The sequence below is a fragment of the Gracilinanus agilis genome, chromosome 2, assembly GCF_016433145.1.
Source record: "Gracilinanus agilis isolate LMUSP501 chromosome 2, AgileGrace, whole genome shotgun sequence".
Taxonomy (NCBI): Eukaryota; Metazoa; Chordata; class Mammalia; order Didelphimorphia; family Didelphidae; genus Gracilinanus; species Gracilinanus agilis.
This window is the reverse complement of record NC_058131.1, coordinates 237,288,594-237,421,822: the sequence shown is the minus strand read 5'-3', so window position 1 is coordinate 237,421,822 and position 133,229 is coordinate 237,288,594. Positions and strand designations below refer to the sequence as shown.

Sequence of the window (133,229 nt, the reverse complement as noted above, 5' to 3'; positions counted from 1 at the left end):
CTACCTCCCCTCCCCCCGCTGGGCAGCCCGCGCCCGCTGGAGCGAAGGCCACCCAGGGCCACGAGCGGTTGGCGAAGCCAGAGCCGAAGAGCCGCAAGCGGAAGGCGGCTCCGGGCGCGGCCCGGACCACCCGGCCCCGCGCCCACACTGGACCCTCAGCACCGTCACCGTCCTCTTCCAAGCAGAAGCCCAGTACCCGCGGGCCTGATGCGTCCCCCCCAGCGGCGCAGCCCAAGCAGAGCGCGGCAAGCACCCAGCGTAGGCCGCCCGCTGCCGCTGCTGCCGCCGCCGCCGCCATAGCCAGCCACCCCCCTCTAGGTCGCCTGCGCAACCTACTCCGGGGTCCCCGCCTTCCTCTAGCCAATCGATGCGCCCGTCCAATTCTCACTACCCAATAAGAAACGGAGACGGGCAGGGCGTCAGTAGTAGTACTAGGCTGCGCCGGGTTGTAAACAAGATGGGGGCGGGGGTCACGGAGGGAGGCGGGGCACGTTGTGGAGTTTGGTTTTAAAGAGGTGACAGGCTCTGTCAATGACCTCCGGAGAACTGCGTTGAGTAATGGGGGGAGGGGGTAGAGAAGAAGAAGGGGGGGAGTGTCAGTTTATTCTTAATATATTAGGAATTGTTTTTATCTTAAGCTCATTTTAGTTTTTTAATATAGAAATTGATGTATGACACTGTGGCACAATCAAAATGTAATGGACTTCTCTACTAGCAGCAACGCAATGATCCAGGACAATTCTGAGGGACTTATGAGAAAGAACAATATTCACATCCAGAGAAAAAACCGTGGAAGTAGAAATACAGAAGGAAACCTGATTAATCACATGGTTTGATGGTGATGATTGAGGATGATGACTTTAAATGACCACTCTACTGCAAATAGTAATAATATAGAAATAGGTTTTGAACAATGATACCTGTAAAACCCTGTGGAACTGTTCGTTGGCTCCAGGAGGGTGGAGAGAGGAGGGAAGGGAAAGCACATGAATCATGTAACCATGGAAAAATATTCCAAATTAAATAAATTTTTAACAATTGATGTATGAGATCTCTTCTCTGGGCATAGCATTACACCTCCTATTTCCATGCCTATGCACAGGTTGTCCATCACTTATGCTGGAAATGGCCTCTCAGCTCCGCTTAAGGTCCTTTCAAGGCATAATTTAAGGGTTTCTTCCTATTAGAAACCTTTTCTGATTCCCCCAGTTATTAGTGCTCCCCCCCCAAATACTCTTCCTTATATTTGACATATATTTGATATTTATGTGTTTGCGTTTCTGTCCAATAGAAAGTACACTCCTTGAGGGCAGAGACTGGGTTGGATTTTTTTGGGGGGGGACGTTGTGGCTACTATCCATAAGGATACTTAATAAAGGCTCGTGGAATTGAACTTTTAATGAGAATAGTCTTTTTTGAAAAATCTAATGACTCACAAAAAGTCAAGCCATTAGTGGTCTTAGAACTGAAAAGGCCCTGTAGAATAGATTTTTGTTCTGTGGAGTATGATGGAATAAGTTGATCAATTGTTGGGTACCAGAAGCCCCAAAACTCCATTGGTCCTTACTTCAGAGAACTTTTAACAATCTTTAAAGACTTGCAGTGTAAAATGTTAAACATACTGAGAAGAAAAACACTACTGGGTTCCATTCAGTTCTACCACTGATGAGCCTTTTGATCATAGATTTAGGACTGAAAAGGATCTTAGGGGTCATTGAGTCCAATCTAATCATTTTACAGATGAAGAAACTGTCACTGGTTATATGTCCAGTGTCCTACAGTTAATAAGAATCCAAGCCAGAACTCAACCTCTTCTGATTCCCAATTAAATTCCAAATCAATAAATCTGTATTAGCTGTCTCCTCCTATGGAGGCAAAGATTTTTTTTTTTTAATGACACAGTGCTTTGTTCTTATTGTCCTTATAGCAGTGATGGGCAAACTTTTGAGCTTGATGTGTCAAAATTTGCCAAAAAAAAAGCATAACTGAGTAGTGTGTCACTTGAGAAAAACCCCATAATTTTGTAATATAGTTTAAATAACAAAAATGTATAATTGTAATCTATAACTGTATTTGATAAACCAAAAACTAATTTTTTAACTTACCTGCTTAGTGACTTCTTTGTTCATCTGTCAGTCTGTTTCTTTTGTTGGTCTTGATATTATTTAACTTGTATGGGGTGCTGTGAACTAAGATAACTGAGGGGGAGGGATAATTCTTTAATTAGCCTGCCTACTAGTGACTTTTTTGTTGCTGAATTTCATTGGCTAATAAAAATTCATTTAGTCACTAAATCTTCAACTGAAGGTTGGTATTTTGCATACTTCAAGCCCAAGCAAACACTACTAACTTCATCTCTCAATCTGTTTCTTTTGTAGGTTTTGATACTATTTAACACTGAGAATAAGGTCTCACAAAAGTACATAGAGGGAAAATGCTGGGATCTTTAGAAACTTGCATTAACTCACTAACTGCTGGTTTTCTACTGGACTGATTCTAGGGGAAATTCTATACTCTAGGGGATTGTACAGGGGTTTATTTTGGTATATTATTTAGTCTGTGAGTGTGATAGTTCTTGCCTTGAACCTATACTGTTTTTCTGTGTCTTTTTGGAGCCGGATAAGGATATTGATTGCAATAATTTCAATGCAAGTGAATGTCACTGTAAAAAAAATCACATGGGGTAAACTGAGTGTGGAATTTCCATCCTCCTGACAACCTGCCGTGCTGGATTGTCAGAGCTTGTGAGTAGCCATGCTAACCTCACAGCCTTGATGGCTTCCAGCAGGAAAACTTAAAGTGATTGCTAAATTTTTCAGGGTACTAAAAGTGTCTGGTAATCAGTTCCAGGCACTCCAAATTTCCTGTTTGTAGTGGCACTCCTCTTGATTCTCCAAGCCGTACCTTTCCAGATTAACACTTGAGCCCAGATGCTGTCTTGAAATTCTGCAAGTTGCATCTCCAAATCATCAATTTGCATCCATTGGAAAGCATTTAATTCCAAATTACTGTAGACTACTATATCAGGATATTTCATGGTCTGTTTTAGGCTTCTAAATTGATTAAATCTATCACTGAACTGGTCAAGTAATGAGTATAAAACATGCTGATACTTTATATGCAAGGGTTCCATTTCATTTTGTACAGCTATACTGGTCTTCTCAAAATACTTTGATATTCAAGGAAAATATTTATATAAGTTTTAGTTTCTACATCTCATTTGAAAATTTCAAGTTTACTTTCAAAAGCTTTTATGTATTCAAACGTAACATCAATACTTTTGCCAAAACCTTGTAACTTTAAATTCAGTTCATTAATATAGATCTGTAAAAAAACATCAGCTTGTTGACCCACTTATCTTCATTGAGCTGAGGAAAGTTTCCCAGATTCTTATCCTCAAGAAATACCTTAATTTCTTCAAAGCACTCCATAAAGCGCTCAAGAACTTTGCCTCGGCTAAAATGACAGCAAGGGAGAGTAATGAATGTTGAAGGGGATGTGGCAAAATTGGGACATTAATGCATTGCTGGTAGAATTGTGAACTGATCCAACCATTCTGGATAGCAAATATGAAACTATGCCCAAAGAGTGCTAAAAGATTGCCTGCCCTTTGATCTAGCCATACCATTGCTGGGTTTGTACCCAAAGAGATCATAGGGGAAAAGACTTGTTCAAAAATATTTATAGCTGCACTCTTTGTGATGGCAAAAAACTGGAAAACGAGGGTGTGCCCTTCAATTGGGAAATGGCTGAACAAACTGTGGTATCTGTTGGTGATGGAATGCTATTGTACTCAAAGGAATAATGAACTGGAAGAATTCCATGTGAACTGGAATGACCTCCAGGAATTGATGCAGAGTGAAAGGAGCAGAACCGGGAGAATATTACACACAGAGACTGATATACTGTGGTAAAATTAAATGTAATGGACTCTTATACTAGCAGCATTGCAATGATCCTGGACAATTCTGAGGGATTTGTGGAAAAAAACACTACCCACATTCAAAGGAAGAACTACTGGAGTGGAAGCACAGAAGAAAAACAACTGCTTGAACACATGACTTGATGTGGACATGATTTGGGATGTAGACTCTAAACGACCACCCTAATGCAATTATCAATAATATGGAAATGGGTCTTGATTTGAAGAATGAAGAATTTTTTGAAGTGAAGATGAAGAAACCAGTGGAAATGCTCATCAGCTATGGAGGGTGGTATGGGGGTGGGTGGAAGGGATAATAAGAACATGAATCATGTAACCATGGAAAAATTTTTTCTAAAAAATAAAAATGAAAAATGAAAAGAAAAAAAAGAGCTTTGCCTTAGCTCAGACATCTTACATTATTGTATATATCAGCAGTCCACTGTAGGTGGAATCAACCTCCAATAAAAGTACAGAAAATTCTCACTTGTGAAGGGGGCGAGCTGCTATTAAATGAACTATTTTTGTAACAACTGACATTAAGTCATTTAAGTTGGTGAATCCTGCCTTGGCACAGAAAGCCTCCTGATGGATAATACAATGAAAAGACACAATCGGATGTCCAATAGCTTCCATAAACAATTTGACAAATCCAACTTTTTTTCCCTACCATGTTTGGTGCCCCCATCTGTCGTCACTGACACAACTTTAGATATCAATGCTTAGGTTATGGAATGTTTGTATAACAACCTTACATATTTCACTTCCTGGATGTACTTGTCGGCACTGATACTAACTTTATCAACTCTTCTCTTGTTTTGAGACCATCAGAATATCGACCAATAATGGCCAGCTAAGCATGTGATGTAACATCAGTAGTTTCATCAAGAAAGATGGAAAAATATTTACAGTTACATATGTCTCACTTTAATTGATGTTGCATGTTTATGTTCAGTCTCATTATTTGGTCTTTTATGATATTTCTACTGAGTGGTAACGCAGATATTCTCTTAATAAATGCATCTTTATTCGGCATATCATGAAATAGAACTGGTACACATCTTAGGAGAGTTTCTTTAATAAATTCTCCCTCCCTGAGTGCTTTTCCATGCTGAGCTATGGAGTGAGCAATGCTCAAACTTGCAGATGTTAAATTTATAGTCTTTTACAAATTTAAGGATGGAATTAGATTGGCTCTTATAATGGTGTAGCTGCCTGGAAATGTATTCCTTATTTTCATCCTCACTTTTTTTCAAGAGCTGGGAATGATTAGTTTCAAAATGTCTATTTATATTCCACATTCTGCTGACTACTATTCCAGTTCATAGAACACAAAATGATCTGCCATTTTTTTCTATGATGCCATATATCTTGGTCCATGTCTCTTGAAAAGGTCGGCTACTGCTACTACCACTTCCTTTACTTAACCTTTGTTTTTTATTTTTTTGGGTTCTCCATCAGGGAGGCAGTGACAGAAGACAGAATTATAGCCTGTTAGCCCTGCGGGCAATTAGGGGTTAACTAATCTGACCACAAGATGGCACATGTAACTGTCTTTTAGGAAAGGGCAGAGTTAAAACAAATAGGGGTTAATAAGGATGCACAATATAGTGGTGAAATGGAGTCTGTACTATGCTGCAAGATGGCGTTCCTTATGTAAATTAAGACAACTGCCGCCATTTCTAATGGTGGGAAACGGCACCCATGGCACAGGCCCTCACCTCTCCCAGCCTTCCCCTCACTTATCTCAGTAATGATGGTTAATTAGAAATCCACAACACACCAGAACTGTAGATTGGATGATGGTTGCTGTGGTTATGTGGTTGCTGGCAATGGCAATCACAGGGCCCTCAGAGATTTGTCCTCTGTGGCTTTCTACTGCTCCCTGCTGCGGCAGCTAGAAGTGAGGTCAAAGGTCCCCTAACGGCTGGGAAGTCCTAGAACTAGATGCTCTGTGCTGGAGTTCTGTTGTTTTGGCCTACAGACCTCCGGTACAGTGTCTACACTACACTACAGCAAATGTTTCATCTTTGGCATGCAGACCTATACTTCTCTGTATGCGACATGAGGCTGTGTGTCATCAAAAATGGCTACACGTGTCAGTGCTGACACACGTCATAGGTTTGCCATCAGGCCCTTATAGTCTACCTTTTGAAGTGCCTTGCCACCTTTGGTCTTTGCTTTCCTTATATGTGGAAAGAGATTAGCCCAAATGGGGTCTACATTCTCTTCCCTTTGTAACACCATAGAGTTCCTGTGTTTTAACTTTAATCTCGGGGAGAAGTCATCCAGGAAGAGATCCTGAAAAAAATGAACAGATTTGAATCAAGGCTAGGTTCACTAGGTCCAGAGATCATTTGGGTTTCAGGGTCTTTGATTATCATAGCCATCTGCACTGCACTGCAGTCCCAGATGCAAATTCTTCCTGAGTGTTTTTATATTTTCACCAACTTGAATACAGCTGCTGACTTATTTTTTTCCATGTTGCTTGGCAATTATTAGTTAGAAAGCATGGGATAAAAGGCAGCTAAGAATCCTGGATTTTGAGCCAGGAAACCTGGGTTGGAATCTCCTGTTCTGCTACTTAATAGTTGTATGACTTGGGGCAAGTCACTTAGCCTCTCTGAAATTCATTTGTAAAACAAGTCTAATAACTCCACTATCTACCACCCAGGATTGCCATGACAAATGGATTTTCTAAGCAGTAAAACTCCATGTAAATGTGAATGATGGGACTGAACTGGCAATGCTGCTGAAATGCTCACTAGGTTTTAGGGGCCCTTAGCTAATGTTGTGTTCTGGACAGGACAACCATTAGATTGGAAATACAAGTTGGATAATTTTTATAGAAATGTACTTTGGGAAGAGATTTGTTTTGTTGGATAATGTTAAGTCAAAACAAAGTATGTAAATTTTTTTTTAACACAACCAAGCTGGAGATAGCAAAATTCTGTAGGCCAAAAAGAACACAACTACTACTGTGACTGGACACAGACTCTTGGTTTTTACTCACTGCTATGTATATATTGGGATGTATACCACAGGCCATGCTCAGAGTTGCCCTTCCTGATCCTGGTTAACCAAATAAGATCTCTGGGGCAAGTTTCTGGCTATTTTGGTGGCCCAGTTCTGAAGGGACTCCTAGAAAATCCTGAATGGACCTTTAGTTCTCCTTCTTGTCCCATGACTGCAAGGAGGCAGTATAATGAATCAGTTCAAAGAAGAAATTGCTTCTTGTTAACTCTCCGAACTATTTCTTAATTTCCGGAGATGTGTGGAGATGTGCTCTTTTACCCTACTCCCACATGGAATATGGACTCAATTAGGAGAGTTTGCATCTGGACTCCTGCATTTCTTTCCCCTAATAGGTGGATTATTGACCTCAAGATAGAGGTGTCAAGGCCTGGGGTTACTCTTGAGTCCAAGAAATACAAAGGCTCTGGCTTCACTGAAACTGTCTGAGTGTAAGGAGAGTTTCTTCATCAGAAAGGATAACAAGAAGGACTGAACAACAAAAACAACAACAAAAGTTCATTGATATTGTAGAGATACCAACTGGCTCAATGGCATTAGAGAGAATACCATGTAAGACTAGAAGGAAGAGAGGTATAGTAAAAAAAAAACAACATTGAATGGAAGAGTGTATCCCATGTTTATGCATAAAATATTTTGCTACTTTTCTTTATTCTAGTTTATCAAATATTTTCATTCTGAACTTACTCTCTGGTTGATGAAGTAAGCCAAACACATTGGTGGGGGCTTGTGAACTATACTATTGAGGATACTGATGCAGAAGATAACCTGAACCTTGGTGTTTGAGGGACCCATTGTGAACTGGGGGCTATCACAGGCAGTACAGATATATCATTTTAGCCTCACCAAAAAAAAAAAAAAAAAGACAAGAAAGGACTGGCTCTATTTTTATTAAGACTTACATTGGGAGTTGTTTGAACAGTGGAGAGACCAGGTGAAATGTAAAATGTCTAATAAACAGCCAGACTGGCAAATTATTTTATGCTGTGATAAGGTTTAAGCCTCAGCCTCCCAAAAGATTAAAAGTAGTTATAACAAAATACTATTCTAAGTTATTCTGTCAAATGTACACTATCTTTTGTGTTTCATTTGTTTTGTGTATAGACATAACTACATCTCTGATTCATAATGCACACAACTGAATACTTCAGAAAAAAATCAGCCAAAAGCCAAAACCTGAGCCAAAATGCCCTGGAATACTGAGTTAGGATTTGAGCTGAAGACTGTTTGAAGAGGGAGGCTAGCCCCACTCTCGTTAGAGTCTGGGCTCTCCCAGACCTGAACTTAGTCTACGTACATAGGTCCATAGTATAGGGACCTCCTCTTGAAGAAGAGAGTGGGCCAAGGACACCAGCCCTGTGGGCCCAGGGACAGTTCCCTATGGTTAAAGAAGTAATTTTCATCTTAAGTCTAATTCCCCCAAGAGAGGAGCTATAAAAGAATATAAGGTGCTGTAAAAAATACTTTCTGGTGAGTTGTTAAGATTAGCAAGTATTACTAGGAATAAACAAAATTTGCAAAACATTTAAAATGTATCATTGCCCCAAAGACTCTAAAGAATCCAGCAGCTATTTGACCAAGAGGCCTTCAGATGGTTGATGGCCCAACTGATAAATCACTAAATTCTTCCACTTACAATAGCACTCAGACCTGCTTCTCCATCCTCTTTCTACGACCTCGATGGTAGGCAAGATAGTAACCATTTATACTTGGACCACTGCTCATTGTTTCCTATGTGATTTCCTTTAACTATAGTCTCCACCCCTTCCTAGATGCATCTTAAATAATAGTGGACATTTATAGGCTTAATACTTATATAATTTATATACTTAATAACAGCAGACATTTCAATATGTGCTCTAAGGTCTCAAAGTGCTTTTATATAGATTCTGTAACTACAATGAATCATATTTAGAGTTGGATGGTCAAGCCTCCACAACTTAGGGGTGAGGAAACTGAGAACCAAAGGCAGTAAATGACTTAGCCAAAGCCAAATAAGAGTAAGTGAGAACCAGGGTTAAACCCAGGTCTTTTAACTCTTAAATCCAGAACCATGCTGCCTTAAGCTTAGTTTCATGGGTTAGCATTTACTGTTTCTTAAACTCCTATGTTTAAAAGGCCTTAGCAGAATGTTAGAACTGCAAAGGATCTTGGAGATGTCTAGTACAATCCTATCATCCAGGCCCAGAGAGGGGAGATGACTTGTTTGAGGTCACAAAGCTAGTATGTGTCAGAGTGGGGATTTAAAGCCAGATCTTCTGACTCCAAACCCATGTTAGTTAGACTACATCATCTGTCTCCTCTCCATCTTGGGTCGTCTTGTTTCCAAACTTTGTGTTAATACTTAATTACCTAACAGATTCAGAATACCTGTCCTATCACTAGGAAAAGAATTACTAAAAGAATTTGTCTGCTTTTTGGAGATTGTCCCCTGAACTTTAAAGCAGTTCAGAAGAATTTCAAACTCACTGAGAGTTATAGAGACATTTCATTTTTATTACCAATCAAAAATAAATTCCATATCTTGTTTAGCAAATATTATCAGATTTGTGACAAAAGACAGACTCAAAAATAAAACAGCAAAACTCCCCAAGAGTCAAACTTATAACAATGGCGCAAAAAAAAAAAAATCACAAAAATATACAAATTAAAATCTTGCACAAAATAAATAGTTATTTGCAATGTTGGATATGACCTGTCTAGTGCATCTGAATGCTGTCTACAAAGGTTGCTTTTGGTTTGTGGGAAGAAGCAGAGATAGGACAATTTCAATATGTAATTCAGGCCCAGAAATAAAACACATAAGAGGAAAAGTGAGGCCAGGTCTTGGGAAGTTGTAAAGTTCCTTCTCCTTCGCTGAAAGGAGGAAGTCTTTGGACCAGAAACATTTGGGAATGCTGCCTGACCCTCAGCAGGAATATATAATATATATTATCCAGAAATTGGGAGAAAAGAACATCTGTTGGCAGTAACCATAAGTTTAAAAAGAGGTAGGTATGGAAGTGTGTGTGACCTGCCTCATTTTATGGAACACACATCCATTTGGTTCAGACCAATGAACTTTGTTACCCTGACTATACCAAAGGATTCCTTTTTACTCTAACAGGTCTTGCAAGAATTCAAACCTTGTCACCTCCAGGCAGAGGATAGTCACAGTTGCTCCTGGAGAATTAAAGTAGAATGTCCCAAAGATGGCCCTTGTGACTGACAATCCATGAAGATCGTTTATTCTAGCAGGAGAGAAGTGACTAATACAAACTGGGGAAAACCAAACCATCCTTGTTTTGTTTTGAGATAATCAAAAAGACAGGCATCTTTGACACAAGATGTTACAAAAGACCAGGATTCTTTAGGCATCTGGAGAACAGATCACCTGAAGGTAGGACTCTGTGGTATGCATGTTGTTTGGGAAAAAGAATAAATAACACCTCAAAAAAAGTTTCTGCTCTCTAAATGACTCGAGCACCAGCTCTTCTTTTTGTCTGCACAACGGAGCAATGCACAAGTTGGTCCCAAATGCATCCCTAATAAGGAGATCTAAAGTTCTAGCATAGGGCCAAAAAGAGACCTGCAGAGAGCTTCTGGGAAAGATTTGAGCTTCCAGGGCTACAGTACCATTAAAGACATCCAGAGAATCCAGGATGGCTGTTTTGAGAATAAGACTACCAAGACAGGACAGGGATCTGTGCACTTTGTAGATGGATCAGTTCCCTACCCCCATGAAAATGAAGAAGCTGGCAAGCATGGAAGAACATCCTGCCTTGTGCTAAGGAATAAGAGGACCTCATCTACCTCACAGTTCTCATCTCCAAAACTGGGGGGGGGGGGGGACATTTGTCTTGGCAGAAAGTGAAACCTGGACTGAAACTAAGGAATAATGAAAGAATAATGAAATCTGGGATGACTCCTCCCAGGTCAAAAGTCTGTCTTTGACTTGGCTTCAGAAGAACTCATTGTCAGCAACACAAATGCTCCTGAACAATCTCACTCCTAAAGGGATTATTCCCAGACAGGCATCCTTCAGTTCAGATGTTCTTTCCATTTGGGCCAGGTCTTTGGTTCAAGTCGGGGCAGAGTCTGATGTTAATGACTCTGGACCCTAACACTTTCAGTTCTCCTCTTCACTAAGAGGGTCCAGCGCAAGGGGAAAGTGTGAGGGAGATGCCATGTTATCGAAAGGAAGGAAAGAATTCTAGCCCAGCCCACCAAATACAACAGAAAAGTTTTCCACAGCTCAAGGAGTTCTGGATTCTGGAGGATTCGAGCCCCTAACTTTATACAAGCTCCCCTCCCTGGTTCCATTTATTTCATCCTTGATCAAAGGCTTTCCGACGCTGAATCTTGGCCAGTCAGAAGCACTAATCTTCCCCAGTTCTCAGGAATAATCCATTAGGCACATGCCTAGGTAATTCTGTCTAAACATCTTAGGTTCCTTTCTTGATGAACAGGGTATGACCCCATCCTCTAGCAGGCCCTTAAGGATGTGATCTGTGGAGGAAGGCCTGGAGAGGAGGCAGCTGGGGTCTGGAGATCCCGGAGTCAGGGAAAAGAAGCTAGAAGAGCTCAAGGCTAGAGGGCAGAGGATTATGGCTATTGCTTCCTGGGGAAGAAACCTCAGATGAGGTAGGACCCCCAACTTTTTCTTTAAAAAAATTAATAAAAGCCCCTAACCCCAACCCCAACCAACCCTCTCTCCCCAATGTGAAGTTTACAGCAGTGTGCTTCCTTTAGAAATCTCAGTTTTAAAAAAAAAAATCCCCACCCCTTCCTAACTGCTCCCTGGATCTGCCCCTGGGCAGTACTACCCAGGCAACCCCTGGAAGCTCTGGTAGGGCTTCCCCTGTAGTGGGGGGAAGGTCTCCTCCCTGCCTAGACAGGCTAGGGAATATCTGCTTAGAGAGCTAGACAGGTTACCAAGGGGGTGGCCAGGGCCAAGCTCCCCTGTCTGCTCTGCTCCCTCTGTGGATGTGGGCCCACTAGGAAGGCCCCCAAGGGATTGGCAGGGGGCCCCGGGCCCCCCTGTCACATGGGTTTGTTCTGGGTGAACTTATTCGGGGAAGATTTCTGATCATTGAGGAGATTTGTGTTCTCATTGGTCATACGCTGATCTTGAGTGGAATCAGGATTCAGGTTGTCTGTGGAAGTATGGAGATGGGAGGTATCCATTTTTGAGGCCATCAACCCATTCTGGTACTGCTGCCGGGTGATCTGTAAAGGGAAGGTGCCATATTTAAAGAGAGCAGAGAATCGGCAGATGTCACTGATGAGTGGATTTCAAGAGGTAAAGAGGGATAAAAAGGCTAGTCAAGAATTAAGTATAGTCATCTGGAGCCAAATAGAGAAGAGAGTAGATATGAGAAAGAAGGTTATAATAGCCCAAGACTAGAACCAGGCAAGACACTGATTTCAAAAAAAAGATAAAGAAACCCCCGTAGCCAGATCTAGTTGAGCAGGGGAAAGAGGAAGGGAGATGCAAGGGGTGCTGGGCTGGGCATGCTTCTCACCTTGATGTACTGCAGATCCGTGAGAGCGCGGACACTGAAGTCCGACACATACTGGTTGATCAAGGTGGTGGCAGTGGGTTGTAGAAAAGAGAAGCCATCTGTGCGATCTGGGTAGCTGAGGGAAGTTGTACGGCTGAGGCTAGTCGAGTAGGATGCTATGGCACGATCTGTGAGCAGAATTAGAAGCATCAAGACAAAGATCTTCGGTAACCCTTAGTTAGGTAAGAGAGTGAAGCGATGCCAATTTTGCCTACCTCAAGGAACTTAACTCTTCATGGTCTGTGGGCCTCATTAACAAAGATCTCTGATAATTAACACACATTCACTGGCCCAAAATGCATAGCACAGAGTTCTCCAAACCAGACAGAAAGCACCTGGAAGGTCTGCCTCTGCACAACGACATCCCCAAGGGTGGGGACTCGGGCCTCCGGTGGTCTCAGGGCAAATCCCCAGCCCCTCCAGAGTCCCATTAAAAGAATTCAGAGGAGCAGCTAGGTGACTCGGTAGATAGAGCACCTGGCCTGGAGATGGGAGTTAAAAAGAAGAAGAAGAAGAATCCAGAGGAATGAACAAATCACACTATCAACATGGTTTAGCTATGTGTCCTTCTAACCGTCAGTCCATAGTGGTACTGTATGATCTAGGATCACATTTGTGGGATCTCAGCTGATAGTTGGGGGAGATCACTGCCTCACCAGATCAAAATACAATGGTATGGACAAAACAAGAGATTTTGGAGATCATCTAGTCTAATCCCCTCTCTCATTTTACATATGGGAAAAATGAGAACCATAATGGTGGAATGGCTTAACCCAACTCACACAACTAATGAGTGGCAGCAACAAGGTCAAAATCTATCTGGATATTTAGTAATGAGAACTTTAGATAAAGAAATTATGTTACAGGCTATATAGACATGATTTATTTATTTCCCTCAAATGCTCCTAAAAGGGCCGGCCTTTGTTTTGTATGCATTATTCACAGTGTTTAGGACATAATGGGAGATAAATGGCATTAATCTGAACTGGTTAAATTAATCTGCTTCTCTGCAGAGATCAGAGTACAGTAATTACTGATATTTGCACGATGCATTACATTTATCATTTCATTTGAGTGTCACAACAAGCCTGCAAGGGAGGTAGTATTATTCCCATTTTACAAACCAGGAAACTGAGGCTCAGGGACTAACTGCCTGGCCTAAATTAGTTAAGTGATAGAAATGGAATGTAAACCCAGGTCTTCCTGTTGCTTCTAGAATCAAATATAAATTCCTGTTTGAGTATTAAAACCCTTCATACCTTGGCTCCCAACTAGTCTCTTCTTGCACCCCTATCCAAAGTGGCTTTCTGTTCTTCACCCATAACACTTATCCATATCTGTGAATTTCCATGAGCTCTCCCCCATGCCTAGAATGTATACTTTTTTCATTTGTTTCACAGACTTCTTTTCTTTCAAGATTGCAGCTCATGCCCCAGTTTCTATATGAAGCCTTTTCTTATCCCCCAACTGCTAATATTCTTCCTCTCTATTATGAGGCCATTTTGTATTTCTTCTCTTTATATTCATTCTACATATATTCATGTATTTGTTTTCTCCCTTGTTAAAATTTAAGCTCCTTTTCAGTAATACCATTATGAAGATTGTATGCCAGAGATTTTAAAAAAAGGGAGGGGTGGGGAAGGACCTAATTGTAAATAAGTTGGGGAATAGTTGAACAAAGTGTGGTATATTATAGTGATGGAATACTCTTATGCTTTAAGAAATAATGAGTAGGATGATTTCAGAAGAAGCTAAAAAGACATACATGAACCGATGCAGAGTAAAATAAGCAGAACCAGGAGAACATTATATATAGTAACAGCAATACTGTATGATGATCAGCTGTGAAAGACTTAGCTACTCTCAGCAATATAATGATCTGGGACACCAATGATCAATATGGAAGTATGTTTTTTGCATGACAATATATATATAACCCAGATCAAATTACTTACCATCTCCAGGAAGGGAGAGAGAAGGGAGCTGGGCGAGGAGAGAGAAGGGAGCTAGGCGAGGGGAGAGATGGAGACAATTTGGATCTTATAACTTGAGAAAAAAACATGTAGAAAATTATTGCATGTAATTGGGAAAATATAAGTCTTTTTAAAAAATTTAAGCTCATATTCAAAGGGCTTTAAAAGACTATCTACCTTCTGATCCAGCCATTGCACTGCTTCGATTATACCCCAAAGAGATAATAAGGAAACAGATTTGTATAAAAATATTTATAGCCGTGCTCTTTGTGGTGGCAAAAAAATTGGAAAAAGAGAGAATGTCCTTTGATTGGGGAATGGCTGAACAAACTGTGGTATCTGTTGGTGATGGAATACTATTGTGCCCAAAGGACTAAAGAACTGGAGGAATTCCATGTGGACTGGAGCGACCTCCAGGAATTAATGTAGAGTGAAAGGAGCAGATCCAAGAGAACATTGTACACCTCAGAGACTGATACACTGTGGTACAATCGAACTTTACGAACTTCTCTGCTAGCAGCAATGTAAGGATCCAGAGCAAGGCTGAGGGACTTATGAGAAAGAAAACTAGCCACATTCAGAGGAAGAACTGTGGGAGGAGAAACACAGAAGAAAAACAACTGCTTGAACACATGGGCTGTTGGGGATATTATTGGAAATGTAAACACTAAACGATAACTCTCGTCCAACCACCAATATGGAATTAGGTCTTGATCAATGATACATGTAAAACCCAGTGGAATTGTGCGTCAGCTAAGGGGGGTTGGGGGCTTTAGGGGAGAGAGGAAGAATATGAAATACGTAACTAGGGGAAAATATTCAAAATAAAAATTAAAAAAAAATTTAAAAAAAATTAAGCTCTTTGGGGGCAGATATTAACTCCAATGCCTAAAATAGTGCTTGGCCCATAGTAATCAATTAATCAATGCTTGTTGATTGATTGATCCAGTTTGATGTAGGTCTGGAACTTGGGAGAGAGCCTTGGGTAAATCTGGAAATCATCTGTGTAGAGATAGATGATTATACAACTCATGGGATCTGATGAAGTCACCAAGAGTTATTATTATTAGCACAATGTAAATGATTCAGCAAAGGAGACTAAGAAGGAGGGGCCAAATAGGAGATAGGAGATAGATATCAAAGTATAGATAATTGGGAGAGCAATAACACAAAAGAGAAGAGAATATCTAGAAAAGGGTGGTAAGTAGTGTCAAATTCTACAGAAGAAAAAATGAGTAGTTATGGTCATTGACTGATCAAATGAGAACTCATTGGCAATTTTGGAAAGAATAATTTTAGCTGACTGACTAGGTAAAACGGATTGGGTAAGAAGGCAGACTGAAAAGGACTGAGAATTGAGAGAAGACCTTGAGATGAGTAGAGACAGGTTTTTCTAGAAAATTAGTTATGAAAGGGAAAAAAGGTAAAGGAAAAGAAAAGACAGTATGGTCAAGTAAGGTGTGGTTATTTTTGATTGTTTTGTTTTGAAGAAGAGGATAGACTAAATCCTGTTAGGAAGTGGGCATCAGAGAAAGTGAGAAATAGAATATTAGACAGTGGATAATTCTGGGACCAACCTAGCAGAGGGGACGACAACCTTGGTGAAAAGCATCAGTAAAGGAGCAGGGGGGATAATAGCCTGGAAGCACACAGACTCTCTAACACCCTTTCCACCTTTAGGCTCCATATTAGTCCAAAATTGTGGCAATCCCTAGATGTCAGTTTTTCCTTAACTCTCAATTCTGACATAGAACCCTATACTAAGTCCTTTTACCAACCCCAGCCTTCATACTAAGGAATAAACCACTTTCTTTGAGGAAAATGGGTTCAAATTCAGGGAAGACTAATCTCCCAGAGAAGAGGCAAAAGGCCCTTGACTGAACCACTTCAAAGTAGTACTCTCTTTACCACAAAACTTGTTAGGAATTGGGTAACAAGCAGACTAAAGGAAGGCAGAGTCTTTGATTACTTCAGTTAATGGGAAGTATCTCTAGTTATCTATAGGTCACCCAAGACCAACAAAAAAAGAGAGGGGCAGGGAATTGATTTTTAGGAAAATTATTCTCTAGGCCAAAAGTTAAGTGACCACTGTCTGTTTGATGAGGAAGACTGTTAACTAAACTGCTAAGATTCTGAACCCTAGGACTGTGGAATTCTCTTATTTGAGACTATTAAAAGTCAATTCAATAACAACTTTTGTTAGGGAGTTTCAAAGTCAGAGGAAAACTGTCCAATTTTTGGAACCTCCTCTTTAAGCAGAAGATACTTAGATTAAGGTATAATAAACTATTTATGGCAGGCTTGTGTACCAAATGAAGAAAACAGAATTTTCTTCGACAATGTCAAATGGCTTTGACAATGGAGAATAGGAAGCTCATAGCAATAGCCCCTTAAGTGTGAGACAGAGTCAAATATTGAGTATGAGAAATTGAAACAACTGAAAAACAACAACAGATATTGGGAGGATGTCAGGGGAGAGGGAACCATGGAAGGCTGGATAAGACAGTAGGTTTGGAACAATAACTGTGGAGAATTTGATTCAATAAAGGTTTGCAGAAAGCTATGTTGTTATCCACTCAGAAGATAGACTGCGTCTCTCATCCTTTTGTGTTTGCCAAATGACAAGGCATGTCTCAAGCATAATCCTACCACCCCTTTCACTCATTCTTGCCCAATCAACTTTATTTCTGTCCCTTCACGGTACTGTTCTGAACCAACCACTTCCCTTCTTCTATAAACCCTCAAACTCCCCTCTTCTCAAATCTCAATGCACTAAGCATTGGCTGATCAGGACAGTTATGACCAAGGTCCAGGGCATGCACCCACAGCAACTTGCAACCCTTTGGGGAAATCCCCCCTTCCAAATTCCCAGCATACACTGCTTAGCAGCAGTCACTCTCTCAATTGGCTGTACAAATCAGGACAGCAGCCAGTGAGTCTGTTGGCCAAGAAGAGCTTTAGCTAATCAGGTTTCCTTCACCGTGGGAAGAAATGATTTTTCAGTACTGAAATTCACCTTCTTGATTTAGCTATATTGATCTAATTAACTGTTGAATTAGTTGGTAACTAATAATTATTACAATCTCCAAGTTCGTCTTGTCCCCCAGAACATATGCAGATTTTTCAAACATAATGATGCATAGTTAATCACATTGCTCTCACTATTAACAAAATGTTCTTTAAAATATACAATTTTTTTCTTTAAAATTTTCCATTTTACATGTCTTATAATAACATATACAATCTATTAGTACCAATTCTTGTTGTTGTTTAATTATGTCTAATTCTTTGTTTACTTCATTTGAGGTTTTCTTGGCAAAGATCCTGGAGTGGCTTGCCATTTCCCTTTCCAGGACATTTTACAGATGAGGAAACAGAGGCAAACAAGATTAAATGATTTGCCCAGAGTCACACCACTAGTTAGTGATCTGAGGTCTTAAGGAGAAATCGGGGGGATTTATTTATTATTATATATTTTATTATATATTATATATATTATATATTATTTATCTGGGTTCAGAAGGGTGAGTAGGTGACAGGAATGGACAAAATGGACAACAGGTGGGGATTTGAACTCAGGAAAATGAGTCTTTGAAGTTGATTTTTGGGCCCAATGCATTTGCCAGATGGCAGGACCTATCCATGATAAAGGAACTGACAGGCCAACTTAATGATTACATAGCCAACTATATGTCATTAGCTAAGCAGTTTGGGTTCTTTATTCACCTGGTCTTTCCTGTATAGATGACTAGGTTAATTTCTTCAAAGGCCATGAATCTCACAGAAGAGATCCAAAAGTATTTCTGTGGATTGATGTAATCAATCTGTTATCACTGGCAAATAGGAGTATATGGAATACCTGACCATGTCTCAGATCTCTTCTATTCAGAGTCTGCACAGGATATCCTCCATCCTAACACTGGTGAACACTTTTTATCAGGCACGCTTCTCTGTTCTACACCTTACATAATATTTATTTGTAATCAAAGGACCACTAAATAAAATTCATTCAATGGTTGCCTCTTATCATGGAATCTTGTATGATTTAATACATACCTTTGTAAAGGTACCCTGATGGAGGGCATTTATTTATATTTGTGTCTTCTACTTTTCTATAATCAACAAATGATAACTATACGTTCAAAGTGACTTATCTTACCAAAAAGGAAATGATTGTTTACAGATATGAGAGTCATTTCCCAATTGGTGATCCAGTAGTCAGACCAGAGGTCAAAATCAATACCAAATTAGAATGGTAAAAATGAAAAATATGGTGTGCAAACTGATCTATTAAATAAGGTGAGTATAGACAATAGGAAATGGAAAAAAGTAAAAACATTTACTCTAATTATTGTCATTTCTTGCAGAAGCTTAAATGATAGAAACAATTTCCACACTAAGGCCAAAACAGCTCTGAAAATGGTTCAGTGGGCAAACACACAATCTCTTCGTCAAGTAGAGAGATACAACAGCCAAGGGTAACAGTTTAGAGTACAAACACGGTTTAGAATGCAAATTTATTTATGAAACATTATAGAGGAGATTATAAACTAAATCATATTACAAAACATGAAAAAGGAAAAGCTTGGCAGGATACAACTAATTTAGCCATCTTCAAGAGCATTTACAGATGAAAATGGAATAAAGACAACAAACAGAAACAATAGAAGAGACTTATAAGCATTTCTGTTACAACTTATTCTTAACAAAAACAGTGGAATTACCACATCTGAACCTCAGTATTTGTTGTAGTATATAAGGAAATAGAAATGGCTCTTAAGAAATTAAATTGAGATGAATGGCTAGACCTAACCAATTCTATACCAAATAAATCTATATTCAAAATTCTGAAAGCCCTCAAGGATTAATCAGTTTTCAAAGATTAACAAAAGAATAATGTTTGGTATCAACAAATAATAACTCATGACTACTTCCTTATCTCTTTGGTCTAGACCAGTGATGGGCAAACTTTTTAAAGAGGGGGCCAAAGGAAAGGAAATGCTCATCTGTCAGTCTGTTTCTAAGTCAACTCTTTCTAAGTTTCATTGTATTGTATCCTACTCATTGTATTCGTCAGATTAGGAATAATGTTGTGGGGCCGGATAAAACATTTCAAGGGGCCACATCTGGCCCATCACTGGTCTAGACATATATTGAAGGTATCCTTAATGAAAATGTGAAAAGGGAACATTATGGGGAACTTATTTGCAGATCATTTTCTAAGATAGACTGTCTTCAACAGAAGCATTCTTTGCATAATCATTTTAAACTCTGCTAACAGTTTTCAATTTAAACCAAACTTCATATCTGAAATAATCAAATTTTCTAAGTCAGCTCAAAAAGGAAGCTCTAAGTGCCTGAAAGTCTTAGGAGATGGTAAGTCAGGCTAGTGGGTGTTTGAGATTACTTTTGAAAGCTTTGGAAAGCCTTTCAAGAGCTGATGCAGAGTGAAGCAGAACCAGGAAAACATAGTAAACAGTAACAGCTATATTGTGGGACAATTAAATGTGATAGATATTATTGGCAATACAATGATCCAGGGCAATTCTGAGGGACAAAGAATACTATCTATCTATCTCCAGAGAAAAAGAATTATTTTACTCAGAATGCAGATGAAAGCATACTACCTTGCATTTATTTTATATAGGAACTGTACTTATGATTTTACTGGTATAGAGAACTCTTGGGTAAGAAACTCCCTCTGTGATGAATGTAAGCAACACTAAGAGGTTTGATGACTAGCTCAGAATCAAAGACAGGATTTGAAGTCAGGTCATCCTGAGTCCAGGGATACTCTCTCTCTAGCTGCTATACCATAATGCATCTCATTTTACATGCTTATAGACGTGCTTATACATTTTGTCTCTCTCTAAATAATATAAACTCCTTTGTGTCTTGTATCACCAGTGTCTAGAACAATGAACGAGCACCTATGAAGTGCTTACTGATCAGATAAGTGACCTGAAAATTGGATAAATGTATTCCTTAAATGTGCTTTCAGACAGTCACTAAAAAAAGGTGTTAAATAGGAAGGACCCTATGATACCATCACTATATGTGTACCTCTCTCCAAGTTGAAATCCAAGCATTGATGACTACTTTTTGGATAAGACCATTCAAGCCAATTTTGAATCCACTAAATTATACTATTTCCTAGCCTGCATCACTTCTTTTGTTCACAGAATTCCACAAATGACTTTGTCAAAAGTTTTGCTGAAATCTAAGCAAGCTAGATCTATAGCAATATAATAAGCCTATTCCCCCAAAACCCCTCAAAAAGAAAATGAAGTTAGTCTGCCATGATAGTTCTAAATTTTCATAGATCATTGCTCTTGGTGGGCTCTGAAAATATCACAGGCAATGGCTCAATGCATATTCCAGTTCTTTCAAGACCCAAGAATATACTTTCAGAAATGGACCAGATGACTTGAATTCACTAATAAGAGAGCAGCTGTGTCCTCTATTATTATTTTCTTAGTTCTCATAGCTATCAATTCCCTGTGAGCCATTTTACTTTTATCTCCTTCTATCTCAGGATCTTTCTTCTTATCAGAAAATATCAAGAAAATAATATCTGCATGGCACTGACTTCAATCAGGCATCTACTCTATAAGGCTGAATTAGTTCTAGCTTTGATCCACCACATTTCTTCAATATTCTTTAACTTTAAAAAATTCTAATTTTCTGTTAATGTCAAATTTCCTTTCCAATCTCAGTTCATTTTGTATTTAGGCACTCCTGATATTTTAATGGGACCCTGTGTAGGTTTTTGTATTCATTTCCAAAGACTTATCCTTGGTTTCATCTTTTGTGTATGTCTTTTATACATCTAAGTTGGTTAATGAGTTTCTTGGCATCTGTATCAGTCTCTTTAAATCAAAAGCTCCTTTTCTTCCATATCAAAATTATTTCTTTTTGTGTCTTCTTTTTTAAAGAATTTCATTCTAGAAACCTTTCCATCCTTCCTGAACTAACTTTCCCTGTAGAATTTTAAGTTGAGGGAATTAAGGTACCTTAGAATCCTTTGTAATCCACTCTTCTAAAATCTAATGTTCATCTCAGATAGTTCAACTTTCCTCTTCTTCTGTGTCATAAACTATTAAGATAGAGTAGTCACTTACCCACAAGGTTCCCATCATTTCCACCCAAGAAAGCAGTTCTTTCTTGTTCGTCTGAATCAGATCCAGAATAGAAGATTCCCTTGATGGTTTCTCCACCTTTTGAAGGATGAAAGTATCATTAAGGCAAGTCAAGAAATTATTAGTGGATCAACTTTTGGCAGAAGAAGAAAGTTCCAACAAATGTCCAAATAATTGAAGTCTCCCATTACTACCACGTTGTGCCACCACGACAAGCTTGTGATCTATATCATGGATTTCTTAATAGTTTTCCTTTTTTTTTTTTCTCTAGATAGACTGCAGAATAAATACTTCAATGATAATATCACTTCTGGTCTGTTTTCTTGAACTTCATCCATATGTTCTCTACCATACTTTCCCCTTTGGTTCTTGGATTTCCTTATGTAAGTTTATCTTCTTAATATAACACCACCATCTTGAGGATCCTGAACATAAGAGCTTTGGAACTAGTGGAGTTTCCCAAACCATCAGAGCTGTTCCTATTCTAGACCCCACAGGCACTGTTGAGGATAGAGAGGGGGCCTGTCTTTCTCATCATCACCAGCCACAATTTCTGACCAACTGCCACAAATAGTCAAACAGACACAACAGCCCTGGGAGTTGCCACCACCTCCCAGAGACCACCTGCTTCCATCTAAGTCCCCCATAGGCATCATCTATAAACATAAAACAATTCTAGTCAGAGTCCCTATCCTACCAAATCTAAATAACATCCATGATGTCAAATGTTTTCTTATATTAGGAGCTCTAGTTCATCTTCTTGTATTCCATCCTTTGTTCATGTGTGTATAAATTTCTCATTTGATATCAATGGTTCTTTGGCAATAAAATTGTTCTTACAAAGAAAAATTGGTTTTTAATATATTTTTAAAAGGAGGCTATTGGTTTTATGATGGACTCTTTTCTTCTATTTTGTTTCCTGAGAATGTATCTCGGAGGCTATAAGAATATTTGATTCTTCCTGGTAACCTAGATAACCCAGAGAAGAAAAAAACATTCCCTGAGCCATTGGCCTACTTTTCTAGGAATCTCTAATATAAGACACTTTATAACTGGTCATCCAGGCTCTATTATCATCCCCCCACCCCATGAGGTCCACTATCTTCTAAGACAACTCATTTCCCTTTTAGACAACTCTAATTGTTGGCGAGCCCATTCTTCTTTTGGACAACTGTTATATCAATTGAAGTCAATTTTCCTCATTGCCCTGAGCTGCCCCACTCTTGAGCATTAGATGGCAGCAGTGTGGCTATAATATCTAGTTTGATAATAGTCGTGTGTGATTTTCTCCCTCTCATTTACTTTTTTGGTTTATAAACTCCTCTGATTATATCTTTAAGAATCCAAGCAAACAAGGGCATCAGGGTGCTCAATGGATGGAACACCAGACCTAGAGTCAGTCAGGCAGTCTTGGGTTTGAATCTGGCCTCAGATACTTCCTAGCTGTGTGACCCTGGAGAAGTCACTTAACCCCAGTTGTCTAGCCATTACCACTCTTCTGTCTTGGAGCCAAATCTTGTATCAATTCTAAGACAAAAAGTAAGGTCTTATTTAAAAAAAAGATTCCAGGTAAATAGCTTTATTAGCCCTTGTGAAGTACATTCCATCTCTCCAAGAGCCTAACATCCCTATATTTTAAATTGTGGTCCACAAATTCACATCTTCTCAGAGACTACCTACTTAAAAACCTGCTCACATCCCAAATCCACCTTTATCTTCTGAAATCCTTGCCTTCAATGGCCAGAAGGATGCAAACAGCATCTGTACTCCTAAGGTCTTCAATTTCTTGCCCAACATCTTCCACTCCGGCAATGTTTACTTGATTCTTTCTCATAATCTTGTTGGTGCCCCCAGAAATCCCTAGAAGTAGTATAATGAATCTTGGACAAGTTCTCCATCAAATCCTAGAGAAATGCCAATAGACCTCTCTGTAGCTATTATTAGTTCAACAAATACTGCCTGAGCAGTCCTTCAGGTAGGAATTAGCAACCAGCACTCCTGGCCTCCCCTAGATAATCTCTTACCTGGTAGCCCTTGTGTATCTACTGCATCATTCACTGGAGGACAAGGAAGGAGCTTCTTTCCTGCTTTTCAGGAAGAAGATCAGAGCTGTTTCTTAGCTCTCACTGCAGATGGGACTCCATGACCTCTATGGTCCCTTTCAGTTCCAAGCCTGACATCTTACAAAATACTTTGTGTTACAATCTTACATCTTTTGATCTCCTGACGTAAGCTACGATTCCCTCTCTGACCCTTCAGATAGTTTTTCTTCTTTTGTTTCATTCCTCCTGAGAACCTAGACAGCGATGAGCCTTCTTTGAGCTCTTGGCCTTCTTTTTTAGGAGGAAGAAAAACCTACACTTTGGTCACAGAAAAAGAAGAACATTAGGCATTCTACATAGTTTACTACAAGTTTATCTCTGCTCATTTATTCTTAGAAACAAGATCCCTAGTCATTATTGCTAGGTCAGAGCCTGAAACATAGGATGACTTGGGCTATCTTCTCCTTACTAATTTCCATATCTAAAAATTGAGCAAAATGATGTAGTGAACAGAGAACTGGCCTGAGTTAAGAGAACTAAATTCTTGTTTGTGCCAGCTCTTCCAGTAGTTAGCTATATGATTTGGAGTCATTTCATCATTCTAAAGCTCATTTTTTCATCTACAAAAAACAGATTGGATGAGGTAATCTCTAAGGTACTGTTCTAAGACTGTAATTTGGTAGGTTGAATAATAAGCAGAAAGGCAGGGAGCTAAAAATATTAATGAGAGTATTTCTGAGATGGAAGTATCTTCAGGGTTCCTTTATTCTGACTGATTCTGGAAATGGAATTCCTAATATTCCTGATCATTGGTCATCCAACTTTTATCCCTAAACCTCCAATCTTCAAAAGAGGTAATCTACAGTGTCCTAAGGCAACTCATTCCCCTTTCTGGACAATTCTAATTATTAGCAAACCTATTCCCTTTTTGGACAGCTATAAACAAGTTTTTTTCTCACATCAAATCTAAATCAGTTTCTCTCTCTGCCCCAAGTTGCCCCACTCTTAAGCATTAGCAGGCAGCAAAGACCCTTTTTATACTGGTTCCTTGGCTTTAAATATCCAACCTGTGAACAGTAGTTAATATGTGTTCATATTGATATAGGGCTTTGTGATTACAAATCCATTTTCCTCCCCAAATCTCATTAGAGTCATAGAATACCAATATTCTAATCTGCCTCTATAGGTGAGTCAACTAAGCCTAGGGATAAGAAGCTGGCAATGAAAAGAACTTAAGTCTTATCTCTGACTCTGCAGAGCATGGCCTTGAGCCAATTATTCTATCTTCCTGGGTTTCCATTTCCTTGTCTGAAAAATGAGAGGGCTGGACTTGATGATCTCTAAAATCCCTTCTAGCCTTATATGCAGACTAATAACTTGCTCAAGACAAAAATCTAGATAAGTCATGTATCAATGAGTAAGGAGCTCCCCTCCATTATTTTGAAATGACAGGTATTCATGGCTACTGAATTGGGGAAAGTTGCTGGCAAAACATTGGCTATGAATTTTGAAAGTTATTAATAAATAGATTAACATGAATTAAATCAAGAAAATTCCAGACACAGTGACATACTTTTAAAGGTGTGAGAGTTAAAAGGGAGATGGTTCTGCCCCATTTCTATAAAGAAATTAGAGCAAATCACCTAGGAAATATTTAGACAAACACAAGTTACTGTGTAAAAACAACATGGTTGTAAGCAAATGAGAGACTTTATAAATGAGAGGAAAATAGCCCATCTTAATGCTAGATATCTAGGCTACAGTAAAGCATCTGATTCTCATTCCAAAATTAGGCTAACTAAGTTTGGAGAACAATCTTATTCTGTTTACAAAAGATGGGCCCTACTCAAAAACAGTGTTCACTTTAAAACACATTTATTCCAGTAGAATTGCTCTCAGATCCAGGATGGGGGAAGGCAGAGGGGAAGGAAAGAACATGAATTGTGTAACCATGGAAAAACATTTTTAAAATAAATTAACTAATTTAATTGAATTTTTTTAAAAAAAATTTAAGTGTTCCCTTAACAGCTTGTTAAAAATTATCCCAGAAGAATCTTGAATACCAAAAACATTACTCATTTTTGATGGATTTGCTTAGCAAATTCTTATTAACAGTTCAAATGACAGCAACTGAAATAAAAATGATAAATGAGTAGAAATAGTTAAAAATAAGAGGAAGTTCAATAGGATCAAATATGAATAGTAGCATATATAGTAAAGGAAAAGGCATTAATAGTATATGCACAGATCACATGGGATAAAGATGTAAGTTGGTACAAATGTAGCTGAAAAAGATCTGGAAATAATGCTTAATGTCAACTCTTGTACCAAGATTTAAAAAAAAAATCAACTTCACACAATCAAGACAGGAAAGCAAGGTTACATGGAATTTTCCCAGAAAAATTTTTAAAATTTAAAATAAAAAGATTTTTTTAAAAAGACTGAGCTCTAATAATGTAATATGGTCACAGATTAAAAACAAAACAAAAAATAAATCTGATATGATCTTTAGGTTCCACTAAATGAAAAGGAAATGGGGAAACGGGGGTTAGGAAAGGAACAAGCATTTATTAAGTACCTACTTTGTGTCATCAATTTGACAAATGGATATCTCATTTGACCCTTGCAACACTTCTACACTATTATTATTCTCATTTTACAGCTTATGAAACACAGGCAGCCAGAGGTTAGAGCTAAAGTCCTAAACAGTATAAGTAGTATCTGGGGCTGGAATTGAACCATTTCTTCTTGACTCAAAGCCCAGTCCTCTTTTTCTTGTATCTGCAAGAGTTTCCAGGAATAAAGAGGTGGCATTGTAAAAATAAAATTAATATATAATGATAACTTTAAAATATTATGGTAAGATTTATAGGTAATCCCTAGAAAATGAAACCACATGCCATGCTAGCTTAGGCTGTTCAAACAGCCCGTTGTTCCCTTCGGCCACCATGCTGTCACAGGAAGGAAAGAACTGGGAATGCCAGCCCCTCAATTTTATCCTTTTGTCTACGTCAGTTCGTAAGGACAGGAAGCCAGTGGGCTCATGGGAAATGTAGTTCAAGACCCCAAAATTTCCCATAACACAGCAATCTACCCATGTCAGACAAAATCTGGGATGCTACATTCAATTATGGGTGTCATGTTTTAGGAAAGAAAAGGACACGCCAGAGACTGTCTAGAAAAGGGAAGACAGTTTGGGAAAGAAAGGCTTTGAGTGTATGCCCCCATGAGGTCAGCTGAACGATCCAGGGCCCCTGAGGCTGGAGGGTAACAGGATAGACATCTTCAAGAATTTCCAGATACTCAGCTTATTCTGTTCAGCTCCAGGGCAGAATCAAGACCAACAACAAGTGGATCTGCCAATAGGTAGACCTAGGACCAATGTCAGGAAGTTCTTAACAATTAGAACTTATCTAAAAGCAGAATAGGTTGCTTGGAAAGAGAATAAGTGTCCCCATCACAGGAGGTCTTCCAGCAGAGGTGACATGGGGCCTATTGGGTTTCTTTTTCAGTTTCAATTGGGCTAGAAAGCCTGAGGTACCTGCCATTCTATCGTGTTTATAATACTGTGATCCTCAAGGAGACTATAATTTTTTAAAGAAGATGAAGTGGGGACAGAGCCAAGATGGCGGCTTAGTAACAGCATAACCTTAAAACAGCACCTCAAAATTATTAAAGTCCCAGAACGAACAAGGAGAAAGAGTGAGGGGTGGGGTTTCCCTGCAGAAAACAACTCGAAATGTCAATTTCATGGGATAAGGGGGAGCCAGCGGAATGCTGGCTGACCACCCCCCACCTAATGCATGAGCCTGGGATCCAACTTTGGGATTCCAGGACTCAGAATAAGCCAACAGCAGAGCACCTACACTCACCCCTTGAAATCTCAAACCCTGGTACCAGTCCACAGTGAGGCCCCAAAGTTGGAAGAATAACCCTTCTTCATAAGGTCCCTCGGCAAAAACTAGAAACTAGAATCTAGAAACTAGATTCCAAGTTTTAAGAATGATGTGGATAGTGGGAAGCCAGGTGACTCAGGTGAGAGCCAGGCCTAGAGAACGGAGATCCTGGGCTCAAATCTGACTTCTGGCACTTCCTAGCTGTATGACTCTGGACAAATAACTTAACACCAATTGCCTAGTCTTTACCATTTTTCTGCCTTGAAATCCATACCAATATCAATTCTAAGAAAGGATTTAAAAAAACACCACTACAGAAATGCTATTTATTATGATGTTATTATAAGAAGCATATTGTAGATAAATTGGAAGAGATCCTGGGAAGACCAACCAAATAGGATTAACAGAACAGAAAAGCAGGCCTATGACAAAACTGGTATTAATTTTAGAAAAAGTCAATGACAAGAGCAGCTAGGAAGCACACACAGAAGATAGAGTACAAGGCCTGGAATGCAGAGGTCATAGGTTCAAATCTGGCCTCTGACACTTCTTAGCTGTATGATCCTGGGCAAATCACTTAACCCCTTATTGTCTAGCCCTTACTGCTCTTCTGCCTTGGAACCCATTCTAACACAAAAGGTAAAAGTAACCACTCTAAGACAGGGTATCCCACAAAGTTGGGAGAATAACCCTTCCTCATAAGGTCCCTAGGCAAAATATTTTATTCATAGATCACAGACTTGGAAACAGAAGGTAAGAGTTAAAAAAAAAAAAAGTTAAGTGATTAAAGAACTATAGAAAGGGTTATCTTATCCCAAAGAAAATGTCAACCAGGTGTTTTCCATTGCCATTAGAAACAGACAAAAGCAAGACTACCATACTGAGCTAGACATGAGGACAGTGATGAGAGGTTATGGCCTCTTCTTTCCCTAGAAAGGGTGAAGCCACAGAGCAAAACCAGTGAGGGGAGGGAAGGCACAATTGCCAAGCCTGCCTGGATTTGCCTTGGCAGAGAATATAGGATGGCCTGAGCAGGATAGGGCCAACAGAAAGAGAGCAACACCACAAATCATCAGTAGAAATAACTGAGCAATAATGATGAAGACAATAAGTAACAAAGCTCACATCCTCTCTTATGGCAGAGATAGAGAAATAAGATTACATACAATGTCAGCCAAAATCTCTGTACAAGATTATTTTGGTTCTCTTTGTATGAGAGCTCAGTGATAGGAAATGATACTGACAAAAGGCATCAACACAGTTTATTTTTAAAAACTAATGATGCTAACCAGATTAGTTACCATGGATATGGCTAGGAGAGAATTCTTTTCAAAACAAGGTATAGAGGTAATCACAAAAGATAAACCAGATAATTCTGATTACATGAAAGCTTTGCCAAAATCAAAGATAGGAAAGAAAAGGTATGAACTGAGAAAAATATTTGCATCAAAACTGATAAAGGTCTGCCAGGAAAGATATATAAAGAACCAATGCAAATATATAACCATGAGCCATTGCCCAATTTGGACAAATAATCAAAGAATATAAACACAAAATTAAAATAATTATAAACTATTAAAAAATATATGAACTGGGGGCAGCTGGGTAGCTCAGTGGATTGAGAGTCAGGCCTAGAGACGGGAGATCCTAGGTTCAAATCCGGCCTCAGACATTTCCCAGCTGTTGTGTAAATAGAATTAGCTCTAGTCCATTCTATAGTCAAAAGTCTACCTACCTGAGATGAGGTCATTCCCACCTCCCTTAGTGGGGAGGGGAGGGGAGTTACCCACACGTGACAATAAGTAACAAATCAAGAACAAGGGACGGCCCTTGTAGAGACTGCCATTTGTCCGCTTGAATTAGTGGTGGACCCACAGGAAGTGACGAAAGACTTCAAGTATGTTGGTTACTTCCTATGGAGGCAGTTCCCGCTCTGAACTTGGTGCTGAAGGATCTCCTGAGACCATAGACTGCTTACACTCTGTATTGTCATGTGGGTAAGTTAGGCTGACTTCCTTGGCCTAGCTGGGCCGCTTCCAAACTCTGCCTTAAGTAGGCACTAGCCTATCTGGTTGCTGGGCCTTGTGGCTTGCAGCCTTATTTAGCCTTTTAACCTTCTCTCTCGTCCAGGCCTCTGCAGGCCTGGACTAGCCTCTCCCTTTCTCTTTATTCCCATACCTTTACCTTCCTAATTGTAAATAAAGTGCCTTAACCCAATGCTGACCTGGGTCTGATTTAATTACAGAATCAATCTGAACTGTTGATTCCTGGCGGCCACATTTTAAATTCATATCTATAAATTACCTAAAATCTCCCTCTTACATTGTGTGACCCTGGGCAAGTCACTTGACCCCCCATTGTCCACCCTTACCACTCTTCCACCTAGGAGCCAATACACAGAAGTTAAGGGTTAAAAAATAAATAAATAAAATGGAAAATATATATATATATATATATGAACTGCTTCTCCAAATACTAATAAAATGAGAAATTTAAGTTAAATCAACTCCAATGTTTTATCTCACATCTAGCAAACTGACAAAGATAACAAAATATTGAAATAATCAAGGTTGGAGGGGTTGTAGAAAGATATTCATACTAAGAAAGTACTAGTAAAGCTATAAATTAGTCCATCCATTTGTAAAGTCATTTTTAAAGCTATATGGAATTATGCTAAAATAGTAAATCAAAGACCAAATCTCCAAGGATTTCAAAGGTCTAAAGAAAGACCTTAGATACACCAAAACATTTGTAGTAACTTTTTTTTTATAGTAACATTTTTTTGTCATAGCAAACAACTAGTAATAACATTGATGCCCAATGGGGAGAGGCTAAAGACACACGGACCCTCCGGCAGGCTACTGCAGTCATCCAGGCATGAGGCGAGCACTAAAATGGAGGCACTGTCACAGAAGAGATGTTATAAAGGTGAAATCAACAGACCTTAGCAGCAGACCAGATATAAGAGGGGAAACGCAGAGATCTGCAAATCCTCAGCACAGGGAAGATAATTAGGTCAATGGGAGCTGATGAAAGGAAGAGGTATAGAGGGAGAAGAAGAGGGCCACCTACAGTTAGAGGGCATGATCTAGAAGAGGATGCTACAAAGAGGAGAAGAAACAGTCAGGCAGGTGAGAGGAGAACCAGGACAGAGAGCATCCTGACAAAGAGAAAAGAGAGTGCCAAGAAGAGGGTGATAAATAGCGTCAAGGAGAATGAGGACTGGGAAAAGGCCGTCGGATGAGACAGCTAAGAGATCACTGGTAACTCTGGAGAGAGAGAGCAGTTTGGGTGGAATGAGGAGGTCAGAATCTCCATTGTAAGGAGAGAAGATGGAGGCACCTATTGGAGAAAGGCCTTTTCAAGGCCTTTAGCTACAAAAGGCAGAAACAACAGGATGGATGGAGAGATTGAGTGAATGTTTTTAAAGGGAGACATGGACCTGTAAGGAAAGGAACCAGCAGACAGAGATTAGAAATAAATGATAACGTGGGGATGATAGAGGGGCAATCTGTTGGCAAAGATGAAAAGGAATCAAATCACCTGATCTAGTGAGATAGGGGTGAAGGAGGAGAGAATAGCAGAAGGGATCTGAGTGATATAAGATAAGGAAGAGGGGAAAAAAGGGAGCTTTCTATGAATTTTTTTCCTGTAAAATTATGAGGCAAGATGCTTGGCTGAGAGGGAGGGCCATGAGAAGTTTGAGGAGGAAATGAAAAGGTCTGAAAGAGCTGCTGTGGAAAGTGGGATAGTGAATTGATAAGGGAAGTATGGCAGGATGGTCCAGCAATAGCAGTGAGGGTCCAGATGAGATTCTGAACATAAATGGTTGTGTGATTTTCTCCACCTCCAATCAGCAGTGTACGTATGGAAAACATTCATTTAACAGTTATGGGCAGGATCAAAGGTATAACCATTTTTGTGTGTGACTGAAGTGAAATAGAGAAGGCAGTCACAGGAAGTTAATTAATTCTGTGGAACCGAATGGTTAGGATGTTTGAGGGAGAGTCAAATATGTATGCTGAAGTCTCCTAGAGGAGGAGGAAAAATTCTGACTCAGGTATCAAACTCAGTTGAGGAAGAAGGAGGAATGACTAGAGGACAACACCACCTGGGATTTTGACTGGGTGGTTAAATAGTGAGTGACCCAAGGAAGGAAAGAGAATCTGGAGAGACAACGGAAAGCAAAGACTCATACGACTCTCCACCTCATCCAGCAAATTGAGGGGAAGGAGTGGTCAGGCCTGGAAAGGGTGATCAAGGCAGCCTGTGTCATCAGGAAGGAGCCACGTGTCAGCAGCAGCTTGAAGATGAAGGAAGTGGGAGATGAAAAGATTTGGGATGAAGGGAAATTTGTTGCCTATGGATAGGCATGAGAAAAGGCACAGTTGGGAGGGTTGAGGGAAAGAGAATAAGGAAGTGGATGATGGAGTTTAGATGATGATCAACAAGGGTTCTAGGTAACTGAAATTAGTAGAGTATAACTATATGTGAGAATGTTCATCTGTGAGTGGAAAGTTGTGCTCCTCTTTTCAGGAAGTTGGAAATGGGGCTGGACACAAGTGGAGCACATGATGGAAGGCAGATGGTCAGAGGGAAGGCCCTCTTGCTGCTCTTCCTCCTGAAGGCTGGAGATTCGCAGGAAATTGCTCAGCAGTAGATGGAAGTTCCAGTCCCCATTGAAGGGACAGGTGTAGGAGGAAATGGAAGGTCTGTGAGCCTTTTTGCACCAGGGGTTCCCTCCACATCAGGCCAGCAGAGGGAGATAAAGGTTTTCTTGTGCTGGTACAGATGGAAGTCCCTCTGATGGCCCCCAGCAGCAGGAGATGAATTGTGTGTGGTCAAAGGGAAGTCTCCATAAGTTCATGGCCAAAGAAGGGAGCACACAAATTACCTGACGCAAGGATAGCTTAATTCCTGCCTTTGTCTCTGTCCCTTCACCAGCTCCAACCTCCCTCAGCCCAGTGACTGTCATATACCCAGGCATAAACACCTCTTGATTGACTGACAAAGAATATTCCTGGAAAAAAAATTGCAATGTGCTGTTCCCCTCAGCAGAGGGTGCTTCTGTGCATCGAATCTTAGAAATGAGTTCAACTCGCTATTTGACAAAAACTGTTCAGAAAATTAGAAATGGTATAGAAGAAACCAACACCAAATACCAAGATAAGGTCAATGTGGGTACATGATCTAAACATACATAAAGGGTGATAGTGTAAATCAGAAGTGCATGGAATAGTTTACCTGTCAGATCTATGAAAAAGGGAAGAATTTAGGACCAAACAAGAGATAGAGAGCATTACAAAATGTAAAATGGATAATTCTGATTGCATTAAAAAGATTTTGTACAAACAAAACAAAGGCAACCAAAATTAGAAGGAAAGCAAAAAGCTAGGGGAAAATTTTTTTAAGTATCTCTGATAAAGGTCTAATCTCTCAAATGTCTAGAGAAAAAATCAAATTTATAAAAATAAAATCATTCTCCAACTGATACTTGGTCAAAGGATATGAACAAGCACTTTTCAGGTGAAGAAATCAAAACCACCTATAGTCATGTGAAAAAATGTTCGAAATCCCTCGTTTAGAGAAATGTAAACTAAAACTGAAGTACTACTTCACAACTGTTAGATTGGCCAATATATATGACAGAAAAGGAAAATATTGGAGGGGATGTGAGAAAATTGGGGCACAAAAATACTGTTGGTAAAGTGATCTGATCTGGCGTGCAATTTGGAACTATCCTCAAAGAACTTTAAAACTGGGCAAACCCTTTGATCCATCAATATCATTACTAGATCTATAGCCCAAAGAGAGTAAAGGGGGGGGGGGGGACAACAACTATTTGTATAAAAATATTTATTGCAGCTTTTTGTGGTGACAAAGAATTAGAAATTGAGAGGTTGTCCATTAATTGGGGAATGGCTAAACCCAGTTATGTCAAATGATTATGATAGAACACTATTGTGTTATAAGAAATAAGCAGGATGATTTCAGAAAAATCTGAACTTATATGAACTGATGCAAAGTGAAGGAGCAGAACCAGAAAAAACATTGTACACGGCGACAGCAATGTTTTTTGATAAACAACTGTGAATGGCCTAGTTGTTCTCAGTAATGAAGTGATCAAAGATCAGAGACTCATGATGAAAAATGCCATCCATTCTCTGAGTAGGAACTGATGGAGTCTGAATGCAGACTGAAACATAATACTTTTCACTTTCTTTCAACTTCCTTTTTCTTCTTCCCTTGCGATCTCTTCCACAAAATGACTAATGTGGAAAAGTGTTTTACATGATTGCATATGTAAAATCTATCAGATTGCTTACCATTTCAGGTAGAAGGGAGACATGGGGGGGGGGAGGAAGAAGGAGGATAGAAAGGAGGGAGAGAATTTGGAACTTAAAAAAAAGATGTTAAAAAATGTATTTTTAAATGGTTTCAATTATCACCCTCTACCTCCTAAAAAGGGTTCTCAAAGGAATCCATATAGTGAGGCTTCTTGTTAACCTTGGAGATAATCTAGTTCAACATGTTTCAGACCCAAAAGAGTTAAGAGTCCAAAGTTGTATGAGTTGACCCCAAATCCAGCTCCTTCCATAGGCTGTCCTTAAACTAGTAGTACAGATCAGACAACATTAAGCATGGCACCAAGGAGTGTTAAGGGAGACAGAAAGGAGGCCGGATGACTTATTCATGCTTCCAAGTTTTTAACCCACCACAACCTAGACCAGTGTTGCAGAAGGTTTTTAAGTTATCATATCCAAATTGAAACTTCAAGCTGCCTGTGAGCTCATGGAATTATCCCAGAGAACGGAGAGAGGAAGTGCTTGCTTTGGGTGGCTGGACAGAGGGGGTGGGGCCTGCAAAAAATGTCCTAGGACATTGGGAAGAGGGGGAACAGAGCAGCTCCCCAGAGTGCCAATACTTTGCCAACCCTGACCTAGACATTCAACTCCTTTTCTCAAATGTTTAGTTCCTTCTTTATTCATTAACCTTTGATCTTCCACATCTATGCTCTTTCACTGAGCCTTTCTAAATCCTTAGTTTTGTTTTAAATTATAAGTCTGCCTGTTTTCTTTCCCTAAGTTTTTTTTTTTTACCCCACTAGAATAAAATTTTAGCCAAAGAAATACCCAAGCCAACTAGAAACTTGAACTTTTCTTATCTGAATCCACTTAACAAGCCCTGCTCCCGATCCCCTTGTCTCTGTCAACCATTTTCCCAGACACTCAGGCTTGAAAACAAGGAGTCATCTTTGCCTTCTTTCTCAATCAATCTATCAACACATATTAAGTCCTCCTCATTCACTTAGATTTGTGTTGTTTCAAAAGATCATCTTCCCAAGTTGTTGAGCCCCTTCTACCCTTCTCATTCATCTTGCATACAGATAAGTCACTCTTCCTTAAACACTGCCTTTCTTATGTTACTTTTTCAGTTCAAAAAACCATCAGTGGCTCCCTAATTCCTTTCAGCACAATTTTAATCTAAACCCCATTTCCTGACAGATAGGCAGAGAGACCCCTTGTTTCCCACTCCTACATTGCCCTTTCTGTTTCAAATGATCACCTCTCCTATCTGAGGACTACTGCTTTCCAAACCACTGCTCATACTATACTTCTGACCTTTCATTTTTCTTCTATCTAGCCAAACCTTTCCCAGTTGTAGATCATGCCCATTTTATCTAGTCCCACCTACTTGTTTCCTTTGACTACTCTGGACTTTAACTTTTCCTCTAAATTCCTGTTATACTAATATTTTATACCATCCAACCTATTGTTTAATTACCTGTCACCATATGCTGTTGTTTCATATGTTATTTTGTCTCTATCAAAACTCTTATTTCTTCTACATACACATAAAAACTTATGGTTGCTTAGCTTTGACATTCCCTGTTTAAGCCTGAGTTGGATGCCAACTACAATATGCCAACTCACCCATGAGATGAGGAGAAGAAAGTGCCATGGTCCCATAGTAGGAGAATGGACCTGTCTCAAACTTCATGTTCTCCTTCCCAGCTTCCACTTCTACCTTTCCCTGAAAGGACATGGGTATGAGGGCTACAATAAAAGAAAAGAGTAAAACAAGACCAGAAAAAAGAGGAAAGGCAAAAAGAAGGGGAATAAATTTGATTCCATCTAGCTAAAATGAAGACTACTTTTAGAACCTAAAAGGGTCAAGGGTTGGAAGTACATAGGATAAGACTAAGGATAAGACAGTGGGGCAACAAGAAACCCAGATAGGGGACAGGAGGGAGTGAGATCAAGCATCACAAAGCTGCCTGTGAGATGAAAAGGGAAGCTTACCTGTAATATGAGGACAAAGTAGTCAGTAACTTTGTTTCGCATATAGAGGTAATTCCGGGCAGAATATCTACGTTTTTCATCAAGCTTCAGGTTTTGAATGACACCAGGATACTTTAGCATGCGAAGGAGGATTTTCTCAGATATTATTGAGGAAGAGAATTGGGGCAACTCTATGGAAGACATGAGAGAAAGCTATTTCATAACAGTGTGAATCCCCTTCTCTTGGCAGTTCTTTATAGAAACCTCCAGAATGAGGCATCCTGTTTAACACAGTCTACATCTGAAAGTACTGGAACTGGCCTCACCCTCCCTTTAGACCCTTATCAGAGATGGCTCAAGATCCCAAGAACCTGCCTCCCATTACTGATAAGGGGAAAGGCTATTTAATCCTGAACTCTCAAAGGATTCTGACAGGGAAACTACAGTAGAAGGAAGGATGAGGGAATTAATTTGGAGGTATGGAGAACAGAATTGGGGAAGGGAGAGGGTGGAACAGGAGCATAAGGGAACAAAGGACTCCCTGAGGTAAGGGTAAGAAGCCAACAATGTCTCATTATTTTGTCAGCAATTTTCTAGGGAAGCGATAAGAGAGTACATAGTAAGGGAAGCAAAACAAAGAGGACACCTTATAAATTCAAGGGAGGAATATAGGCCTGGTCATGGGAGGCTAAAATATTACATGAGTGTGAGAACATGTATCTTATATGCACAGGCACTAATAGGATGGTAAATACTCTTTCCTTTTACATGGCTTTGTATGGGGCTACCCAAAGCCATTTGTCACCAAGGGACATTCATACCATTTCCTGACTGAAGCCAACTTTATCTCCTCCCCAGTAAATCTTGCACTGGGTACCATTCTCATTATGGTTCCTCATGATCTTTACCATCTAACTAAAGATTCTTGCAGTGAATGTAGAAGAGAGATATTTCCCTAAATTGCAAACAACCTACAATCCTAGGGAGAAATCAAATTTTATCCTTTCCAGAGGCAAATATACTGTCCTTAACCCTTCACATATTTTTTACCCCATTATGTACTTACTCCAAGATCACGGAGGTGGCTAAAGGCTAAATTTTTGTTGTTATTTTATCGCCATCTGTTTTCCTTGGAAATTCTACCTTATATTTCAGAAATTAATACCCTCCCCTCTGTATCCCACCGCTCCTTCCTTCCTCATGGGCTCACCAGTCAATAGGAATCGGTGAGCAGCCAGAAGCAGCTGAGGTGAGATTTTCACCATCAGCTCATTGTCAGCATCCTTGAAAGCTGAGAAATCTCGCTTGTTCCTGGCATGGCTTACACGTTTCCTGCTCCGGTTGTCAGCTGCAAGAGAAGAGGTTTGGGTTCAGGTTATCCTGATAGTCTTTTTACCATGAATTGTCCCGAATAGAAAGGAATTTGTTCTTCTCATGTTCTGACCCACTCTCAATTGAGGCCCAATGAGCTCTATGCCAATTCATTGTCCCAAGGCTATGGCTACTTTATGAAAATAGGAGGAAATGTGTAATAATGCCCTCGGCCAGTTGAACTTGCAATTCACTGAACCCTAAAGGGCTGGCCCTTATCAGTCTTCTGATACTGAGTATTGATTCTAAGACAGAAGGCAAAAGTTAAAAAATAAATTTTAAAAGGCTAGGGTGTGGGGGGTGGTGAGAACTTTTAGAGATCTGTTTTGAGGGTGGAAAAAAGGGAAATGGTGAGCCTTACTGTACATGTCCGACTCGTCCAGAATCTCCGATTTGATGATCTCCTCAATGACATCCTCCAGAGTCACCAATCCTACGACTTCATAAAAAGGGTCACCCTCCCCCTCGCTGTTCACCTTCTGCACAATGGCCAGATGTGACTTCCCTAGGGAACAAGACAGTGAATCAGAGGAGAAAGAAATAACCAGGACCAAAGGCTAAGCCTACCTGCCAGGCCACAGATTTCCCTCCAAAAGAAATCTCTCCTTTGAGGGAGCATTTATTTGTAGAGAAGAACATGTAGGCTTAACTAGAACAGACAGAGTCACCTAGAAGAAAAGTTTCTGTCCCAATGAGTGACTCAATTAAATAATCAACAAGCATTTATTTGGCGCCTATTAAGATACTATGCTGGGCATTAGCAATACAAATACAAAAGTAAGATAGTTTGTACCCTTCAAGGAGCTGACATTCTACCAGGAAGATACATTTTGGGGGGGCGGGGTTGGGGTGTGAGTGAAATTCAGCCATTTTCATGTTTTGTTCTCCTAAGCACACATAGCACACTGAGAACTAGTGATGAAAGGCAGGCACTATGCTGAAGACCTTATTTGTGCTTAGACCTGCCCTGTGTACACAATGTGCAGACATTCATTCATTTAATAGGAACTTATTAAGCACCAACTATGAGCCAGGTACTAGTCTGGGGGCAGGGATACAAGAGTCACCTCTAGATTCTCTTGGACTAGATGCCCATGAGCAAGGTAAAAAGGAGACACAGTTCCAAATATCCCTGTCTTCACTTTCCACACATCATTTTCCCACGGCACATACACAGTTGCATACTGATGCCCATTAGATAGCCCAAGACACATTTTCTTAGTTCCCAAAACAACTAAGAAATTAGCCCAGGCTGTAATTAGACCACTGAGGGGTTGCTATTAGGGAGGGGGCTGTCCACTTCACATAACCAGAGCAGGCTATGAACCAGAGGAGCCCGCAAATGACCAGGGCTGTGGAAGGCTGCTTAGCTCCCCAGCTCAGGCTTCTGAGAGCAGGCAGAGGCTTGTCTCTGAAACATTTCTCACTCTTTAGCCCTTCGTCCGTTTGTAGGGCAGAGAAAGTTCATTTTTCTAGTTGACCCAGAACACTGGGGAGGGAAAACAGATAAGGACTGGCCTAATCCCCAAATGAGACTGTGTAAACTGCACCCATACAAGAAGAGGACTTGTCCCAGCATTCCAACCTATCCAGTGAGAATCATCTGTGCTTTTCTCATAAGTTTGCCACAGAGGTCCAGCCAGAAAGCTATAGGCCTTCCTTAATTTGTCACAGCACCAAGAGAATACCAGTGTCAAGTCTGTGGTGAAGACAATTTGATGACAACAATCTAATCATGTTCATTATGGATTTTTCTAAATTTCCCAAGTCAACAAAGCCCAGCCAGCCCCTAGATACTAGAACTAACTTGCCAACTGCACCCTCTGAGCTCCCTACCAAGACTTAGTATATATGTGCTGGCAGCAACTTACACAAATATCTAGCCATATTCTTGATAGTTTAGCTCTAATGTATCCAACCCATTTCATTATGCTATTATTCTCCTCACTCTCTCAGGTCCAAGAAGACTGATACATGGCAGTCTGATGACTCAACTAAACCTTTGCTTTAGTCATTCCCCAAACCCACTAACTCCTTACCTCTGCCTCAATGAATCCCTCCAAAATATAATTCAAACACCCCCTCCTTCTACAAGGTGCCCAATTGCTCTTCTCCCTCAATAACTGCCTTGTAATTAACTTCCTTACATTTCTTCCTTATTTGTTCTGAATATACTTACTCATACTCAATTGATTGATACGTGTCTTCCACAACAGAATATAAGTTCCTTGAGAACAGAGATTGTTATATTTGTTTTGTCTTGTCATCCCAATGCCTTGCACATAGTAAGTGCTTAATAAATGCTCACTGATGAATTGGGAGAAATTTTCTAACTCATTTTTTATGGCATACAAAGTCACACAGCAAGGTAGCAACAAATGAGGGGCTGTAAAGAACTGGAAATCAAGAAGGTGGGGTGAGAGAGCTAAACAATTTATAGTATTTGAATGTAACAATACTATTGTGCCATTAGGTATAATGATGAGGGTGGTTTCAGAGAAACCTGGGAAAGCTTGCTGAACTAATGCACAGCGAAATGAACAGAACCAATAGATCAACTATATAATAACAACCAAGTCATAAGAATTCTGATCAAATAAATAACCAATCATGATTCCATACTGGTGAAGTAGTCCCCTGACAAAAAGGGGATAGACTTAGGGTACAGAAGTGAAACATAGGTGATTTTTTTAATTAATTTTTTTGAGCCATAGTTTTCGGACACATGCCATGTGGAATTTTGCTTTGTTTCCCTATGCATATTTGTTCCACAGATTTTTTGATGGTGAGGGTAGGATGCAGAAAGAAAATAGATAATAAATGAAAGCTCTAAAATTTAATTTTTAAAAAAGAGGGTGTTGTCTCTCTCAATCTGCCATCATCACTACCTCCTGCTAATAAGGGAGGGGTCCCCAAAAAGAAAAAGAAACTCAGGGCCTGAGAAGCTAGGTAGGATAAGAGAACTGAGAAAAGCAGGTAATTTCTCTCATAGTCTGCTAAACTGAGCCAATCCGCTAAAAAGTAAAAGTCTGGGAAAGTGGGGGAGGGGCAGGTGGGGAGTCCCTCATCAGTGGCTCCAGAGACAGCTTAGTTTTCTTGTTTTGTTTTGTTTTTCATATATATTTTACATCTGGGTGGGACCTCAGAGGCTATCTAGACATTCTATGTAAGAAGAAACTAGGTGGGGGTGGAGGGAATGAGATGACTTGCCCAAGGCCCCACAAGGTTGTTAAATGGCAGATCTGTGTGGTTCTGTAATTAAAGCCCAGGTTTCTGTTCTTTTCTTCTATACCATACTAAAATCTTTTCTTCTGTTTATGGTTTTGACTTTGTTGACAGTTTCTCCCTTTCCCAAACTAAAGCTTGTTTGTCCCATTTCCAGCCCCAGGAAATCTTTGGGTCTGGTGACCTTGGTGGGCCCTTTTCCCTCAGGAAGGGGGTTTTCCTACTTAGTGGCATGTCCTTTAGGGAGGGAATGATCTTTCTTATCCTAGGACCTAGAGCTAGACTTGATCCCTGAGCCTCAATAATCTTCGATACTTCATCCCCCACCCCAGCCACACAGACTCTTGGGGAGACATACACCAGGACAAACAAACAATTTTAAAATTGAGTTGGGTCTCTGGCTAAAGCGCTGATTTCAGCTTTAATGACAATAATTATACCCTATGAAGTTGAAATGAGCTAATTCTTTTTGTGGGATCATTTTGTTGTCCTCAGCCATTCTGCTTTCTCTTTGGTCCATGTGGTATGCTGCATGGAAAGTCAGATTGGAGTCAGGAAGACTTGGGTTCAAATTCTCCCTGGACAGTTAGTTATTGGCTGTGGGATCTTCTGAGTCCCTTCATCTCTCCAAATTTCCCCAACTGTTAAACAAGGAGGTTGGCCTAGAAGGACTAGGAGGTACATTCCAGCTCTAAACCCAAGTCCCTGAGTATCCTCTGGAAAGGCCTCCTCTCCAATGGGGATTCACTCCAGAACACTGCCCCCCTCACACACCTCCCCGTGGCACAGATACTGCATCAATGGACAATGGCTAAAGTGGGGAGTGCACTTTAGGCACCCCCGTGCTGCACATCCAAGCCTGCTTTTCACAATCAGATTTCATTACACTCAGTAAGGGAGAACATTAGAGCTGAAGGGAAACAAGCCATGTCATTCAACCTTCTCAGGGGTAATCCCGGACATCCGGTGCACTTTATCTACATTATCTTATGTAAGCCCATAGCTATGACATGGACATTACAAGGATTATTAGCCCCATTTTGCAGGTAAGGAAACTGAAGCTCACAGAGGTAAGGTTATTTCCCTGGAGTTAGACAGCAGATAAGTGTGAGAGGTGTGATTTGAATACAAGTTTTGCCAACCTCCAAGGCAGTACTCTTATCTACCATACTACCTTGTCCCCAAAGCCCAGAGCCATAAGCAGACAGAGCCTAGTTGTCCCAGACCTGTCTAGTCAGTCCTCTTTCTGTTATACCACAATTACCTCCTCTAAGTTTCATCACAAACATCTGGTCAAATAACATCCTCGTGAAGGAGAGGAATGATGAACAAAATATAAGTGTGGTAAGACTAGAAGTAGAATTTGTACAAATCCTGGCACTGACATCCATTACTCAGCAAAAGTATGAAATATGTGGTATTATTCAAGTCTTTAATGAATATAATTGTAAAACTATAATAAGAATGGTAATTTTAGTGAGTTTATTAGCCCATTTTAATTACGTAGTCTTTTGTGTCTTAGTTTTCCACTTAATATATGAAGTGGAAAATAATCCTAGGAGCAGCTAGGTAACACAGTGGTTAGAAGCCCAGGCCTGGCCTCAATAGGGTCTAAATTCAAAAATGGCCTCAAGACACTTCCTAGATGTGTGCCCGTAGGCAAGTCACTTAATCCCAATTGCCTAGCAACAAAGGCTCTTTTGCCTAGGAATCAACCCACAGGTAAGGGTTAAAAAGAGTAAGGGTTAAAAAAAAAAAAAAAAAAAAAAAAAGAAGAAGAAGAAGAAGAATTACTACAATCCCACAGCCAATTCCACAGAGCTAGGAAAATACTCCCTTCCTCATTAGGCCCCTAGCCAAAGTATTTTATTCATAGGATCACAGACTTAAGAGTAGGAAACTAGAAGTCATTTATCCAACTGTAAGGGGATTTGCCCCAAGTCACAGAGATAAGATTTAAAACCCAGCCTTTGGACTCCAAATCCTACCCTCTCCACTGTATCACAGAGGCAGTTAGCCCACCCAATTTAAAAGCTCCAGAAGAAAGGGAAAGAAGAAAAGGAGGAAATCAGATCAAAGGATGAAATTCCCAGCTTTCTGACCAGACAGCATTAGAGCTGGAAAGGAGCTCAGAAGCCAAGTAGTGATCAAAGGATGAAATTCCCAGCTTTCTGACCAGACTTAGCATTAGAGCTGGAAAGGAGCTCAGAAGCCATGTTCAACCCCTTCATTTTGCAGATGAGGAAACAGAGACCCAGGGAGGTAAAATCACCTTTCCAAGGCCACTCAAGGGTAGAAAGCATCAGAGGTGGGAACCTGAACTCTGACAGGTCCTGCTCTCCAGCCCTCTCCCCCAACCCCAGTGTCCAATATCTCATAATGACTCAGTCTGCTAGTCTTCCTTTTCTTGCCAGAATTGAGGGACTGTAAAGGGTAAGAAACAGAAACAAAAGAGGTTAACCAGAACTGGCTTGATCAGTTTGAAATATCCCAGGCTTTCTCATCCCATAAAATAAAACTCTGCAACCTCTACCCCAGATACTTTGGGAGAAGGTGTGGTGAACCATTCCTGATGGTCCCTGTTTCCTGCCTAGTTATTGTCCCAGCCCCTTTCCCCATAAAATCTTTTATAAATAGTCAATGGATGGAAAGGAAATTATCAGATACTGGGTTCAAAGTCCACAATATCTCTGGGAGGGCCCTACCCACTTCCCTCCATCTCTCCTGGGTATGAAAGGAATAGGTATATCTCAACCCTTACCATGTTCTTGATTCCCTGGCACATCCCTGCCTGGCCCTGGAGACCATTATGGCATCTCAGATCCCTTTGTTCAATTTCTGACTTTGCCCTTGCCTGGCTAGGACATCAAAGTAAGTCCTATTTGGGTTACCCCAGTGAGGGGGGTAAGAAGAAGGGTAAAGGTTTCCAACCTCTGGCATATTTCTTTCGAGCGTGCACTAGAGATTTTTATTGAATTTTCATTAATTAAATAAAGCAATAAATAAATAATTGTGAAAATAAATTGTGAAAATTAAATAATAAAAAGTATTTTTGTTAAACTAAAGAAACTTTAAAATTAGTTTTAAAAATTAATTAAACTTTGAAATGGAGCACAAAATACCTGAATACACTCAGCATACCCTGTACTCTCACCAATGATTGCAAACCAGCCCCTAGAGGGACTGGACCAGATCTGTGCTTTAACTAACTCCCCTAAGAAATGATGAACCTGAAGAGGTTATCAGTCCCTGTGGAAGGAAGACATGGCAACAACCAGAGTATAAAAGCTCAAACATATGAAGTAGGAAGGCTCATTCTACTTTCTGAGGACTTTTCCCTCCTTTTCCTTACCACCTTCTTCTCTCTAGCTCATGGAGAGGATTAAACTGGCTAACTCCAAGGCTATTAATAGGCACTGACCTCAACCCGCAGGAGGACAGGCAGGCAAGAGAGGGCAAGGCTGGGAGGTCCATCTCAGAGAGAAACAGGCTCCCCACAAGGAGGCAGAAGCAGCCTAGAGGGTGGAGGGGGCCCAAAGAAAGGAGAACTTGGGCTCTTCCTCTTTTTATTGCTCCTTTTCTCAACTTTCTGGCCTCTCTCTGGATCTCTTAGGCTATTCCTCAGGTTGGTTTCGATGTGAGTCTGCAAACAAAGCCCAATCCATATTCTCCTGGGCTTTCCGGAGAGAAAGCATTTCGGTTGCTAAGGAAAAGAATCAACTAGCAAGAACCTAGAGCAGCAGCTGGACAAGTGTTTAGAGAGTGCTTAGTAAAGGTCTGGACTGAAACATAAATCCATAGTCACTCCTCTTCCCCAGGTTCCCCTCCCAGCCAAAGCTCGGGAAAACCCCTTTGGGGCTGGCCTTGACCCCTTGACCTGACATCACCAGGAAATGCAGGAATCCCAACACAAGAAAAATTCAAAGACAATCCCAGAGAGTGCCTACAGCAGGCAATCATGACTCCAAAGGCAGCCCAAAGCTCTGATCCTCCAAGTTGGCCAATTATGTCTGTCTATTGGTGGCCTTGTGAGCTGTAATCAAAGACCTTAGAATCACTAGTTCCGAGAGAAGTGTGCCTGGCACTACAGAAGCCTGGAGGCAGGTCTCTCCCACCCCCAAGCCCCACCAGGGATCTGGAGGAAAAATCCAAAGGAGGCAGGTTATTTCTGGACAAAAAAAGTCTTTTAACAGAAGATTGTCCCTTTTAGCTCCACAAGAGTCAAGGAGGGTTTAAGAACAAAATCCTTACAACTGAGATGGGGGAAGAGAAATAGGGGCATCTTTTTCATTTTTATTTATATACTAAGGACCTAGGCAAGTCCACAGGAAAAGAAAAGCAGTGGAGAAGTTACCTTTCCCCTATTATTCACTTTAAATCATTTTTTGATTTTCCCGAGCTTTGGGGGGGGGGGGGGGTGGAAGGGAACCTGGGGAAGAGGAGTGACTATGGATTTATGTTTCAGTCCAAACCTTTACTAAGCACTCTCTAAACACTTGTCCAGCTGCTGCTCTAGGTTCTTGCTAGTTGATTCTTTTCCTTAGCAACAGAAATGCTTTCTTTCCAGAAAGCCTAGGAGAATCTTAAAATCATTTTCATAAATACCACACACCTGTATTATATCAGTTCTATGTTAAAGCTAATTAAGGGAAAGAGAAAAAGGCAAGAATTTAAAAGGAAGGAAACACCAAGAGAAGAAAAAGGGAAGGACAAAAGCACTCAGATGCAGATTCATCAATATAAAAAGAGAATAGCATCTAAGAAAATACACTAGGACAACACAGAAATAGAAATATATACGCACATAGACAGATAGATAGATATAGAAAAACTGATAAGAATCAAAGTCAAATGGCTGAATTGGATTCCTAGCCTCCAGTCTCCCCTCTTGATCAATCAATAAATCAGTGAAACATTTAATTAAGCACCTATTATGTGTCAGGCACAGGACTAGGCCCTGTTTGACTCATCCAAAATCATCTTCCTCACTTTCACTCACTGCTGGGCTCACAAATCTTTGTGGCTCTCTCATGGCCTCCAGGACTCCAAACTCCTCAGCTGGACACTTAGCTAAGGCCACCATGATCTGGCTATAACCTACTTCACACAACCTGCAGTCCAGTGAAGCCTGGACTACAGTCATCTGTACTCTAACTTGTATGCTTCATTTATCATCACTGGGCATTTGGCAAAAATTGTCACTTCCTTCCTTGGAATGCTCCTCTAGCTCCAACTTTGGGAATTTTTTTCTTTCTTCAAGGCTCAGATCAAGCTGCCTCCTTTGGGAAAACTTTCCTGATCTTTCTAATTGTTGATTCTCTCTCCCTCCTCACATTTCCCACCCCCACCCTCCCCTAGAATACTTGGAGGGGTAGTTAGGTGGCTCAGTGCTTAGAGAGCCAGGCCTGGAAACACGGGAGATCTTTGGTTCAAATTTAGCCTCAGACACTTCCTAACTAACTATGATACCCTGGGCAAGTCACTTAACCATTATTGCTTAGTTCTTTCCACTCTTCTTCGTGGAATGATATTAATCCTAAAAAAGAAGGTAAGGGTTTAAAAAATGTCTTTAATTTTTTTAATATATGGATTTCTTCCTTACTACACTCTGTCCCAAACTGGTAGGTATTTATCTTGTGTATTTGCGATCTCCCTCCAGAAATCTTTCTGAGGGTAGATACTATTTCATTTTTGTTTTTGTATCTCCAGCACAGTGCTAGCACACTGTCTGTGTTTAGAAAATGTTTGTTAACTTGAACTGAGTTTCACATGGTCTGCATTTTTGTGGCCTTTTAGCCAGTATGTATAATGGATAGAACACTGGACTTAGTGGTCTAACTTCCAAAGCCACTGGGGACATTTACTGTCTATGTAACCCTAAGCAAGTCACTTGAACTCTCAGATTTCCTGGATTCTTCATTGGTTAAAGGAGAATAATACCATTTGCACTGAACAGTGGCCAGGAAAAGCTTGACAAAGGTTTCAATCCAACACAACTGTAAATTACTATCATTATTACCACCTCCAAAAGCTTTTAAAGCTCTGCAACATTTTAGTAACTACAGGCACAAAGGGAGGTGCCACAAATGGTAATTAATACCAAAGGAAATCAAGCCAAAGGCAAAATCTAGACAGGGTCAGGTCCACATGCTGAGGCTATCAATATGGGGGGATGAAGAGGGGCGTTCCTTTTTTCCCAACCAGAATCCTGGATAAGGAATCTGAAGAACAAAATGGACCACATTTCCTAACCCAACAATTAGCTGCAGGGTCAGACAATGGATACTCCTCCTATAGAATAAATTTTCTTTTTCTGAAGGGCTGCATAGTGACTATACGTATGAAAGACTTTAGGGGAAAAAATTGCTTTAGACAGCAAAGCTCAAGCCCTGAATAAGGAAGAGATTTGGGTACACCATAAACATTTTCCATTAATGTAAATCTTAAGAAATACAAGACCACTCCAAAGAGATAATAAGGAAAAATACTTGTACAAAAATATTTATAGCCGCGCTCTTTGTAGTGGCAAAAAATTGGAAAATGAGCTGATGCCTTTCAATTGGGGAATGGCTGAACAAATTGTGGTATCTGTTGGTTATGGAATACTATTGTGCTCAAAGGAATAATGAACTGGAGGAATTCCATGTGACCTCCAAGAATTGATGCAGAGTGAAAGGAGCAGAACCAGAACATTGTACACAGAGACCGATACACTATGGTACAATCAAATGTAATGGACTTCTGTACTAACAGCAATGCAATGATCCAGGACAATTCTGAGGGACCTATGAGAAAGTCAGCAATCCACACCCAGAGTAAGAACTGTGGGAGTAGAAACACCGAAGAAAAACATTCTAAGCAATCACCTCAATGCAAATATTTATAATATGGAAATAGGTTTTGATCATGACATATGTAAAACCCAGTGGAATTACTCTTTGGCTGCTGGGCGGGGGGAGGGAAGGGGAGAGGAGGAGGAGAGGGAAAGAACATGAATCATGTAACCATGGAAAAATATTCTAAATCAATTAATTAAATAAAATTTTTCAAGTTCCGAGGAAAACAAAATAAAAATAAAAATAAAATAAAATGCATAGCACAGTTAAAAAAAGGAAAAAAAATACAAGGTCATAAAGCTCTGGTCTATTTGGGGATAATAACACAGATATGGGAGCATGGCCTGATTTTAAAGCTTAGTCTCTCAAAGGAAACTTAGACTGATGCTGGGGCTTGGGGAGTTCCTCTCAAAAAGATCTTTAACCTAAAAGGCAATCCCTCAGAGAGGCAGTCCGATTATAAGGGAAAGTGGTTTGATGAAGGGCAAGGATTATACTATGTACAATGGGAAAATATTTTAATTGAAATCTAGCCAGTTGCCTGGGGCTCTCCAGAAGCCAGTCTGACCTTCTTTCATTTTTTCTTGTAACCAGTAAATAAACCCTTAGGGGACAGGAAAACCAGACTAACTCCTCTGGAGGAAACCCTTAGGATCCAGAGTTTGTTTACACCAAGCTTCAAACCATTCCCAGGACTGATGCAAGACAGAGTCACACCCCTTTCCCTCTAGCTCTTTTCCCTCTCCCTGTCCCTACCCTCCCAAGGAAACAAGAAACCAGTCATTCTGAAATCAAGAGTGAGAAAACTAAAGTGTGTTCAAATGGTTGGGCCTACCCATTGCTCAGCTATTATGGCCCAGGCCTCTGAGGCCTCTGCCTGTCTTCTGTCCACATGTGGTTCAACTCCCAGCTATCTGCTAGGAAAACAGGAAAGGAAAATTCAGTGGAGTGCTCCAAAGAAGCAATGCCTGTAGAATTCCCAACTACAGCCCTAAACCTCCACTGGTTTCTAACAAGAATGGGGCCTCCTAAAGCACATATACTAAACATGAGAAGAGTAGACACTCAACTATTTTGTTGGTGATGGATAAAGCCACCTCCCTGCTAATTTATAATAGTTTGAAGTTTGCAATTTCTAACACTTGAATTAAATTTAATTCTGGTTAGCTTCCTCAACTGTAAAATGGATATTGCTACAAGCAGTCTCTTTTTGGTTCCCTTTGCAATTTGGGATAGGAACAAAATCAGAAAGTAGGAGTTAGCTGGTAAAGTGGCTGCCAGTCTGACAGGAGTAAAAAGGTACTATTTATGTCCCAAATAAAAAGAACTTTTGTTATTTTATGCAAGAGAAACTGAATGAAGAGTCATGTAGAGAGAGGGAGGGAAAATCTGTGGATTGCCAGTATAACCACAGGTACCAAATACTGTCAAAACTTCTCCAGAAAGATCCCCAGCAGTAGGATGGACTCCTGGTGGTGAATTTACAAGGAAATATTTTACAAGGAGATAGAATAATAAATAGCACAAACCCCAACAGACCTGAAGAACGGCAAGCTGTATCACTGGAGAGAGTACCCATAGAGGGAAGATCAAAATATAATCAATTTAAATCTGGAAGAGACTTTAAAGCCCATTTAGTACAACCCCTCTATTTTTTTTACTGATGAGGAAACCAAAGACCAGAAAAATGGGTTAGCTTTCATGAAGTTCACACAAAGGCTAGGATTCCAATCTAGATTCTCTCATTCAAAATCCAGCACTCTTTCTCCTCTGTCAAAGAAAATGTTCAATGAGATCCATCAAATATCAAAATATACAGTTTGGAGAAAGTGAACAAGATGCTATTGTCTTGCTATGTTCTTTCTACTGCCTTAAAACATTTCCCTCAAAAGGAGAAAGGGGACTGTCACCTCCAAAGCAAGGCAAACAGGTCTCTAGAGAACATAGCCACAGGCTTAGATATCACTTATTGATCAGATCACAAACTCGTCACAAACTGAGTTTGTAATATTACACTTAATAGTCAATATAGCCAGTACTACTATTAGCTTTTTGTGGCTACCCCAATAAAGTTCAGTCCCCATTTTTCACTTGGGTTTGGGCTCTTCTTTCTATTTTAATCTTTTGACATCTTTAGTCTTTTCTCACAATCTAAGAGTTGGAAACATCCCTGGAGGTCATCAATCCAATCTCACAATACTTAAGAACATTAGAGGCCTTTCCTTTTAATGAGATAAAGTTGGCCTCAATGAAACATCTAGTTTTGCAGGCTAAAGCTATATAGAACAATTGTACTTCAATATAGGGTTGGGCTCCACACTTCCATGTCTGAGTTTTCTTATGTTGGGAAGATGAACTCTAGGTTCCTTCCTCTAGCATTCTTCCTTGGTATGAAATATTTCAGGGTTGCTATCATTCATTCTTCATGACACAAATATGTATATTAAGTGGATTCCATTTAATAAAGATATTGTGCCTACTATATATGCAAGGGACTGGGCTCGGGCACTGGGGATACAAATACAAAAGTGAGACAATCCCTGACTTTAAAAAACTTTCTTCTGGGGAATTAAGACATGTATATGAATAAACTTGATAGAGAATAGAATGTAATAGAATAAAAGGACAAGGATGGATAAACTATCTAGATGGGGGCAGCTGGGTTGTTCAGTGGATTGAGAGCCAGGCCCAAAGATGGGAGGGTCCTGGGTTCAAATCTGACCTCAGACACTTCCTAGCTGTGTAACCCTGGGCAAGTCACTTAACCTCCCTTGCTTAGCCCTTACCTCTCTTCTGCCTTGGAACCAATACACAGTATTGATTCTAAGATGGAAGGGAAAGTTTAAAAAAAAAAACTATCTAGATATATTGATCTACAAAAACTTAAGGTAAATTTCCCCAACACTGAGTTGGGAGCTATCTGGAAAGGCTCAATTGGAAATTCTTAGGATTTCAGCATAGGCTGTACTATTTACAACTTGAATGGCCTTTGGAAAAATCATTTAACTTTTTATAGAATGGGAAGGGGAAAGGTTGGACCACATGAACTCTAAAGGCCCTTTTAAAACTTACTAAGCATATATATATGCTTAGTAAGTTAGTAAGGAAGCCATGTATATATATATATATATATATATATACATACATGATTTCCTGTCCCTCACCATTCCTAGCTGCCTTACTCTGAACACACTTTAACCAGATCTCTAGGGTGGTGCCCAGAACTGAACACAGTATTCTAATACAATATAATGTAACCTAGCCCAGCATTCGCCCTTTTTATGACTGTATTGCCTCTTACCCCATCTTTATTGTTGTTATACAACATTGTTCCTCCACTGACATTCTTCAATGAGGCCTGACTCATCATGCAAGGAAGGTGTCACTGGGTTCCTGACAGCTAGGTCAGCAGCCAAGCCCTAGGCCCTGGCAGAGCCTCATGATAACTGACCATCTGCTGGCCCAAGGACTAGCCTGGCTAACTTTGCAATTTACCAACCTGGCAGCAAAAGCAACTTTTTTTTTAAAAGCCTGGGTCTCCTTATTGTGCCCATGCAAGAAGTGAAGGGACTATTTACTGGGCCAATCTGACTTTGTCGTTGATTTGTAGGGTGATATAGAAGGCAAAGTTAAATTTTCAGAGGTAGCTAAGATAATGAATGACAGAAGCAAGACTCATGGTAATAGATTGGACTGTGATCAATGAATCCATGATTGTTTATGATCCTAGTGCGATGAAATTTCGTAGGCATAAATGTCCTTGGCGTTTAATTTCAAATATCAATTGAACAAGGACTGGAAGAGACTGGTGTCTATAAAAAAGATCTGGAGTTATTAGGTGCTATAAGCGTACTGACAGAAAATTGACAGCTGCAGAAAGAAAAAAAATTATACTTTAAGGAATTATGATTTCATTAGTGAGGATTTTTTTTCTACTAGTGAAGATTGTGATTGCTTTATAATTTAATAGATTAAAAATAATAGATCGCTTTCCAAATCTGGGCTTAAAAGGACCTTCAAATTTGACCTCAGACACTAGCTATGTGACCCTGCAGAAGTCACTTAACCCCAGCTGCCTAGCCCTTATCACTCTTCTGCCTTAGGTTACTTAGTATCTACTCTAAGACAAAAAAGAATTGCCTTTGATGCCTGGCCTGTAATCTCTGCTGCCCTGGTGGGAGGCTGGTTTGGAGACTGATTGGGTACCTGCACCAAGTCTAGCATTAATATAGGGACCCCCGCCCTTCAGAAGCCTGCTACCACATTGTGCAGGGGAAACCAGTTCATATCATAAATGTAGCAGATCAGTGACCTATGGAACTTGACTACATATTTTCCAAGCTGTCGTTTGTGGCTATTAGGCAACAAGTAGTTACAAGGCAAAATTGTACAACCAGCAGAAAAGCCTGCCAATGATACCAGAAAGCAAACCAGACTTTCCCATCCTGTGCTTTGCTGACTTCCAGATGTCAAGTCCATAGCGCTCCCCTGATCAAGTAACTAAGGGTATGAAAGAGCTCCCACTTGCATTTTCTAAAATGCTTTCCTCGGCACTACTCTTTTATCAGTTCAATACTGATCCTTCCTCTGTATCCCAGAGAAGAGCCTCCCTAAGACTTAGCAGATGGTCTTCAGGTGCCACTGTGGCCAAACACCATAATCACCTTGCATCCATTCTAGGGGGTCTCACTAAATTCTGCAAACTCAGAGTCAACCCCTAGACCTACAGAGGTCATATTCCACTGGCATGGCTGGAGGTGAGATAGCTGGTAAAAGTAGCAGTCCTGTTTTAAAGATGGGGAAACTGAGGCTCAGAGATTTGCAAAGTCACACAGGTCTCAGGTATCTGAGGCTTTATTCAAACACTGGTACCTTCCTAATTCTAAGTCTCAATTTAACTTCACTCAGAATACCAGGGAGAAACTGGTCACCACTAAAATAAAAGAAAGATGGTATTACCATCCCACCCTTCTTAATGGCAAGGAAATTCAGTCTAGGTCTTTCCTTGTTCTAGTGGAGGTTACAAACAACAAGCCATCGGGCATTTCAGGACAAAATCAGCTAATTACTGCTTTAAACAATCTTCTGGTGAAAGGTTTTGAGATCAAGTTGGACACATCTTTTTTTTTTTTTTTTTGTCCAGAGCCAACAGGTTGTTCTGTTGTCAATACAGAGTTGCTCATTTGTAACAAAAGCCTGATGAGAGGGATGGATTTAAAGAGAGAGAGAGGGGGGAAAAAAAAAAAGGTAAGGAAGAAGGCTACCAAGAAAAAGGAAGTACTAACATTAATTACCAGTCTTGCCTTATATGGTACAAAATTCATCTAATCTCTCAGTATTTCATGATTTTGTATCTTAACAAAATACAAGGGGCAGAATAGATAAATGGATCAACAGTCAGTCCTAAAGCCAGCGGGACTTGGGTTCAAGTTCTGCCTGACATATTATACTGAATGACTCAGGTAAAATCACATTGCCTTTCAGTGGCAATTTTTGGATATTACAAATTCTACCAGTTGTGAATCTACACTGGTAGGGCGAATTTTCTCACTGAGAGTCCCCTATGCTAATGAAATAACAAGTCTGATCTGTAAAGAAATCTCAATCCCAGTCTCAAATATTCTTTTAGAATTTTCCTCAAGGTTCTGCAGAAGAGTCAAGGATGGATTGGGATGAATGGATTGAGATGGCTATCTGTGTTAGTCTGCCATTAAACAAAAGAAGTAAAAGGCTCTTAGAACTTTCTATTCCACTCACCATCTTCTTTCTTGGACTATGCTTAAGGCCCTAGCAGTCTCCAAAACCCTGGACAATGTCTTCAGCAGGCTCAAAACTGGCCAAAGACTGGCCAAAGACTTTTCCAGATTGTGAAACCAGTTTGACAAGTAACCTGCCTGCCTCCGTCATGGTCTAATTGTAAACAGAAAGACTCCTGAACCTACGAGACCCCTCATAAGACTGAATGAATCTCTAGCAAAATAGTATATCTGGCTGTAAACTTTTTAGTCTCATTTTTTAGTTACAATAGGCTAGAGCTCTTAGTGATAAAGCACAAAAGTTATAGAACACCTATCTGAGGGACAGGTGAACAGAATTCTACAGCCACCTATACTCCCTACAACTGGGAAAAAGTATATTTTTCAGCAAAGGAATCTGAAGAACCAATGTAAAATTAATCTACCAGGATCAGAGTATCCATGATGTATTTAAATGTGACTGGCCCAATGCTCTACCAATTAGGTCATGCTGATTACTAAAGCAGAGTCTCTTTAAAATTGGGAGTGCTCTAACCACAAAATATTTTGCAAATAGGATGTTATGGCACATTTGGGTCTTGAAGAAAGGAAAAACTTAGGCACCTATCAAGTTTTATGAGACCAACTTGAAGAATTTTACAAATATAAGTATAGGCTAAAAATAATGATGAGTAAAGATTCCCTCTCTCCTTAAAAAAAAATAATAGTGAGGGGGGCAGCTGGGTAGCTCAGTGGAGTGAGAGTCAGACCTAGAGACAGGAGGTCCTACGTTCAAACCTAGCCTCAGCCACTTCCCAGCTGTGTGACCCTGGGCAAGTCACTTGACCCCCATTGCCCACCCTTACCACTCTTCCACCTATGAGACAATACACTGAAGTACAAGGGCTAAAAATAAATAAATAAATAAATAAATAAAATAATAATAATAGTGAGAGGGAAAAAACAGTTTGTAGCTCTAGCTATTCATTTCTTCCCCACCTGAATTTTGCCAACCAAGTTATATATGATGAAAACATTGGCCTTCCTGGTAAGCAAATAATGTCACAAACCTCAGATCCTGAGAGATAGTGTAGTGTAATGGAAAGTGTGCTGGACCTGAAATCAGGAGGGGCCTGGCTTAAATCCTGCATCCAACACCTGCTGGCTGACTCAGGTGCCTCATTCTTAAAATGAGGATCATAATACTACTTGAAGTCCTCACCTCACATAGCTGTGATGACGTGTAAATGAAATAAATGGATATAAAGAACAACATAAACCTTAAGATGCTCCATAAAGTTGAGTTATTATTATTATTATTATTGTTATAATCATCTTTGCAAGGTATCTGATGCTTCCTAGTTCTGCTAAGGAAAAGTCTAGAAAGCCCCCAAAAGAAATGAGAAGACTAGATTTCAAAAGCTCCTGAAGGAGAATCAGCAAAGTGATGGCAAACATTTTAGGGACCAAAATTGCACCTTTCCACCCATGTGAGTCCCATGTCTTGCCCTAGACAGGGGAGGAAGTGCTCCCATTGGGCTGCTAGGCAGAGGGGTGGGTCATGTGAGAAATGTTCTCAGGCACCCATGGAGGGAGAGGAGAACAGTCCCCTCCAGCACCAGTGCCATAGGTTCTCCAACACAGGCCTCGGCTCATGGGTAGGGGGGATCTGAGAGGAAGCCAAGTAGATATCTGCCAGCTAGCACTACTGCTCCTCAAAGGCCAGCACCTTCCCCCTAAAGCAAACAAATCATGAGGTTCAACTGGTCTTTCCACAGGCCCTTTCCTCTCTCCTATCTCCCTGCCAAGTCCTGTTCATTTAGCTCCATACCATAGTATGTCATAGGGCTTCCTTCCTTATTCCTATATATTCCTATATAAAGCCACTCTTTATCACCTTTGGCTGGAAGCCTCTTCCAAAAGCCTCCTAATGAGGTTTCCCCTCTCATTCATCTTCCAGGTGCCCAATGAACATGGCTAAAACACTCCTCTCCTCAAAAAGAATCTTCAGTAGCATCCCATTGCCCTCAGTCTGGCTTTGAAGGCCATTCAAAAATGTTCTAATGCTGTATTCTTCTTAGTCTACATTATTCATTCCAGTTTAGCTGAATGACCAGATGAACCCCAGAATTTGAGATTCTACTTCTTGTCTCTGACTATTTACATAACCATTTCTCCCATACTTGGGATGTACTCTTCCTCTTCAACTGGAATCCTAAGTCTTTATCTCCCTTTAAGGTTCAGTTCAAAAGAGATCACCTTGAAACATTCGGTGATTTTTCTGATGGTTGTAAGTATTCTCTCCCTTCTCAAAATATCTTGTGTTTACTTCTATACATGTCATATCAGCAGAATCTAATGTGCTTGGTACAGGGCCTTACACATAAGTATAGCCACTAGACCTGGGATTTCGCTGGGAGCCTCTGAGCAGAGATTCCCTTTACCCATAAAGAGCATCTTCTGTTTCCTAGTTTTAGAAGAGTTCCATAGAGCCTTGGAAGGCTATGGAACTAGATCAAAGTCTGTATTAAGAGGAAGGATGTGAGCCTAGGTCTTCCTGGCTGTGAATTCTCCTGTCAACTATGCCATGTAAGCACTTAATAAGTATTGTTATTGAAATTTCCTATTTTCTAATTTGTTGGTACTCTCCTTTTTCAGCTCCATATTCTCCCTCTTGATGTTCATATAATCTGGCTTAGCCAGGAGAAAACATCCAATGTGTGTTATGTTGGAGGCGCTACCCCTAACAACGAAAGTTCCTGAAGAAGCCATAACCCTAGTATGAATTGAAGGTTTGATCTGCCATTCAGCCATCAAAGTGACTTTCTCTTTTTTTTTTTTTTTAACCCTTGTACTTCGGTGTATTGTCTCATAGGTGGAAGAGTGGTAAGAGTGGGCAATGGGGGTCAAGTGACTTGCCCAGGGTCACACAGCTGGGAAGTGGCTGAGGCCGGGTTTGAAACTAGGACCTCCTGTCTCTAGACCTGACTCTCACTCCACTGAGCTACCCAGCTGCCCCGAAAGTGACTTTCTTAAAGCACAGATCTAACCTTGTCATTCCAACTCAATAAACTTCAGTGGCCCTCCATCACTCCCAGGATCAAATACAAAATGCTTCATTTGCCATTCAAAGCCTTCCATAACCTAGTCTCTTCCCACCCTTCTAGGTTTCTTATACTTTACTCCCCAACACATCCCCTTTAATCCAGTGATACTGGTCTTCTGGCTGCTTTCACAAAAAAAGCCAAAGACATCTCTTAGCTCCAGGGATTTTTTCTAGTCCGTCCCCTGGTACCTGGAATGTTCTACCTCAAATCCACCTGCTGACTGTAGATTTTAAAATTAATATTCAATGCCTCCAAAGTATGATATTTATAAGGATTTATTAATATAAAATTAGAAAGCTAGAGAAACGTGGGGAAACAGTCCCTACTCACCCCATGTGGCCACAAGCTGCTGTCCTCCCCAGCACAACTCACCACACCATTCCCATGCCAAGAAGAAGCACATGACCACGCAAACCCAAATTAAATACAGACCCCGAAAATTCACGCACACATAAGCAAGGTGAAACGGAATTATGGGTAATGTAGTTTCAGGGTACAAGATCTTCCAACTTTACATTTCCCTGGATTCCTTTAAAGTCCCAACTAAAATCCAACCTTCTACAGGAAGCCTTTCCCAACTCCCCTTAATTCTAGTAGCTTCCTTCTGTCATTTATTTCCTACTTAACTTGTATGGATATGCATGTTGTCTCTCATTAGATAATAAGCTCCTTGGGGACAGACATTATCATTATTATTGTCTCTCTATTTCCAGCACTTAGCACAGTGCCTAGCAGAGAGGAAATTATAAGAAATTAAAATAGCTTGATTTTATTATGAAAATAGTTTCAATCTGGTAGATCCTCTAAATCTGGGACCACCATCATTCTTCTGAAGGCACTTTGAGAACCACTGCTTTATAGCATGTGAAGGGAAGAAAGCATTAGCCCTTAAACAGCACCTTACTCTGGGCAGCTAGGCGGTACAGTGGCTAGAGTTGCCAAGCATCAAGTCCAAAGGGGTTCTGGGTTCAAACGCGGCCTCAGACATTTCCTACTCTGTGACTGTGGGCAAATCACTTAAACCCAGCTGCCTAGCCCTTACCTCTCTTATGCCTTAGAACTGAAATTTTGTATCTGTTCTAAAACAGAAGGTAAGGGTTTAAAAAAAAAAAAAAAAGGACCTTACTCTTTCCAGTGACTCAAGAAGTAGGTACAAGGCAGCCTGGGTCTGTATTCCTCCTGTTATATACAAGCAAGCTGCTATAGTAAAAAGGATGGAAAAGGAGTATTTTGATTTTGTTAAAAAGCCAGATGTATTAAATATCATAATGGAAAATTTGAATTTTCATGGTTACTGGGTCATAGTTAAAAGATACACTGTTGGGGGTCATCTGGTATGACCCTTTCATTTTACAAATGAAGAAACTGAGACCCAAGGAAGTTAAAGTAACTTGTCTAATGTCCAAATGGTAAATTAAGAATCAGAGGCAGAATTTAAACTAGGACACTGACTCCAGAGCACCAAGAAGATTTTCTGGGTGAGCCTCTAAGTGTGGTGCTTCAGATAAAAGTGTCCAATCTTAAACCCGGCAGAGTACTAGTATAGGGCATACAAAAAATTTTTCTACAGCTTCTATCCTTAGGAGTACCAAAGCAACTTCATATGATAATTAATAATAGTGAGTATTTCTATATTTACTACAGCTAAGCTAAGCACTACATAGATAAGATCTCACTTGACTTTCAAAAACTACCCAGTGAAGTAGGTGCTATTATTGTTCCCATTTTATACTTGAGGAAATTGAAGTAGAGGTGAAGTGACTTGCCCAGGTCCTACTGCTAGTAAATGTCTGAGGCTGGATTTGAACTCGGGTCTTTCTGACTCCAGAATCCATGCTGTCCACTGCACTCACCTAGCTGTCTCTCTCAGCAACAGTGCCACAGAAAGAAACGCCACTTGATGAAATTATTCCTCCTCCTCGTTTCTAGTATATATATCTCCATGTAGAAACTCCTTCCACCAAATACAGTTCAGCTACCCTAGCTCAAAACGTGTTGTAGGGTTGCCAGGGAGCAGGAAGATCTCCATAGCTAGGATAGAGCCTGAACTTGGTCAGGTCTTACTGACTCCTCAGCTGCCTTCTGCAGCTTCACATCCTGATGTCAGCTACAGGATCATCTTCGAATGTGAGAGGCACTACAGTACTGCAGGAAGTGTTAGACCAGCAGTCAGACAAGCTGAATTGAAGTCTCTCTTCTGGTACTACTTGTGAGAAATATAACACACACAGAACTAATGTTCCTAGAAAAGGATTAGAAAAATTGTTTCCTAGAACCAAGCTGGAAAGAACCTGAAGAACCTCCAAATCCAACTTCTTCCTTGAGGAAACTGAGGCAAAGATCCCACAGGTAATAATAAGTGGCAAAGCTGAGATTTCATTCCAGATTCTCTGACTTCAAATTCAGCATTGTTTCCAATGTATAATGCCTGAGAGCACACTTTTCTTTTTCTTTTTAAACCATTACCTTCTGTCTTAGAATCAATACTGCATGTTGGTTCCAAGGCAGAAGAGGGGTAAGGGCTAGGCAACTGGGGTTATGGAATTTGCCCTGGGTCTCACAGCTAGAAAGTGTTTGAGATCACAGATTTGAATCCAGGACTTTCTTTCTCCAGGCCTGGCTCTCAATCTCCTGAGCCACCAGCTGGCCCTTTATACTTTCTAATTTTTAAGTAATTATATAAAGTCTTTTGCCTTGATCAGAAATATTATTACCTGAAAAAAATTTAAGCTTAGCTTCTTGATGTAAAAGCACAACTCGCGAAATTGAAATAGCCTTGCAAATATATATTTTAAAATTCAGTGGCTAAAGGTCTATAACCTAGGACAAAAATCTTTTACTTAAATAATAGCTTGGGACAGAAATGTAAATGAAAGATTCACAGATCTACTCACTGTTCTTCCTTGCCCTGGACAAGCTGATAAACTCTGCCCCTGATTCCCAGTGATCAAGGGAGGCTGCAGTCAGCTTCTATATATCACCACTTGCCTGTCTGCCCCCTAACCTCCTCTCCCTCCCCCCCAAGGGTACTTCTGTCCCACAGGCATGAAGCTAAAAAAGGGGACACTTGCTGAATACATGTTGGCTGCCCAGAGCTATAGCCTCTGCCCTGTGATCCAGGAGAATTACCCAGGAGAGGGTAGGTCTTATCACCTTCTCAGATAAATCTGCATCAAAGAAACTTCTCCTGGAGGTCAAATCAAATCACAGACCACTGAAGAATGTTAAGGGATTGTATGACAGTTCTGGTATAGGTCTGGCTAAAATATCTCTATAGAAAAAGTTAGCCAGTAGAAAGAAGAAGTCAGGAGACAAGATCCAAAGCAATTGGGAAAGTGAAGTGAAACTCCCCAATGAAGAGATAAGAGTATGTAATTATAATACTCATAAGTGGTTTCTTTCCATTTGACTTACTCTGACTTTTTATAGAAAGGGAGGCTGAGAAGCAGACAAGTCCAAGGTCACATTGTGAGTCAATGGCACAGCTGGGCAGAGGACACTAAGTTTCTACCCAGCACTGGACTAGATGGGTGGGTGGAGACAGATAAGATGATCAAAGATGGGCTTAGTGTCAGGGAAGAGAGGGACAGCAGACTTGTGATAAAAGCTGAAATGTGGACTCTAGAGCCTCAGACTTCAATTTTTGCAGGGTGGAGAGGTTCATACCACTGAAGTGCCCTCAGGGCCTGAGACCAGACAGGGCATTGTCTGAGGCAGAACCCCACCCCATCCCTCAACAATTTGGGCAGTAGCAGTTAAGTCTTCCTAATCTTAGTTCTGAAATGTGATACTTCAGGCAAATCTTCCAATCCCAGAAAGTGGTGACTGCAGTACTCAGCCAGGCTCCAGAAAGACTGACTAGCTCAGTCCTCTTTCCCCCAATTATTTTAAGCTCCTAAGAGGCAGCACCTTGCCCTGTTAGTAATGTGTCAGTCAATCAATATTTATTAAGCACCTACTATGTTTGAGGCACTCTAAATGCTGAAGATTACAGAGAGGCAAAAGATACCTCTGCCCTCATGGAGCTCATGATCTAATGGGGAGGGACAACAAGTAAACAAATACAAACCAACAAGCTATATTCAGGATAAATGGGAAAAAGAAGGCACTAGAATTAAAAATGGAATTTTAGTTGGGATTGAAAGGAAAGCAGTAGGTGGAGGTGAGGAGGAAGAGCCAGGACAGTGTCACAGGAAAGAAGACTACATGGCAGGGAGTAAGGTGTAAGAAAACTGTAGACTCCACAGCGTAGAGGGCTTTGTACATGATGAGTTTGAATGGCAGGGAGAGCATTGTATTCCATGCTGAAATCACTAGGGAAGCAATGGATTTGGGGGTGGGGTGGGGATTACAGCTGAATTGGGGGGGGGGGTTAGGATGGGCAGCTGGGTAGCTCAGGAGATTGAGAGCCAGGCCTAGAGATGGAAGGTCCTAGGTTCAAATCTTACCTCAGACACCTCCCAGCTGTGTGACCCTGGGCAAGTCACTTAACCCCCATAGCCTAGCCCTTATCACTCTTCTTCCTTGGAGCCAATACACAGTATTGACTCCAAGATGGAAGGTAAGGATTTTTATTTAAAAAAAAAAAAAATTCAAGTCTAAGTGCCAACTCCTACTCAAGGGCTCTTCTTATTCCTCCCAGCTTCTAGGGCCTCCCCCATGAATATGCATTTATTTCATATATTTATGTGTACCTACTGTTTCCCACAATAGATCATAAGAGAAGGGAATGCTTCATTTTTGTCTTTGTATTCCTAGCATCTAGTACAGTGCCAGGCACATAAATATTTGTTGAATGACTGAAGAATAAAAATGGAGGCTCTTCTAGCCTGTTCAAAACAGTTTCTAGGACGTTAAAAATTCACACTGCATTCTCCAAAGCCACACTTTGTCCCCTTAATTACTAATTGGTAAAGCCTTTTAAAATTTCTGTTTGTTGAGGCTTCTTTGAACCCAGCTAAGAGAAACAAAGACATAAAGAGGGCAAATCCAAGGAGCAAAGAAAGAAGTCTCTAAATCCTACTGTTCAATCCCTAGCCCTAAATGTATATTTAATTTTAAATGTTTATTTTCCTAAATATTACTACATATTTCTTCCAAATAATACCTCTTCTTGTCTCACAGCCTGGCTAGGTATTTTTAACCCCTGGCAATTACATGAAAAATCTTCTATAATCTTCAGCTCATTAAATTTCTAGAATACCTGGAGAGGTTTCCAAACTGATGTTACAGCCTTTCCCTGTGGCCACATCCTCTCCTCTTCTCTATTCCCCAATACTGTCCCTTGTATCTTTCCTTCTTAGGGCCATTATGCTCTACATAGTTCCTATCCCTTATTTTGGATGCCAATGAAAAACATGGATGTTTTACCTCCCTGAACATCCTCCCTGGATTGAAAGACTTCTAGAGGGCTAGAAAAGTTCCTAAAGTGATGGTGCAGATTGTCTCCCCTATGTACATGACAGCATCATGTTTTCCTGGGGATGGAGTTGGCTTTTCTACTGCAGAGTACAGTGGAAAGGAGGCTGGAGCTGAAGTAAGAGAACTTGGGTTTAAATCAGGATTCACTTACTACCAGTAAGTATCACTCACTATATATGTGACCTTAGGTAAGCCACTTCACCAGTTTGGACCTCCAGTTTCTTCATTTGTAAGACCAGGGGGTTACACTAGATAACCTCTAAGATCTCTTTTCTAGTTCTGCTCTAGCTCTGTGACTGTGATTCTAGGTACTATGATATGATGCTACTATCTCCCTTCAAAGCTGTGCCTAGAACTACTATAGATCCTAGGGAAAGAGGGGGTAAGAATCCAGGATAGGGAAAAGACAGCACTATAGAAAGCCTGAATTTGGCTCATTTTTGTCTTTTTAGCTATTGAGGTTATTTTACTTCGGGGGTGGGGGGGTGGGAAGGAGGGAGGGAGACCATGGCAGGAAACTTTACTGGATTTTCCTTCAGCTTTTTGATATTTTTCTCACTAATCAAACTGGGCTTGAGTTAAGTGTCCATATTCAGCTCCTCTAAATCTAGGGGCATAGAATCTAGAATGTAAGGAGGAGAACAGGGTGTTTTGTCAATTAACTCTAGTTGGACCCAGGAGGTTCTAAAGGTAATTAGGGATAGGCATGGGAGAAGGAAACATTCTAGATCCTTTCTGGGAAATATTTTCAACAAAGTCAAATCCTGAGAGGCTGTAGGACATAGTGGATTAGAGCACTGGCATCAGTGTAAAGGAAACTTGGGCTTAAACTTTTACTCCTCTGAAACAAACAGGCAATTATTTTAAGATTATATGGTCCAGAGGAAGACCTGATCTGCCTCTATAGAAGGATTTCCTTTACTAAGAGTTCCCTATATCAATAAAATAAAAAAATAAAGTCATATCAGTGGAAAAGGCAAGAAATCTACACACCATCACAAAATCTTTAAGGTCATTAGCCTAATATGACATTTGGTTGGGTCTAGGGTTAGGGGAGGGGGATTATTATCACAAAAAAGTAACTTAGTACTTATTGATTGGTGATGGTAACTGCAATAACAATGGACAACAGAAGACCTGGTTCCAATCCTGGTTACCAACTACCTATGGGACACCAGTCACTAATCTTCTCTGGTTGCTAGGTTCTTTCACCTATATAAAACTGTTCTAGGTCAAAGTTCCTTTCTAGTTCTAAATCCTATTATAAACTTGTGGACCTGAGCAAGACCTAGTTATCAAGCTTGTATCTTCCTAAAAGACCTTCCCCTCAGGCTATTAGATGACCTGAAGGAACCAGAGAATGTGCTGGTTTCTTTCTGATGAATTTCACACTCTGGTTTCTACTTCACAGTGAGAAGTTCTCCAGGAAGACAATGTCCCATCTATAGTGGGTAGGTCCTGGCCAATTTCTCCTTTGTTTCTTACTTTTAATATTGCAAAACCTATCATGGGATTATAGATTGCAAATGATAGGTTCACATAGATCTTCTAGTCCAGGGGTTGGCAAACTATAGTCCAAGAGCCAAGTCTAGCCCTTGGCACATGAAATGAAAAGTTTTTACATTTTTAAAGGCAATTACACTTTAATTCAAAATGTAAAAACCTAAGAATGGCTTACAGGCCAAACAAAAAAAGCTTGCTCACCCCTAATCTAATCCAATCCTTTCATTTTAGAGAAATTTATAGAAATTAAATGGTTTGCCAAGTCAGTTAGTGGCAGAACCAGGATTTGAACTCAGGTCCTCTTATCCAAATCCAATGCCCTTTCCACTGTACCTCTATCCCAATCTGTGGAGTTAATCTGACTAACTACATAAAAGAACATCCTTGGAGTTTGGAAGACTTAGGAGGGTTCAAAAGTCCCCCCGATGCATCCCGGCTTTTAAAGCTGTTCATAACCTGGCCCCTTTCCTACCTTTCTAGTCTTCTTACACTTTCATCTCTTCCACGTATTCTAAGATCCAGTGTTACTGGTCTCCTTGCTGTTCCTGGAAAAAAAACAAACAAACCACTCCATCTCCCTCCCCACTCCATGCCTTTTCCCTGGCTGTCCCCCATGCCCCTCCCTATCTCCACCTCCTGGTTTTCTTCCAAGCCTCAGTTAAAGTCCCACCTTGGCATTCTTAATGCTAGTTCAATGCATGACTACATTGTTATTTACTTGTGGCCTCCTCCTTTAGAATGTAAGCTCCTTGAGGGCAAGGGACTAGACTAGTTTGGTCTATCTTTCAATCCCCATACCTTAAAGAGGGCTTGATAAACAGTGATCACTTAATAAAAGCTTATTGACTGACTGAGCTCAGGCAAAAATAATGAGTTTAGTGTCAAATCTATAAGAAATCACAGTTTGGGGGGATTGGGGGTGTGGGAAAGAATGTCCACCCCTCCAAAATGTAACAAAACAGCCTTGAGAACTACCCACCACTGCAGCTCCAGCTCCTAACATCCAATTGCATTATCCTGTCATCTTCAGCTCCTGCTATAGTCCCCCTTTTAGCAGGACATTAGTGATCCAGTCAGTTCCCCAATTTGACTCCACTCCATGTTCCAGAAATAACTTACTGGGTCCTGCTGGGTACCTCCCAGTCCCATACTAAGGTTCAGAAGTCATTCCAAGGATAATGGGTAAAATTCAATCTATCTACAGTGACCTTGGCTAGAAAGGGGAAGAGTTCAAAAAGAGATGTCCCTACCCATCAAAAATAAGACTTGGGAAGACTGACAACTAAGACTTGCAAAAAGTCTCAGAAAACGCCTGCCTATTCAGGTGAAAACTATATTTTCATCTCCTCAAAAAAAAAAAAAAAAAAAAAAAAAGGCCTGTTTCCTTCTCTTTCAGCCTCCTAGTTCCTAGGATATGTTTTATTTTGTAAGTGACTTCTTTACAGAGTGACTGAGACAAGATGAAAGTTCCTTTGTTGGAAGGAAGTAAATGTGTGTGCATTAGGCTTGGGACTAGTGAGTAAAATTCTCCTGCCTTTCTAGTCAGCCTCTTGAGAGGTGGCCAAGAACTGATGAGGCGGAAAAGTACAGAGCAAGAGAAGAAGGCCCATTAAATATGCCTAAAAGACCAATGAAGAGGCTGATGTCTTTGGCCTAAGAAGCTATGACTCTACTATTCCAAATATTGAATAATCTGCCTGCATTCCATTGAATTTTCAAAACCCTCAAAGTGTGATTTAGAACTCCTCCCTTCCTACTACCTAAATAAAGCAATGAAACAAGAGATAGATTCTCCTCAATGCTTCTGTCCCCCTCTAGGCAGTCTCTCAGAGTAAAGGAGGTGATGGAGAAGAAAGCACAGGCTACACACAAACATTTGCCACAGCAAGCATAACCAAGTTTCTGCAGACAATAGACCCCTAGGCCTTACCCTTCTTGAACTCCTCTAGCATGGAGTCCAGTTTGGTGTCATAAAAGACAAAGTGAACAGGATGGTTATAGAAGCGGGTGATGGTTTTCAGAGGGGTGCAGTCATCTGGGTCCACAAAGGCCAGGTCCTTGACATAGAGGATATCTACAATATTGGAATGCTCTTCTTCAAACACTGGGATGCGTGTATACCCACTTTCCATAATCTCTGTCATAGTGTTAAAGTCCAGAATGGCGTCGTTTCTGATCATGAAACAGTCCTGGAGCTGGGTCATGATATCCTCCACTGTTTTGGTCCTTAGTTCCAGAGCACCTTGGATCATATTGAGTTCCTCCTTTACCAGATCATTATAAGGTTCTGTCAATCTCAGCATCTCTATCAGCTTTTCTCTGTTGTAGATGGTACCAATCTCCTGACCAAGAACTTTATCCAAAATCTTGCTGATGGGATAACTTAAGGGGAAGGTGAGTAGCATAAATAATTTAGTGAGTTTGATTGTGCTGGCCCCCACTGCCAGGCCATGACGGGAACATAACGCCTGGGGTAAAATCTCACCAAAGATAACAATGCCAATAGTAGAGGAAATGACAGCAATCAAGCCAGATCCCAATAGGTTATCTAGAAGGATAGTGAGGGAAGTGTTGACCAGCACGTTGCCCAGGAGCAGAGAACAGAGAAGGTAGTTCCCCTTCCTTCGAATAGGCTCAATCTTTCCGGCATACCTTTTCTCTTTCTCTTTCCCACAATTTTGTATGATCCTTAGCTCCATGGGATCCAAGGCCATGAGACCGAGATTGAGGCCGGAGAAGATGCCAGACAGTGTCAGCAGCCCCAAGACAACTAAAATATGCAGCCACGTGGGCAGGAACTTGTGGTCCTCCTCCGTAAGGAAAAGCAAGGAGTCCTTCCCCGGCCACCTGTGCCAGTGTCCCTCAGTCCAGGTGCACAGACCATAAAGCCTAGACTTCTCGCTCCTTCTTAGGTACTTGGTTTCCACCACCAGCATCCCGTTGGAGTTGTCTCTGCTCAGGTTGACCAAATTGTGGACTGTCAGGTCTCTAGTGATCCCGTTGCAGAAGGCGGCTTGTTGGACCTCCTGCAAGCTCTCCAGTTCAGTGAAAGTGAGGAAGCCATTGTAGAGGCGGTCCAGGTTGAGGCCATACAGCCTCAGGTACACCTCGCTGCCCTCGGAAACTACGAGGATGCCATCGTCGTTGAACCCGCACGTCTTGTTGCATTTCATCAGCCTCATGCCCAAGATCTTAGGCTGGAGCTCGCCCCAAGTGCCCGGGAACCACAGCAGCAGCAGCAGCCCCAGCGCCGCCAAGAGGAGGCGCCCACGGGCCAGTCCTCCCGCCGGGCCCGGGCCCAGACCCCCACCCCCGCTGCCCGGCGCCATGTTGCTCCTGCCGCCGCCGCGCCCCAGTGTCCCTAGCCCCCCGCCGCGCGGCCCAGCTCAGCGCCAAGGCACCTACTGCTCCGCTGCCGCCGAGCCAACTGCCCGGGCCGCGGGCCTGACGTCACACCGGCGGCCCGGCCCGCCCCACCCCCAGGGCCACAGAGACACACTCACTCCCACGCCCCTTCCTCCTGGAGCCACGCCCACCTCATTTGCGAAGTGCCGCCCCCTTGAAACTTTTCTTCCTCCTCCCTCCCTTCGAAGATGCCGGCACCTATTGCCCTGGCTTAAGGGGGTCTGGACTTTAAGGTGGATCACAAGATATTTGAAGAGGTGAAAAGGGCATTAAAGGTCATCATTATACCTTTAAAGAAAGGGAGGGAGGCCTGGAGAGAAGTGCCCAAGGTCACACAAGGAGAGACAAGGTTAAGATTTGAACCAGGGCCAGGTTGGCACCTTGTCCTTTCCTTTTAATTTGCTCCATAGAATCATCCCAAGATCATAGAACCCTAGAACTGAAAGGGACCTTAGAAGTCATCTAATCTAACCCTGGACCATTACAATCCTGGTCTTCCACCTCTCTCCCCTGTAGAGTCCATCCTCCACTGGACTGTTAAAATGATCTTCCTAAAACACAGGTTCTGACTTGTGTCATACACAGCTTTCCCAGCCCTCTAGTGACTCCCAGGTACCTCCAGGATCAAATATAAAATCGTATGTTTTGTGTTCAAAGTCTTCATAACCTGTCCCTGGTGCTCCCCCCCCCCTTCCAGCTGTCAAACTTCATACCTTTTCCCCACGATATATTTTCAATCCATTGTCTCTTGATCTCCTTTCTGTTTCTGGAACTAGCTACTCTTTTCCCAACTCAGGCAGGGATGGTGATGGAACTCTTTCCCTCCCTTCCTCCTCGATTCACTGGCTTCCTTCAAGTTCCAACTAAAATCTCACCTTTTACAGGAAGCCGTTCCCAGTCCCCTTAAATTCTAGGGTATTCACTCTGTTGATTATCTCCAATGTATCCTGTCTGTATCTTGTTTGTCCATAGTTATTTCCATGTTATCTCTCTCATTAGACTGAGACCCTTGAGAGCCGGAGACAGATTTTTGCCTGTCATTTGCCCCATTCTTAGTGATTTGCCCAGCATCTAGTAGGTGCCTAATAAATTCTAGTTAGCTGAGTGATGAGGAAATTGAGGTCCACCCAGAGAGATAAATACGTTGCCCAGGGATCACAAGTAAAGTAGGAGCAGCAGGATTTGAAAATCAGTTCCTTTGATTCTACTCTTTCACCTCACTTGGATACCAGAAGAGACACCTCTAAAACTATGATCCTACCTTACTTCTTGCTAGGACTCAAGTTTCCTCATCTGTAAAATGAGATAATTGATGATCTCTGAATATTCTTCCACATCCTTCATGTGCCTGCATATGCCCAAATACATAGCAGCCATGTTAGAGGAGAAAGAATGCTAACCCTGGAGAGGTTAATCTCACTTATCAAGCTTAGTTCCCCTTATACCTCCTCTCTAGGACTGAACAAATTTCCATCCAATTGTAGCTTATTTCCTTTTATTTCAAAGTTAATAGTTCATATTTATGTTATATCCATCAATAGATACATACATTTGAGGAATAATTGATAAAAGGCTTTTATGTTCTACTTTTTCCTTCCCATGTTAAGAAGACTATGTCAACCTCATGGGACACTATGGACAAGATTCATAGAATCAAGAAGCAAGGAAGAGTTAGTCACCTGCTTCTGAAGAGGGATTAAACACTCAGTGAGGCCAGAGATTTTCTGAAGTGTCGAAGCTGCAGATAGCTTTAGAGTATCAAAGTTAGGAAACCCAAGTCCATTTCATTGGGCTAATTTAGGGTCAAGACTAGGACCTGCTTCCCTACATGTAACATTCTGTTACATGGAAGCATAGATGAATAGACCTCGGAAGCCATCTTGTCCAAACCACTGTTCACCCCAGTTTTATAGGGTGAGGAAACTGAGGTTTAGAGAGCTCGGTGATTTATTTGAAGTCACACAGGTGGCAAAACATTAAGTGATGAAGCCTCAGGGAAACCCAAACAGTCAGTCAACAAGCATTTACTAAGTACTTGGCACTATGCAAAGGCTGGGTATATAAAGAGAAGTTCCCTTTTTGCTCCATTTGTCTGTACTTAGGCAGAGGGTACCTTGCAATTCCCCAAGTGTTTTATTGATAGGATGTTGACACTATCAATGCTATTGTATTATATCTTATTATTAATTTTCATAATAATAAATGTATTGTGTATAATATTATATTATGACATGTTGTATATTATTATGTTGGCTATTATTATATAATATTATCTATATATTTTATCAATATTACTATAAATATCAATACTATTCCCCATGCTTAAAAGAGTATGAGCTGCCATTGCTAGCACCCTGGCTCTGGCTCTGGCTCTCTTTTTCCCCCCACTCTCATTGGGCAGCTGAAGGCCTGTGACAGTTTTCAGTGAGTAGGCAGACAGAATGAAAGGTGGTAGTTATGCCAGAAAAGTCACTTCCCTGAACTTCCCAAAGGAAACCTTTCCCCTCTCAGTGTACAATTGTTTACTGAGCACTGGGCACTTATAGGGTGAATTAAAAGGCAGACCTGCCCCAGACAAAATCAGTCCAAAGGATCTTCAGTACACCTAAATGCATTAATTTCAGGTTGGTGCTCAGACTTTGTACCTTAAGGGCTCCCACTCAAGAGGTGTTTTCCAGGCCTTCCCCGTATATAAAATCTATTCTACTCTCCCACCCCCACCTTACTGGCAAAATGATGACATTTCCTTTTATTTTGCTTATCTACTTGTACATGAAAACCAGTAATTGATAAGGAAGAAGCAACTACTCATTGTCATATGGTCCTTCATTAGGAAGGAAGAAGAGAAGGGGAGAACAATGGATGGACTGGACCTCCCTGGGTTCCATTCCCACCTCTACATGGGGTAGGCATTATTGCTTAGCCCAGAAAATAGGACAACTGTAGTGTTGGTCTTTAGTGAAGAGGGCCTGACCTAAGCAAGTCTAACTGCCCTTGCCTAGTTCCTGTCCTATTGAGCAAGAAACTGCTAGCTAACTTGAGGAATGCTCACAGAGCAGACCTAACTTGGCTGGGAGGGGGAAGAAAACAGCTGGAGTTGATACAACCTCTGACCCTTAAAGTAGTCATTCCCCTCCTCCACTCCAACAGGCCCTAACACTGGGCCCCTACAAGGGCATCTGAAGTATTACTTTCTCAGAGTAAACCCTGTTCCAGAATGCCAGGTTCAACCCCAAAAGATTCTCCAAACCCACTATCCTCCACTATTTGAAGTAGACCTTATATGAATGCTCTCTGCCCTTTTCTTCTCCCACAAGATTTAGAAGTTCTTTGATACATGATTATTATTGGCAGTTTGATTGAATATATTTCCATCCTTTTCAAATATCTACTATCCTGAGAAGCTTCCAGATAGCAACATTATTTGCAGCAACAAAAAAGGAAGAGGGGTTTTTAGATACTTAAATTTTTTAAAAGTTGTCTTTCCAAAGCAAAGGGCAAAGAAAATTTAGTTCTTGATGAAGTTCAGTCTAACATCCACTCATAAGGGGCAACAAATAAATAGACATAATCCCATCTTATCACCATGATCATACATTTATAGAGGGCCCGTTCTTGGGAGAGTTAGACACAAAGGGTTTGAAAAATCACATAGCAAGTCAGAGCTGGGAGGAAACTAATTCAATGCCTTATTTCATAAAAGAGGAAGCTAAAATTCAGAGGTTAAGTGACATTTCTTGAGTCACACAGCAAGTGGTTGAAACCAATGGTGAACTTGTGGTATATTTCCTAGGTCAAGAAAATCCAGCCTCCAGCAAACTGTGTGAACCCCCTGTCCAAACTTGGAAAAAGAGCTCCAATATCTATTTCTGGGTAGATAATCTCTCCTTAGTGCTTAACATAGTACCTGGCACACAGTGGGTATTTAATTAATAGTTATTGACTGACTGACTGGTATTCCCAATCCATTCTTATCTGCTGATCCTGTGAGACTTTGCTAAGCACTAAGGAGAGACTATCTACCCAAAAATAGATATTGGAGCCCTGTTTCCATTCCATTTAACAAGTTTATTAAGTACCTACTATGTGCAAGCCTCTATTCTAGGCACCAGGAATACTATGATAAACCCTGCCCACAAAGAACTTCAATTTCTTGTGGGGATGTAACATCCAGAATCTAGAATTTTTTTTTAAATAGGAGATAACTATAGTAGGCACAACAATCCCTTAAAGAAAGGGATCTTCATAGGCAAAGATGAGGAGGAAATACACACCAAAATGAGAAATGGGAGAGTCAAAGTTGGGAAACTAGTCGTCCAATATTAATTGAGCAATATTTAGGAAACTAGCTGTCCAATATGGCTAGACCATTAATTCATGAAGGAGAGTAGTATGAGTTAAGGCTTGAAATTTAAGTAGATATCGCTTTGTGGAAGGCCTCAAACGCCAGACTAAGATACTTCAGTGGTTCCATGATGTATATATATATATATATATATACTTCCCAGCAGTATAGATAGTAGCACCTTTCATGATACACTTTTTATTCTTTATGGCTCTTACTCATGTCTCCCTATAAAATATTCATAGGGGATCCATCCAACAAGCTGAGGCTTTCCTCTAGTGCTGTGATGGGCAAACTTTTTAAAGAGGGGGCCAAAGGAAAAGAAATGCTCATCTGTCAGTCTGTTTCTAAGGCAACTCTTCTGAAGTTTCGTTGAATTGTATCCTACTCATTGTATTTGTCAGATTAGGAATAATGTGCACAGGCTGAATAGAACATTTCAGGGGGACACATCTGGCCCCCCCGGGCTGTAGTTTGCCCATCAGTGCTCTAGACCACCTGCCATTTTTGTCATGGATTATTTAGTTGTAACAGTTGTGTCCAACTCTTCATGACACCTATTTGGGGATTTCTGAGCAAAGAACTTTCCCATTTCCTTCTCCAACTCATTTTTACAGCTGAGGAATCTGAGGCCAACAGGATTAAGTGACTTGCCCTGAATGACACAGCTATTAAGTGTCTAAGGCTACATTTGAACTCAAGTCTTCCTGACTTGGGGCCAAGAGCATCTGTTGTACCATATAGCTGTCCTCCTGACATTATACTCAGATTATCCATTATTCTCTATGCTCTTTGATACACCATTTTGATCATGTCCTTTTGTTCAACTTCTCTTAAGCAATTTTTTATCCTATAGCCTATTCACACCTACCATGTACCTCTCCATTGTCCTTTGGATCATCAAACAAGAACTAGTCCAAAGTGACAATGCAAATGAATTAAAAAAAAAAATCTTTAACATTTCCTTGATTACATGGTGCGATGGGGCTATGATTGGGGATGTAGACTCTAAATCAGTGGTTACCAAACTTTTTTGGCCTACTGCCCCCTTTCCAGAAAAAAATATTACTTACCTTACTTACTTTTATACTATCACTGCCCCCTTACAGTTATTCACTGCCCCCAAATGCACCTGTGGTCATTACTGCCTCCCCTGGATGGCTGCAGCACCCACCAGGGGGTGGTAGCACCCACTTTGGGAATCACTGCTAAATGATCACTCTATTGCAAATATTAATAATGTGGAAATAGGTCTTGATCAATGATACTTATAAAACCCAGTTGAATTGTGTGTTGGCCCTGGGAGAGGGGTGGGAGGAGGGGAGGGAAAGAATAGGAATCATATAATCATGGAAAAATATTATAAATTAATTAAATAAAAAATAAAATAAAAAATATTAAAATAAAATAAATCTTTACCTTCTGTCTTAGCATCCATTATAAGTATTGGTTCTAAGGCAAAAGAGAAGTAAGGGCTAAGCAGTAGGGGTTAAGTGACTTGTCCAGGGTCACACAGCAAGGAAGTATCTGAGGCCAAATTTGAACCCAGGAACTTCCATCACCAGGCCTGGCTCTTTTTCCTCTGAGCTACTCTTATTTTCAGTTATTTAAAAGACTATCATTTGGAAGAAGGATTAGACTTCTTCTATTTGGCCACAGAAGTCATAATGACTAGGATCAATGGGCACTGGCAGAAGTCACAAAGTTTTAGATCTAGAATTGCTATAAGGGCAAACTTCCTAACAGAACAATCCAAAAATCGAATGGTTGTCTAAGGAAGTAGTGTATTCTCCTCCATAGAGGTCCTCCCACTAAGCTAAATAACCACTTGCCAGGTAGGTTGAAGAGGGGGTACTTGTTCAGGTTTTGGTTGGACTGGATGTCTCCTGAGATCCCTTCCAACTCTGAGATTCTATGGCAACAATGAGAACAGTTAGGAGATCTCCTGAAACAAGAAGGTGGAAGAGATAGAATTGATCATATTTAATAACTGAATATTGGGATTAAGGGAAAATCCAGAAGGAGGTTGTTTCCAAGGATATAAACATGTTTAATTAGAATGATGACGTTATTTCAGCAGAGATAAGGAAGTCTGAATGAGTTGTCTCAGACATGTTGGGTTTGAAATACCCACCTGACATCTACGGTGAAACATGTCCTTTGAATAGCTGATATTGCAAGACTGGAGCACAAGAGCAAAATGACCTCAGATATAGAGATATGGAAGTCATCAGTCTAAAGATAAGGCTTGAAACCACAGCAGCAGATGAGATCACCAAGAGCAGTTTAGAGAGAAGAAGGCTGAGTCCAGAGTCTTAGACATCCTGGCTTAAGGAGTGGGAGATGGATGATTATTCTATAAAGGAAACTAAAAAGGAGCAGTTAGCCAAGTAGAAAGAGAACCAGGAAAGGCCAGTTCCCCAAAAGCAAAGAAGAGAAAATGAATCAGTATCAAAAACTATAGAGAGAAGGGCAGCTAGGTAGCAAGCCAGACCTAGAGACAAAAGGTCCTGGGTTTAAATCTGGCCTCGAATACTTCTTAATTGTGTGACCCTGGGCAAGTCACTTAACCCCCACTACTTAGCCCTTACTTCTCTTCTGCCTAGGAACCAATACACAAAATTAATTCTAAGACAAAAAGTAAGGGTTAAAAAAGCTACCGAGAGGTGAAGAATGAGGCCTGAGAAAAGAACAGTGGACCTAGCAACTAAGAAATTCTTGGCAACCTTGGAATGAAAAGTTTCTGTGAAATGGTAAGATAAGAAACCAATCTGACAAAGGGTTGAAATTTTGAGTGGGTGATGAGGTAGTAGAGGTATTGAATATAAATTCTTTCTAGGATTTTGCTAATAAAAGGAAAAAAGAAAATAGCATGTATGGGGCAGCTAGATAGTTTAAGGGATAGAGAGCCAGACTTGAAATCAGGAGTTCCTGGGTTCAATCTGACCTCAGACACTTACTCTGGACTATAGGGAGTCATTTAACCCTAATTGCCTAGTCCCTACTGCTCTTCTGCTTTGGAATAAATACTTATACTAATCAGTACAATAAGTATACTAATTAATACTTATACTAATACTAAGAAAGAAGGTAAGAGTATTTTTTTAATAGGATGTGGCAGGGGAAAGAAGAAAAAATAAAATGGGATTTGTGAATTTTCAAATCGTTGATCTTGGAATATGCTTTTTGGGTAGCAGCCTATAAAGACTACGAGCAGTAGTAATTATGAGAATTCCTTTTGCAAAAACTAAATACCCCCACTGCTATACATACTACAATTACTAGGTATTTTGTTGTATATATTCTGTATATTTCTTGCATCTTCCCCAAGTAGAATGTAAACTCCCTGAGGGCAGGGACTTTCTCATTTTGATATTTAAATCCCCTAGTGCCTGGCACATGGCAGGCACTTTTAAAGTTAGAAATCATATTACATGCTTCTTGGCTGACTGGTGAAAATTGGGGTTTGTAATGGAGATCTGGGTCCTCAGAGACCAGGCAGAACTAATGCTTAGTACTGTTATTTAGCTATATCCCAAAGTTGGTGAATGTGGCATTCTCCCAGAAAACAACACTATCAATAACAAGCTTTTATTAAGCACCTATTATGTGCCATGCCAAGTGCTGGGGATACAAAGAAAAATTAGACAGTTTCTGTCCTCAAAGAGGTTTGTCTTTCTTCCTTTCTCTTTCCTTCCTTCCTTGCTTCCTTCCTTCCTTCTTTTCCTCTCTCCCTTCTTCTTTCCTTCCTTTCTTCCTTCCTTCTTTCCAAACACCCTTACCTTCTGTCTTAGAATCAATACTAAATATTTAGGGGTAGATGGGAAACTAGGCCTGGAGAAGGGAGGTTCTGGATTCAAAGTCAAGTAACCCTAACTGCCTAGCCTCTCCTGCCTTAGAACTGAAACCAAGGAACTTACATTCTCTCAAGGAAATAATATATTTTTTTAAACCCTTCCCTTCTGTCTTAGAACCCAAGGCAGAAGAGTGGGATTAGGAGAGATAAAATGAATATATCTAGAACAAATATAAAATAAATACAAGGTAATTTATGGAGGGAGGACACTAATGGTTGGAGCATATGTAGGGCACATGCCTGGCTTTATGCAAGACTTGGTTTCTGAGGCCTTACTGAGGCTGGCACTAGAGCTCTATCTTAGGCTCATCTGTTGAGTATCCAGAGTGGTGTACTCCACTGACATTACTCCACAGTGTTTCGCTCCTATAGTGGACAGCTGAAAAAGCTCGAAATAAGGTGGGTTTCATAAGAGATCAATGGCAGCACCTACAATTTCCCAACAGCCAAGAAATATCAGAGCTAAACACCTGGAGAACAATAATTTGTTAAAATAAGCTACCAGAAGGCAGACTAGAAAGAACTCCTCCTTTGCCCTGCTCTGATTCATAACTTTACACCTCCCACAACTTCTGCAAATGACTTTGTGCCTGGGTCAGAACTCTGCCCTGCCACTCCCAACCTCCCAACAGGGTAATACCTGGTCCTCTCTCAATTCAAGGCATCTTTTAAGTCTTTGCCCTGTGTACAAAAATTCCAGATCTTTGCTTTGCTCTTGGCCTATCTTAGTGGCCCTTCCAGAAGGACACCGTCTTTTTTCTTTTTTTTAACCCTTACTTTCCATCTCAGAATCATTATTGTGCATTGATTCCAAGACAGAAAAGAAGTAAGGGCTAGGCAATGAGGGTTAAGTGACTTGCTCAGGGTCATATAGCCAGGAAGTGTCTAAGGCCTTGTTTGAACCCAGGATCTCCCTTTTTTTTAGGCCTGACTCTCAATCTACTGAGCCACCTTGCTGCCCCAGTGTTGTACTGTGGGGTACCAAGGTGAACCCCTGGGGTTTGGGAAGGATACCTTTTGCAAGAATGCAAGATTCCAAATTTTAACTTAAAAGTAAAAAGAGAAATTTATTAATTTAGAAAGTAATGTTGAGAATGGCCAGGAGGATAGTAAGGTGGAACAGCAAGATGGGGACCACTTCTTTGAGAGGACAGCATGGATGGAAAAGCTGTCCCCCCAGACAACATCAATTCTAGGGATTTTATTGCAACAGTGGAGATGTGACTCTAGTGTGGTAAACACTCAGGCATTTGGCGGGGGGTTTGGTCATCTGACCTAGTCTGCCTGAAGACATAAGGGGTGATCCTCATAGTTTAGAGGACAGATGGATGTCTGAGATATGAGATATCAAGGAGGTGTATCTCTCTGTCCATCTAAAGGATGATAATTCTCGCAGGGTCTTATAGAATTTATCAGATGTTATTGGGTTAGGAGTCACAAGGACAGAAGGGAACAAAAGAATTTCCCTGCTTATAGTTTGCCTGAAACACTTCTATAGTTTTGGGGGTACATGCCCATGCCACCAGGACAAAGTATTTTTGTAGTTTCTTTCCTAAACTATTCAATAACCTCCAGAGGGGACTCCTTGCCTCTAAACCCTTATCTCCAGCCTTCCCTCCTACTTCAAAGTCATCCTCTACCTGTCATATCCACAGTCCTAATTCATAGTCAGGCAGATCAACAAACTTAATTATTAAACACTTCCTAATGGAGAGATTCAAAGCTCTGATCCTACGAGTCCCTTAAAAAGAGCCAAGCCCAGACTGTAGACAAGAATCCAGAACTTGGGTACAAGCATCTCAGCTATCTCTTTAGAGTGTACCAGGAAGAACAGCAGCCTTAGTATAAGGAGACCTGAGGCATTCTACTTCCTAACTGGTGACCTTGGAAAAACAACTTGCCTGCTGGGTTGTTTCACCCATAAAATGAAAGACTTGGGTTTCAGAGCTCCCTTCTAACTCTCCATCTATGAACATGTGATCTCCATTAGATTATGAATTCCTTGAGAAGAGAACTGTCTTTTGCCTTTCTTTTGTATCTTCAACCCTGCACTTAGTAGTGGCTTAATTAATCATCCAACAACATTTTAAAAATATTTTCTCTATTTGGGGAGGTGGGTAGTATAAAGAAAAAGTAAAACTAGTTCCTGTCAAGGAGACTTACTTTCCATCTTAGAATTAATATTGTGTATTGGTTCCTAACTCCCAAGATGTGGTGGGGATAACTGTATTTTAAATATTCACAGTTAAGAGGACTATATAAAAACAAGATATATCTTATTTCTTTTTTATTAATCTTAATTAATTTCTCCAGTAAGCTTTTCCTAATTCCCCTTAATTCAACTACCAAGATTTACATAAAAGTAGTTAAAATAAGGGTATTTAATCCAGGCAGACTTTCACTGAAGTGGAAATAAAAGAAGCAATTAAATAGTCTTCAGAGCAGGAGGGGGCAAAAGCCAGGTCTCTATTATAGAATTCACAAAAACTTGGGAAAGATGCAGTAGCCAGAGGCTAGGATGACTGGAAGTGGATCTGGATCTCTTGTTTTCCCATGGGGAGGCAAGGCTAATTCATAGTCAATTCAGTCCTTTCTCTCTTTTGAGTTCTTTGTTTTAAGACCCTGGAAGAGTCAGTAATGGGATTCTCACCATCAATTGGTGAAAGGCTAAAGAAACTGTAATATATGAATGCAATAGATGATCATGGTGCTATAAAAATATGATAAGAAGAATTTAGAGAAACATGGGAAGATCTATATTAATGGATACAGAATAGATTAAGTAGAACCAAAAGAATATTTTCACTGTGACCACAATATAAGGAAAAAGACATCACAAGGCCCCATCTTCAGATTTCAGAGGAGTGATGGTGAAGCTTCCCTCTTCTCAGAAGAGAAGTGGTGTGGATGATAGGTGTGGGATGAAGCCTATATTATCACCCAGGGCAAATGCAAAGAAAGACAAGTCTGTCCCTGCCTTCAAAGAGCTCATAATCTAATGGGGAAGACAATTCACAAACAACTCTGTACAAATGCACTGTATAAAGATACGCTGGAAATAATCAATAGAAATGGCCAATGCAGCAGTCCTTGTTGCAGCTGACCATCAGATGATCTTGCTCTGTCCCATAGCCACAAATTGCCTTAGGGTAGATCATACCACCCTCCCTATCCCCACCCACAAAGCCACCTGCAGACATAGTTGTGGCCCTTTCCAGTCTTTGGACTTTTGGTTATTATGTAAAACAATTTGGGTAACCCCTTTCTTTGGGTTGAACCTCCCAAATGTGTTTAAACCAAGTTCCCTCGGTCCCTTGTTGGTACCTCAATGCTCAGGTGCTGTTGGACCCCCGAATATGATCTATTTGCCCTCTAATGAAGACCTCTTTTTATTACTACTCTGGTAGTTTTTGGTTTAATTCAGAATGGCAGATAGGTTTGCTTTCCAAAGCTGTACTTCGTGACAGAAGAGAATCATTGGGAAATGACTGTTTAAGAAGGAAAAACCCTAAAAAACAAACAAACAAACAAACAAAAAACCCTTTCTTTTGTCTTAGTAACAACTCAAAGACAGAAGAGCAAGGGCTAGACAATTAGGGGTAAGTGACTTGCTCAAAGTCCCACAGCCAGGAAGTGTCTAAAGTTACATTTGAATCCAAGACCTCCCTTCTTCAGGCCTGGCAATCTAGGCACTGTGCTACTTAGCTACCCCCCAAAAATCTGGTTGTTTTTGTTTTTGTTTTTTAAACTGAATTGAATAGTCTGAATAGTCTTCAGAATGGCTGGAAGTGGGTCTCAAGCTCTTGTTTTCCCACTGGGGAACAAGGCTGATTCATAATCAGTTCGGTTCTTTCAGTTTTTTGTTTTAAGCCCCTGGGAGGGTCAGTAATGGGACCCTCACTATCGATTGGTGAAAGGCTAAAGAAACTGTAGGAGACGGTAGTGAAGTACAGTAGAAAGAGAAATTCTGTTTCTGACACTCACTACCGGTGGTTGTTGCTCACTTGTTTTCTTTTGTTGCTCACTTGACCCTTTGTGACTCCATTGAGGGGTTTTCTTGGCAAAGATACTGGAGTGCTTTGACATTTCCTTCTCCAGCTCATTTTTACAGGTGAAGAAACTCAGGCCAACAAAGTTAAGCGATTGTCCACGGTCACGTAGCTAGTAAGTGCCTGAGACTAGATTTGAATTCTGGGTTTGCTGATTCCAGGTCTGTGGCTCTATCCATTTCACCCCCTAACTGCCCCCACTGCATGTGTGAACTTGGTCAAATCAATTAACCTCCTTGGCCTTCAGTTTCTTCATCTACAAATTGACATTGTGGTATAAATTGGCCTCAGCCATCCCTTCCAATTGTAGAACCTTAGAAATGAATTAAAGTATTTGCCAACTCAAACATTAGCTAGATTACTCCACCTAAAGGTCTTTTCATTCATAAATTCCTTGGTTCTTACTCCTTATTGCCCGAGGCCTCACTACACCCATACCTCCTTACTTCACCTAATGTTTGCTAATTTGGGATTCTTCCCATAGTTAAACTCTGAACATTCTGATCCTGAGAAGAGAAAAGAGTCTGGAACATAACTGCTTTCTAATAAATGACCTTTTCTTCTTCCCTTCCCACCCTCCAGATCTCTTTGCTTGCCTTCCCTTCCCTTCATCACTTGAAGGGAAACTCTGATACTACTCTGTCTGATTTCACCCTCTGTCAACATGAGTTGGCTTGCCCAACAGAAAGTAATATAAAAAGATGTAATTTTAGGAAATATACAAAGAAAAATACAGTAATATGGGGTGCCCAAGAGACTCGGATGTAAACACTGGCTCGATTTTGAGGTGGCCGACTCCTGAAAGGCAATGAGACTTAGGCATGTTGTACAGAGATCAGTAATAACATGAGTTGAAATGGGAAGAAATAATTTGTGAATTAAAAGAATTTATCATCTTTTTAAAAATTTTATTTTTATTGTCATGTAAAACATACTTCCATCTTGGCCATTGTTGTGTTGTAAGAGCACACTCATACATAACCCAAACCCTCAAAATAAAACTATAAATACACATGTGAAAGATGACTCCTACAGTTCTTTCTTTGGAGATGGAGAGCATTTCCCATTCTAAGTCTTTCAGGATTGTCCCAGATCATTGCATTGCTGAGCTTGGTCAAGTTTTCACAGTTAATCATCATCCAATAATGCTGTTACTGTGTCCAGAGTTCTCCCAGTTCTGCTTATTTTTCTCTGCATCAGTTTTTGCCGATCTTTTCAGCTTTTTTTCTCAAATCATCTTGCTTATCATTCCTTATAGCACAATAGTATTCCATTACCAATGTGTATCACTACTTGTTCAGCCATTCCTCAACAGATGGACATCCCTTAAATTCCCGATTCTTTAACACTACAAAAAGAGCTACTATAAATATTTCTGTACAAGTAAGTCCTTTCCCTTTTTTTATTATCTCTTTGAGATACAGACCCAGGAGTGGAATTATAGGATCAAAGGGTATGCACAGTTTTATAGCCCTTTGGGCATAGTTCCAAATTGCCTTCCAGCATGGTTGGATCAGTTCACAACTCCACCAACAAACATTTATAATGTTCATCACTGTGCACATAAAAGTACTTGGGAACCTCGAGGTGATACATAAATGTCAGCTATTAAGAATCCTCTAATTTCTCTTTTGGGGTAGAAATGGGAGAGTAGGAGGCAAAGGAAGATGGAACTCTTTGTGGGATCTATTTCTTTTTTTTTTTTTAACTCTTTTTAAAAAATTATTTAGAATATTTTTCCATGATTACAAGATTCATATTCTTTCCCTCTCCTCTTCCCTCCCCCCACAAGGAGCTGACAAGCAATTCCACTGGGATATATATATATATATATATCATTGTTCAAAACCCATTTCCATATTATTCATATTTGTAATAGTGTTCTTCTTAAGCCAAAACCCCACTCCTACATCCATTGAACTATGTGATCAATCATGTGTTTTTCTTCTGCATTTCTACCTGTGGGATCTATTTCTGATATATATATTTTTTTTTTACTTAGGTTTGACATCCAGAAGAAATGAAGTCACAAATGGAGTTACCAACATCAAAAGGAACAAAAAACTAATGATAATAATGTAGGACCCACTTATGATTATTGTGATAGAATTATAGATCAAGCCAATTCAGTAACGACCGCTTACCAACCGTAGGCACAGATACTGCCCAAAGCCCATACAAAATCTTTGGGCTCATATGGCCCAGGGAGGATCATGGATTCCTGACAACAAATGGTCAGTTCTTTCTGTGGCTCAGTGTTCACATGCCAGAGTAACACTGAAATGCAGTAAAAAAAAAAAAAAAAAAAAAAAGTAAATTAATGAAAAAGTGAAATCTGAATAAAGGTTAGCTATTGCTCATGACTAAGTTTTCTAAAACTTATGTAACAGGTTCCTATGCCTGCATAAGTACTCTGTACAATACAGGGATTGGGCAGCTAGGTGGTACAGTGGATAGAATGCCAATCCTGGGGTAAGGAAGAAGTGAGGTCAAATCCAGCCTCTCATATTTACTAGCTCTGTGATTCTGGGCAAGTCACCTAACCTTGTTTGCCTCAGTTTCCTCATTTATAAAATGAGCTAAAGAAGGAAATGGCAAACCACTCCAGAATCTGCCAACAAAACCCCAGGTGGGATCATGAAGAGTTAGATAGGATTGAATGAATGCTGTATTGGGATTACATATGGTGTAGCCTTTATTTCTTCCACCACAGACAAATGCTTAAGATCTAAAGGATTCAACAGAGTCCACTCAAATAGCATATTAGATTTCTTCCAACCCTTAAAGTACAGCTATTTTGTGTGAATGATAAACAAATTACTCCTCATTCGCCTTAGACCCACACCATAAAACAACTCATTCAAATATGGAGGTCTGTCCAGGCCATAGTTTTCTGGCTCCTCCCATGGTATGGGCGCTAATCCTTTATTTGTAGGCTAATTCTCTAAGAAGCACCATTTGGGAGATTTCCTACCTCTGGGAAGTTTCCAAACTCAGGAATGCTGGAACTCGGGATTATCCATAATGCCCCAGGTGGGAAACATCCTTTCCTAGTTTCTCTTCTCTGACTTGCACTCAGAGAAGAAAATAAAAAAGCAAACTCCTCTTTTAGATTTGCCTGGGCAACCACAGGCTATTGACCCTGTGCTTCTCTGGCAAATGGCCAGTTTCTGTTCCTTGGGCCTAGAAAGGGACTATTACTTTCCTTTCTCCTCTTACTTCAATGAACTGTTCTGGAAGTCCAGGAGAATGAAAACTCACTCAAGGAGAAAAAAGAGTCAAGCTGTATCATACCTTCCTCTTATGGGGGAAAAGAAATCTTCTTTTTGATGGGAGTCTGTCTCCTCTGACCCTCATTCACCAATTAAAAAATAATTATTAATTAATTTTTAACATTAATTTTTAAAACTTGAGGTCCAAATTTTTTTCCTCTCTCCAGCCTCTCCCTCACTCACTGAGAGGGCAAGCAATCTGATACCCATTATTCGTGATTCAGATTCTTGGAGGCAATGCTAATCACTGGGACTAATCAAAGTAGTTCTTTCTCTGCAAGGAGCTATGGCACAGGTCTCCCTCCATGGGAGGTGCCCTTCTGACCAAGATTCAGGACCTGTAATTTTGTCAAGGGCATTTTTTATTTTTAAAAATGATGAAGACCAATATTATAAGGGAAAATAGTATTTTAATTAAAGCCATGCTGATAGAGATAAATTGACCACACGCCTGTAAGAAATCTATTCAAAATGCCCGCCAGTACCTATTTCCTTCCATCTTGTCCCTCTCATACGACAACGAGCCCACTTAGATAGCAAAAAGGCCCGTCTCAAGCCTGCCCTCTGAATTTAAGCTGCGCTATACGTTGGTTCCCGTTGTCTGATGTTATCACATCAGAAACTGGAAACCCATTGGATCACGGGGAATGTAGTCTCAAAGTCCCCCACATATCCACAGGAAGTTTGTAAGATACTTTTAAATGGCACCTCCCTGAATTCCAAACACACACATTGGGGGGCTTAAATTCATTAGAGGCTCCCCTTTTAAACTCAGTCACACAGGTAGAACATCAACCTATCAAAACCTATGATCAAATTAGCCTATGATCAGTTAACTCCTTGAAGCCCAGATTTAGTAACACCTTTTTGGGGCTTGGGGAGAATCTCCTATAAACTGTCAAGGAATAATATCCCTGTAGATAACTCAATATCCTAGACCATGAAGCAAACACTTCAGAAATGGGGCCCTTTCCTTTGCTTGTAAAATAAGCCAGTCTCCAAGAATATTGATTGTTCACTTCTCCTGGAAATGTTTTGGCTACATTTTAATAATTGATCTTAAACTCACAGGTAGTAGACATGCATCTTATTTCCAAGTATTCCATTCTTAGAATGTTTAAGAATCTATAAACATCTTTAATGACATTAGCTGAGCATTGAATCATCAAGGGTTATATGCCAGTCTCAAAGAAAAATGGCATTCCAGATAGAATGCTGGACTAGGAATCAGAAAGACCTGGGAACAGATCATGCTACAGATACCTAACAAGATCTATGATTCCAGACAATCTATGATTCTTTTGAGCTCCGTTTCCTCATCTATAAAAAGAGGATAATATTAACTATAGCACTTATTTCATGGGGTTATTACAAGGATCAAGTTAGAGCATGTGTAAAGTACTCTGTAGACCTTAACGTGTCATATCAAGACTGCCAGTGAAGGGCATTAACTAATAACATCATAAGAATCCTAAATATTAGCTCTGGAAGAGATGTTAGAGGTTGTCTAATGCCCCTCATTTTGTAGAAGAAACTGAGACTGCTAGGGAGAAGGTTTCAACCCCACATAGAAATATGGAAAGAGATCTACAATGAGAACCAGGGAACCCATTCCAGCATTCTCCACTTTATATTATACTGTTTCTTATTTTGTGTCTATGATGTGGTAATTCCATCCACCATTCCATAATGGTTTCTCAGTTCCTCTTAAACCTCTGGGCACCCCAAACCTGGGAGTGGTTGTTTGGGCAGGATGTCCCTATATGTTTGTAGCCATCTGGGATTAAGGTCATACATTCTCTGTTCAGTTGGACACAGTTCCTGTAGAAATACTATTAGCCTTATAGGCCTGAGGGCTGGGTAGGATTCTTGGTATATATTTGGTGGATAGAAGGATGAGACCATGATGAAGTAAAGTAACCTGTTTATTGGCTGGGAGGATATAATGCTAAGTATTTACAGATTTCACCCTTGTTATTAAGTTGTCAGAGGGAGGAAGGGCTGGTTATGATTTCATAGGTCGAAGGAGGAGAATGACCTGCTTGAGGTCATCTGAGTGTGTGTGTGTGTGTGTGTGTGTGTGTGTGTGTGTGTGTGTGTATTTCTCAATAGAAGGAATGGAATTAGAGAGAATGGTCCTTTGGCTCAAATTTCAACTCAAGTCTTCCCAGGCACTTTGGAGTCTCTCTCCCAGGCTTCCAGGAAGGAAGATTGATATCATAGATGCTCTAATTGTTCAAGATGGGGAAGCAACAGCAGTAAGACTCAGGTTGGAGAGGAATCATTTTCTTGTCAGAGACTTCAGTTAAAGGAAAGGAAAACCCTAACCTTACTATGGGGGAAAAGACATATCCTCTTGGAGGAATTTACCTCTTTTAGGCTAGAATGAGATCCCATCTGTTTGGACTCCAATTATCCTCAGAAGTAACTTCAATTAAACAATTCTATAAACATTAAGTGCTTACTATGTTTCTGGTAACTGGGGAGATAAGCACAAAAATTAAAGCAGTCCCTATTCTTGAAGAGCTTATACTTTACTGGGGCAAAACAATATGTATACTTATACATAAATACATATGATATATTCACATATATATTCCATCCACACATGTGTATGTATATGTGTGTGTGTGCATGGGCAGCCAGGTGATGAAGTGGACCGAGCACCCAGCCTGGGGCCAGGAAGATATGAGTTCCAATCCAACCTTAGACACTTACTAGCTTTGTGAACCTGGGCAAATCACTTAACTCTGTTTGCCTTAGTTTCCTCATTTGTAAAATGAGCTGGAGAAAGAAATGGCAAACCAGTTCAGTATCTTTGCCAAGAAACCCTAAATGACACAATTGCATGGTTGGTAAATCTGTGAACTGATATAACCATTCTTGAGAGCATATGAATCATTACCAAAGGACCATAAAACTGCCTACCCTTTGACCCAACAATACCACTACTGGGTCTTTATCCCAAGAAGATCAGAGGTAAATCAGAAAGGACCTACTTGCAAAAAATATTTTTAGTATCTCTTTTTGTAGTGGCAAAGACTTGGAAACTAAGGAGTGTCCATCAATGGCTAAACAAGTTGTGGTATATGGTTGTAATGAAAAACTATTGTGTCATAAGAAATGACAAACAGGATGAGCTCATAAAAACCTGGAAAGACTTATCTGAATTGATGCAAAGTTGTATCAAAACTGATGAAGTGAGCAGAACCAGGAGAACAGTATATAAAGTAATATAAATATTGTAAAAAGATCAATTGTGGAGGACTAAACTATTAGCAAAACAGGATTCAAAGATAACCCCAACAGATAAAAAAAACCAACAACCTGCTAACCACAGCCAAAGAAGGAACTGTTAGAATCTGACTACAAATCAAAGCAAGTCATTCTTCACTTTATTTCCTTCATCAGTTTTTTATTATATATGCAATATGTATCCAGTCACGATATAGGGAATATGGAAATATGTATTGTATGAAAACACTGGTATATATTATATCAGACTATTTGCTTCCTTAGGGAGGTAAGGAAGGGAGGACAGGGAAGGATCTGAATTGCAAAATGTCAGAAAACAACTGTTGAAAATTATTTCTACATGTAACTGAAAAAATAAATTTATTTTTTATTATTTTAGAAAAATTTTCCATGGTTCCATGATTCATGTTCTTTCTCTCCCCTCCACACACCTCCCACCCATAGCTGTGTTTCCACTGGGTTTTTACATGTGTCCTTGAAAAAATAAATTTTAAAAAAGTTTAGGTTTAACTCATATTCAGTCTCCCCAAAGGGAAGTATAAAAGGCACTCAAACACAAGTGACTCAAAAATGTACATTGACAAAGACTTAAAACCTGATACAGCAACCTAACTTTTATTATAACATCCTATGAAGTTGACATTTTTAACCCTCAATTTGTGAGACATTTAGTGGGGGTCCTGAATATCCCTTTCCTTTAAGGGTTCTTTACTGTCTGAGCAACTAGACAAGGGGAAACCATTTACACATACAAGCGATCTCATTCTATCCTGTTTTCTCCAGCAGATTGTTGCCTAGATCATTCCACTGCCTTGTAATCTATGACTGCTTCTCTACTGCCTACAGACATGCCCAGGTCTGTCTCCCTTATCCTTAAATAACCCACTCTTGATCCATCCATTCCCAAGAGCCACTATCTCATATCTCTCTTCAGTTCTGTGGCCAAACTCCTCAAGAATAGCTTCTACAGGGGGCAGCTGGGTAGCTCAGTGGAGTGAGAGTCAGGCCTAGAGATAGGAGGTCCTAGGTTCAAACCTGGCCTCAGCCACTTCCCAGCTGTGTGACCCTGGGCAAGTCACTTGACCCCCATTGCCCACTCTTACCACTCTTCCACCTATGAGACAATACACCAAAAAGTACAAGGGTTTAAAAAAAAAAAAAAAAGAATAGCTTCTACAATGGAAGTCTCTACTTCCTCTTCTCTTACTCTTTTCTTAATTCTCTGCAGTTTGGCTTCTTAGTTCATCATGGGAGTGAATTTTATATTTAATTCTAGAGGTGATAGGGAGCCACATGGGTTTATTGAGTCAGGGTGTGATGGTGGTGGTGGTATGATCAATGACCAAAATCCCTTTGACACCTGAGTAGAGGATAGAGTGAGGAGAGACTTTTGGCAGGAGGTAATAGTCTAGCTGTGAGGAGATGAGGGCCTGAGCCTGTTTCCTGGCAAACCAGTCTAGGGTTTGGGCTCCTTCTGCTATTGGAGGTCATCTTCATTTAGAAATATTATAGATACTGCAGGAAGCACCTCCTAATTTCTCAATATACTAATTTCCCATGAGTTACACCTCTTCCACCTACTTGAGCTATACACACAGATGAGCACATCTCTGACCTTGCCATTAGCCATAAATGCTGTTCTTCCACGTTCATGAACTCTGAAATCCTTTATGTCATCACAATCTGTTGTCCCCTTCTGTTTTGCAACTCAATATTCTGTTGTTTGTCCTCACCATTACCTTCAATTGCTCTGTCCCTTTATTTCCCAGGCTATATAGGGAATTATTCATCCTCTCTTCCCCATCTTGACCTCTTCATAATCAAGTTTACCTCTACACTATCTTCTTCTCTCGAGTCCCTTGCTCACCTGGCCATGCCTCAGTCTTGGATTACTTCAACCATCTGCTGCCTTTGCTGAATGAGGCCAGAGAAAATAAGGATCCTAACTGAATCCACTGCAAATTTATATTATACCACCTCAGTTGTGCCCCTACTGCTTGTAAGGCAATCTTTCCTTTCCCTTCCCCAGTCAGTTCACTCTCCCAGTTACCATATCAACTTTTCAAAACCTTTTCCTCTCTCTTCAGATCTTCCCCCCTTCTCCTCAAAGCACAACATCTTTATTTTCTTCCTCAGTTTTTTACTGTACATGTGATATGTGTCTTCTGTCATGGCATGAGCAATATAGAAATATATATTGAATGAAAGTACTGCTATAACTTATATCAGACTATTTGCCTCCTGGGAAGGTATTAGGAGGGAGAGACTCTGAATTGCAAAATGTCAGACAATTGTCAAAAATTATCTTCAGCTGTAATTGAAAAACAATTTTAAGTTAAAAAAAAATTTTTCTTGAGAAGGTCTTCTACCAAAGGCCTTTACTTCTTTTTCTCTCACTCCTTCCTTAATTCTTCACAATCTGGCTTGCTTCTTAACTCATTATTTAATTGAAATTGCTCTCTCCAAAATTACCAGTAATCTCTTAATTGCCAAATCTAATGGCCTTTTCCCAGTCTTAATGCTTCTTGACTCCTCTGCAGCCTTTGATACCATCAATCACTTCACTCTTGCTATCTTCTTCGAGTTTTCCTGACATGGTTCTGTCCTAGGGTACTTCCTCCTTTCTCTCTATACTAATTCATTCTGTGATTTCATCAGTTCCCAGGGATTTAGCTCTCATATCTATATGCAGATGACTCACATATCTATTTGTCCAAGTCTAACCTGTCTCCAGGCCTCCAGTCATTTATTCTCAACTGCTTATCACACATCTCAAATAGGATAGATGACGCATAGATATCTTAAACTCCACATGTCCAAAAATGAATTAATTATCTTTCCCCTCTTCCTAACTTTCTTATTACTGTGTAGATTAGTACCATCATCTTAGTTAATCATGCTCCCTCATTACTCATTCTGTCTGGGACCAAGGGATTGCTGAGTAATTGCAAAACATGAAGCTCTTCAGCATTGAGCATATATATCTCCTAAAATGCCTGGGGTTTGGGGGTTCTGTGCATGCTCTACAGAAAGATTCCTACAGACCAGTGCACCACGGGTTAGGCTCTGATTCGACCCCTGCTATATTTACAAAATAGATACACACAGGATGGGGACTCAGGAAAGGCCTCTTGTAGGAATCGATATAAGCTAAGACTTGTATGAAGTCAAGAATTGGTAGAGATGGAAGTGAGGAAGGAAAGTATTCCAGGGATAAGGAATAGCCTGTACAAAGGTATGATGGCAGGAAATGGAATGTCCAATATAAGGAACTACAAGGAGGCCATTTTGATCACAATTTATAGTATATGAGAGGAAGTAATATGTCATTAACCTGAACAGAAAGATTGAAAGGTTTTAAAGCATCAAAAAGAAGAGTTTCTATTTTACCCCAAAGGTACCCCTTCTTAGGGGAAGGAAAGGGGGAAAAAATGGACCAAACATTTATGAGGCACTGCACTAAGTACTTTATAAATATTATCTCATTTGATCCTCATAACAACTCTAGAAAGTAGATGCCATTATTATTATTTTTTAAAACCCATGCTTTCTATCTTAAAGTAGCTAGAAATGTGTGGAGTAGAATTTTGGGGGAGCTTGCAACCCCAGAAATCACTCTAATGAGCAGACAGGAGACTTAGATAAGCTGCTGGCAGAGAAAATGCTGCTTTATTTGGAGAAAACAGCAGACAGAGGGGAAGAGGGGGGAGGGGAAGGGAAAGGAAAAGGGATTCTGCTCACACAAGCTGCTTTCTTGGGACAAAAATGTCCGCTCTCCTTCTATGTACAATCACAAGCTATTATAATAATCCTGATGTAAGATGTTCCTCCTTTTGTCTATCCAATCCCATAGGGCGGGGGTGGAGGGGAGTGCTGTGAAGTTTCAAATCTTGAATATTTGATTTTCAACATTACATACCCCTAAAAACCCCTGTGATAAAAAAAAATAATAATAATCTGTGACTATAATGGGATTTTCAGCCTGGGACAGAACAGATACATTTGAAACACCTTGTTCTTTCTTCCTCCAGTTTATTTTATAGTTGGCTTTCTTCCCAGCCTACAGATAAACTCTTCCCAAGGTTTTTGAAATTAGGTCAGGAAAACTAAAAATTCTATGGGGGAAGGGCAGTTTTATTCTAAGGAAAAGTAATTCTAAGGGGTCTTGAAAATTGAGGTTATAATCCAAATACTACTCTGAGAATTACACACTGAATCTCATCCCACACAGAAAGAACAAGTCTTTAATCAGGAAAAGGAAGATTATGTTCAGATTACATAGAGTCAAGTGCTAGATACTACACAGAACCAAAGCTCTGGGACTCTGGGAACAATGTCTCTGGGGAAAGGTATCTTGAAAGGAAAGATTTTCCAATGAGCTGAAGAACTTCGGGGTCTTATATGTACTTCTGGGGAAGGAGAAGTCCAAGTAGGGGGGTGCTGATGTTTTACAATGGATATGAGGAAAGAATGATTCCAGCCAAGGGCTGGACTACCTAGGAGAGGATTCTGATACAAAGTATAAACAAAAGGGTACATCTACTAATTCTATAACTAAGCTGAGATCATTGGGTACTTTAAGGTTTACTGTTTACTCTGAGACAAGGTCAGTCTGGGACTTCCCTTAAGGCAAGTTCCCTAAGGATAGGAGCAAACTTGGGAGTTCCATAAACAAAATTGACAATACTAAGTATTGATTCCAAGCCAGAAGAATTATAAAGGCAATTGAGGTTAAGTGACTTGCCCAGGGTTATACTGCTAGGAAATGTCTGAGGTTGCATTTAAATTCAAATCTTCCTGATTTCAGGTTTAGTTCTATTTATTATGCATGAATGTAGATCTGGAAGAGACCTTAGAATTCTTCTAGTTCCACTCCTCATTCTTGTTATAACATGGTCAATTATGTTTATAGTTTTCCTAATACTGAACCAGCTTCACATTTCTATTCTAAATCCAGCCTGACCATAGTGTGTAATCTTTGTGATATCTTCCTGTAGTTTCTTTGTAAATATTTTACAAATTAAAAAACAAAACAAAACCTTTTACATCAGTATTCATGTCTGTAATTTTCTTTTCTCCTTTTTGACTATCCCTTGTTTGCTTATCATGACCACATTCCATCCCCTTATTTTATAGATGAGGAAGTAGAGTCCTTGAGAGGTGAAGTAACTTCCTTGAGGTCACACCCAGGGAGTAAATGACTGGGCAAGATTTGGCCCCATGGGTAGAAGAAGTCATGGGTTGGATAAAGAAAAGTGTTTGGAATTGCAAAGCAGAAGGAGAGATGGAATGACAATAGATTGTGTTAGGAAAAGAAAATCTGGAAGTTTATGAATATATGAAATTTGAATATGAATATGAAAAATGTGGATAAGCATAGGATGTGCTTTCCTGTGTATCTGTCTTCGTGTGTTGTGTGTGTTGTGTGTGTATGCATGTGATGTAGGAGAGAGAGAAAGGAAAGAAAGAACTGTCTTAGTCGAATTGGAGGAAAATATTTTAAACACGTTGGGTCAACTCCATGGGATGAAATTTCGAGAGGTAGAAGATGAAGGTCAGAAAGAATATACCAGTGATGGTGAACCTTTTAGAGACAGAGTGCTGGATCCCATCCTGCCCTCACTCCATCCCATCCCCATACTGAGTGCCATGCTTCCCCTTTCCCTCTCATCCCCAACTCCCCTTACCCCAGACAGGGGAGGGAGGAAGGGTTCCCATTGGGCTGCTGGGCTGAGGGGCAAGGGAAGAATATACTCAGCCGAATGGACAAGGGGAGGGGAGCAGCTCTGTCCTGAGTTCCTCTGACTTTCTAGCAATAAACTCTGGTGAGTGACTGCAGGCATGCCCACACAGAGGGCTCTGCATGCCCTTTTTTGCATATGTGCCATAGGTTTGCTACCACTGGAATGTCCTGTACTCTGTGTTTTAGGCCCAAATTGTCCAGAAACTCTTATTGAATTTAAAATCAATTTAATATCCAAGTATTTCCAGCTTACAAAGAAGACCAAACTGGCACAGGCATCTTTGGAAATGACTCTTACCTAAGAGGATATGAAGCAATATTTATAAAGAATCTTGAACCAGAAAAAAGGTTATAATAAAAAAACAGTTTTGGGACTCACATTCCAGAACAACATCCTTACTGTATCACTATAATGTTCTTTCCTGGATCATTCCCCACAAGTGTTCTTGAGTAATCAAAGGGCCTCTTCCTTCCCATCAATATCAATCCTTTCTGAATGTTGAAGAGGGCAAAGTTCTTAGGTGACATGAAGCTTAATCTCTTCTGGAAATAGAGAAGGGCAGCATTTTAGGGAGAACACAGACATTTTTTGCTAAAAGTTTGGTTTCAATCAATCAATATTTGTTTATTAAATGCCTGCTATGGGCCAGGCACTGTGCCTAACACTGGGGAATCAGAAAGAGGCAAAAGATAGTTCCTGCCCTCAAGGAGCTCACAATCTAAAGGAAGAGACAACTACAAACAAATCCAGACAAAGCAAGCTATACATTCCATAATTAGGAAATAATTAAAAGAGGGAAAGCACTGGAATTAAGAGGATTAGGAAAGACTTATGGTAGAAGGGAGGATTTTAGTTGGGATTTAACAGAAGTCAGGGAGGTCAGTATTCCCAGTAATGGAGGTAGAACATTCTAGGAATGGGGGATTCATAGGCATGGAGGAAAGCTAGAATGCTGAAAGTCAAGAGATTGAATGTGCTGTTGTACTTAGAACAGCCAAGAGGCCATTGTCACTGGATAGCCTAGTACAAATTGGAGAATAAGATTTAAGAAGACTAGAAAGAGAGGAGGAGGTCAGGTTATGAAGGGCATTAAATGCCAAACGGAATTTTTTAAAAATAATTTTTCCTCAATTACATGTAAAAACAATTTTAAGCATTCATTTTTAAAAAATTTGAATTTTGAATTCTCTTCCCCCTTCCCTCCCTTCCTCCTCCTCTGAGATGGCAAACAATAATGCAAAATTTGAAAATTTGAATCAAAAACAAGAAAGTAAAAAATAGTTTGCTTTCGTCTGCATTTAGACTCATAAGTTTTTTCTCTGGAGGCAGCTAGCATTTTTCAACATGAGTCCTTTGGGATATGTCTTGGATGTTATTATATTGCTGACCTAAGTCATTTGGAGTTATCACATGATATTGCTGTTAACTCAAACAGAATTTTGTATTTGCTCTTGGCGGCAATAGAAAGTCACTGGAGTTTATTGAGTGGTTGTGCTTATGGTGGTGAAGACATGCTGGGACCTGAATTTTAGAAAAATCACTTCAGTGGCTCATTAGAGAATGGATTAGAGTAGAGAAAGATTTGAGGCAGGCAGACCCAGGCTATTGCAATAATCAAGGCATTAGGTGATGAGGACCTGAACTAGAGTGTTGAAGTTATCACAGGAGAAAAGGGGGCATATTCAGTAGATGTTGCAGAGGTTTCTGCCCTTAATCCTTTGGCTTTCTACACCTTTCAAATAGGAAAAAGTCTGGAAGGTTTTTTGACTCTAGAAATATTATTCAACTCACATGAAATGAAAAAGAGATCTTTAATGCATCCACAGAGGGAATGCCTATATCAATTAGATCATAGATACATTTGTATTGTAATATATTTGGCACCTGTGTAAAGGATGGATTGGAAAGTACAGGTTTGCTCATGACAGCTTTCTAGTCAATGAATTTCAGTCTCCCTAATACCTCCAGGGTCAGTCAGTTAAAATCTATTAAGCACCTACTAGAGTGGATAGAGAACCAAGCTTGGAGATGGGAGGACTTGGGTTCAAATTTGATCTCAGAGCCTTCCTAAGCTGTGTGACCCTGGGTAAATCATTTAACCATGTTTACCTAGCCCTTACTGCTCTTCTGCCTTGTGTTGTGAGGAAGATTAGATTAGTTAGTGATTAAGAATTAAGGTGTACATAGCAGGAAGGAGCTGGAGCTGGAAATTCCAGGATAGAATGAAGGAGCAGGAAGAAGTGACTTGAGTGGGACTCCATTAGGGGTTAGCTAAAACTGTGGTTAGCCCTGGGAGACCTCAGAGTAAAGGATCCTGAATCCTGATTTTCCCTGGGATCTTGTGTGGTGGTGGCATCTAGCAAAGAGTCAAGATCTTAGGTGCTGTACCAAGAGAAGAGGAGGAGTTTGGGATCTATCTGGTAGATAGAGTCTTGAGCACACCTTCTCAACTTGGTACCTGAGACTACCTTAGCTCTTGGCATCCAGAGATCATCCGTGGATTGCAGTGAGAATCCCAAAGCCCTTAGCTGTGCTCAAGTCTGGCAGGTCCAGACTGAGACAGTCACTCAAAGACTCCATTACAGCTTCTTGGGCCCTGTTAGTTTAGATCACTAAGTTAGTGTAGAAATAAGTCCTCCCCTTTCCCTGTGGGTTTTGTCATTAGATTTAAGGTTTTAGAGTAGACATCCCTATCCCACCTTTTAGATGTTCATAATTAAAACCAGTTATATCCTGTTACCTTGTCTGTTGGATTCAAAGCCTCTGGCCCAGGGTGACAGTTGGTCAACTGTCCCTTTGTCAGTTAGGAGCAGCTTGGCTGTTCTGGTTTCCATGTTCAGGTCTAGTCTGTCACAAATCCCAGTGTGTGTACCCACAAATCATTTAGTTTTATTATAATATCCCTGGTGTCTCCATTACCCTTACTTATGTTTTCTACACTTGGAACCAACACTTGGTATTGATTCTAAGACAGAAGGTAAGGGTTTTAAAAAAATGAAAAAAAATGCCAGGTAGATAGTCAAGTAGTGGATTGGAGAGTCAGGGGAGGCACCCAACTAACAAGCTATATTGCAATAGTTGAGGCCTTCTCCATGGCAGATATAGTGTCAGAGGAGAGAAGGAAGCATATAGGAGAGATGTTATGGAGGTGAAAACTGAAGAGCTTGACAATTGATTGGTTATGCAGGGTGGGGATGAAACATTGAAAAGTTGAAGATGACATCCCTAGATTGTGCACCTGGATAACCAAGAGGGTGGTAGAACTCATAACAGTAATATAGAAGTTAGGAAGAGGGAAAGTATTTTTTGGGAAAGAAGGAAAATAGCGAGTTCAGATTTGGACATATTGAGTTTAAGATGTCTACAGAATATCCAGTTTGAGATATCTAATAGGCAGTTGGATATGTGAAACTGGAGGTCAACAGAGAAGTTAGGATCCAATAAGTATATTTGAGAATTGAGATGAGAGTTAAATTCATGGGAGCCGAAGAGACACCAAGTGAAATAGTGTAGCTTGAGAAAAGAGAGCCAGGTCAAAACCTTGGGGGATTTCCATGGTTAGCTGGCAATCCAGTCAAGGAGAGAGAAGAGGAATTAGATAGGTAGGAGGGAACCAACGGACAGCAGTGTCCTGGAAATCCAGAGAAAAGATTATTAAAGAGAAAAGTGTCAAAGGCTGCAGACAGGCCAAGAGAATGAGGATTGGGAAAAGGCTATTTGGCAATCAGAAGGCAAATCTGGCAATTAAGAGATCACTGGTAACTTTGGATTGGACTTTTGGTTGAATGAGGAGGTCAGAAATCGGATTTCAAAGACTCAAGAAGAGTGAAAGGAAAGAAACCAGAAGTAACTATTACAGAAGACCTTTTCAAGTTCAGCCACAAAAAGAATGAGAAACTGAGGATATAGGATCAAATATAAAATCATTAGTTGTTGAAGCCCATCATGATTTGGACCATCAGTCCTTCCCAGTTGTTAATGTCTCCCATTTTGAAATTGCCTTGATTTATTTTGCATATGTTTGGTAAATATCGATATTTATAGTGTTAGTGTTGTCTTCCTCAATATAACACAAGCAGTTTGAGGGCAGAAATGTGTTCTTTTTGTCATCTACCTAGATTGGAGATCTTCCAGTTAAGCTTTCCAGATTGACAAAGATGTCTTACAACTCATTGGTTGAGGACTTTTGCTAGTAACACAGTTCCTTCTCCCCCCTCCCCCTCTCTCCCTCCCTCAGTCTCTGTCTCTGTCTTTGTCTCTCTCCTTTAAACACTTACCTTCTATTTTAGAATGGATTACAAGTATTGGCTCCAAGGTAGAAGAGCATTAAGGGCTAGGCAATTGGATTAAATGACTTGCCCAGGATCACACAGCCAGGAAGTATCTGAGGCTACATTCGAACTCAGGTCCTCTAGGCTTCAAGGCCTTGCTCTCTACTGACTGGGCCATTTAGCTGTTCTTCTTCCTAACTTTTTTGCCTTCTAATATCTTAGTCTCTTGCAGGGATTTCTTGATGTTCCATCTCTAGATTCTTAGTCATTTTCATTGGCTGGTCTTCAAGCCTGGAACTCTCTTCCCTCCTTATGTCTACTTCCTAGCTTCCCTGGCTTCCTTTTAAATCTAGCTAAAGTCTTACCTTCTACAAAAAACCTCTCCCTATTCTCCTTACTGCTATTGTCTACTCTTTGTGGTTATTTCCCCCAAACCCTGTCTCTAATCTTGTTAGTTCATTGTTGTTTGCATATTGTCTCAGTAGAGAGTGAAGTGCTTGGGGAGTAGTTTATTCTTTTCCTTTCTTTGTATTTCCTGTGCTTAACACTATGCTAAATGCTAGGGCTAGGCACACAGTAGATGCTTAATAAATGCTTGTTAAACAGTTGAGAGATAATGGAAGGTTATGAACAGGCCTACCAACAGAGGAAGAAGTGATGAATCTGAGAGATACTATAAACTTGTCTCTGCAGGGATTCATTTCACTTTATAGGTTTAGATGACTGAGGAGAGTACTTGAGAGGCTGTTTATTAACTCTTAGTCTCTCGAGCAGCAATTAGGGTAAGTAGCCACCAGGTAAATGAGTGTCTTTTGTTTATTTATGGCCTAATGGCTCCAAGAGCTTGGCTTCCCATAGTTGTGGTTACCTCAGTTGAGGAGTCTCGTCTTACCATGCTATTCCTTCCGACTGTACTTTAAAAAGCCCAAACGAACCACTCCTTTAATAACTATTTATTAAAAGCCCAATTACAACCATTTTAAATATCATATTTATAAAATTAATACCATATAATGAAAAAAGACAATAAAATGCAAGCTCTTGATGTAATAGATAGTCTTGGATATGTTGTTCAGTTGCTTCATTCTGACTTTGTGACCCCATTTGGGGTTTTCTTGGCAAAGATCTTGGAGTGGTTTGCCATTTCCTTCTCCAGCTCATTTGACAGATGAAGAAACTGAAGCAAACAAGGTTAAGTGATTTGTTCAGGCTCACACAACTAGTAAATGTCTGAGGCCACATTTAAACCTAGGTCTTCCTGATTCTAGACCCAGGGCTCTCTCTATCCACTGAGACCCCAACAAGTTTCCTACTGCTTTATCATGTGTGAAGTGGAAATTAAGGGGAACTTGAAAATTTCGAAGTACACCACTCACTTTAGCCATTATTAAAAAAAATATGAACAGGGAAAATCATCACTTAAAATATAGTGCTTTATTGAAAGACAGAGAGAGAGATCCAGAGATCAAAATAGGGGCACTGCCTCAAGCCTAAAACAACCTAAGATAACTACTCAAAAATTCACAGAAAAATTCCTTATCCTTTATTTAATCCCTTAATTCTGATACAATCAAACCTTCTTAAAGGGTTTATAACATTTTTACAATGGTAGAGACAGAATGTTGAATAGCTTTATGATGACTTTACAAAAGACACATTCAAGCTAATTAACATCTTTAAGAAACTGGAGATTGGAAAGACCTCCAGGAGTTGATGCAGAGCTAAAGGAGCAGAGCCAGAAGAACATTGTACACAGAGACACTGAGGTAAAATCGAATGTAATGGACTTCTGTACTAGCAGCAATGCAATGATCCAGGACAATTCTGAGGGACTTATGGTAAAGAAAGCTACCCACATTCAGAGGAAGAACTGCAGGAGTGGAAACACAGAAGAAAAGCAACTGCTTGAACTCATGGGTTGAGGTGGACATGATTGGGGATGTAGACTCGAAACTACCACACCAATGCAACTATCAACAATTTGGAAATAGGTCTTGATCAATGACACATGTTAAAACCAGTGGAAATGCACATCGGCTATGGGGGGGGGGCGAGGAGGTAGGGGGGTGAAGGGAAAGTAAGAGCATGAATCATGTAACCATGTTAACTTTTCTAAAAAATAAAAATTATTAAATGGAAAAAAATTAAAAAAAAAAAGAAACTGGAGAATAGCTTTACTGTGGGTACATTCAAGCATTTTAATCTTTTTTAAAGAAATGAGCAGGAAGTTGGAGAAAGATAGAAAGAGAACAGTTTGGGACTGACTTATCTGGGAGGGGTGAGGATCAGCTCAGCTAATGTGCTTGACCTCCTGAAAGAAGCTTCAAATACAATTGGAGAGGCTTCTAAGACAAAAGGATACTCAAGATTGGCACTAAAGATTTGATTGTGGGTACTTCTGGATCTAAGACCTTCAGCCTGGGATTCCTATTTAGGGCAATTTCCAGACAAACACGAATAAATCTGGAAAGTCTCTGTAAGAAGGGGGGTGGTGTCTTGAAGGGAGAAATGGAAGGGGGCAGGGAGAACCAGCTTTACTAACTTACTATTATCTTGAGATTTTGATAATAACTTGAGAATAACACACCAATTTATTTTTTAGAAGACATTTTAAAATTTTTAATTAATTAAGAATAGTTTTCCATGGCTACATGATTCATGTTCTTTCCCTCCTTTCCTTCCTCCCCCCTTCCTTAGCCAATGAGCAATTCCTCTGGGTTTTACATGTATCATTGTTCAAAACCTATTTCCATATTATTACTATTTGCAATAGAGTGATCATTTAAAGTCAACATACCCAATCATATCCCCATCTAACTATGTGATCAATCATATGTTTTTCTTCTGCCCTCCAGAATGGTTGGATCAATTCACAACTCTACCAACAATGCATTAATGTCCCCAATTTTGCCACAACCTCTCCAACATTTATTACATTCCTTTGCTGTCATATTGACCAGTTTGCTGGGTGTGAGGTGGTACCTCAGAGTTGTTTTGATTTGCATTTCTCTGATTATGAGAGATTTAGGACACTTTTTTCATGTGCTTATTGATAGTTTTGATTTCTCTATCTGAAAACTGCCTATTCATGTCCCTTGCCCATTTATCAATTGGGGAATGGCTTGATTTTTTTGTACAAATGATTTAGCTCCTTATAGATTTGAGAAATTAGACCTTTGTCAGAGGTTTTTGTTATTAAGATTTTCCCCCAATTTCTTGCTTCCCTTCTAATTTTGGTTGCACTGGTTTTGTTTGTACAAAACTTTTTTTTATTTAATGTAATCAAAATTATTCATTTTACATTTTGTAATATTCTCTATCTCTTGCTTGGTCTTAAATTCTTTCCTTTCCCATAGATCTGACAGGTATATTATTCTTTCACCTAATTTACTTATAGTTTCCTTCTTTATATTTAAGTCATCCACTCATTCTGAGTTTATCTTGGCATAGTGTGTGAAATGTTGAGCTAAACCTAATCTCTCCCATATTGTTTTTATTTTAGTTTCTAAAATCCATTTATTTATTTAATTAATTTAGAATCTTTTCCCATGGTTACATGATTCACGTTCTTTCCCTCTCCCCACCCCTCACCCCCCCATGGCCAATGTGCAATTCCACTGGGTTTTACATGTATCATTGATCAAGATCTATTTCCCTATTATTGATAGTTGCGCTAGGGTGATCATTTAGCATCTACATCCCTAATAATATTCCCATCAACTCATGAGTTCAAGCAGTTGTTTTTCTTCTGTGTTTCTCCTCCCACAGTTCTTCCTCTGAATGTGGATAGCTTCCTTTCTCAAAAGTCCCTTAGCCTTGCTCTGGATTCTTGCATTGCTGCTAGTAGAGAAGTTCATTTTGTCCTATCAGTGGTATGGCTGGATCAAAAGGCAGACAGCCTTTTAAAGCCCTTTGAGCATAGTTTCAAATTGCCATCCAGAATGTATGGATCAATTCACAACTCCACCAGCAGTGCATTAATGTCCCAATTTTGCCACATCCCCTCCAACATTTATTACTTTCCTTTGTTGTCATATTAGCTAATCTGTTAGATTTGAGGTGGTACCTCAGAGTTGTTTTGATTTGCATTTCTCTAATTACAAGAGATTTAGAACACTTTTTCATGTGTTTGTTGATAGTTTTGATTTTTTTATCTGAAATTGTCTATTCATGTCCCTTGGGAATGCTTGGTTTTTTGTACAATTGATTTAGCTCTTTATATATTTGATTAACTAGACCTTTGTCAGAGTTTTTTGTTATAAAGATTTTTTCCCACAGATTTCTTTTTTAAAAGATACTTTGAGCAATATTCCTTATCTTTCCCTAATTAAATTCTGAAGTCAGCCAGCGCCACCAAAAGAAAGCAGAATAGGCTGTTGTAAGGGGAGGATATGTCTAAGTGTTATAGAGGAATCCAGGTGGTGGCTGGGTTGATAGCTCAAGAAGAGTGCCATCTAGTGAACCACTCAGGTTACATCCCTTCACTGGATAATTACTACAGTGACACACTGCCTTTCTATAGTCTTAAAAGATTTTTGGTTGTCTTGGCTTTAAAATGAAGAAATGGGACTAGATAAACTTAAAGAACCAGCTTGTTTGCTCTAATATTCTGAGATTCTCTGGTTGCCCTATATTCATGCTTGTGAACTCTCTGATCTTCTAGACAAATGCTTGTCAATGACATAGGACTGGAAGCCTTTCAAAACAAGATACTGGTGATAGCACCAGTAGTGAGAAGAGGTGAGTGGATAAAGCTCATCAATCAAGACTTGTTGAAGGAGAATCAAGTGATCTTGAGTAAAGTCAAAGAAATTCAGAATTGGAAAGGATCTCAGTGGTATTTTTTTATCCGACCATGCCTTACCTATTACAACATATTTTGCGTGAAAAACCTCCAGTGAGAGGGAACTCACTACTTCTAGAGTTCTAGAGACCTCTAGGTATCTCCCTTTGGGATTTTTGTTTGATAGTTTGATTGGGGAATGGCTGAACAAATTGTGGTATCTGCTGGTGATGGAATACTATTGTGCTAAAAGGAATAATGAACTAGAGGAATCCCATGTGAACTGGAAGGACCTCCAGGAATTGATACAGAGTGAAAGGAGCACAATCCGGAGAACAGAGATTATACACAGAGATTGATACACTGTGGCATAATAGAACGTGATGGACTTTTCTACTAGTAGCAATGTAATGATACAGGACAATTCTGAGGGATTTATGGAAAACAACGCTATCCGGATAATCCAGAGAAAGAACTGTGAGAGTAGAAACACAGAAGAAAAACATTTCCTTGATCACATAGTTCGGACTCTAAATGATCACTCTATTGCAAATAGTAACAATATGGAGCTAGATTTTGAACAATGATATGTGTAAAACCTAGTGGAATTGCTGGTTGGCTATGGGAGGAGTAACGTAGGAGTGGAGGGAAAGAATACAAATCATAGAACTATGGAAAAATCTTCTAAATTAATTAATTAAATAAATTAATAAATAAAAAATCGAATAACATGAGATATTTCATCAAACACTTTAATAAAATCTAGGTCAGCTATGTATATATAGCATTCTCCCGATCTCATAAAATAACATTAGTCTGGCATCACCTTAGACAAAATGCTGAGAATCAATCATTTAGTCAATTAACAATTACTTATTAAGTACCTACTCCAAGGCAGGCACTGTGCTTGGCATTGTTGATACAAGTCATAATCAAAACAGCCTCCTGCATTTGATAAGTTTTTTGGTCTAGGGGAGGGAACCAACAGATAAACATCTAAATATGTAAAAAATAGATACAAAGTAAATTCAGGGTAATTTGGAAGAAGAGCCAGCTGAGAGAGAACAGAAAGACTTCATGTAGAATGAAGCAGTTAGGCTGAACTTAAAAGAAAGTAGGAAAGCTAGCAATTCTAAGAGGTGGATATATGCAAGGAGCACATTCTAGGTATGGGAAATTGCCTATGCAAAGGCTTAGAGACAAAAAATTGAATATCATATGTAAGAATCAGAAAATAAGTAAGTTTGGAGCTTGGAGTCCATGAATCACTGTTATGTATAATGACACTGATGCTGGAAGGATAAAGTTAGGACTGTGTTGTGAAAGGCTTTAAATTCCAAATAGAAAAATATGTATTTTATCCTAGAGACCATAGGAAGCATGCTGGAGCTTGAGCAGATAAAGGACAGTAACATGTACAGTTAGTAAAGTAGTGTACTTTACTAACATCACTTTGGCTGCTAGAAAAGAAATTGGAGGCAGAAAGGGAAATCGGGAGACTTTTGGGATAGTTGAGGCAAGACAGTGATGGTCTGAACTAGGGGTGGAAAAGTAGTTTAACTTGTTTTGGGTGAAATCATTCTGGCTCTTGGTAAACACTGCCTTCTTTTATAAATGTTCAAGAATTTTATCTTTAATAATACAGACTACAATTTTGTCAGGAATTGACAAAAACTGGCCTGGTTTGGAGTGGAGGCAATTTTCTTATTGGGAGTTTCCTACAAGGATGTAATAATCATAAGTCCCCCCACCCTACAACCCAGGCACATACTTTTTAGGGAATGAGTAGTGTAAAAGTCCTTAAATATGTTTATTTCAGCAACAAAAAATTGCCAGTTTCTTGGCAGCCAGGTGGCATGGATAGTGTCCCGTTTGGAGTCAGGAAGATGAATCTTCTGAATTCAAATGTGACATTAGCTACTTACTATCTATGTGACCTGGGACAAAGTCACTTCAACCTTGTTTGCCTCAGTTTCTTCTTCTATAAAATGAGCTGGAGAAGGAAATGACAAACCACTCCAGTATCTCTGCCAAGAAAACCCCAAATGGGGTCACCAAGAGTCAAAGAGTTAGAAACTGTTTTAGAAAAACAAATGAACAACAAAAAGCAATTTCTTGTTCTATTTTTTTTTTTTTAGTTATAAGTTATATGTGGGGGTAATGAAAGAAAGGTCCTTTTCACTTCAGTTCCCTCCCATTCTTCCCAAATGAAGCAAAAGCAGTTCTGAAGCATACTTAGATAGCCCTTCAGAGGGGCCCTTGAGATTTGATGGGGTGGAAATATACACCACGGTCTCTAAAAGTAATGAATTACTACAGGCTTCAAATAAAAGACTTCATTCCCCAGCATACTTTGCGGGTTCCACGAAAATGCAAATTTAGCCCATCTGTTTGTTCTACCATACTCCCGCCCTCGGGTTGGCAGGGCAACTGATGCCCAAGGTACCCAATCAGAGATATGCTCACCTGTGCTGGCGGGGACACATTGACAACCAATAAAGTGCGGGGCGGATGACCCTTCGGGCCAATGGGCCGGGAGAGAGGGCGGGTGTTGGGCTAGGCGGTGGCGGCGAGGAAGATGGCGCTGGTTCCCAGATCCTCCAGCCGGCGGTGGCTATGGCAGGGGCCGGGGACTCGGCCTGTCAGGGCGGGCTTCGGCACTTTGCTCCTGCTTCTCTTGGTGGGATCCGGGCCTGGGCTGAGACCGGCCGGGGCTGACCAGACCGATGAGTACCTAAAGCGGGAGCACTCGCTGTCCAAGCCGTACCAGGGTGAGGGGGCCGGGGCCGGGGCCGGGGCCGCGCTGGGGGAGGCTCGGGCGGCGGTGTGGACGCAGGGCGGGCCCGCGGGAGAGGTCACTGAACAGAGGTCAAGGGAGCTCGATGCAAGGGGCGAGCGGCTCTCCTCATCCCACCCCTACTCCCCCAGTTCTGGTCGGGAGGACCTTACTGCGGCCAAGCTCGGCAAGGAAGAAGAGGCGGCCAGGTCAGTTCAGCTTAGTGCAGGTTTCTGGAGTGCTCACCCCTGGGCCAGACCCCTGGTCTCTAGCGGGTTCCGAGCCAGCTGCGGAGACAAATGGGAGATGCCTTGGAGCTTTTTTGTGACATGGCATCCCTGGATATGGAGTCAAGAGACTTTGATTCAAATCCCAGCTCTACTATTTACCCTGTGTGACCTTGGCCAAGGCACCGAACCCCTTGGGGCCTCATTTAGAAAAGGAAGGGCTTATATTGGATGACCTGTGGGGTCCATTTTAGCCCCAGATCTATGAGTCTAAGGACTCGATTCATTTTTCAATGACAATAAATAGCTAGTTAGAAACTTTCCTATTTATAGGAGCTGAATAGGCAATTCAAGGAAGGAAGGCATCTAAGTTGTCAAAAAAAGGCTCCAAATTAACAGTAGAGAAATGCAACCGCAAACTCTGGTTCTACTTCCTAGCCATCAAATCCATAGGGGGATATGGGAAATAAGGTACATTAGTTCACTGTTTTTGAAGCTGTGAGTTGGAGAAGCTATTCCTGAAAAGCATTTTGGAATTGTGAACAAAATGTCAATAAATTTAGCCTATCCTCTGACTCAGTGATTCCTTTATTAGGCTTATACTCCAGAGAGATCTCAAAGAAGGAAAAATGGACCCATATGTACATAAAATTTATATCAAACCCTCTTGTAGTAGCAAAGAACTGGAAACTGAGGGAATGCCCATCAACTAGGGAATGATTGAACAAATTTCAATTTGTGAATGTTATGGAAAAGGAGGGGCAGCTAGGTAGATAGCCAGGTTTGGAGTCCTGAGGACCTGGATTCATATCTGGTCTCAGATACTTCCTACTTTTGTGACCCTAGGCAAGTCACTTTACCCCAGTTGCCTAGCCCTTACCACTCTTCTGCTTTGGAACCCATACTTAGAATGGATTCTAAGACAGAAAGTAAGGGTTATTAAAAAAATGAATAAATAAGAAGAAATGATGAAAAGTAATGAATTCCATGAAACCTGGAGAGACTTCTATGAAAGGATACAAAGTAAAGTAGGAGAACAATTTATACAATAACAATAGTATTGTTAAGCCAAAAAAAAATGGAAATTTTTAAGATCTGATTAATACAGTAACCAACCAGGATTCTAAACCCATGCTACTTTCTGGCAGCAGGGATGGACTCAAGCAATAGGACATGCATTTAGACATGAACAATGTGGGAATTTACCTGGTTTCATATTTATTTAACAAGGATTTTGTTTTTATTTTATTTCCTTCATTTAAAGGGGTGATGAGGTGGGGAGCAAGGGGAAAAAACCACTTGTTGATCAAAAAATAAACAACATACCCCTCATTACCCTCCTTTCCCCCACTTTCCCAGAACACTGCCTCACTATCTTTGGTTATTCTTCTGTGAAGGGAAGGTGATTATAGTGAAAAGAGCAATAAAGAGTTAGAAATATTGGATCCTGATTCTGACTAAATGACCTTTTGTAATTACATAGCCTTTGTAGGCCTTAGTCTCCTCGCAAATGGCAAATCGAGTGATTGGCCTAGGTGACCCTAAAATTTCCTTTTAGCTCTTCATCTGTGGTCCTTTATCTTTCCCACTTTTAAGATCATAAATGCTTCATGAGTCAAGGCTACCCTTTTCATCTTTGTAAACCTAGTAGCTAACAAAATGTTTTGTCCATGGGAGACATGTTTAACTTTCTCTTTGACTTATTTGGTGAGTATAGACTGTTTGGTTCTCTAAAATAGCCAGCTAAACAATGGGAAGAACATTGTATTTAGAGTAAGAGGACCTGGGTTCATATTTTTGACTTTTACTTACTACCTTACTACTACTTCATTTTACCTCTAAAGTGAAAGGATTGGTTTAGATCAGGGCTTCTTAATCTTTTTTTTGGTGTCTTGGACCCAGGACCATGTCTGGTGCAGCCTATGGACCACTTCTCAGAATAATTTTTTAAAAATTCATAAGTGAAGGAAATGATGCTATATTTTATTTAGAGGTTAGTGGAAAAAATATATGTATGTGTATGTCTATATACATATGTGTAAGTGTATGTGTACATGTATGTATGTATGTATGTGTATATATGTATGTGTGTGTGTATTATTTTGCCATCCAAGTCACAGACCTTGGTTAAAAATCCTTGATTGTCTTCTAAGCTCCCTACAACTCCAAACCCTTGTTCTGTATGATTCAGTATTTATAAAAGAATGCTTTTGGTGACTAGGGAGGCCAGATGAGAATATGTGTATGGCCAACAAAAAGAAACTTGTCACTGAGCATAACCAGTCAGGAAACTTAATGGAGTAGAAAGGGCTTGGGCAAGTTTTAATCTCCTGGGGCCCCAATTTTCTTCTCTATGAAATGAGTGGATTGGACTTGATATTTTCTGAGGTCCTTTTCAGCTCTAAGTCTATAATTCTGTTATCACCACCTAACAAGAGAAAAGTCCATGATTATTAGGGGAGGGAGAGTTTCATTATGTAACAAACATTTGTTTACATAATGAGTGTAAGGCACACAGAGATACAAAAATCCCTAAGAGTCTCTAGCTTTAAAGAGTTTATAGTTTGGGAATTGGGGACAAGTTGTAGGCATATAAACTCTGGTTAAAAGGTCTTCAAGCAAAGCCTGGATTTCTACTTGTTAGGTGTTTTGTGGTGGAATTTCTTTTTTCATGTGAGGCTTAGACTAGATGGCTACAGAGATCCAAGTGTGAAATTGTGCAATTCATTCTATTCTTCAAGCAATTTATTAAGCACATAGCTTGTGGTAGGCATGAAAGTTAATATGACAGTGCTGAGAGAGATCTGGCCTCATAAATCACGAAGAGCAAGATTAAATTGTCACCTTGACACTATGTGAATATAGTCAAAAATCTTTAGCTTCTTAGTGCAATTCAAACAACTCTAAACCAGATTTGCAGCATAATTGCCTACCTTTGGAGGTGTGGGTATTTCTCCACCAGAAGTTTATTAAATTAAACCAATTAAATCATAGGTCTAGTCCTATCCCAGCAGTGTCATTGGATCCCAAAGTGTGTGGCCCATGGACTCCTGGAGGTGTCTTGGACCTTTTCAGGGAATGTATATGGTCAAAATGGTTTTCATAATGATAAGTTGTTATTTATATAACTCACCTAAACAAAAGTTCTTTGGGGTACCTAGTCATTAAGAGGGTAAAAGGGTTGAGAACTGCTGTGATATGCAATTTTTAAACATGTAAAAATGAAAAGCAGTTCCCTCCTGTAGTTTACGTTCTACACAATGGATACAATATTTAGACACATAAACCATAATAATGTGAAGAGAGAGCACCAATACCTAGAGAGATTAGCAAAGCCTTTGCTAAATGTGTCACCTGAGTGGCAATTTAAAGGAAATTTAAGGATTCTAAAAGGCCTTGGTCAGGATAGAAGCTGGAAGGCTAAGTTTGGGGAACAGCAAGTAATCTAGATTGACTGGAATGTAGAATGTATAAAAGGGAGTAATCATTTTCATACATATGTAAAATCTAGTTTTAGGATAATGAGGCTTAAGTTGTCTGCCTGTACTATCACATCTCAGTGTAATTATAATAACAAAGCTAGCATTTATATAGTGCATTAAGGTTAACCAAGCTCTTGATAAATGTTATCTCCTTTGATGCTCTTAGCCCTGAAAGGTAGGTGATATCTCCATTTTTCAAGTGAGGTTGAGAGAGCTTCAGTGACTTGCCCAGGGTCATACTGCTGTTGTGTCTGAGGAGGGATTTGAATTTGAGGTAAGTTAGTGAGAAAATAAGACAGGAGGAGGCAAGGAATTGATATAATTAAAAAGAAAGTGTTGTTGGTTTATGAGAACTCTTCTACTTTCCTCCCTATAGGTGTGGGTACTAGCAGTTCTTCACTGTGGACCCTGATGGGGAATGCCATGGTCATGACCCAGTATATCCGTCTTACCCCAGATATGCAGAGCAAACAGGGTGCCCTGTGGAACCGGGTGGTAAGAATATTTTTCTCTACTCTGTTGGTGATCAGATACACTATATGAAAAGTTTTGAATGTGATGCACTGGCTCAGCCCTATAGTCCATCCAGCCCAGTGTTTTATTTCTGACAATAGTTCCAAGTAACTATTGTTAGGGTTCAAAATGGGTGGCCTCCAGAGGAACACACAAGACAATGCAATCAAAGCAGGAGAAAGCTTTATTGCCAGTACGCACTGGGGAAACTCAGCAAAGAGAGTCCCGAGGGGGCATTCAGAATAAGGAATATATATATGTTTCTGGGATATAGGTGCCTTTGTCTTAGGGTTAGCTAATAGCTAGACAGAGGGAGTAGGGATGCTTCCAGGTGCCTTCAAGGCTGTTCTGTGTAGGAATCTTCAAGGCTGTTTCATCTAGGGGCCCTGGGGCTTCCAGCCAGGAGTTGTCCCTGGGACTGTGAGTCAGAGAGATAACTGCCCTGCTTGAGTCGGGCATGACGTTATCCAAAAAAATCCCCTGCTTAATTGCTAAGTTTAGCTTTTTGGCTATAATATTCTTATAAGTTATAAGCTATAATATTTCTATAAGCTTTTTTGGCTATAACACTATTATTTTCCAAGTAACTTTTCAGGAGGAGGATAGCAATTTTGTGACATTGTTTTTGTGGCTAGAAAAATACTCTGAACATCCTTCATTCTTCCTAACTGGACCAGTATGGGTTTGTCATTTGTGACATTATGTAAATCAATCCTTTTTGAGCTCTTTTTTATTTTGATCTTATAAGACCTGTTAGAGTAACAGGTTTGACATATTTATTACTTATTTAATGCTAAAGTACTAAATGGCTTCAATTTGTATCATACCAGTGTAAAATGAGGCTTTTGGTTTCAAATAGCCTTTCATATTCTTTAGGACTGATTTGCTTCTCTATATAACTCTTAATATCTTTTAGACTTTCTCTTGGGCTCCTGTGAAGCTAAGAATTTCCTTTTTCATGTCTGTGTTACAAATATTGAAACTTGTGAAATAAGTCTCCCTGAAGTAGAGCTATTGCAATGCGTCCCTTTTCTGTCTGGCCAATCTTGTGGAAAGTGACGGAGGGATGAGGGAGTTCATTTATCCAAGAGCTGTTCCATTAATTTAAATTTTGGTAATTCTTAACCACTTTTTTTTTCCTATCATATTCTTAGATATAGCCAGTGACAATGTGATAAGTCTGAGAGGCAGGAGACCTGGGTTCTGCTTCTGATTTTGTTATTGAATTATGGTGTGATCTTAGGGAAGTTATTTCTCTGTGCCTCAGTTTTCTATCAGATTGGGTTAATGATACCTGTTATAGCTTCACAGGGCTTATTGTTAGGATAAAAACCATAATTGATAGGGCAGCAGAATGGCACAGTGGATAGAGTACCAAATCATATACCCAAATAAACAAGTGATAAATCATATGTTTTCATCTGAAACGTATGAAAAGAACAATAGTTCTTTCTCTGGAAGTGAATAGCATTCTTTTTCATAAGTCTCTCAGAATTGTCCTAGATCATTGTATTGCTTTTAGTAGCAAAGTCTATTACATTTGATTGTTCCACAGTATTTTACTTACTGTGTATAATGTTCTTCTGGTTCTGTTTATTTCATTCTGCATTAGTTCATGTAGGTCGTCTTTCTAGCTCTTTCAGAAATCATCTTGTTCATTATGCTTTATAACACAATACTATTTCATCAAAAGGTATTTTTGAATTGAATGCTATATACAGTAGACATTTGTGTATATTATTTGGGGTTTTGGTTTTATAAGTTTATTCACTTACAAAAATGAATAATATAGAAATGTTTTACATGATAATACACATATAACTCAGTTTGAATTGCTTGTCAACTCCAGGAGGGAGGAGAAAAGGGAAGAAGACAATATGGCTCATTTAACTTCAGAAAACTTTTGTGAAAATTTGTTATTAAAATAAAAAAAGACAGGGGGCAGCTGGGTGGCTCAGTGGATTGAGAGCCAGGCCTAGAGAACGGGAGGTCCTAGGTTCAAATCTGGCCTCAGATACTTCCTAGCTGTGTGACCCTGGGCAAGTCACTTAACCCCCCATTGCCTAGCCCTTACCACTCTTCTGCCTTGGAATTAATACACAGTATTGACTCCAAGATGGAAGGTAAGGGTTTAAAAATAAATAAAATTAAATAAAATTTAAAAAGAAATTAAAAAAAGAAAATTGACCTCATATATTATAAGAATCAGGGAGCAAGCAACATGTTTTTTCAAATTTTTCAACTTGGTTGGTCTACCTTTGCCGTTTCCCTCTAAAGTAAATCATTTCCATTCATAACCTGGATGCTCAGATCAAACTTCTCTTTGAATTTATTTTCCTGGAGCATCAAGACAATCTAAAAGCCTTGGTGGACTTTGTGAGAAAATAATTTTATCCCTACTTTTAAGTGAACTCTACAATTGAAAATACTTTCATTCTATTTTTGTGTTATGGTGTACAACTAGGATTCAGGGGTCCCTGTTTAAATATCATTCCCTTAATTATCTGTAACCTTATTTATATATTATAGCTTCTTCACAGCCACATCTCTTTTCTCCCAAAATACTCATTTTGTTAGCTCTGTTTGTGCAGTGAAGTTCAATAATATTCTCTTCTTGATGCTCCTTTGGTGAAGGAAGTGGAGAGGAAATATGTAATAGGTAGAGACATGCCATATGATGTCTACATTTAATTTTAGGAACTTTGATTTACTTCTCTTGGCAATGGACCAGGATCTGGTTAGAGTTGTTTATACCATCTGGTTTAAGTCCTGAAATCACTTCATGAGACAAGGTGTTCTTTGATTTAGATTTTTTTGTTCTTTTATAATAAATAAGCCTTTAGCTTTCCCAAATAAAGGTTGACAGAAGAAGATGTGGGTTCTTCAGAGTTTTTGAACAAAGAGAAACTAATGGAGTTACTTTGAGTTATGCAAAGGATTATGTAGGTAGAGAGCTAGAATAGATCTAAGGAGTCATGTAGTCTAACCCCTTCATTTTCCAGATGAGGAAACAGGCTGAGAGAGATTAAATGACTTGACCTGTAGTTATACAAACCTTGGATTTGAAACTATGCCCTCTCCAAATCGAACATTCTCTCTACTGTGCTATACTGCATACTCTAACATAAAAAATACTGGAGTCATTTGCCATTTCCATCTTCAGCCTCATTTTACAGATGAGGAAACTGTGGCAAACAAGGTTAAGTTAGAGACTTGCCCAAGATCATATAGGTAGTATTTGAGGCCAGATTTGAACTCAGGAAGATAAATCTTCCTGACTCCAGTTCAGGGAGAACTAGCACTTTTGGTGTGAGGGCTTGCTGAGCCATGTTCAGGTTGCTCATTCACTTTTAGTGCCCAACTGTCACCCGGATGACATCTATGACTCCCAAGAAGCTGAAGCATGAGAAGTGGTTACACCCTCGTAAAACTGTCTGGGCAGACAGGTTAAATTAGGTTGGATCTAAACCAAATTGAGGGTAACCTGGGGTGAAGCAGGGGGATGTCTACCCTAAGCATGTGAAGACTACCCACAGTGGAATGGGTAGATGAGAACAATTTGTTGTTCTAACAGCCATGATGTGGCTGAAGCAGGCTCTGTGGAATGTTTAGAGCTTGGTCAGACATTGAACATGCCAAGATCATTTACAATATCCCAGGCTATCACCATTCATCCTGACTTTTGTCTTGCCTTTGGACTTTGATGACTCTAGAAGAGAGAATGAGGCCAATGATTTTGTATAGCTCTACCTCACTTAAATCCAACTTATGTATGAGTTCAGACATCACCATATGATATCAAAGTTCTCTTTGAAAACAAAGAATAGAACAACTCTTCCAAAGAGCTAGCTGTTTTTCCTTGGTAGTTGAGGTTGAGGATACTAAAGGTTGGATTTCCCTTTGACAGATGAGACAAAGTCCCATAAGATTGGATGACTTGTCTAGGAGCACATGGCATGATGCAGAAGAAAGGATACTGAAGTAAGGAGTCAGGAGACTTAGGATTGAGTCCTAACTCTTGACTTTTACTTGTTAGATGACTGAGCAAATTTGGGTTATCTTTGCAGGACAGGTTGGCTTAGACCAACTGGATCAATAATTTATGGTAATCTTAATTCACTTTATTGATTCAGCCTTGATTCAACAGGTTTTGCATGTGTGGAATGAATGTGACCAGGCCAGGCAATATATCCTGAAATGCTTTCCTGGGTCATAGCTTTATAGGATCATAGGATAAGTTAGAAGGGACCTTCCATAAGTGGAGGGGACCTTAATTCAACCCCCTCATTTTAGGGGAGGGGGTAACTGAAGCTCAGTGGAGTTAGGTGGTTTGTTGAAAGCCCTGTAGCTAATGAGGAAGCAGAGTAGGATTTGAATGTAGGTCCTTTTGCCAAATCTGTTGAAGCTTCTACAGCACCATACCATAGGTATGGCAAATTCATATTGCATGGCTTTTCTGCCTCCCAGCTCTGACTTCCTGCTTCTATTCAGGAGATAGTCTAGTGCAGTAGTTCCCAAACTTTTTTGGCCTACTACCCACTTTCCAGAAAAAATATTACTTAGTGACCCTGGAAATTAATTTTTAAAAATTTTAATAGCAATTAATAAAAAAGATAAATGCACCTGTGGCCATCACTGTCCCCCTGGATTGCTGCAATACCCAACAGGGGGAGGTGGCGCCCACTTTGGGAATCACTGGTCTAGTGGGAGATGCTTGAAGTAGAGGAGGTAGATGACAAGTATTGTACTTTTTCTAGGACTACTTTAGTCCTAGAGTGAAAGGAGCAAGGCATTTCTGTTATATAGAGAGACTGAGAGAACTTGCTTCTTGTCAGATGATTCTTTTCTCATATTAATGCTATGTAGACAGGTAATAGAATTTTACTTGTAACAAATTTAGCAAGTCTTAGATCTCAGGTCCTCGTTTCTCTGGAGTTTAGTTGTCATTGTGTTCACTACTTGTTAATTTTCCCTGTATGTAGCTTGCTGTTGGAGAACTGAGGGCCTGACTCTTATTCTTTTCCTTTTGCAGCCTTGCTATTTGAGAGACTGGGAACTGCAAGTGCATTTCAAAATCCACGGACAAGGAAAGAAAAATCTGAATGGGGATGGCTTTGCAATCTGGTATACAAAGGATCGGATGCAGCCAGGTATCAGTATTTTAGTCTAGAGCAGGGGTCTGCAACCTTTTTAGCTGTGAGAGCCATAAACGCTACAAATAATCCATTGGGGGCAGCTGGGTAGCTCAGTGGATTGAGAGCCGTACAGTGCTCACAGTGCGCGCTCCTGTAACAGGGCCTGAAAAAAAATTGACTTTATGGCTTCTGCAGAAAGAGCCATATCTGGCCCTCAAAAGAGCCAGATATGGTTCAAGAGCCATACGTTGCTGACCCCTGGTCTAGAGTCTCTTTGTATGGGGTGTGGAAAGATTTTTATCTTTGCAGAAGACATAGAAGGTAGCTTTCTTTGCAGAATATGAGCTACTTTGGCATCTATGCTTATGTATTCAGCTTTAGAATCTAAAATCCTGTCTAAACAAATGAGGTTGGCTTAATCTCCAAATTCCTTTTTTTTTTTTTTTAAATAAATCCCTACCTTCCGTCTTAGACTCAATATTATGTATTGGTTCTAAGGTAGAAGAGCGATAAGGGCTAGGCAGTGGGGATTAAATGATTTGCCTAGGGTCACCTAGCTAGGAAGTGTCTGAGGCCAGATATGAACCCAGGACCTCCTGTCTCTAAGCCTGGTTCTCTATCCACTGAGCTTTCCTAGCTGCCCCAGACTTCTTTCTTTTAAGAAAAATTTTTTCCATGGTTACATGATTCATCTTTTTACTCTCCCTTTCACCCCGTAGCCGACGTGCATTTCCACTGGTTTCTTTATGTGTCATCAAGATCAAGACCTATTTCCATATTATTGATAGTTGCACTAGGGTGGTCATTTCGCGTCTACATCCCAAATGATGTCCGCATCAACCCATGTGTTCAAGCAGTTGTTTTTCTTCTTTGTTTCCACTCCTGTAGTTCTTCCTCTGAATGTGGATAGCATCGTTTTCCATATATCCCTGAGAATTGTCCTGGATCATTGCATTGCTGTTAGTACTGAAGTCCATTACATTCAATTCTACCACAGTGTATCAGGCTCTGTGTACAATATTCTTCTGGATCTGCTCCTTTCACTCTGCATCACTTCCTGGAGGTCATTCCAGTTCACATAGAATTCTTCCAGTTCATTATTCCTTTGAGCACAATAGTATTCCATCTCCAACAGATACCATAATTTGTTCAGCCATTCCCCAATTGAAGGGCATCCCCTCATTTTCTAGTTTTTTGCCACCACAAAGGCATGGCTATAAATATTTTTGTACAAGTCTTTTTCCCTATGATCTCTTTGGGGTACCAACCTAGCAATGGTATGGCCTGATCAGTGCCCCAGACTTATTCATTAATAGCTTCTAGGTTTTGTTTTTGCTACCACTCGGCATGTTGACTTCTGAAAGTACAGATTTTCACCTCATAGCTTGGTGAAAGGTAAGGGAAGAGCCCAATACTAACAGTCGCTTACCCTGAAGAAGCTTGCTTTTTTTTTTTTTTTTTAAATCCTTACTCAGAATAAATACTAATTATTTGTTTCAAGGCACAAGAGTGGTTAAGGGCTAGGCATTGGGGATTAAGTGACTTGCCTGGGGTCTTCCAGCTAGGAAGTGTCTGAGACCAGATTTGAATCTAGGACCTCTTGTCTCTAGGCCTGGCTCTCAATCCACTGCACCACCCAGCTGCTCCCAACTTTTTTTTTTTTTAAACTCCTGAATAATCTTAACAAAACTAAGTCAGAAAGGAAATCAGTGATTTCCTCTTGTAGAACTAGAACCACTGTTGCTACTGTTTCTAAGAAGATGGATCATTTTCCTTCATTTTGTAGTATTTTTTCAGAGATGCCTGGACTTGTTTACTAGATATTCTTCTATTAGTACTGTTTTCCCTGGATTTCTTTGTTTATATTTAAGGTCTTTGAGATTTCTTCTTCCTGAAACCTTTGGTAATCTCAAAACACATCCCACCCCCATTTATTTTCCTAATTACTCATTTTCTGATTTCGCCCCTTTGATTGTGTTTTTCTAAAATTATCTCAGCTTTCTCCAAAATGGAACAATTTATGGTTCATCAACCTAGGTTTCTGCCTCAGCTTACCTTTGGGTGGTTAGAACTGGCTTCTACCGGATGTTGTGCTCTTTTCCTCAGGCTTAATGGAATGCTGCATAGTTCTTCACACACACCATGTCCTATCCCAGTGATGTGTCCTACTCTTTCTATTTCTTAGTTTTTTGACTGGTATTATCAATTTAGAGCCTGCAAAACCAGCACTGACAATTCAGTGTTTTGTAGCGCTGATGCATCTGGGTTGTAGCCCCCAGTAGGTTTTTTTTTCCTCAAGGACTATGACCAAGTTGACTACCAAAGTCTGAGCCAATTTCTGTGGCCTAGAACCAGGATCTCTATAGCACTGGAAAGAGGGGGAGCAGGAGTAGAGGATGGGGGTGAAACAAGGCGCAGGCATGGGTTTTCATGTAAGACTCTTTCATGTCCTTGGGTCTGTTAGTATAGCCTCACTACCATGTGAGAATGTGAGAGGCAGGGGAGGAGTGCTGATTGAGTGACAGTTTTTGGATTTGAGGGAATTTTTTTTGCCTTTTGGATTCTGGGCATTTTAGTCCATGGAAACAGCTGAAGTTGCTTTATCTTTTATGCATAATTTCTGCCTTAGAGAATTCTGAGAGGTTGTGGAGATTGGAAAAAATATCTAGCCTGCCATCTTGTTGTTTATGTGACCCTGGTTCAAGTAGAGGAAAGGCTTAACTTGGTTTAACCTCTAAGAATAAAAAAACTCACAGTTTAGAATTTGAGAATTCACCTCCCTCTCTTTGGGGAATAGTCTTCCCTGAGTGTTTCTGAAGCAGAAGTCTGTAAAGTTGGTGGGGATCTTTAGCAGGCAGGGTTGTATCTTAGGGAGCTTCTGTAGGACTAAATGAGGTTCGGGTCCCATTCTCTCTTGCTCCTTGACTTTTCTCTCCAAGGAAAGCATGAGGCTCACTTCAGCTCCCTTTTCCCACTCCAGAGTGAGAGGTATTCTTTAAAGCATTCATAACCATGTTTTGATTAATCTCTGTCTTTTCATTTTTCAGGGCCTGTCTTTGGGAGCAAGGACAACTTTGTAGGACTGGGAGTTTTTGTAGACACCTATCCCAATGAGGAAAAACAGCAAGAGGTAAGGACAAGTGGCAAAACATGTTTTGATGCTACTGATTTCATAATTCTTATTCCCTAGGAAAGTTGATTGGCAAAGGTTTGAGAAAATGAATGGATGAAGAATGATTTACCTTATTTGCTTAGTCTGTTGAGCTTTAGAAATTGTTTTTTGGTAAAGGAGAAGGACTAATGGTTGTAGATGGGGGCTTCTTATTCTTATGTATTCACGATTGTTTACATTTCACATGTGAACTGTTTTTCATAGTTCTTATTAACTATTATTTATCTTTCATTAATAACTATGCTTTGTCTATATTTGCATGCACTCAGGTATAAACTAACATGAATGATCTTTTCTCTTTTGCTTCTGTCCCCATCTTCATATCCTCAAAGTGGAGAAGCAACTCCTATCTTTCATATGAAAGCCTACATAACCCTGGCAGTTGAGAAAATTGTTCTTCAGGGTTCTTCAGCTCTCTATAAATGGCATCAGGCAATAGATTTGTCCATATCTGCTCATTGGGCCTGATATTGGGGGCAAAAAAGATCATAGTGTAATTGGATTTTTTACTGATTATCTAAGTAAGAGGGTAATGTAAGAAGGTAGGGATGAGAGTAAAGACCAAAGCTTATTGTAGAAGTTGGAAAGGGAGAACTTAGTATTAGGCTTATTTGGTTATAAAGCAGTGAGATGATCTACTGTTAAGTTGTAGACTTTTTATGCTCCATTTTGTGGATCAATGGATCAAGTTATTTTATATGCCAATGAGAAGGGTTGTTAGCCTCGAAAAAGGATTCTAAGGTAGAATTTCAATTTCATTCATTAAGCATTCAGTAAATACTCATTATGTGCTGGATTTTGAGGTACAAAGATAAAATGAAATACATTCCTTCCTATGAGAAGTTTATATTCTATTGGGAGGATAAAGCATGTGCGCGTGCGCACGTGTGGGTGTGTGTGTCCTTGCAAATACATAATAATTTGGGCAGAAATAATTTGGGGAAAAGTTTCCTTAGGAACTCTTCTGAGTTGAGCCTTGAGAAAGAAAAGGATTCTTACAAGTTGAGATGGGAAAGATGTGTATTCTGGGTGTGAGGGACAGCCTGTCCAAGGGTATAGCAGTGGGAAGTGCAATTTGTAGCTCAAGTAGTAGCAAGAAATAGGTCAGTTTCATTAAAATGTGATGTCCAGAAAGCTAGGTTAATCTGAGGATGTTGGCCTGAGACGGGCTGCTGTTTTTTTAAAAAACCATCCAAGTTCATGGGGAGTCAAATCATGATGTATCTTGTCCTTTTAATAGTCGGTTATCAGGATTCCCCTTCCACTTAGTTGACTTTTCTGTAATGTTTTTCAAGGTTGTCGTCAGTATTTTCAATATCAAACAGGCCAGATAACAGTCACTATTTCTTTCCTTAGATTTTTTTTTTTAGCCGAGAATTATTTTGTAACTACTTAGGTCTTTTTTTCTCCATTTGATTTTTACTTCTGCAGGGTCAGCACTCCTCTTGAGATTTTGAGACTGCCTTTTTTTAGACATACTGGTAATTTGCTGGAAGCTGCATGGGACTAGAGCTAGAAGAGACCTCAGGAATCATCTTGTCCAGCTCCCTTAGTTAACAGATAAGGAAATTTAGGCCCAGGGAATTCAAATGACTTGTCCAAGGTCACACAGGCATTAATCAAAGGGATTTGAAGGCATGCCCTTTGACTCTAGAATTTGTTTTTTTTCCACTGTGTGATACTTTTCTATGTTGAATAGATAATTGCTATCTGAACTTAGAATTTATATTCATGTATACTGCTTATTAAGGTAATTTAACCCCTATGTATTCTGTTCATGGCAAGATGTATTTATCTAAAGTCCGCTGACATGGGGAACAGATAGGTTGTATATAATGAACTTCAAGACTCTTGTGACCTGAGTTTTCCTTACAGTAGAATGAAGTACAGAAGACTGGTGGCAGGCTACTGCCCCAGCCCAGGTCACTGATTGAGACTCTTCTTTAAGAACACAGGACTTCTGTCTTCTTCTCTACTCTGAAATGTGGCATAGTGAAGATAGGAGAGAGACCTGGGTTTGAATTCTGCCTCAGACGATATTAATAACTAACATTTATATAATGCATAGCGTGTTCTAGGCACTGTGTTATACATTTTACAGTTACTATCTCAGTTGATATTCACAACAACCCTGGTAGATAAGTGCTATTATTATCCTCATTTTTTCAATTTGGAAACTGAGGCAAATTGAGATTAAGCAACTGGCCCCTCAGGTCATAGATCTAGTAAGTGTCTGAGGCTGTATTTGAACCTGGGCCTTTCCAACTCTGGGCCTGGCACTTCATTCATTTTATCCCCAGCTGCCTAGCTGGGTGACAGCTCACTTCATCTTTCTAAGGCTGAGTTTCCTTATCTTTCAACTGAGGGAGTTGGACTAAATGATCTGAGGTGATGACCCTCTTCCAGAACTAGCTCTCTGATTTTATGATATATTACCAAATCACAAGTATGACTGAGAAAAGCTGATTCCTGTCCTCAAGGTAAAATGAGGATAATAATAACTCTTACCTCCCAAGGTTGTGAAGCTCATATGAGATAATATACCAAGTCATTTTGCAAACTTTAAAATGCTGCATAAATAACAGCTATTCCTATTATGATTTTGGAGTTATAATACAAAGAAGATAATAATGATCAAAAACTTGTATAAGAAAGCTACATGAGGGCTCATTGCATGCCTGGAGTTAAGGCCTGTCTCTGGCATAGGGACAGATCACCCAAACTTTCATAGCTTTATTTCTCTATCAATGAGAAAAGGGTTATTTGTTAGCTATATAGGTCACAAAGAAATTACCAGGACCATAAAGTACTTTGAAAATACTGATTAGTACTTGACTCAGTCCTCTCTATTTTTCAATCACAAAGCTATCAGTTGATGGTCATCATTTTCTTACATGGAAATGGGAAGTTTCAGTGAACTAAAAAGTATTAATTTAGAGAGTTAATGTTGTAATTAGGACAAGAGATTTTGCTTGATTGAAAAGACAAATATAGCTCTTTACAGGATTTAACTTCATCTGTCTCTTCAAGAAGCTGGGGACAGATGAATGAATGAAAGAAAAAAAAGAGAAAGAACGAACAGTTTATCAAATGCTTACTATTTGCAAAATGATGCTAAGTATTGATTTCCAGATAGACAAGATAGCCTCTGATCTCAAGGAGTATATACTTTAATTGGGGGAGATAGCACATAAAAAAGTTAAGTTGTGGCATAGATGGAAAGATCTGGAAATCCTTTTTAATTTTGATTTGTAATTTAAAAACCATATAAAATGGACATTTCCATATATAAAAAATAGAGTATGAGCATTGCATATAAAGCCGTAGATCTCTTATGTACAATTTTCTTTTTATGTATATATACATTCAGCTTGAAGTTGTCTTGCTTATCTGTACTTCTTCCTGGTCTTCCTATTCTTTTCTTAATTTAAAAAAAATATGCGTTGTTGACCCTCTTTGTTTTTTGTTACTCCATCCTCTTCCTCTTGAGTCTCAAACAAATCCCCTGCTTTGGAGGAAAAGAAAGTCTTTTAACTAGTATGCATAATCAAGCAAAACAAATTCCCACTTTGTGTCTGAAAATAGATTTCGTATTCTGCGTCTTGATTCTATCACCTCTCTGTCAGAAGATTAGTAGCATGATTCTTCATTAGTCTTCTTGAATCAATAGTTGGTCATTGCATTGATCAGAGTTTTCAAGTCTTCTAAAGTTGTTTTTCTTTATAACATTGTTGTTTTCCCACTGCCCCCCCATACTTGTTATTTTCCTTTTTTATCTTTTTTTTTTTTTTGTGGCAGGGTGAATATGATGTTGGGTCTGGTGTCAGGAATATCTGAATTCAAATCTAGCCTCAATTAATTACTAGCTGTATAACCCAGTGCAAGTCATTTAGCCACTGTCTGCTTCAGTTTCCTCATCTGTAAAATGGGGACAATAATAGGGTCCAATTCCCAAGTTTGGGGATAAAATGAAACAATGTTTATAAAGCACTTTGCAAGCTTTGAAGCACTATATAAAAATTAACTTTTATGTATTTATTTTTTCTTATATGATAGATGTCAAGTACAATCAGAGATGTTATTATATGCTATAACATTCACCAGTTTTTAGTATTTTGCAGCATTTTTTCTTTTGGGTATTGATAGCTTAGATGTATTCCTTTGAAAACTGTTTATATTAGACAACATATCTGTTGAGGAATGGCTAGTCTTAAAATTTCAGTCAGCTTCTTATATATCTCAGATATAAAAGCTTTAGAAAAATGTTCTACAAAAATCTTTTTCTTCTAATTTCCTGTTTCTCTTTTAATTTTAGCTGTTTGTTTTCTATAATTAAATTTGTCCATTTTGTCTTTTGTGATTCTTTCTTATCTCTTGTTTGGTCATTGTACTCTTTTCTTATCCTTATAGTTGAAAGGTAGTTTCTTCTTTGTTCCTCTTAACATGTTTATAATGTCACCTTTTATGTTTTTTTAACCCTTACCTCCTGTCTTAGAATCAATACTGTGTATTGGTTCCAAGGCAGAAAAGTGGAAAGGGCTAGGAAATGGGGGTTAAGTGAATTGCCCAAGGTCATACAGCCAGGAAGTGTCTAAGGCCAGATTAGAATCCAGGACCTCCCATCTATAAGCCTGCCTCTCTATCCACTGAGCCACCTAGCTGCCCCCTTTTTCTTTTATTAATAGTGATTTTGAGCATTTTTTCATGTGGTTGTATTTGCAGTTCTTTTGAAACTTGCTTCTTCATACAGTTGGACCACGCACTCATTTATTTATTTATTTGTTTGTTTGTTTATTTGTTTTTAATTTTTATTTTGAATATTTTCCCATAGTTACATATTTCATGTTCTTTCCCTCTCCCCCAAACCTCCCTATCCCCCCCTTAGTTGACACACAGTTCCACTGGGTTTTACATGTATCATTGATCAAGACCTAATTCCATATTATTGATAGTTGGACTAGAGTTATCGTTTAGTGTCTATATCCCCAATAATACCCCCAACAGCCCATGTATTCAAGCAGTTGTTTTTCTTCTGTGTTTCTCCTCCCACAGTTCTTTGAATATGGCAGTTTTTCTTTCTCTGTGTACAATGTTCTCCTGTTCTGCTCCTTTCACTCTGCATCAATTCCTGGAGGCCATTCCAGTTCACATATATTTACTAATTGTTCCTTTATCTTGGATACCAAATCTTTATCAGAAAAATTTGATTAAAGATTTTTCCCCAGGGAAACATTTTCTTTCTTATCCCAAGTGCATGAATGTATGTGTAGAAACTTTTCAGTTTCAAGTAACTAAAGTTAACTATTTTATCTTTTGTTATTGCCTCTTTTTCTTGTTTGGTTAAGAGTATATCTACCTCTAGATGTGAGATAGATCATCTGTTTTTCTTCTGATTTTTTAATAACATGATCTTTAATATTAAGGTCATGTATCCATTTGTAATGTTATGTGTGATACAAGTTATTGGTCTAAATCTTATTCTAGCCTGTTTTTTTCCCCCTAGAAATTTTTATTCAAATAAGGAGTTTTTCAGTAATTTATATTTTCTATTATGTCAAAAACTGTTATTTAGTTTAGTTGTTTCTGGTTTTTCCCTTACCTCAGCTATTCCATTGATTTAGTTTTCTATTTTTTAACTAATATCAGATAGTTTTGAGATTGATGCTTTATAATAGAGTTTGAGATCTGTAAGTGCTATTTCCTCTTTGTTCTTATTTTAGTCAGCATTTTCCTTGATATTTTAGACCTTTTGTCCTTCAAAATGAATTTTGTTATCATTTTATCAAGTTCTATAAAGTATCTCCTTGGTTATTTGATTGGGATAGCATTAAAAGTTTAAATTAATTTTAGTAATAGTGTTATTTTTATTATATTGGCAATGCCTAACCATGCACACTGAATATTCTTTCAGTTATTTAATGTATCATTTTTTTTAAACCCTTACCTTTCATCTTAGAATCAGTATTACACAGTATTGGTTCCAAAGCGGAAGAGTGGTAAGGGCTAGGCAGTGGGGGTTAAGTGGCCCAGGGTCACATAGCTAGGAAGTGTCTGAGGCCAGATTTGAGCCTAAGACCTTCTGTCTCTAGGCTTGGCTCTCAATCCACTGAGCCACTCAGCTGCCCCCTTATTCTTTATTTCTTTAAGGAGTACTTCGTAATTGAATCTGTACAAGTCTTTTGTGTGTTTTAGTAAGAGCTGTTTTGTCTTAACAGTTCAGAGAGCTGCTACATTAGTGCTAAGGAGGTATATGTCCTGGTACTGGCAATTCAGAACTTTGTATGCTGGTGCTATGTGGTCTGGACAAACTTCTGCAGCTTGGAGCTGGGTTATCCACAGTTCTGGAAGGAGGGGAGAGGAGGGGACTAGATGTGGGATAAGTGTTGTTGTAAGCTTAAATCATGTCCTTGGGTCTGCTAGAGCAGACTCACTGCAGGTAGCACGAGAGTTAGGGAGGAGTCAGGGAACTCAGGGTCAGTGAGCATTATTTCATGGGGATTTTTTTTAACCCTTCTTTTGGTTTCTGGGTATCCTAGATCATGGAGACATCTGAAGTTGCTCAATTTGGGGGCATAAATTCTTGTTTTGGAGAGATTTAAAAGGTTGTAGTAATCAGAGAAAATGTCTAATCCTCTTCCTGTTGCTCAGGTGACCCATCAGGTATTTTTTCTTAATGTTTTCTGGAGTATTTAGAGCTGAGCTAGATTGCTTGTCATTGTATCATAATTTTATATATTTGAATTAATTTTCCAGTTATCTGGATTATCAAAAAGATATTTACACAGATTTTCCCCCTTAGTTAACTGTTTCTTCTATTTTATTTGTATTGACTTTGCTCCTACAAGAGCTTTTTAATTTCATGTAATCAAAATTTCCTATTTTATCTTTTATGATAACCTTTATCCTTCACTTAGTTAAAAATTTTCCTCTTCCTTTCATTCTTCTCTACTTTAGGTTATATATCTACTTTGTTTATTGTAGTATGGCAAAAATTGTTCAATATGAAGCTAATTTTTCCATATTGCTTTCCATTGTATTGAATAGGGAAGATTGCCTTATATCACTGTCCTCTGAGTTTGCTCCTTTTAATTTCATTTTTAGTGCTTTAATTTTTTTAAATTAAAACATTTTGTAAGAATTAAATTAAAGTTGAATACTCGAAGTATTATATTTTAAAGTTTATCTGACAAAATAGAACCACATGACCAAATTTTCTACCTGCTCAAAAAAGCCCGCTCTGCCAAAGCGGCCAAGAGGAAGGAAAAGACTGCTAGACATGGAACTCCACCCAATTTATCCTGTCTACATCAGCACGTAACTACAGGAAGTCAGTGGGGTTCTAGGAATTGTAGTTTTGCTGGTGATCATAGTTTTTAGGGTAACAGATTCCAATTATACAATCTAAATTACAATAATTTTGAATTAAAAACATTTTTTGCCAAGTTTTCAAACCAGAATGCCATTTTTTTTAACACCTTGCATTCACCTTCTCTGTGACATACATTTGAGATAATTTTCTTTATGAATTTTTTCTTCTGTGTCCAACTCACATCCCATTCCATAAGAGTTCAGAGTCAAGGATTCCAGCATAATTATTTTCCTTAGTCAGTCTAATACTTTATTTTTTTTCAGAGTTGTGGTCAAATGAAAATCATTAATTTTCTCCCTTTATACCAAAATAAGGTTGAGAATGCCTCTCATTTTCCTTTATTAGCAAAGTCATATATCATAGGCATATTAATTATCACTGTTACTTAACGTTGATAGGCTGTGGAATTCTCCTCGAAAAAATTCTAATTGTTACATTATGAGTGACCGTTAGTACCCATAGATAACAGTGTTTGTAAGTATAGCTCTACCTGGTTTTTATGTGGATTATTCATATTATAATATAAAAATATGCTGCTAATTTCAAGAAATGCTCTCTATATTTTTAACATATATTGGGTTTCATGGGGAAAAGAGGTGACGTTTCTATTGAAATTACCAAAATAAAAAAACAGTCACCTTTCAAGGTTCCTAGTAAACCAAGCTCACTAGCTTTGCCAAACTCTAGACTATCACTGTGACCTAAATTAGGATTTCTTTTTAGTTCTTACAGATCAAGAAATGAATAAACATTTTATTACTATTTTCTACTGCACACTTAAACTGCTCTTTGACTTGTCCAATGACTTGAGTAATAATTTCTTTGTAGAAAAAAAGAAAAACTAGGATCAAAAATGCTTCTGTATATACATTCTTACTATATCTATATATTGACATCTATACTCACACACATACGTATCCATTATTCTCAATCATATGTGCACAGACATATGAATGTGTACATTGACCTATATGCACTCATATGTGCCTATCAGCAGACTGTTGCATTTCAGCTATGTGATTCTCCTGAGCCTTTGACTCTTTAGCAGCATCCACTTTCAGATTTTTGTCCTTTCTATTATCATTTCTGCTTAAAATGGCCTATATCCCTATGGAAATATGCTCCTGCTTTCATCTGTGTGACTATTTGTTTTCATACTTCTTCATATGTGCCAATAGCTATATATCATTCTGAATTTTCTCTGAATTCCAGTAGAGGGTACAGGGATCCTTGAAGTTTGACTTAAGGAATTTTTGGAGTAATGCAATCCCAACAGGATCTATCCATGTCAGAGTAGGCAGAAGAATCAGGTCTAGTGATAATTTTGTCATGTTTAAATGACCTGAGATCTCTGTTTTATAGGTTTTAAATACTCTACCACACTTCATTGGATTTCTGAGCTCCTTTAGGCCTGATATCTCTGCCCGTCAGTGAGTCTTTTGAGGGCAAGTTATTTTTCTGCACAAGTGTAATTACATATGTGGGCTTTTAGATGCAGTTTGACCCTACATCCTATTAACAGGAGTTAAAATCAGACTAGATAGAGCAACAAATCCAAACTATATCATGAAAGGGATTAGTGGTATATTCTTTATAATCAGACCTCTTAGCTAGTTTCAGTGAATTGGGTAACATTTGAAGTCTTCATATTAACTCTATGATTACAGATTAAGATGAAGTAATGAGAATACTAGAGCATATTAGACCCAACCATATAATCATAGAACCCACTTTCTTGAACCAGATATTTTAGATGTTAGATCAACCTTACAGACAGTAATGGTTGGTGTGATCCTCCCATTTGTTAATCCTGGATGAATCATTGGAGACTCTCAACTGATTTTGTATACCATGGGGATGAGATGCTCTAATTCCAAGTAATCCAGTTCTGCCCTTGTCTAGATACTTCCAGTTTTACTCCTTGCTCCATCATTCCTGGAATGGGCCCAAGTTTTCAATCCAGTTTCTTCTACATAGTCACAAAATCGTGACAGTTTTTCTGAATCGAAGCTGTGTACCTGATAGTTTTCTAAATCTGCCATGATTGCTTTATCAACTTGAACTTCATCCTTCTGCAGGTGGCATGGGATGGAATGATGGTAATCAGAGTTATGATTGGGTAAAGAGCTGTCTTTTTGGACTTAATTTGCTGATAACAGTTTTAAAAAAAACTCTTATGGAATTCTTGTATTCTAGACAAAAACTGGAACCTAATCAGTAGGATAAAGAAAAGAATAAAGAACATTTCAATGTGCGAATAATTCAGCTTAACTTCAGTCCTTTCCTTTAGTGCGGAAGTACTCTAAACAAGGCTTCAGACTTTCTGATCCTCTAAGATTTAGTAGAGGGGACTAGACTCTCTTGTACTCCCTGAATGTGTTGGTGAATCCCTTAGTCTCCTGTGGGGGGAGGGCTGAGATTAAGGCACTCATCCTCCATAATCTCACCATGCTTCAGTGGCCAGTTCTTTTTGACCCTGTCTCCTATTCTATGCCCTCTCTTTTGTAATAACTGCTGGACCCCTCCAGGCCCAGAAGAGGAGATATTCTCCAGGAGTCCAGGTACTCAATTCTTGACCCATCATTCTCATCCCTCATCCCCATGTACGTCCCTTCCACATTTGGTCTTGTATAGAATTTGTGTTAGTGTACCAGGTGCCACTAATCCTTGGCCTTGTTTTGAGGCACAAACCTGCATGTTGACTTTTGACATCAAGCTCCAGCTGGGATGCTTATCAGATAAAAGACAGCATGTTTTATGTTCCTGTAACCATCTCATTATCCCTGCCTCTCTCCATCTCCAGACTTGCCTTGTTCTGGAGTGTGCATCCATCCATCTTTTATTCAAGGAATTGCTAATAGAAATCTTTGTTGGATTATTTGAGCTTTAAGCTAATGGCATCTTCTCAACTTTTTTGAGGTCAGAGAATGGAATAGATGGGAATGCACCTTATTTGCTAGGAATCTGGCAGTGTTTAACACGCTGTGGGGAAGTCTTCTGGGTAGAATTATTTCTGAGAAAGATTTAAAAGGGATTGAGAGAACAGAGAGTTTTCATTAATAAGATATTGTCAAACAGTAATAACTCGGCAACACCAGTGCTATCTCTAGATCTGAACCTGTTTTGTATTCTCCAGTATTAAAGTTGGAAGGAATCATCTTTTTTTTTTTTTTTAAACCCTTACCTTCCGTTTTGGAATCAGTACTGTGTATTGGCAAGGCAGAAGAGTGGTAAGGGCTAAGCAATGGGGGTCACAGTCAAGTGACTTGCCCAGGGTCACACAGCTGGGAAGTGTCTGAGGCCAGATTTGAACCCAGGACCTCCCATCTCTGAGCCTGGCTCTCAATCTACTGAGCCACCCAGCTGCCCCCTGGAAGGAATCATCTTAAAGGAGAACCATTTGCCATGAGTAACTGTTCTTACAACTGTCAGGTACTTTTGGATACTTGCCACTGTAGTAGACTTGTAGATTGGAGATGCCAAAAGACATAAAGCACAATCCCTATCCTCAAGGAGTTTGTTAAGTCAGGAAGACAAATCACACAAATAAAAACATAAGTCACATTCTGGCAGCATACAAAGTATCAAAGCAATGTTGTCTGAAGTGGTTTTTTCCATTGGGAGCTCCAGTAGGATTGAAGATTCAGAGAGATTCTCTGCCACCAGTTCAAATCCATTCCAGACTGGGGACAGGTTGAACTGAGTGTCATGCAGTGGGATGACCTTTTCCTTTCAGAGCAGAAGTCTGTTCCTTGATTGCTTGACTAAAGCATGGAAATGGAGAGGTCAACTATGATGTTGCCCTCCTTATTTGCTATGAGGTTGTATGGCTCCTGATGCTTTCATGTGTATTTCTCATTTTTCTGGGTATCTTTGTGCACACGTTGCCTTCATGTACTCTTTAAAGAACTGTGCTAATATGGTTATCTGCTCTTTCCCCCACTGTTCCTCTAGAGAGTGTTCCCATATGTCTCAGCCATGGTGAGCAATGGCTCCCTCAGCTATGACCATGAGCGGGATGGGAGGCCCACGGAATTGGGTGGCTGCACAGCTATGGTTCGAAATCTCAACCATGATACTTTCCTGGTGATTCGCTATGTCAAAAGGCGCCTGACGGTGAGTCCCCGTCCCTGACAGTTTGGCTTTGGAGAAAGTAAGTGTGGGCTATATCTCTCCTTTTTCTATGTTGTTGTTGTTTTTTCATAGCTGGACCCTTTATTCATTCTTTTGTCTTTTTCTAGATTATGCTGGACATTGATGGCAAACATGAATGGAGGGACTGCATTGATGTGCCTGGAGTCCGCTTGCCTCGGGGCTACTTCTTTGGCACCTCTTCTGTCACTGGGGATCTCTCAGGTACCATCAGAAACATTATTTTCTCCATAAATTTGGGTCATGTCTCCATACCCAGATCTTGATGAGGTTTTTAAGAAAGTAGTCCAAATTAGCATGTGATTTGGGGAGGTGAGTACAGACCTTTCTTCCTCTCGCTTGCTTTTCTTTATCCAGAGGCCAGTTCAGTTTCAGGTGACTCTGGTAATTCAGGTCCTGGATGAATCTTGACCATTCGGAGAGGCTAGGAAATCTCACCTGGTTTGCATTATTCCTGGTAAAGGAATATTTGATAATCAGATTGATTATGTCAAAGAGACTTGTCTTCCTTATTAAAATCTATCCCTTCATCTGTACTTTGAACACATTCTTCTCCAGGTCTTTTAGGTCTTTTCTCTTATAATTTATCTCTTTAACATTAGCTTCCTCAAAGGCTCCTTCCCTTCAACTTTCAAACGTATTTAGATGTTCTCCAAAAAGATACACTTGATTCTGCTTTCTATTCTAGTTAATGTTCATTTCTCTCCTTCCCCCCTTCCTCTGAACTCCTATTGAATATATCCACTCCTCTATCTCTGCTTGCTATCGATTCATTTTCATCTTAACCCTTGTGATCTAGTCTGACTTGTTTCTGCCATTTTACTGACACTGCTATCTTAAAGATGACTTATATCCGTCTTGCCAACTTCATTGCTATTTTCTTCGCTTATGTATCTACAACAATTCTGCAACACTTAACAGTATTCTTGACCTGTCATTTCTCATAAGATTATCTCTTTTAGGCTCTTTGGTATGTTCTTCTTTGTAACTAAATGATGAATCTTAACTTTTATATTCATTTTTTGTATAGTCTTTTCCTTGAAATCTATTTTGGTTTCTGTGACATAAAACTTGCCTGATTCTCCTCTAAATTCTGTCTTTGATTTCTCTTCTCCAGGATTTGTGTGCACATCTTCCTCTTTTTCCTTGTAACCTTTAAGAAGGTCCTGTTTTGGTGCCTGTTAGAGGCAAGACAGTGATGCTGGGTTGTCAAAGGCTATGTCTTAGAAGCTCAGGTTCTTTTGTTTTTTTTTTAATTATTTGATTTTTAATTTTTAGTTTCAGTTACAAATTCTCCCTATACCTCCTTCTACCCTTTGAATAGGAAAGAATACAATACCCATTATACGTATGGAGTCATGTAAAACACATTTCCACATTAGCAAAAAAAAAAAAAAAAAAAACCTTGGAAAAAAAAATCCTTTAATTTGTACTTAGTTTCTCTCTTTGGAGGTGAATAGGATTTTTTTTTATTTTTTATTCTTTAGAGTTTTTGTGAGGGGTTAACTGGGTGGCTCAGTGGATTGAGAGCCAGGCCTAGAGACAAGAGGTCCTAGGTTCAAATCTGGCCTCAGACATTTCTTAGCCATGTGACCCTGGGCAAGCCAGTTAACCCCCATTGCCAAGTCCTTACCACTCTTCTGTCTTGGAACCAATACACAGTATTGATTCTAAGATGGAAGGTAAGGGTTTAAAAAAATTTTTTTTTTCGTAGATGATTATATTGATAGAGAAGTTAAGTCTTTCATACTTGATTATCATTACAATATTGCTGTTATTAATGGACTTTTGGAAAGTTTTGCAACCTAGAAGGGTTTCAGGTATCATTTTGGCAACAGATTGGGGAGAATCAATCCAAGTAAATATACATTATTATTATAATGATCATATAGCAGTCCATGAAACAAAGAAAAATTTTAAAAAGGCCTCAGGCCTCTGTAACTCCCTGTTAGCAATAATAATGTCAGAGGAAAAAAGAAGGGGATAGAGAGTGGCAAGAATGACATTTCTTTTTAAAACCCTTATCTACTGTCTTGTAGTCAATACTGTGTAAGGGCTAGGCAATTGGGGTTCAGTGACTTGGGCAGGGTCACACAGCTAGGATGTGTTTGAGACCAGATTTGAACCTAGGACCTCCTGTCTCTAGGCCTGGCTTTCAATCCACTGAGCCACCCAGCTGCCCCCAAATGACATAAATTTTAAATGATCTTATACAAATTAATGGTTTCTGCTTTTTAAATATGAAATCACTGAACAAAGATCAACAAATTGGGTCTGTATCAGAGGAACTGAACCATTTTCATTATAAGTGAAATTAGAAGACATAAAAAATTCACATCTAAATGGGAATATGGCTAATAGGTACTTTTTGAATAATAATGATAACTGATATTTATGTAGCACTTATAATGTGCTAAATACACTGCTAAGTACTTTGCAATTGTTTTCACATTTGATCCCTCACAACAATCCTGGGAGATAGGTACTATTTTTATCCCTATTTACAGGTGAGAAAACTGAGGCAGACAATTTAAGTGACTTGCCCAAGGTCACACAGCTTTAATAAGTGTCTGAGTCCAAATTTGAACTCTGGTCTTCCTGACTCTAGGCTCCACCTTCTATCCATTGGGCTACCTGCTGCCCCTCTTTAAAGACCCAAATAAGAGTTGATAGAGTTGGTTTTATTGTACACCCATAAACAATACTTTTTAAAAAATTATTTTTTATTTTTTTAGAAAAATTTTCCATGGTTACATGTTTCATGTTCTTTCTCTCCTCCCCCCCCCTCACTCCCCTATAGCTGACATGCATTTTCACTGGGTTTTACATGTGTCATTGATCAAGACCTATTTCCATATTATTGATAGTTGCACTGGGGTGGTCATTTAGTCTACATCCCAAATGATGTCTGCATCAACCCATGTGTTCAAGCAGTTGCTTTTCTTCTGTGTTTCCTCTCCTGTAGTTCTTCCTCTGAATGTGGGTAGCATTCTTTCTCATAAATCCCTTAGAATTGTCCTGGGTCATTGCATTTGCTGCTAGTATAGAAGTCCATTACATTTGATTGTGCCACAGTGTATCCATCTCTGTGTATAATGTTTTCCTGGATCTTCCACTTTCACTCTGCATCACTTCCTGGAGGTCTTTCCAGTTCACATGGAATTCCTCCAGTTCGTTATTCCTTTGAGCACAGGTAGTATTCCATAACCAGCAGATACTACAATTTGTTCAGCCATCTGGTCATGCATACATTTGGGAGGTTATTGAGGTGTTAGTCTAACCCTAATTTTTGACAGACTGCTTTCTAGTTTCCTAGGTTTTGTCCAATATTAAGTCCTTACCCCAAGATCTAGGTTCACTGGTCTGTGAAGTTTGTTAACTTCTATGTGCCATGAGCCTAATTTATTCCATTGATTTTATCTCTCTAGTTTTTAACTGGTATCTAATCAGTTTGATGATTACTGCATTGTAGTATTATTTGTCATCTGGTTAGCCTAGTTTTTCATTCTGTTTTATAGTCTAGAGCAGTGATGTGCAGACTATTCCCCATGGGCCAGATCCAGGCCATAGTTTGCCCATCACTGTCTTAAGCAATTCCCTAATCACTACACCCCCACATCCACATGTAGTGATTAGGGAATTGCTTAAGGCAATGATGGGCAAACTACAAACTATGGCCTGGATCTGGCCCACGGGGAATAGTTCGCCTATCACTGCTCTAGAGTTTTAGTTCCAGCAGATTAAGTGGCTTTTGTCTTCATTGATGAGTTATTGCCCAGCTGGACGTTTATTAAAGCCTCTTTCAGCCATAGCAACAGTGGGAGTCATATCAATTATTGACATGCCAGGAATTCCAGTCCTCCATTCAGATACATTCCCTTTTTGGTGGATTTTTAAAAAATTCTATGTATTTTATTAATAACATTATTCAGAGAAAGGATCCATTATACAAAAAAAGTAAGAGCCCCTGTGATAGATAGACAAGGATAAATAATATTGGTGGGGCAGGATGAGCACTGAATTTTGCATGACAGAACAAATTAAGTAAATAATTGTAAAATCATGAGATTTCAGAGTTTGAGGAAGGACCTTAGAAGTGTTCTAGTCCACCTTTTTGGTGGATTTTGATGAATTCAGTTCTACCATTTTGGATTCAAAAGGAAGCTGCCACATTCTATAAGGGTTATCTCTAGAGACAACATTACTTAACTTGTTCCATTAATGGCTTACCATCAGGCTTCTTAAGCATGCCTTATTTGGGGAGTATTTTTTGGGAGCTGTCTTTTTCTTATCTTCCTTGAAGTGGCTTGGATCCTTCTTACTCTTCTCTCATTAGATAACCATGATATCATCTCCCTGAAATTGTTTGAGCTGACAGTAGAGCGAACTCCAGAAGAAGAAAAGCTGCACCGTGATGTATTTCTGCCTTCAGTGGACAATATGAAGCTGCCTGAGGGTGAGGAAATGAAGGAAATTAATATGATGTGGGAGAAAAGAGGTGTTAATAATGCATGGGGCTCTGGAGGTGGGAGGGCTTAGATTCAGTAGCACCTGCAGTGAAGACTTTCAGCTTTTTCCTTTCTAAAACTATTCCAAGGCTAGTTTCCTTCCAAGGAAATTAAATACTTCATAAATACTGTCTAGTTAATCCTTATGATGCCACTCTAGACAGTAGAGAGGGGCTAGGGTTCTCTGTTCCTAGGAGAAGAAATGGAGCTAACTAAAAAGAGGAGAACCTAGATCTTGGATTCCTAAACAAAGTCAGGAATGAGAATAATAGCTAAGTGCCCTTACTGCTACTTGTCTGAGTTGTCTCTGCTTTACTGGTCTTGACGGAATTCTCTCTTGCTTATGATTCCTCAGTTACACTGCCAATGGAACCTTTAAGTGGCCTGGCTCTCTTCCTCATCGTCTTCTTCTCTCTGGTGGCTGCTGTGTTTGCTCTTGTCATTGGCATCATTGTCTACAACAAATGGCAGGACCAGAGTCGAAAGCGTTTCTACTGAGCTCTCATGGCTGCCACCGCTGTGGCTATAACCCTTAGGCACTGGGTGAGAAGCACTGACCCCAGCATGCAGCCCAGGAGGAGGACTTCTCCCGTCTCAAACAACAGAGCCCTTGACTTTGTTTTTTAACTGGAGCTTCAAACCCAGGGACACTGCCACTCATTCCCATACAACTCTGTGGGGATGTTAACTCTGGGACAAGAACCCCATTCATAATGGGGACTGTGCTGCTGTGATGTGCCTTTCCCTGAGGTCCTGCCACCTGGGAGCCAAGAAGGGTGGGGAAGAATGTATTCTTTAGGGTTTTTGTGAAATCATAATCACAGGCCAAAATTTTATAGCACAGGATACCTTGAAGGCCAAAGCAAAAGGGGAATTGTACTTCAGTTTATAAATTCCCAAAGCACTGAGATTTCTTCTTAGAAATCAACAACTCCTTAGTACTTCCAGCCATCTATTTACTGATCTTTGTTGTGGCTTGGACTGTCTTTTTTTTTTTTTTTTTCAGTGAGGTTTTCTTAGAAATAAATGAAGATTCTTCCCCTGTCCCTCCCCACTCCTCCTTCAGGTCCCCTCTTTCTTCCAAGTCCTTTTCCTGTTGGAAGCAGATTTCATTGCCTCATTCACTCTGGGTGACTGGAAGTCTGGAACTACAAGAAAGCAGGGCTTTTCATTGACATTTCCCTAAGGATTGGGAGGTTGAGCATATTCTCTGTTTCAGTGTGGCTTTACCTCAGTCTTCCATCCTGTTCTGTAATTATGGGTCTATCTTGAGTGTACCTGGTGGTCTGGCAGTGATCCCAGCTATCTACCTATAATTCCTTGGAACATTTTTGCCAGAGAATGGTCAATTTGCAGATGAACTGGCTGGAATTCAGGATACTTCTTCCTTAAGAGTATAAAAAAGCCCAGCTGCTTTAGATTTTTATATCCAACAGCTCCTATTAGTCTGCCCTCACAGCTGCTCTGGGATTTGCAGGAATTGCTAAATTGCATGTTTTGGGTTTGTGGTAATTCCTTGGATTTCACTATGAATGTTCAGAAAATATGAAGGCTTTTTCCCACAGCCCAAGCTGGGCCACTCATAAGTGGAGGAAATTTGTCTTCATTATTGGGAACAACTGCTAAACAAGAACTACTCCTAGGAATATGGAACCCCATTCATCTGCCCTCAGAGGAATGTTAAGCTATTAAGTATCGAGAGAATTGTTCTCTGTAAACCCTCCTCTGCTGTCTCATTTGCTAGGGTGTCATCTGCCTTTTCTTCCTTGTTGATATTAGTTATTAGCTCAAAGTGTTATCCAAAATGGGACTCAAGCCTTCATGCTGTTCTGTGTATATCTATCACAAAGGAAATTCTTTAAAGTGACTAGCAGGTAAAGAATGAGG

The 133,229-nt window shown here is 39.8% G+C and overlaps 2 protein-coding genes across 2 annotated transcripts in view; one reads left to right on the top strand and one right to left on the bottom strand.

The window, feature by feature from the left end:
• Positions 1-11,977: 11,977 nt before the first annotated feature.
• On the bottom strand, positions 11,978-66,357 carry CNNM4 (cyclin and CBS domain divalent metal cation transport mediator 4). Its single transcript, XM_044659608.1, has 7 exons — positions 64,959-66,357; positions 37,563-37,706; positions 37,041-37,178; positions 35,852-36,021; positions 35,483-35,582; positions 12,460-12,614; positions 11,978-12,163 (listed from the first exon to the last, which is right to left on the bottom strand). Exons 1-7 carry the CDS (start codon positions 66,355-66,357, stop codon positions 11,978-11,980), a joined length of 2,292 nt encoding a protein of 763 aa, XP_044515543.1.
• Positions 66,358-102,586: 36,229 nt separating this feature from the next.
• The window catches only part of LMAN2L (lectin, mannose binding 2 like), a 30,871-nt gene continuing 228 nt past the window's right edge, over positions 102,587-133,229 (top strand). The window contains exons 1-9 of the mRNA XM_044661037.1: positions 102,587-102,779; positions 106,870-106,988; positions 112,039-112,156; positions 115,189-115,271; positions 125,211-125,243; positions 126,637-126,798; positions 126,924-127,038; positions 131,171-131,290; positions 131,698-133,229. The exon at positions 131,698-133,229 is cut by the window's right edge and continues 228 nt beyond it. Coding sequence (XP_044516972.1) covers positions 102,587-102,779; positions 106,870-106,988; positions 112,039-112,156; positions 115,189-115,271; positions 125,211-125,243; positions 126,637-126,798; positions 126,924-127,038; positions 131,171-131,290; positions 131,698-131,840 — 1,086 coding nt within the window. The 3' untranslated portion in view covers positions 131,841-133,229. The remainder of the gene's footprint in view (positions 102,780-106,869; positions 106,989-112,038; positions 112,157-115,188; positions 115,272-125,210; positions 125,244-126,636; positions 126,799-126,923; positions 127,039-131,170; positions 131,291-131,697) is intronic.

Coding starts and splice junctions, on each gene's coding strand:
- CNNM4 (XM_044659608.1), bottom strand. CDS start 66,357: ATGGCGCCGGGCAGCGGGGGTGGGGGTCTGGGCCCGGGCCCGGCGGGA. Junction 37,179..37,562: donor GGACGAGTCGGACATGTACA/GTAAGGCTCACC, acceptor CTTCTCTTGCAG/CTGACAACCGGAGCAGGAAA. Junction 12,164..12,459: donor CGGATCTGCAGTACATCAAG/GTGAGAAGCATG, acceptor TTCCCTTTACAG/ATCACCCGGCAGCAGTACCA.